Here is a 121,896-nt window from a genome sequence, read left to right on the forward strand (position 1 = left end):
AACTGAAAATGTGGATGGCCATCTGGAATATCTTGTTTGTTTGTCTGCTACAGAATAACCCAATAGATGGAAGAAAATGCATGCATGAAGAGAATCCTTCCAAAGAGCCATTATGTTGGTTGAGTTGACATTAAGTAAAGGAGAAGCTCCTCTTAACCATCTATCATGGCACACCCTGCCACAACAGATGTTGTGCCCTACCAGTAAGATCCCTCAGGTCAGATCTATGGTTTTCTTTCATTTGTTTTCACAATTCCTCAATAAATAAATGAGTTTGGGTCTAAAGATGTAGAAACCAGCAGTTGCCTTTCTTTCTTTCGTTCTTTCTTTCAGAGCAAGGCTGGCTAAGTGCCACATTTTCAAAAACAGATTGAACAAACAGAAATGACAGATAATGTGAGAGTCTCTGGAAAGCAGCAGGATGACAGAAATGAGAGCAGGAGAAAAAGAGAGGGTGAGTGGGAGGAGGCTCAGAGAGTGAACAAAAACGGGGGCAACAAAAAGTCTGCTGCATTTCCATCTGAAAGACGTTTCCCGTGGAAGAAGGATGTCCTTTCAAGGTGTCTGCTGAGGGCAGCCTAAGCAGGGAAGCTAGAAGATCCCTCCATATATGCACACTCTGACTTCCAGATAACCCCAGCACCCCTCCACACACTCCAACATCAAAGTCACCACCTCAAAGCTAAAGAAACTTATTCCTACACAAAACAAATCTTCCATTCATCTTGCACTTTTCAGGCCCTGTAGGCATGTTAAAAATTGTGATGACATTATATAGAAGTCTGAGATCATTATCGAGCATCTGTTATGTATGATGAATGACCTCATTCTGTTCACCAGAAAAAAATAGAAAACATTTAACTCAAATTCAAACCAACCACAGTGTGTAACAGCATCATTACACAAGCAGACATGAGCGCTGGTTTTTAACCAACAACCCAATGTGGCTCCTTCACTCAACTCGCCAATTATATCACAACCTTTTTCACTGGAAGGCTGAATTTCCACAAGCAAAAGAACTTCAAAGGAACTGCACAAAAAAGGGCACCAACAGGTCAACAGATGAACTTTTCACTGGCTTGGGAAAAATACTGATCATTGTTGGGATCAAAAATTCCTCATTGAAAATTAACAATATGAGGGTGGTGGTGGGAAACTGGGACACACTCCGGTCTTTAAAGCATTAAAAGCATTGCCACTGCCCAAGAAACAGTTACAGTTATTGATATTTAACAGATAATTTTGGATCCTCCTATAACTTATAGTTTACCATTTGTGTGACCACAGGGAGCTGTAGCTGATTGTTGCCTAGCTTCACCTTCACTCGAGTCACTTGAGAACCAGACACGTTAACTGTGTTTGAGGTTTCGGTGCCTGTTAATAGAATGACTAACAAATTGCACAGCCTGCTGTGTGGTACAGCCCTTCCCAAAATAACTATAGCATTTTAATAGTCTGTTACCAAACATCAATTGACACCTTTCCCTGTCTTTGCAATGCACCCATACACTTTATGGATGCATGACCAAGGCTTGCTAGCCCTACCTGACAATTGAACATTTGACCATTTTGTCCAGATGTGATCTTTTCTGGTTAAAAAAAAAAAACCCAACATGGCAGCAGCCAAACAAATTAATATTTAGGCTTTAAAATGAGTCCGAAATTGAATGGGTGATGTTACGCTGGCTGCTGTATATTCTATGTACAGTCTGTTGTCACGATGAAAAGCAAATTAACACAAAGGTCGATACATCTGCTCAGAAACTGCCTGAGTATCTGCACATCTGTACGTTTTTATGCACTATCGCAGTAATGCAGCGACATGTCAGTAGATTCATTATAAAACAAAAAGGAATTGATCATGACACACATTCAGTGGCACTCTTTTTTTGACAAACTGTAAGCTGACACAGCTCACAGCCTACAGCACTAGCTTTTGTAGCTACTGCACCTTTTTGGTGGATTGAATTTGTGTGAACATTTTTCCACCAAACTTGAGAAATAATTTGACTTTTGTCTTTCACGTGAAGCTGATAAATTGCAAAAGATTATGTTTTTTTAAAGTTACAAATGCACTTGTCACTGGACACAATTTAAAGATCTCATAAAGGGGAAAAAATCAGGCTGACACTGGGTTTCATTCAAATTGTAGCTCTTGAAACTCAACAGTTTATAAATCTCTATCTCCAATTCCTTTTTAATCTATTCTAATGTAGTAAAAATGAAAATGTAGTCTACATCATTCTACAGCATACTCTGAATGATTCATTTGCTCACCCGATTGCTTACCACTGATTGTCCAGTCTTGCTGTTTTGATCAAGAGCTCCTCCCAGCATATCTGAACCCCTCCTTTCAAATGTAGTCTGACTGTTACCTGTGGCATGTGTTGTCTGGGTGTTGGTGCATTCTTTTCCTGTGTGCAAGAGTACCTTAAGTCTCTTTTCGTTTAGCATCAGCAGTGTTTCAATGAAGTGTCTAAATATAAAAATGCACATACAAATCCATACAGTTCAACATGATCAGAAAACTTGACCAATGTATGTGTGATGTTTCTTGCTGGTGATAGATTACTGGCAGCATCACTGAGCTGCTGTTTGATTATGCAAAGTCTGACAGGCCTCTTTTGTCATTGGATAAAATGCATAATTTATCTTCACTTTACTAGGCAGGAAGCAAAAAGAATAGATTACCATTTCCCTTTGTGTGTATGTGTGTGTGGTACTGGGGGAAGATGAGTCTTGGTGCCAAGATTAATGGTCTGGACTGGTAGCGTCAGCGGCTGGAGGAGCTTTTGTGTCCCTGAAGGCCTCGTCTCCTTATAGAGGCATGTTTCTGCTCTCAGACTAAACTGCAGCAGCACGACGACACATTCATCAGTCTGCTGCTGAACACATCACAGGAACAAGGGAATAAAAGCAACACACAGCACAGCGCAATGTGTGGAAAACCTCCCATATCTCACTCATTGTCTCACTGCCTTTAATCTCTCATGTCAGCAATGGTACATTATTGATCAAATACAACCTAACACACATCTACTGCATACATTCATATCTTAATTTAGCCCAAATAAATACAACATCATAATAAATAAATATAGCTGGGAAAGATTAAAAAACAACTAAACCAAAACAGAAGAAGAAGAAACTGAAACAGAAAAAGTGAGTTTAGGAAATGAAAATTTGAAATAAACCCAGTGGTCCAGAGTCCGCACCTATTTACTGTACGCAGACATTTCCCATATTAATTTGATGACCTCTGCCTCCACCAATGGGAACATCCAACCAGTGTATTGATTCACTGGATTTGAACAGCAACACCATTACTTGAAAAAAAATTCCTTCAGCATCACACTACTTTGGTAGTGTTACTACTAGTAACTAAAAAAAACCTCTTCCACACTTTTCCACATTATTCCACATAATTCTTCCACATTTCTTTTTGATGTTGAGATCAATGTCTCTGTCTGTTCTCAAAAAATCTTGGCACAGTTCCTCTGTGTTCTGGAAAATGTGAGTGTGGCAACTGCTCATGAAATGCATCAAACTACACACACATTATTCCCTCTGGTTCTTTGTCAGCTTGCTGAGCTCATCAGTCTTATTCTTTAAGCAGCTCACATTCCTCATGATGATACCTGATTTATCAGAGAACCAAGAAGATGCAAGTCTGAATGAAATACATGCAATATGATTAAACCTAAACAACAATATTACAATAGTAACCAATTTGTTTAACCAATTAGCTAGCTAGTTGTGGACTGTTTCCTTGTTTTTCTTGGAACCAGACAATACAAGGACAGATTTTTCAATGGATACTAAATCTGAATCATCCAATTTCAAAGCGCCCGTGAATGGCAAGTTTTTTGAACACTAGCCGTTCATGGTAGTGTTCAAAACTTTAGTGTTAGACAGAAGGGATATGTGAATTTCACATTGTCGGTAGGTAGAATAAGCTGATCTGCCAGGATTACAGTGAGCTTGGCTGAATTAATGCTAAGATTCATTTTGTTCAGGTACTTACACTGTAAGTTAGGTACAATAATTTTCTTTTGGTTGTGTGTGTGCACTTTGTCTTGTTTGGAGACTGTAGGGGTTGGTACCTTGTGACAGCAGCTTCATTCCCTCTGTGTTGTATATTGTTGTGAAAACAGTACTCACACATGCTTTACATATAGCATGGGGAGGGGGAAGAACAACAAAGAGCATGACCTATATATGCCCAGGACATCTGAACAATGCACAGCTTATCAGTCCCCCGAGCACACAACAACAGCTGCAGGAGCTAGAAAGAGATGATCCACCAGAGACAGAAGCTTTCTGTTCGAATCCTCCTACACCGTCCAAGTCTCGACATGTTTCATGAAACCAGAGCAGTGATTTAACCAAGTCCTCACACTTAGTTCAAGACCACTTATGGTCTTTCTTTTGTTCCTTCAATATTTCCATTTCAAGAGGTTTTTGGTTTTACATTTCAGATGGATGTGGGGTCTGACCAAAAAGATAAAAGGGCATTTTTTAACCTCACAGTCTGACTTTAATTACAAACTGGACTCGGAAATATGAAATTAGTTTAGTGTCAAAAGATTTTCCCATCACAGTACAATTATAATATTATCTATATCATATTTAACATTAGTTAAATTGCCCACATTAGGTTTACTGTGTGTATTCATGGTGCCGCCAGGAGACAAAGACAAGTCAAGAAGGCTGTTGTTGAAAGCATACAGTGTCAGCTTATTATCTTTTAATTTTCTGTAGCGACTGAAGCTGCACAAAGACACGATTCTCTGTAATCAGCAGTTTGTTTTGCACCAGCAGACAGCTCTGCTCCTGCTTTAAGTACATAATTGGAGAGCTGAGGGAGACACCAACAAAGACCAAAGAGGGAGGAAAGAGAAATTAAAGGAGGTGGTGGGGAGTGAAAAAATGCAGACTAGCTTCACGCCCTGGAGGACGGGGCTGTGGCCCCCCCACACCCTCTAGCAGATTATTACATGAAGGAACCTTTTAAAAAAACAAAAAACAAGCGCGTCCATGCTCACAGGTGTACACACGGGTGATCACACCCACAAACTACACCCTTTTTGGCTCCTACCTCAAAGCACACTGTGTTCTGTTGATCTTATGTGCTGCACAATAATGTTTAACATTTAGTATTTACTGTCATATTCCCATATATCATTGTGATGTTGTTTATTCTATTACTCTTGTTCTCTTCTGCTTGCTTTCTTTTTTCTTTCTCAGCAGGTGATCCAGGTGATTGATATATGCATTTTTTTTCCTCTGCCTGTTCTGTTGGTTTTTGTCTTTTGCCCTTCTCCCCCGTCCCTCTTCTCAGCTGTTTCTCTTTCCCTCTTTCTTTCTCCCCTTCTTTCCCCCAGTCAAGTCTGTCCCGTATTCAGTAAGTGAAAATAAAATAAACAATAAAAGGTGAATCAAATGGACCATTACGGCAAGGCTGGGATGGTCAGTTTGGTAAAGTAAATCCGTTGGGCATCTTTCTTTGCCTTTAGACAACAATTCTGATGGCAAAAGAGCCAAACAGGACAGGCCAAAAAAAAAAAAAAAAAAGAAAAAAAAAAGAAAGAAATAAAGAACATGTTAACTTAACAAACTTGTATGAATTGATTTAAACCAAGATGTTATGTTATATAATCTGTAAAAGTGCAGAACATAAACAAACCCGGGATAGTAGATGTTTGCCTATTGCAGATTGCATGTGAAATATGGTTAACTCAAAGCAAGAATGTTAACTAAGAATATAGACAAATGGTCTTCTCACCCACTTTGTCACAGGGTAATGCGTGGAGAGTTTGGGTGCGTTTGGTAATTGTAGGGTTACACGGTCTTATTGCAAATGGATTTACAGATGCTATTGGCTGATAGTTTTAATTATAAATTCTAATATATAAATGGTTACGGGGCTTAAATGGCTTTTAGGAAGTTTGGAAATACCCCCAGCATGTTATGTAAAGTGTGGCTCATTAGCAGCAGGGTATAAAAGGCTGCCAATTACCCAATTAGCGCTGTTTATATTTGCTGCTGATATAGGTCACTAGTGTTGCACAGAGCTGTTAAGGTATGAAAATTAAAACTTTCATAAATAAAAATAATAAGACTTGGGTTGTTCTAAATCCAGCCTGCAATAATTGTAGCCTGGCTGCTCGATGGTCATTCATCACACTAATATTTGTGGCATGCAATTTACTGCAAATTGTGCTAAATCTAATATGGGAAAAAGCATGTCTTATGCCTGTTGTGAAGCCCGTATTGGTTGCTTCTAGCAGTCAGGGGCAAATGCTATCAGAATGAGTGTGTAATTGCCATTTTGGATGGATGATTCGGAGCTCTTAGTGCAATACCAAAAATTTTGTCTGTTACCTTAAACCCTTCACTCATCCCCCTTTTCTCAGTGGTTCACACTCAGCAAGTCACATTTCCCTCTAGAATCTGTAACAAAGCAGTCACAAACGTACCATAAACTTACCATAAACTTCCACATGTGGATGGGAACCATACACCTATTAAGTAAATTCTAAATGAAGTCCACCAGATGACTGTAGATTTGAGACACTTCTGCATTGGCTTCTGGAACCTATACATTTTCTATATATTGCAATGAAGAAATTATATGAATGTTTTTTTTTGTTAAATAGATGTTACACATTCACAACTATTTTATGAATGGATTTATGGATAGCCACACAACAGCCATCCCAGGTAGAGAGAGTAGCATTACAGGAGTGGGCTTTATGTATTTTCTTAAAGATAAACCACATTATTAATCCATTTCCTTTTCTGTACATCTAAATTTCATTTCATTTCTTGCATGGCGTACAAATAGAAAAAAAAAAAAAAAAAAAAAAAAAAAAGAAGATCATATGATATGCTTTGGATCATTACCTGTTTTTCTCATTCTCCATATGTTTCTTTTCCCATCATTCTGGTACAAGTTCGTCTCAGATTCATCCAAAGGTTGTTTTTTTGTCAGAACTGTGAGTGCTCTTTTAGATATTTTAGCAAAGTCTAATGTGACCTTCCTCTTCTTGAGTGCTGTTGTAAATGCTTTGTGCCCATTCATGAAGAAAACACTTGATTGTGAACTTTAATATATCTACCCTTGGTTTTTAATTGCTTTAGAAACTGTAGGATTAACCTTCTGTCTTTGGATAAACATTGGTTTGCCCTTTTGATCTGCACACAGGAGAAGTTTCCCTTCAAGTCGTTTTGCTAAACATGTTCTTCTAGAAAGGTTGTATTTAATACCAAGCCCTGATCTTTCCCAACCAAGTTTGTTTCCTTTTTTTAAATTTTGTTTACTATTTTTAAGGTCATGCAAAGCTTGTAGCTTTGCATGACCTTAAAAATGCAAAGCTACAAGCTTTGCATGATGTTAAAGAACAGAGAGAGGTTGGCCAGAAAGCCCTGAAGGTATAACTTCTATGTGCTATGTTGATCCCAATCATGCATGTGCCGTCTCACTTCACAAGACAACACCCAACAAGCACTCCAAAGCAGATTTGACAAAACTAATGGAATATCACTGGAGAAATATTTGGCAACATTTGGAGGTTCCAAGTTCTCAGATGTGAAGATTTGCTCAATTTCTGTTTTTCTGTAATAGAAAATATAGATGATAATGGTAAGTTGGTCAAAGACAGTTTGGATTTTTAGAATTTTTCTGCCACATTATACTTTTAATTAAAAAATGACTGAAAATCTGTTTCCAGTTATATACTGTTGTTCAGTGATGGAATAATGAAATGAAATGTTACCGTTTGAAGGAGCATAGAACATCAATTAGAAACCAAAGGAATTCAAGTACTCTTGCAAAACCCAGGTCTCAAAATGAATGATGGAGGACATCAGAGCTGAAATTCTACATCAGAGGTTCCAGGTTTTAAAAAAGAAAGTAGAATGAATTAAATTATGTCGTCCATTGGGGCAAGCTTTTGGAACAATGGTGTTGGTGGATATTCAAGCAAAGCAGCTGCCTCCTTTGTGCGTAAAGTTTTTCCACACGACTGTTTCTGCAAAAGTAATGATGACCAGTATAACAATATCATAAGATGTAGCATGGTGGCACACAATAAAAGTAATATATTTCATACCTAAAACAAAACTTTAGCACTCATTTTTTTTGGTTGATTGAGGTATTGGGCTTCAATGAGGCACTAAGAAGTCAGATTGATAAATCATGTCAGCAATTGGTCAGTTGGTCAATCTAAAACTGTAAAAGATGACACACTTTGTGTTCTCCAACTACTGTGTACAGTTAACCAAAGGTCTGGTTTCTGTAGACAATAAAGCCATCCCTTCAACATAAACAAAGACAGCCTCCTCTGGGGGTTGTGCTTATTTGGAGGAGCCTGGTTTTACAGACCACTCGTGTAGCTAAATGTGTTGTACACATGTGGCCTTGAGAGATGTTTCCAGCTGCAGCTTCAGCATGTCTCAATCTGACAAATGGGTCAGATGAAAAGAGGCTCTACTGTCAGTGAACTGACATCAAGTAGAAGGAGACAAGTACATTTTTTGGGCTTCCTGGCATCACTTTTGGCTTTGCTTTAAATGCTTGGCTCCCTGCTGATTACTTACCACTAATCATTTACATCAGCTGAAATATAAAGATATTTTATGTGTTTATTTGTGGAGAAAAGTGTGAGCCTTTGTTAGCGTCATTCAGAATATAATATCAGAGGTAACGCACTGATTTTCACACCACAGCATTCTGAAAGCTGAACTTGAGCCAAACCCTGCTGGCAAAGAGCAAACAGAGACTGTAGGTAAATGCAGACTGCTGTAATGATTAACTAAACCTGGAAGCCAACCAGACATGTGTCTCACTGAAATGAAAGAAAAAAAAAACACATGTCACAAATCCTCACAGAACCTCACAGTGTTATTCCCACTAACTGCCCACGTGTCTTTTCAATTTCAGATTGGTTTTTTTGAAGTCTTTCTTATTGTTGGCTTCTTAATGTATAAAGTACTGCAGTCAAGAGTCTGAACAACTGTCAGCTCAATAAGCTGTAATTATTATTTGAGCACAAGCTATTAAAATTTGGGCCCCAACTATGTTCAAAGTATTTAGAGTACTTGGTAGAATACTGCAGCTTTTAAATATTTTACTCAGTGTAAACATTGTATAGCTTCAAAGAAGAGCTGCAACAAGATGATCCAGAATATAAAAATGTTATCAAAAGGACTGAATGTTTTGGGGGTTTTGTCTGGGTTTGAACGAATTTCAGGGCACATTAAAGGAATAACACAGCATTATGCCATTTTGTCATGATAAACAAATGTTAACCCCAAACACAAGACAGGAAATCTGTTGTGTTTGTGAATCGCTGTAGATGGACTGGGTTCTTTGTGGTATACTGTTGCTATGGTGAAGGGTAATCCTGAGATGACAAGACTGCCTGTTTCCTTTTTTTGTGGGAAACCACTCGATGTTTTCCTGAACATCAAAAAAGAATCAAACACATTTCTCTCAAAGTGAGCTTTATAATGAGGATGTTCATGAAACTCTAACATGCTAGCTTTTGTTTTTATCTATTTTAAGCCCAAAAGTCTTAGAAAAGACTTTAATTTGAAAGCGCAGAACACATGAATTCTTTTTTTGACAATTATAATATTAATAACAGAGATTTTCCTGCTGCTGTGACATTTCATTTTGTCTCAAACTATATATATTAGTGTGAGATTCCTTGGTCTAAAATATGTAAAGAGAGAAAAAAAACTTTCATTAGAAAATATCAGTGGCCACGGGTACTACTGCATTCTGATTGGCTGGTGGCTCTTCATTATATATAGATAACCTTGCAGTTCTTGTGTATCATCATCTTTCCTTACATGAATCCTCACAGCTGGAAGCTTTTAGTTTCAGCTGTTACTAGGCAACATCTGCTGATGGCAGAAACACAGATGTTTATTTTAGGCCTGACATAGATAGTGCCAATAAAATATTTATTTTTTGCCAGTGCCGCCTCAGTATAAAATCAAGTCTGTAGCCATGTTTAGTTCTGAAGTTATTGTCAGCTCTGAGTGCCACAGTCATAATGATAACATGGTGAAAATGAGAAGGGTGCAGTGTTCACTGTGTTTAGCATCTTAGTATATCATGTTAGCTAGCCAACACAAAACCAAGATTTTACACTTCAGTTTGTGCTGTGTAATCCTTTAAAAAAAAAATGTGCTGCCGTTTCTGTGGACTTTTATGTTCTCACTGTGTGTGAGCTGATTCTCTCTGGCTTCGTCCTGCAGTCCACAGACATGCAGTTAGTGTCCTATGTTAGCTAGGATAGACTAGGCCATCCACCTCTTGAATTGGATAACCAGTGGATGGATGAATGGATGGATGGATGGATGAATGGATGGATGGATGGATGGATGAATGGATGGATGGACCATATAAACACTGGTGGCTTTAAAAATCTGATTTTAAAATTTTGATTTTTAAAATCTAATTTTAGCTTTGAAAGTTTGATGTGTATTATTTCTTTAATTGTAAATTCAATGTGTTGCTAAAAGATGGAAACCACAGCTTTAAAAAAAATTAATAATACAGGAAATGCTCAATTTTACAGAACACAATTTTGTTTTATTCATGTGCAGAAGCACAACACAAACATACTGATATGTTTGTGCTTAATAAATGAGCACCAACAACTGCAGTTCCTCTAACATTCATTTGGACGTTGCTCAAAAAGCAGGTCAGTGCTCAGAGATTCTTTAGTTAAAATGCAGCTTTATAGCAGTAAGATATTTACCTCCTGTTACAAGGGATGATTTTGGCGTCTACAGTACATTTTTCCATTTCTTTTTGTTGCTTCTTTGTTTTAATTCGGTCTTTTAAACTCCACTCCACTGTTATGAGCGACAGGTGTACCAACACAGGACGTTATAGTCACTAGCTGTCTGCTAGATCTCCTCTTCACTAATCTGAGTCACTGAACTGTCTCTCTACTGTTTTTGAGAGGCACAGTTCAGTAGTAACTTATGTGGCCTTTTCAGCCTACATCTTAAAACAGGATCCATTCTGTTAATGCAAATGAGGACGTTTAGCACATCTACGTACTGCTCTCTCTCTCTATTTATAGACAATCAGAGATTTGCCGGGAAGAGAAGAAAAAGGACAAAACAACTCAGGAAAGCCACAGTTTGGAGTTTAGATCAGGACGTCACATTGGCTACTGCCAAAAGAAGGAAACGTGAGAACAGTAACCTCCTCGAGGCTGTAAATGAAGTAATCACACAGTAACTAGTAAAAATAATTCAATGAATAAAAACTCTCCATACACAAAAGATCAGAAGCAGATCAGTGTAAAAGCAATGTGTGGAGGATTTGTTGACTAGCAGTGGTACAGCAGAGCCATGTTTTCACAAACGCTGGTCCATGGTGTTTGCTTTGATGCAAATGCACGAGGAACCTTATGCATATGGGCAGCGTCACATCACATCCTATCACTGGTCTCACACTATTCCATCGACAGACAGCTGTTTGCGTGAATTTTACGGAAGAGGATTAGGGCCACTGGAAAAAAACAAAAAGTGGGCACGTCTTTTTTTTTTCTTTTCCAAAATTCTGAGAGAAAAAGTCAGTTATCAGCAAGCCAAGAACTTTGTGCTTGAAGTTTGTGTTTTTGTGACTGTTTCAGCCTATGAAGAGATACTTTGTCTTAGTTTTGACTTAGCTCAGCTACAACAGAGATACCCACACAATGACTTAAGGCCACATAAGTGTACATGTAGTTGCTCTTAAACCTTCACCAGACTCCCCATCTTTACAGCAGACAGTCATTATTCTCTATTTACTACATAGCGCTTTATAGTTACTGTCTGCCACTTTATGAGTGTCTGGATTCATGGAGAAACATTTTACTGAGCCATGAATTTTCAGTTTTTGAAAAAGAAAAGAGCAGACAGTGCAGTGCAGTCAGGAAATACACCTATTATCCAGTTTGTCAAATAAATATTCAATACAAATACTATGTAGTTATGAGTCTTATGTGGCTACTTATTACATTCTAGGTAGCTTCTTTGGGCTCGAATGGAATTAAAAGAAAGCAGAAATATCACACAAAAAAGAAAAAGTCACTAAATCGTTTAGGTGTTGATTCATATTATCAGGCAATCGAAGGAGGGATGTAAGTCTGCATCAACCACAGATTCAGTTCCTCCAGTTTTAACTGGAAAAATCTGTACAGTAAAATGTCCTGTTAGGCTCAACGAGTGTTTTGGGGATGTTTTTGGCTCATTCACTCTAAAAGCTCTGTGTCCCTGAGGCTGTTCAAAGGCTGCCTGTAGTTTAAGGGTTTTCCATTTCAGCCTGTGTTAGAGAATCCATCACAGTGAATCACAATGTCTGTAATTATTGCTGTTAAATCTATAGTGTTTCTCTGGTCCAGGACTGCACTGTAACACACTGTAACTGTAACTAACACACACAAACACCTCTGCACACACTACTTTCCAAAACACAGTTTGAATGTACTTTAGGTATTTCAACAATGATTAAACGTTATATTTTCTGCATGCACTCCACAGTATTTTGGAAGCAAATATTGTCCTTCCTGCTCCAAATTTTGCAGATTTCCAAATATTAATATTCTCTAATGCACTTAAAAAGAAATATAAAGTATGCATATGCATTATTGTTCTTAAAGCTACCCAGAATTATTTAAAGATTTAGGATTAGAACGTTTATCATCTAACACAGAGTAAAATAGTTAGTCAGTACAAAACAGCATTTAAACTCTTCATCGGCGCCATGTTTGATGCAGTGCTATCAGTGTTATAACACAGGGCTTCAAATGAGTCTTAAAACGATATCCAGTGTTTTCGACAGCAGCTTCCTACCCTGTATGAATTTCTGATCAAACATTCTGCTCTCTTATGAACCCTCCCTGTCTTGTTTTTGGTCCTGGAAATGCTGCTGCTTAAAACATAACAAGAACACAGTCAATGTACAGTGTGATGCATTTAGAAGCTACCATGCAGCTTGGATAGATTCAGGTAAGACATGTGTTTTGTGTTTAAAGTGAAAAAGCACGCGGTACAAAGAATATTCGCACGTTTTCTCATTATTCTCACAGAGTCCTCAGTTTGCTTCTGCCTTATTTAGTAATGAAGTTCTTGTTCTGCAGAGATGGAAGGTGATTAACTTTGGAGTAATTTACTCACACAAAACGAACAGAAAACCTCTAAACACACAAGACTGACTCACGGTGGATTCAGATATTTTACTCAAGTACACTCACTCACTTACATACTTCTCTAGTTTACCTCAATGGTTTCCAGTTTGAAACTGAAGCCCCTCATATCTTCCTCAGGGTTTGTTTACATGATTTATGCATCTCTTTGCATCACAGTGCACAGCACTGTAAAAAGGTGGCCTGGTCTTCAGAACGTTTCTCTGCAAAAAGCACCTCTTCTCCTGTGTGCTCTGCTCTTCTTTACACTCAGTACTTCCGGTTACCGATCACAGGTGTTCAAACATGAGTTTTTCTACAGCAGCTATTAGATATATCCAGAAGAATTACACATATATGAAGATATTTCTTTGAATGTGGTGGACATTTTATGAGCAAAGTATTTTTATAATGAGCAGATTAATCAGTTATATAAACAGTTACTTTCAAACAGTTTAGCCCAAATACCTCACATCCACCCACAATTTGTGACTTGTATGATGAGGAAATATTTAAATAAACTACAAGATAAATGCCCATATTAGTTACAGAGTGATGTGAAATATTTGGGACAGAAATCTATACCGTCCTAGGGCACATTAGCCTAATTTGATCACCGCTTGCTGCTGTAAACAGAGCACCGCAATGCAGATCCATAAATTTCACAAACGAGTTCCGGCTTTCCTCCAAACATTTATTTCATGTGCAGATGATTAAAACAAAGATCTGAGGTCAGGCTGTTATTAGCTTCTGCCTGAACTCTGTGACCCCGGACTTATCGTTGACCCCCACCTGTGATTGTATCTTGATGAAGAAATAACTATCTCTGACTTACTGTCAGCAGTCATGTCCGCCTTTTTTTCTCCCCACCACACATCCTGCTGCCACCGTAACCTCCACATCACCTCTACTTCTCAGCAGTGTGTAAATGAAGAACGTGACCCAAAACTTTGATTTAAAATCTTTTTAATATACAAAATACTTCAATTTTGGCTTCTTAGTACATGAATCACCTGAAACTGCTCCTCTAATAATACAGTGTAGTTCTCTACTGTCTGTTAGCAAATGAAAAGTGCAAAGTAGTGGACTCTGTCTTCTGTCCACCACGCAGAGGAAAGGCTACTTCAATGCTCCAAAAGCAGTCAAGATCAAACCTTGATCCTACAGATGTCTGTGTTCAAGACAGAAAGAGCAGGGGCACGAGTGACCCAAGCCACGTGCAAAATCAAACTCGTTTCCACAAAGATGTCCTGTGGGTGGAAATAATAATAATAAAAAAAAGAGTCCAGGGTGAGCCAAAGCTTCTGTTAAAGCGTGTTCAAAGTCTGAGATAAAGCCACAGATAAATGGGCCAGCCTGTTTATCTGTTCCTCTCTCTCTCTGTCAGTGCTGCAGCTCCAAACAGCCCAGTCAAGTTTCCTGTCTTGATTTTGGTTATCCTTGTGTGTTTTCTGTCCTACATACTCTTGCCCGCAAAAGCATCTGAGCAGGACTTCAGTGGCTGAACAGCTTTATTCCAAAAACGAAAAAAAAAAGTCACTGTTAAGGGCAATACTGGTAAAACCCGAACTCCTTGCAGTAATGTCCGGCGGCTGTTACCGCTTCTTTTTCTGCTTTAAGGATTTCCTTCTTTTCAGAATCATCTCATACAGCTTGTCCATGCCCTCGTGAAGCCCCTCGCCTATTATAGCGCAGGCAGGTTGGATGTGGTAAGTGGTGGAGGGGGTGAGCTCGTGCAGGGCCAGCTGCTTCTCGATATCCGCCACCGGGAGGGATTTGGGCAGGTCCTGCTTGTTGGCGATGACCAGCAGCGGCGTGCCCTGGTTCTCCGCAAACTTGGTGACTTTGTGCAGTTCAGTCTTGGCCTCCTCCAACCTGTCCACATCTACCGAGTCCACGACGTATATGATTCCGTCAGTGCAGCGGCTGTAGGACTTCCACAGGGGCCTCAGCTTCTCCTGCCCCCCCACGTCCCAGAAATGACAACTGATGCCCTTCGCAGTGCAGTTGCTCAGCTTGATCTTCTCCGTGTTGAAGCCGATCGTGGGGACCGTGTTGACAAATTCATTAAATTTAAGTCTGTAAAGAACCGTGGTCTTCCCAGCAGAGTCCAAACCCAGCATGACGATGTGAAGAGACTGGAAGGCAGAGATGCTGGAAACGCTGTTGCCCATTATGGCATTTATTCTGCAGCTGCTGGTTTTATCTCCCGATTCAAGGGGAAGAAAACAGTCCTAAAGCTCAGAGCCTTCCACTTCACGGGTAAAAAAAATCCTTAGGTTGGGATAGTGGAGAGCGGAGAAGCCCCGGTGCGCTGTGGATGACCGATGAGCTCTGCTGTGGCCCTCAGCAGCAGCAGCAGAGGACGCAGAGCTCCGTTCATTAGTATTCTCCTCACACACTCGCATCCATTTGGCGACGAAGGAAAGCTGCGCTGTAAGAACACTCCAGAGACAACAAGGATGACACCGAACAGCCCAACGATCTCTCTGGAAATTGCGCACAAACAGCTCCGCGGTCCGCACCTGTGCGGAAGAAAATAACATCCACCGTTTAATTCACTCACTCCTGGAGAACACCCGCAACGCTCTCCGTGGCCGTGGTTTTGTGAGGCTGTGTGAGGCGGACAAATCAGAAGCGCCCCGCTACGCTCCACCCACCCGGGACATGCGCCAATGAGAGGGCGAGCCTCTGCGGCGATCGGGTTACTATAGACACGCGAGACTGACAAACATGCACAGCCAGCGTTCATAGAGCCGTGGAGGAGTGTTTGTGCATGAAGCTTTGTTTTATTTGAATTATCAGGCTGACTGAAAGAAACACAAACAGGCAGAAATGGATGGAATGAAACAGGAAGGTGTGCAGATCAACGGCGTTAACATGTTAAAGAAACTGGGCGTAGTTTAGTAATCGCATGGAAACAGTCATAGTCAGGTGCGCCACCTTCTGGTGAAACACAGGAGGCACAGGAGGCATGCAAAAGCTGAAAGGAAACCTTTCAGTCTCACGTTAATAAAGATTTCCTGTTGTGTAAAATAAATAATAAAGGTTGCCCGTATTTAAGCTCGTGTAAATGACTTGTTGGCTCTAATATGTGAAACATACTCCATACAAGTCATGTTGAGCCACAAACAGCTTTCCCATCACAAAGTAGAAGCTGCTAGAAGTTTTTGGAAAGGTCACTTTTATATAGAATTTATTTATTTGTCCAGCTAAAAAGTCTCACTGACATTAAAAATGTCTTCTTTAAACGTGATCTTGAAAAAATAAACAATACAACAGTAGTTATTAATCTGTCATCTGTTCATTTCTTGAAATTTGATGATGTTCCATGACATCAGAGGTGTAAGTGAGTGAACATAGTTATAGTCTGCTGCATTGCTTTCAGAAAACAGAATAAGAACACATTTTCTTACACCTGGTCTCAAACACTGGCCTCCATAAGGCTCCACCCTAAAAGGAGGAAGTCTTACTCACACAGAGACCTAGGTCACCTCTGTGTCACTTACAGGACTAGACTGCTCACAGGAAGCCCTTTTATCATCACTTGTACTTGCACCTTTGGGTTAAGAGTGTGAGCACAAACGAGCTGTGCTGTTTGCTGTTATGCACATCAGTTTGAAATGACTTTGACCCTCCTTTGAAGGATCTGTGCCATGGTTTCGTGGAAAATTATAGTTTTTTCTTTGTTTGTTTACTTAAAATGACAAAATCGCAAATTGAAGTATTGCATATTTACACTTAATGACCTGCCATTTAATGCCATTATCACTTAACATGAACAAAAGTATTATAACATGTGTTATTGCTTTCAGTCTCCCTGGTTTCGTGGGTGCAGTTTGATTTCTGCATAACCTCATGTTCATCACTGACCCCTCCAGGCCCTCCTTCTGTGCTGTAGAGGTTTGTGCAGGCCAGTCAATAACGTTCCCTTTGGTCTTCTGGAGGTAGTTCTTCACCAGGAGAAATGTATTTCAGGTCGCTGTCGAGCCAGACCCAGTTTTGCTGCTGACTGCTTGAGGTCTTCTTTTAAAATCTTCACATAGTCCTCTCTTTATGATCCTTCCACCTTGACGAGATTCCCAGTTCCAGACACACTGAAGAATCCTCACAGCATAATACTCAACTCAGCATCACAGCAAAGTATAGACCTGTCGGTCCACTGTGTCCATTTCCTGCTTTGCTTCTTCAAAGCAGGAAATGGAGATTACATAAACGATTAAGGTTAATATGTGCTAATATGTGCATACGTGTAAATATTTTAATAATGTTTGCTTTAACACCTTCCTGTGATTATTTTCATGCTGGTTTGAAATAAAGTATCTCCCTCTTGTCATGATTTGGCTGTGTGGCAGGCAGGATGGACCCAAACGACCCAAAAGCAGATCATACAAACAACACTAAACTAAACTGGGAAAAACTAATTACAATGTGCACCAGTGTTTGCACATCTCTGTTGCTTGTGGGGCTCGCACACAAGAATTTCACTCGCATGTGCTGTGCCAGTGTGCCTGCACATGTGATGTGACAATAAAAAGTGATGTGATTTGATTTGATTTGAGACACAGGGTGAATCACGCACAGCGATCAAGGAGAACGCAACATAGAACTGAGGGAGACGCGGGACATAAATACGCAGAGGGTTAACGAGGGAACACACAGCTGACACAGATAATCATAACATGACAGGGCAGGAGCAAACACAACATGACGCATACTGACGGGAGACTGTCAAAGTAAAACAGAAAGTACACAGAGGCGCAGACAGGAGGGGAGTAGAGAACATGGGGAGAGCACAGACAAAACGGGCTGGGGAAAACATGGAATAAAACACAAGGAGGAGAAACGAGGCACGGGAACTCAGATACGTGGAGGGGGACACGGGATAAAGAAATGAGGGGAATTCTAATAAACTAAACAACCTAGGAACCATAGAATAAATAGAGAACAAAATACAAAAACACAAGAAAACTAAGAACGCTGGGTCAAAATGACCCAGGACCATGACACCTCTGCTGTTACTGCAGCCTACTGCAACTTACATTTAAGGTTTTTGAGAGGCAAAGCATGAAATGGACACAGTGGACCGGCATGTGTATTACAAGCTTTGCTGTGATATCTTGTAATACTCCCTCCACCGTGCTTTAGTGTAGGGACGGTGTTCTTTGGGTTGTACTCCTCTCCTTGCTTTTTCCAAATATAAGCAGTGTGACCAGTAAGCTCTACTTTCAGCTCATCTGACCAAAGGGAGAACTTCCAGTATAAGTGATCTTTCTCCAGGTTGTCCTTACCATACTTTAGTCTGGCTTGAAGGTCTCTCTTCTGCAGAAATTTAGATTTTCTTGGTCGGGAACAGGGCGATTTTGAATAAGATAAGATAAGATAAGATGGAACTTTATTAATCCCTCGGGTGGGTTCCTCTGGGAAATTCGACTTCCAAAAAGCACAGCAACGACCGAAGTTACAGTTACAGAATTGTTATATATACACACACACACACACACACACACACACACACACACACACACACACACACACACACACACACACACACACATATATAAATACAGAGACAAATATAAATAAAATATACAAAGGGGATAAATAGAATAAATAGGAATAAAAAATAAAAATACAAGTGAATTGCACATTTCAAGTATTGAGTCTATTGCACTGTTGACTATTTACAAAAAGTATTGCACAAAAGGTATTGTACAGTGAGGTGAAGAGGCACTACAGCTTAGTTGTTCCCCCCTCCTTTGTCCTCCTGTTTCCTGTTTCCCCTCCCTCTCCCCTCTCTGGAGGCACCCCCAAAAGTTTTCTTACTTTCTTACAAAAAAGTTTTCTTACTTTTTTGACAATATTTGCTGTTTGTGTGACACACTACTAAAAATATAAAAAGCATACAGTACTGTACTTGTTTGAGACGTAACATTTTAACAACAACAGTATAGATAACCCTCGCTCCCAAAATGCTTTGTTCCAGCTCGGCTCTCCCCTGCTCTGGCTCTAGCGCTCTTGCTGCTACAGCAATGGTGGCTGAGACTCAGCAGAGTGGAGGTGTAAGTGTCTGGCTTAAAACAGGATATATTAGCTACATTTAACCTTCAGTTACTCTTTATATAATTAGGTAGGAGTCAGGCCATGTTTCTTTTTAGCTGAAAAACATTACACCAGGTAACCTGCAGTGTTGAAAATTTTCCGACAATGTTTGCTACCCTACAATCCGTCCTGCTCTGTAGTAAATTCAGCGACATTTGACCGTCCTGTTGCTCCCACTGAAATGTATACAGCCTATTTAAAATCTAAAACTTTAAATTGTCCTGTTTGAAATGGATACTAACTAACTGACTGACTGAATGCCCATTAACCTTATAACTCCGGTTGTGTGTGTGTGTGTGTGTGTGTGTGTGTGTGTGTGTGTGTGTGTGTGTGTGTGTACACAGAGAGACAGCCAGGTTCATAATGGATATGAGGACGTTTTTTCAAAAAAAGGAGCCACATTCAGGTAAAAGTGTAAAATCAAATGATCCGTCAATCAAGAATAATGTTGGATCAATGTTTCAATATTTATATCTTGTATTAGATGTTCATGTGCTTTGGTTATCTGCCTTTTGGTTGAAAGTACACTGAGAGGGGACTTTTTGTTAGTGATCTTAATATAATTTTTTTCATATTAATGTAATTTTTCATCTAATTGAATACAATCTATTTGTGTATGATTGTCAGTCCAAAGAGGGAGAGAGGAAAGAGGGGAACGTGAGGAGAAAGGGCACGGTCAGGAAGAACCAGGTAAGAAAACAGACAGGGAACAGTGACAGGCACAACACAAACTGTTAAACTGACAAAGAGAAAAAAACTCATATAATCTGGAAGCTGTGTCCTCCCTATATTAAAGCTGCTGTACAGAATCTGCAAAACAAACTGGGTTGAAACATTTTGACCCTCTTTAACAACATTCCAACATAACATTATCATTGGGGAGATTAAAATTAATGATATATTTTTATGTGGTTCAGCCACAACTCTACTGAAACCTCAGTCAGTAATAGGTAGGCCAACTTTTGGACCGTCCAGTTGTCTGTATGACTGGTGCAGTACATACGTCACATTTGCACACTATCAGAAAGTGCCAAACAGCCCTGGTGGAGTGAGGAGCTGTAAAGAGAAGCAGATGCTCTGTTTATATTCTAAACATGTTTTAAGCTTGTTTCAAAGATTCTGTACAGCAGCTTTAAATGTTTTCCAAAAGCACACACACACTTATCAGTGTTTCTCAAACTTTTTACAGTGTGTACCACCTGATAAAAATGTCAAGCTCTCCCAAGCACCACTATGAATACATGAAAGTCATAAATCTTACAACACAAAATTATTATTATTAAATTAGTAAAATTAGTATCTGCAATAAAGATTTTTTCATACATTGTTCACATTCTACGACAGGCAAAGTTGCCTCCATTTTTATAGTTTTTATTAATATTTTGTAATAATTTATTTGTAATAATTTATTTGTAATAATTTATTCTGTTTTGGGAGTGTTTTTTTATGTATCTGTATTATATTATAGATACACATTAAAAGTGAATCTGTCCAAAAAATGCACTCAGTTTTTACTCACTATGAGCATCATTCATTATTCTCCTCCAGTAATTAAGGTTAGGAAATGTATTTTTTCTATTCCAATCCATTCTTCTTTGGCAGCATTTAAATAATCTTTATCAGATTTGATGGTTTTGTTACAGACTTTTTGAAAAAGTGTTTTGCTTTTCTTTCACAATTGTGGGATTAAATTGTGTTAAAATGCACAAAACAGTGATGTCATGTTTTGTGCCGAGGACCCAGGCACAGAGAGACTTGATGAATTTAAGAATCTTATGATTTAACAAAGAAATTTGCAGACGTGCACAGAGATGGTAAAATTCTGATGACTGATAACGGAGTTGAAGACAACAGATGATGAGGACAGGGAGGAACAGGGGTTTAAATGCACCAAGGAGACAGTCAGAGAGAACTTGGGACAACATTTAAGGATGCAGGGACTGACAGAGACAGGTTTAGCTTGCCTGGCTGGGCAGCTCTCTGGGTGCTCACCACCCCCAAAGCTCTGATCCTAGAATCGCCCCTGGTCGGGAACCCCACAGTTCATTCCTGTGCAGAGTTCTAGTAATTAACTTCTTTTAGACTAAAATTCCTGACTCAGCTACATCATTCACTCATGACACATCTCTCACTAGTTTTCCCACAGTCAATTTTTGCCAGAACACCAGAAACCCCTCCTGTATACGTTACATTGTAAGGTTTCAGGGGTGCATAACCTGCCGTGCACCTCTTAGAAACGTAACCACTCCAACTATTGTTATATAGCACTTTGACACAACCACAAGGTACTTAACATATAATGCACCAGCACAAGTATAAATGTAATGACGCTGGCCACTTGTATGCATGTTGGCTACCCTGCTTTGTGTCCCGGCAGACACATATGTGGCCCATGATGCATTACCGCCACCGTGTGGTAAGGAGTGTCACTATAGTGCAAAAAAAAAAAAAAACCAACAAAAAAACAATTGTGATATCCTGTGCAATAAGGAAGACCTCAGTCATTTCTTTATTTGCCGATGTTACGTCCCCACATAAAAGCTAGGCGAAGAAGGTGGGGGACAGTAACAATTGGATCCGGATTGGAATGAATAGGATGCCAGGCAGAGGTGTTTAACACAAAATAAATCTTTATTATAATCTCACTCACACACACACACACACACACACACACACACACACACACACACACACACACACACACACACACACACCAGGCCTTTTCCACACGTAGACCAGAATCACACACTGACCAGCACAGAGGAAATCCACCAGAATCCTCACCCACACCCGCACTGCGCTCCTCCAGCTTATATCACCTCTGGAGGGTAATTGGTGGTAAACGAGGGCGGATGAGCAGCAGGTGCGTCCTAAAGGAGAAGGCAGGGGCACAGAGAAGGAGGAAGAGAGGGAGAGGACAACAACATGCCCACAGCCTCACAGGATGTAACAACCGAACTTGGGCATGCGCAAAAAAACACTGACACTGCTCTCCAAAAACTGTTTCCCCCCTGTGGACAAAACCCTGCCCACCCCCGTTACATCTTAACAACAATTTTCAGCTGCTCCCTTGATTTACAGTAGCTTGTCACATCAGTTTTATTGACATAGCATCTTTCAAGAAATATCACAAAGTGCTCTACAACAAGAAATTCTAAAGAAGAATTATTACAATTATCATTGCAATTGTTACATCAAAACAAGTTTTAAAAGATGTGTTTTTCACTATGTGGTCCACAGATCTCAGGCTCAAATGGAGAAAGTTCCAGAATCTGGACAAAACCTCTGTTCTCCTTAATTTTCAGCCTTGTAAGATACACAGCCAGCCGACCCTGATCACAAGACCTCAAGGACCTGCGTCTGGATGTTCAAGGGTGTGACATGAGAGTACTTAGAAGACTTTGTTAAAAGTCTTGCATTTTCGTTCTGAACAATTTGCTGATGTTCCAAGGAGGGTTAGTCAAGACAAGAGAACAAGGAATTACAGTAATCCAGACAAGATGAAATAAAGGCATGAACAGCAATTTCTAATTCAGAGTGTGATATGTGTTACACACACTCTTAACAGATGTGTTAAGAGAAAAAAGCAAGAGTGAGCCAGAGATTTAACACGATCATCTAAAAGGAACGCTGCTTAAAAAGTTGCCCCCAACGGTTTCTGATAGAAGATTTAGTAAATGTGGCAAAGGGGGGCCTACAGTGTCCATTACCTTTGGCACAAATCTGTCTGGGGACACAAACAAGGACCTCTGTTTTTTCTTCATTAAGCTGAAGAAGACTGTCAGTCATCCAATTTTTAATAGAATCTGAGCACTTATGTAAGACCTGTAGCTATGCTTACTGTAACTCATATGTGTACAGGCCTGTAATAGCCTGTGTAAACATGCTGTAGCAAAAAGGTTCTCTGATAAATCTATATGTATACCAATATGCCTAACAGGTAGTTTAAAAAAATCTTAAAAGAAACAGAATGCCGCTTTTTATAATATACTATTTTATAACAATGTGCAGTACAGACTTCTTCCACTAGATGGCAAAGTCCAACAATAAAACTTGTGAAGAGGTTTCCTTCTATAGTCAGCTGTCATATATCTATATTTCATATGAAACATATTTGACTCAAGAGATGTGACATGAATATCAAGTAAAATGTTGCCTAATCTTTATTTTAGTGCATTTTCACCAATTTATTAGCCTGGATGTAACATAGCTGGACTACAGAATGGGTAAATTTGTCATAGGTCAGAGAGGCTCTGGTGGTCAGAGCAACTTAGTGATTGTGGAAGAGTAAATAGTTCATATTTAAAAGTCACCAAAATAAAGTGTCCTCTTGCCCAGGGTACTCATAATCAGCAGCTTTAAATAAAGGTGGCTCAAAACACGGACACACACATCACACAGTTCCACGAAACGGACATTAAATGTTAGAAGAGCCAGGGAACATGTGCATACACGTTTTCCAGCCCCTTCATTTTGTATTCTAGAGAGGATACCTGCAGGAGAAGCGCTCCGCCCTCCACCTCTCCTCTTCTCTCTAAATGCACACACATTACTCACACATACACAAATCATACACACAAGCTTTGTCATTTTACTGTATGTGGTAGAGCCCTCTGCTGACTGCATGTGTTCCCTGAAGCCTGATTTATTTCCTGGGACATTATCACCAGGAGTATACTGGAGGTAAATAAACTCTATTTTGCAGCCTCTCAAAAAACTGAAATGACAGTCAGGATATATCTGCTCTCCTGTTGCTGGATATCGTTATCTTCACAGGAGCACAGTGGAGCCATTAAACCAGCACCCACACATGAGAAAACAAAGTCACCCTGCTGTGCAGGAGCACTGACCATTGTTAGTGTTTACATACAGATAATACACCCACATTGTTTCTATTCTTTTAAACTAAGGGCACAAAATACACATCTTTATCTGACACACACACACACACACACACACACACACACACACACACACACACACACACACACACGTGTGTGTTAGATAGATAGATAGATAGATAGATAGATAGATAGATAGATAGATAGATAGATAGATAGATAGATAGATAGATAGATAGATAGATATCAAAGATATAAAAAATTTAAAAATATTACTATTTAAAATCGAAGTAAAAACTAATAAAATACATAACATCATGTTGTTTCTGTTTCCAGACATGATTTTATTCAGTAGACTCTCTGAGCCAGCTGCCTTTCACACTCTCAGCGGACCCTGACAGGAATCTATTGATCACATTGGAATTTATAGCACATACTTACTTGTTTTTAAGTAAAAGAGGATTTTCATCCAAAGGGCCCACATGTGTATGCACCAAATGTTAAAAATCATGATTTTTTTCACTTCATTAGAAATGTTTTTCAGAAACACTTTCATGTTCTCGGTGGGAGTTGATGGGCTACTTTGTATCTATCTTGGTATGTTTATCTAGTGTTTCATGGGTGTGTCAAAATTCTCCTGCAGACCGGCTACAGCGCCGCAGAGTTATGTTAATTTGATGCTTGTGTTTCTACTAAACATAACTTTGATTTGCGAGAGGATATTAAACATTCGCATAAAAGGCTCAAAATGGGTCACATGGGTAGAAGCAGCATACAGAGAATGAATGTTTTCAAATGAATGATGTGGAGCTGCCTCACAGTTATAACTACCACTTTGCAAACAGACGCGTAGTAACGAACTTATGAAAGAATAATAAAGATAAAATGAATGTTGGACTTTTTCTCAAGGACAAACATGAAACAGGATCCGTGTCCATGAAGACATGGTAAAACATGTCAGATCAGCTTCAAAGGCTATGGCTATCACTTCCAGCCATTTTTAATGACGCTGGTGTTTGAAACGTTTCTTCTTTGTCTGGTTTTGTCAGAAAGGCTGTAGACAATCAGACTGCAGCTGCCATAAAAGATGACTGATGTAAGAGAGGTGTTTGACTGCGAAATCGTGCTAAATGACTCGTGGGCATGTCAGGTTTTATTCAAAGCTCTGCCAAGGGAGCATATCAGGAAATGTCTCTACACTCATGTGTATGATATGAGCTCCCTTTTAAATTTAGTGAAACTCTCCACTGTAAAACCAAACTCTGAGAATATTTAGGACTTTTGCACCTCCCAAGCTAGTCACAGCTCACCAAACAGCAGTTAAAAAAAAAGTTGCACTAGCTAAAAAATGTTGAACATTTCTACTTTTGCCGACTTAAATATTTTTCCCACTTTAATGAAATGCACTTCTCCATTAATATAACACATTCCAGAGTGGGTATGTGAAGTTCCCAGTTTGAAATGAAAAACAGTGGGTTCCTCTTCTTTTAAGTACTACCTTTAAGGGTCACCACAGCACATTCATCTGCCTCCATCTAACCTTATTTCCTAATATGTTAGCTAAAATATTACACATGTTCTGTCACACTGGCTTGTATATTTAATCTGTTTTCATTTTGACTAGAAAAGCTGCAACCCTGTGAGCAAACTGGGTAGCTCTGTTAATGTTACAGAGACTGTATAGTTAAAGGTAGGAGAGTGCTAAGAGATGTTTTTTTCTGATTATAAAAATGATAATATTCTAAGAATATGAGGCTCCATAAACACAAGATGTAATGAGTAATGGTTCCAATGAAACAGAAGTAGCTGCGGTACTTAATTTGAGAAGTTATAGTTAGACTACTAATATTTGCTTAAAAGTATTTGTGATCATTTTCTTACAAAACATAACTGAGCTTCCCAGCAAAGCAGGATCAGAAATCCGAATGTTTGCCTTTTAAATTTAGCAGCTTGAATGAATCACCTTTTTAAATGTAGATCATCTTGCCAATTTTTTAAAGACCCAAGCAGAAAACTTTCATTATTCATAGGTAAGGCTTTTTATATCCAGAAGTGGTGCTACATGTTGTTTTCCAGCTGAATGGAAACATTGTAAACTGTAGGCGGTTGTCGGTGGAGCAGGTTGATTGCTGCTGTAGCTGCAAGGTGCACTGCATGTCTTCTGTTACCCAACGTGAGACAAGTGTGCTCTGTATTAGCAGCTCCTTCAACCTGCTGTGGGGAGATAAAGCCAGAAGCTCTCGATATCAAATGTGCCTCCAGCAGAATGGAATAATGGAAGCCGACAAGACGGGTTCACCTCCCTGAAGAGAGCATCTGGACTCTAGCAGCCATTCAGATAAAAAGACAGAGAAAGTGGAGAGAGGGCCTGAATTCGACTTTCATGCTTCACATCTCAACTCGAGTGCTTTTGTTAGAAGTGGAGTGTTGTTTTTCCTCTCTCTCTCTACCCAGAGGAAAATTCTGCTGCTCGTAACAGCCCTTTCTCAGTCTCCAAAGAAATAAATAACCTCTTTTTTTATTCAAGAATACAGCAGAAATAAAATACACAGTTCAGAGGGAATGTAACCGATTTCTCATTTTGTGTCTGGTCATTTATAAAGCAATCATTTTTTTCCCTGAATCTCACTGTTATCTCATGAGCCGTTTATTTCAGACAAATAAAGATCAATGTGGGAAGAGAAAAAAACAGAGCATTTTAAATTGGGACTGGGCTGAAATGAGATGAAGGGTTTCCTCAGGACTTTGCTTGAAGCAGTTTGAGAGAGTGGTCAAAATTGATTATGTTTAGAGGAAAGAGGCTGCAGTAAAAAGATATCTGACTTTGAATTTGCCTGTTTTTAACACAGGGTTGACATAAACAAAAATACCTGATTATGACTCTGCAGGTCCACATGACCTCTGGGGTTGTCCTGTGCTGTTTGATACTCTCTGCTTTTAAGATTAGGCTTAAAACGTCCTGTTCTGATAGGGCATATAGTTAGGGATGGATCAGGTGATCCTAATTTCTCCTTAAATTGTGCTGCAATAAGTCTATGCTGCGGGAGCTTCCCATGATGCACTGAGTGTTTTTGTTTCACTCCCCTCATTTCAGTCTGTCCTCTATTCTTCCTGTGAAAAGGTAGATTGTCTTTCCCACTGTCACAGAGGGCTTGCTCATAGGTCAGAGGTGTCAAACATGAAGTATGAGGGCCAGAATCGGGCCGACAAAGACTGGACAGCCTTTGAAAATCTGAATGAGCGCATACATTTTGGACGTTTAACTGTATGTGCATTGGGTTTTTAAAGCTTTTAGTATTGAATAGCTGGGTCCAGAGTGAGCTTTAGAGCTGTTGGTACGTGGGCTTTAAAGCCAATTACCTCCTGTCTGCTGCTGTAAGTGGATTTTCTCTGTGTAAGGGGGGGAAGGGGGTATGTTTATTTATGAATGCATTACATAATGTTTTACAAGAAAAAATTAAATCACCAACAAATGTAAACTTTTATCAGGGATCTTTACCTTACAATGTAAAGTGATTTGAAGCAACTGTTGTTGTGATTTGGCACTAGATAAATAAAGCTGAATTAAATGTTAGATTTTACTGATTAAAGACTAGAGCCTCTGAGTATTGTTCCTGAACAATGGAGAGTTTTCAGATCCAGGCTCTTTATTGTGCTGTTCGAGCCATTCCTTAGCAATTTTGTGGTTTTGATGTGTCAAAATGTTCTCCTAAGATAAGGTGCTGCTGTCAGTGAGTGTGGTTAGTAAAATGGGCTGTACTTACGTAGCACTTTTCTACTCTAATTTAACACTCAACGCGCTTTTTACCACAAGCATCACTGACCCAGTCACACGGTGCTTTAGTCTAAAAGTACTTTGCCTAACATTCATGCACATACTGGGGACAATTGGAGTTCACCGTTCTGCCAAAGGGCAAATGAACCTGCTTTGCCAAGCTGTGCTTGGTCTGCAGTGTTTAAGTAAGTAATGGTGACCAGTGTCACAGTTTGAACAGCCATTCAATGTGATAGCCATATCGGAGACCTGGATAACTCCTGGAAAAGAAGAAGACTTTAAAATAAATGGATATGAATTCCTTCATGTAGACAGGATCAACAAGAAAGGAGGTGGGGTGGCACTTTACATTGATAAAAACCTAAAGTACAAAAGAATGGGAAGAATGACAACTGTTATTGATGGAGTGATGGAATGTTTATCAGTGGAAATAATTATAGAAAAAAGGAAAAACCTAATTGTCAGTTGTATATATAGAACACCAGGATCTAAGATTGAGATATTTAAGGATAATATGGAGGACTTATTTACAAATATAAATCAGAAAAGAATGTTTATTTGTGGGGACTTTAATATTGACTTATTGAATCCAAATCATAATAAGAGTACAGAAGAATTTATTGATTCCATGTACAGCATCGGTTTATTTCCACTGATAACAAGACCGACCAGAATAACATCTCATTGTGCAACTCTATTAGATAATATATTTACAAATATAATAGAAGGAAAGATAAAAAGTGGGCTGTTAATCAATGATATAAGTGACCATTTACCAGTCTTTGCATCGTATAATTGCCATTATAAAGTGAACAACGATGGACATAAGATTATTTACAAAAGAATAAGAACAGAGAAGACCTTAAATTGTCTTAGAAATGAACTTTTAAAGCAAGATTGGAATATTGTATATGAACAAACAGAAGTTAATAAAGCTTACGAAGGATTTTTAAGAACATTTAACACATTACTTGATAAAAACTGCCCAGTAATTGAAATCAATAGGAAACACAACTATGCAGGAAGACCATGGATGACAAAAGGACTACAAAATGCCAGCAAAAAAAAGAATACCCTATATCGAGAATTCATAAAAAAGAGAACAATAGAAACTGAAATGAAGTATAAAACTTACAAAAATAAATTAACTAATATAATGAGATCCTGTAAAAGAGAGTATTACATTAAAAGGTTAGAACATGTGGGGATGAACAGAAAAGTATTTGACCAGCATAATATAATCTGCAGTATGATCATTGCTTTAACAATGTAACAGATAGCTTTAAGATGGCCTTAAGATGTTTATGATGATGTTAACTTTGTATTTCAGGTGCAGTTATAACTATTTTATACATATTGCATATCTGTGCTTATTTGAGTTGATGTTCAGGTTCTTTAAAGGTCGTAAGCCTCACTGACGTGACTGTTCAGGTGATACATGCTGAGGGAAAACTAGAACATAGAAGGAATTGCAATACATGCTTACAAAACACTTATATCAGGTCATTTTATATTAAGGTTTTAGTAGAGGTTCTTGGTTAAAACATTTATTTAGTAGAAGACATACACATAGTCTCAGTGAGCTTCTGGTCTAGTGAGAGGTCAGAAGTGCAACAGGTGAATTGAGAAAGAGCATTTGAGGACGAGACACAGACAGTAGGAGGTGAAGAGGTGACACAAAGAGCATGTGAGGTCAACACGTACACACACATTAGTTAAGATTTATTTAGAGGAGAGATTAAGTTATGTCTAGACAAGAAAGAGGAACAATTCATTTTAAGATAAGAACGGAAAGTACCAAGCCATGAAAATAGAAGATGATTTTCTGGGTGAAAAGTCATGATGATGTTGATCTGATCTATGTATAAAATGTACCGGTGACGCATGAAGGGGCGTCAGTAAACAAACCCTGATGTTATAAAATAATTGTTTGTGCCTTAGTAAGTCGAAGATCAATTGCTGTTTTCAGTGATCTTCCCACGTGTGAATTAAAATCTTCGTTTGACTTCACCCGGCCGGACCAGTGTGGTTATTTTTCGATCACCTCTTGTACCCTTCCTCAATTTGAACCTTAACATTTGGGGGCTTCGTCCGGTTATTGAGGAGGGAGAAAAGTGGAGGTGTGAGCGGTGGTCCGAGGTGGTCAGACGGGCAGACATGAATTCCAGTGGTCGAAGTGAGTGGGCATAAGCCGGCTTATCCAAAAGGTAATGCACTACCTGTTGAATTATTTCCAAAGTGTGCCAAATTGGAAATGATAAAATTTAAGTCTACTCACTGAAGTTACTGGTGGATGTCTGTTTTGATTTTGATGAGAATCTCATGACAGTACTGAGGATTTAAAGCAGTTGGACTGCTGGAAAGGATTTAATGCGGTTGGACCGCTAAAAGGATTTAATGCGGTTGGACCGCGGGAAGCAGTTGGACTGCTGGAAATGATTTTAGTACACTGTAATCCCTAACAGTTGTTCTAGCTCATAACTAATAAGCTCATAACACTCAAATGTCGTTTTGTAGTTGAGCAAACTATAAAGTATTGAGCTCTGTTGGCTTTTATGCAGCTTTAATTGAATAGGGCTCAATATTTTTTAGCTAAATTTTTTGGAACGCTCAAAAAGTTTAAGAAGCATATATTAGTGACGTTCTGGTGGGTGGAGTCTTGTCGCTCCCTCAGGAAAGCTTAGTCAGCCATCTTGAATTTACCTTGATACGGGGAAGTTTTGGCCAGCCCGTGTGGATTAAGAGTCCCCAACTTCAACCCACCACGACCACCACCTTATTTTTTTTCATCAACTGCCCTAAATTTGGTAAGTCTAACGTGTTTTTGTTTTGTTTAAATTTAATTTCGATAAACATTCTTTTTTATTTTTTACTGGAAATATATTCGTACTTTGTGCACAGTGAATGTTTGTTATAAATGAATTCGAATCCAAGTAATTGTAATTTTAGAAGTTTTCTAATGTGACAAATACGTAATGTTATTTCAAATTAGAATGATGTAACGTTTTGGCGGTTTTCCGTGGGGGACAACATTTCCCATAATGCATTGTATTCTTGCCCGGGAAGTTGACGGTGGCAGTTCTAGCTCCATGCCTTTGAACTTTCTACTAAAACTTTCCACTGGTTGTCGTATTCGCCGGTAATGTACGTGCGTATTGTGAGTATACTTATTTCAATAACTGTCCGTGTTACACAGTCAGTAGTTTACGCTGTTGAGCTGTGTGTGTGTGCTAGCATGAAGCGAACAATAATAAACAACATGAGTGTGTTATCATGATGGTAATTAGACACGTTTGTATTTTTTCGTAGTCTCAAATGTGTGGTTGTGAGATAATCTCGAAATCCTTTTAACAGTTTAGAGGGGTATTCCACTAAGCGAGCTCTACAAGTCAAGGCTTGCGGAAAAATGCATCGCCTGATTCAGCCTAACATTATACACTGGTCGAACTCGGTGCTACGAACGAAGTTCAGCTAAATTGTTCGCGCTAATTCGACAAGGCTCAACCAGCCAGACTGAGGCGCCTCCTTGACACCTTTAAGCCAGACCCTATCGATTTTGCTAGATAAATTGAAATGAAATGAAAATAAAGAGCCGCGTTCTGCTCCCAGGCTAAGAAAGAATCATTGATGCAGACTGTGCGGATCACAAATACTCCCTAACCTGTAAGGCTGGGGTGTCCAAACTTTTTTCACTGAGGGCTACTTACTAGAAATTAGGTAAATAACCTTAACTTTAGTGTATTAAAGTGTATTAAAGATCACAAAATCACTTAAAAGTGGTCGAATATGTTATATTGTTGAATATAATTAAAGACAAAACTGCTTTCATCACAGCTTTCCATAAATGGATCTTTATTGATTCATTCAGAAAAAGCTTTGGTAGCTTATTTTCAGAACAGCAGCCTCAGATTTCTTCTTAGACAGAAGATTTACAGCACAGAGAAAAAACAATAAAAGGGAAAATAGGACGGGTAAATTTCAAGTTTGTTATTTAAGTTATTAAGCTTAGCAACACACCTATCAACATTAGTTTGAAACGGTTAACATTAACAGACTGAACTGGACTTAATAACAGGAGTGCATATAATCTTAGTAAATTATTGTGGTGAGTATCAGCTGCGCTGGGTATGTAAATCGGGCCATCCAGCTGCGGTGCTGATTCGACGTCACTCGTGCCAAAAATCCGGACAAATGTCACTTGATCAAGGAGCAGATCTGCATCAGATGAGATCAGCTGACTACTTGTGTGTGTGTGCTTTGCAAGAAATGTTTTTGAACATTAATAAGTCGTCTTTGTGCACATATTGTTTACAGATATCAGACTGCAAAGAGCGCTACAGAGAGTCAACATTTCACCAGTTGTCAGTAGGTGAGTTTTATAATTTGTGTCCCAATTTAAATAAAAAATAAATACAAAGAAACTAGAGAATTTTGCCTTGAATTATTCAAAATTTTTAGATTTTTTTTGGGTTACCCTTCTAGATTGACAGGTTTAGCCCGTTACACAAAAAGTTTGGACACCCCTGATCTATAACAATGACAATCAGAACATGGCTATCCAACACTTTGTTTTTACTCTGCATTTGTGTAAATACTATTCTAATAGATATTGTGTGTTCATCTAGGAACAGCATGATGTAAATACAAGACGGGCCCTCGTCCTTCGTGCACTTCCTGTGTACCTGCGTGAAGATGCCTCCACGTTATTCAGGACTTGTGATGTAAGTGTACTGGCCTCAGCATCAACCATATGACATTGCTCAGAACTCAAGGAGAACCAGGGTGTACAGTGGGGCAAAAAAGTATTTAGTCAGCCACCGATTGTGCAAGTTCCCCCACTTAAAATGATGACAGAGGTCAGTAATTTGCACCAGAGGTACACTTCAACTGTGAGAGACAGAATGTGAAAAAAAATCCATGAATTCACATGGTAGGATTTGTAAAGAATTTATTCGTAAATTAGGGTGGAAAATAAGTATTTGGTCACCTCAAACAAGGAAAATCTCTGGCTCACACAGACCTGTAACGTCTTCTGTAAGAAGCTTTTCTGTCCCCCACTCGTTACCTGTATGAATGGCACCTGTTTGAACTCATCATCTGTATAAAAGACACCTGTCCACAGCCTCAAACAGTCAGACTCCAAACTCCGCCATGGCCAAGACCAAAGAACTTTCGAAGGACACCAGGAAAAGTATTGTAGACCTGCACCAGACTGGGAAGAGTGAATCTACAATAGGCAAGCAGCTTGGTGTGAAAAAATCAACTGTGGGAGCAATCATCAGAAAATGGAAGACATACAAGACCACTGATAATCTCCCTCGATCTGGGGCTCCACGCAAGATCTCATCCCGTGGGATCAAAATGATCATGAGAACGGGGAGCAAAGATCCCAGAACCACACAGGGGGACCTGATGAATGACCTGCAGAGAGCTGGGACCAAAGTAACAAAGGTCACCATCAGTAACACACTACAACGGCAGGGAATCAAATCCCGCAGTGCCAGACGTGTTCCGCTGCTGAAGCCAGTGCATGTCCAGGCCCGTCTGAAGTTTGCCAGAGAGCACATGGATGATACAGCAGAGGATTGGGAGACTGTCATGTGGTCAGATGAAACCAAAGTAGAACTTTTGGGTATAAACTCAACTCGTCGTGTTTGGAGGAAGAAGAATACTGAGTTGCATCCCAAGAACACCATACCTACTGTGAAGCATGGGGGTGGAAACATCATGCTATGGGGCTGTTTTTCTGCCAAGGGGACAGGACGACTGATCCGTGTTAAGGACAGAATGAATGGGGCCATGTATCGTGAGATTTTGAGCCAAAACCTCCTTCCATCAGTGAGAACTTTGAAGATGAAACGAGGCTGGGTCTTCCAACATGACAATGATCCAAAACACACCGCCCGGGCAACAAAGGAGTGGCTCCGTAAGAAGCATTTGAAAGTCCTGGAGTGGCCTAGCCAGTCTCCAGACCTCAACCCCATAGAAAATCTGTGGCGGGAGTTGAAAGTCCGTGTTGCTCGGCGACAGCCCCAAAACATCACTGCTCTCGAGAAGATCTGCATGGAGGAATGGGCCAAAATACCAGCTACTGTGTGTGCAAACCTGGTAAAGACCTATAGTAAACGTTTGACCTCTGTTATTGCCAACAAAGGTTATGTTACAAAGTACTGAGTTGTATTTTTGTTATTGACCAAATACTTATTTTCCACCCTGATTTACGAATAAATTCTTTACAAATCCTACCATGTGGATTCATGGATTTTTTTTTCACATTCTGTCTCTCACAGTTGAAGTGTACCTCTGGTGCAAATTACTGACCTCTGTCATCATTTTAGGTAGGGGAACTTGCACAATCGGTGGCTGACTAAATACTTTTTTGCCCCACTGTATATCAGGAAGGATGTTCAACACAGTCCTCATCTGACTTGTTTTCTCCCATATATCAACTATTGTTGAATAAGATTGCAAGAAGATTGTTACGCATAAACCAGAAAACATGAAAATAGTTGAAAGATTATTATACAAAAAAAATCTGCAGATAAAAACCATCTCCCTTTTTAAAATTCAAGTGTTCTATTTTTTTGGAGGTGCCATGTTGTGGTCAGAGAAATGTTTGGTAAATAACAAAAACAAATATCTTGGCATATATTTATTATTGAAAACATTTATTTACACATATGTTTTGAAACCAAACCCAAATTAAGATTATTGTAATGCATCATGATGTATCGCAATATCAAATTAAATCGTTGACATTATAATCCTAAAAGAAACGTGCGACTTATGAAGATTCACACCTCTAATCAATAGCATGATTTGTGTCCTTGTGGGGCTGAACTCATTCTTGTATTATTTTTGTTTTGCAGTCAGCAGATGGTCCAGACCTCACTGACACTCCTGTGGCTCTGCTGACAGTTGTCACGGATGACACTACTGATTCGGCCCTCTTCAGTCCCGAAAGCATCTGCATTGTCGTTGAGGATGAAATACTTGTGAATGGTTCCACAAATCTGGCTGAGTCATTTCTCCTGCTCTTTGGGTACATCTATGCATTAGACCTACAATACCCAAAGAAACTTGAGCTTACATTCACATTTATCCAAAAGGTTGTGATGTGCCTTGAGGACAACAAACCACTGAAAGGGCGTCTACTGATGCTGAAGAATGATTTGTTCAATGAGTGAATCACTCAGAATGGACTACTTGTTGAGCTGAGTATTGAGGAAGCTTTTTTGTTTGTTTTTTTCCTAATCATTTGCCTCTTCTACCTCACATTTAAGATGAATGACTGTTCAGTTCACTATTCATGTTTAATGTTCTGTTGCCTAATACGTAAATGCACTGCCTTGATGTTTGTTCCCTATAAGTACAGCAGTGGAAACCAGTACTGTTTTTTTTTATGTATTTTTAAAAAAGAAAGTGAGCTGCAGCTGTCAAGGTACAGTAAGTGTTAAATGCATCAATGTTCTAATAGCTGCAATTGCTGTTAATACTGAAAATGTTATTGAATTTTAGAATTGAGATGGAGACCCTTGGAGTCTTTTTCTCTTGTTTTATTTATGAAGCACTTTTTTATGAGTGAGCTCTGTTGTTTGTGCCTTTTTAAAAGCACATTGTGTTTAATAAAAAGTTGTTAAATTGTTAGTGTTGTTACTTTCATGTTTTCTAACACTTTTAGCTGATTATAATTTACTGGGTAAACAGTTTAGAATTATTTGTAAGTGTATTTCCCACAGTATTTTAAAAAATATTGAAGATTTTAAGTGTTATTTCCCATATTATAAGTTAGAAAATATGAAAAAGTTTGAGTTTATTTCCCACATCGTATGAGTTGCAATATGTAAAATATTTTGAGTGTATTTCCCACCTTAATTAAGTTGAAAAAATTGAACATTTTGAGTTTATTACTCCCTAATTATAAGTTGAGGAATATCAACATTTATGAGTTAACATTGAGGTAATTTAAGGCAACTGCAACTATAATTTTTATTGTAGTTAAACTTAAAACTTTTAAAAACATCACTAAAAAATTGTTGTGTAATCTGTTACACAACAATTTTTGAGTTCTGTGAACTTATTAGGTTTTACAGTGTAGGTTAGGGAATTTGGTTATTTTTTGGTTATAAGGTTGGACCTGCTTCAGTCCTACACTTTGTTGGGTGTTTTACTGTTGTTCCAAAGTATTATAAATTACTCAAGAACGCCAGTTGGACTGGTAGGAAGCGCAGTTCTCGGAGGTAATGCTCCCTCCTGGCCGAGGACGCTTGGCCCTGACCTATCGGCGAATAGGGTTAGTACGGTCGGCAACCGGGGAGAACTTGGGAACCTCCAAAATAGCTAGTGGTTGGACCACTTTACCGTTTGGAACGGTAATCTGCGCTTTTTTGGGCAGCAAAGGTTGGACCTTGGGTGTTGGACACTTTTAAATTGAGTTAGGGAGTTTAGAGATGAGGCCAGAAACTGTTGGACAGATACTGGTGAATTGATCGCAAAAAACTCAGGGAGTTTATCCGCTGGGCGGTTATTTTTAAATTTGTCGAAATTGTGTAGGCGCTAAAGCTGACAGATCTGACAGTGGTTGTAAATATAAGACGTCGTTGTAATATAGAATAAGAAAATTTGGTGTGAGAGGAGGCTGTGTGTCGAGTCAGTAATGCACTGACTGCCTGCTGCTATTCTTAGATGAAGAGTGTGTGTGCATGCAAATGAGGCAGCTGATGCAGAGCGCATGAGAGGACTATGCTTTCGGTTTTGTGTGTCATTCAGCTCTATAACTATTTTTTGCAAATGTGGATAAATGTCTGCAATTAAAATGCTGGCTTAGTAAATAATAACATTGTAAATATATGAATGGTGACAGCGTCAAAATAGAATATAAGAATTGTCTGTGTTTAAAACCAACGTTTAGGTAAGAAGATTTAAGGTGGATTTGAAGGCATAAACAAAAAATAAAAGGGTTACAGTCTGCAAGTGTTGTTAATTCATGAGCTGACTGGATGCAGAGTAAGTGGAGTGGTCATCCTGAGAGGATTGAATGATGCTCTAACTCTGTGGTCAAGTCAGACATAGGCTTTAAGCAACCATGAGCCACTAATAAGCGTGACAGATTAATGAGTATGTGTAAATTGAACTTGTTAAATAGCCTTAATAGAAGAAACTCAATGAACACGCAATAAAGTGGACTTTTTAGGGGTAGTTTACCACTGATACCATAAAAAAGCAACTTAATTAGTAGTTCAATAACAAATTTTAAAGATAACCTTTGTTATTTGATAAGAGAGAGAAAAATTCAGGTTACATATAGTAAATAAATAAGGAAATGTTAATCTCTGCGTCATTCCACACTGAAATTTCAATTGTAGGGGATCATTTGGAGGTGAATTGTGTAGGACACGGGGAGACAGAAGAATCTCCCCATGAGTTTTCGGTGTGCATAGAAATTGAGGAGGCTGAACTGGAAGCCTGCCTGGGTTGTTGTTTTTGTTTATTTGAGGGTCTGCTGGAAATTTGTGAGAACGACCACCTTGATATGTGGGAGCCTTCTCGGGCAGCGATTTTTTTTGTTAAACCTGTGGCAGGCTGTGCAAAATGGAGAAAGCTTTGACATAATGACATAAAGGTGATTTCTTGGTTTTAGATTTATTAGTACGGGACAAGTTGAGGGACCCTTGAGGGTGTGTTGCTGTAAAGTATATAAGGGACGCGCAGCGCCGTTAATGGGTTTAAAATAAATGAAAAAACACTAATCCGAGGAACTATTGGAGAGGTAAGTATACGGAGGTGAGCGCGTTGCGCATAAGGGTTGCTGGTGTCATATATTAACACTTTGAGGGCGAATAATTTTGATTGAGTGTCAACACTTGAGAACGCGAGGACAGCGTCTAAAGTGCTGGGTTAAACTTTGTGTGTCACCGAGCAGGGTAAGAGGAGCCAGTGGTTGCGAGAACAGCGAGACGAAGACTGAAACCGAAAGTTAAGCGTGTCTGGGTGACCTAGACCTAGAAGGTGGAGTCGACCAACGCCGTTGGAAGAGGTAAGTCTGTGTTTCAGAGAATGGCTGACAGCTCGGGTGCGACACCTAGTGGGAAAAGGGGATGCAAACCTCTGAAGGATCAGCTTGAACAGCTTAAGAAAGCTATTCGTTTGGCTTCCCCTGGAGTATTAAAATCAGCAGAGAAAGAGTGCCAAGCGATGGAGGTTGAGGTAAGCAAACTTATTACATCCCAACAGAAAGGGCTGGGTGATAAAATACCTCTGAGCTTGGTGTTAAAAACTGAAGGAGAAGTGTATGGACAAATGCATGAGGCCCTACGTGCGTCCATAGAGGCATTAACGGCATTGGAGGTTATAAAGCAGAGAGTAATGCAGGGAGGGCCAGAAGAGGAGAATGAAGACCGTGCGACGTCATCAGAAGAAGAAGACGATGAGGAGGACGAAGATGGAGGAGCTGAACCCCAACCAAGTACAAGCCTAATTTTGAGGAAAAGAAGTGTGAAGAGAGACCAAGCACAGAGACGGCCCATATTTAAGAGCTCAAAGGGAAAAGGAAAGTTGAGGAAGAGTAGAAAAGTGAGTTTTGAACAAGGAGCTCCTGACCCTGGTTTGAATCTGCCTCTAATAGCAGGTCCAAAGAACGAACCAGTTTATCGCGCCTATAAGGTGAGAGATTTGGAAGCATTGGTTAAACAACTTCCACCAATAACTGAGGGAGGAGCTAGCTGGTTGAGAAGGCTGGGCGCGCTGACCGAAGGAGAAGAATTAGCGCTGGGCGATTTTCGCGCTTTGGCCGGACGTTGTATGCTGGGTGGTGGGTTAGCAGAAGTAGAGCAGATAGCTCAAACAACCAGATATGCAAATGACCTGCAATATCATGAGGTGCAGAATGACTTAGCAGATGCAGTCCGGGAGAAGTACCCAACTCCTAACTCTGGAGCCATTCCAAAAATTATTTGGGATCCCAAAAACACACCCAGAGAGTGTTTAGCTAAAGCAAAGGAACAATGGTTGTTAGGAACAGGAATACATCCGGGGAAGGAGGGTGAAAGTAGAGCGTGGTTTCGTTCGGCAGTGCTGGCAGGGCTGCCCAACCAGGTTGCAGTTGACTTGGAAAAGAACCCAGATTTTGCCGTTGCAGACTCGGTGCAGTGGGAGAGACATGTGACCCACAGACTTCAGCAGGAACAGGATTTGATGAACAAACAAAAGAAAGAGTTAGATGAAGTACAGGCGCAGCTGCTTAGGCTGCAGCTGGGTGAGGCTCGCGAAAAATATAATGCGAAGAAAAAAGAACCGAAAGAACTAAATAAGACTATAATGGTGGCAAGGTCTCAGCCCGATCCTGTGCCTGACTGGCCAAATCAGGATCCAGGTCTCTACCCTGACGATCGTTGGCCCGCCAATGCACCAAGGCAGCGTCAACCAGTAGGGAATTGGGGGACCGGTGGACCGCAGAGAGGGCGTGGTGGATCCGTGAGGGGAGGACAAAGGGCTCGGAATCCGGGGAATCCTAACAATGTGTCTTGGACTGCCTGTTACAGCTGTGGAGCAGAAGGACACTGGTCCCGAGAATGCCCTGAATCGCAGCGAAATTATCAGAGGCGAGGCTATCAATCCCAGGCACGAGGAGGCCCAAGACAAAGAGCTGCTTACAGGGGAGCATATCAAGCTCCAAACCCGAATGCAGCACCAGCCGCCCAGTACCCAGTAGCTGACTGGGGCTGGGAGAGGGAGCAATACTGACGGAGCCCGGAGAAACTGAACAGCGTGGGGGCGGCAGAACCCATGCTGTCAATGACCGTGGAAGGCACTGAATTGCCCTTCCTGGTGGATACTGGAGCAACATACTCAACACTGAAAGACACACCAGACAGTGCGACACTCTCCTGTCACACAGTTAATGTGGTAGGCTTTTCCGGGATTCCAATGACACTGCCATTGACAGATCCAGCATTGACACAGCTGGGAAAACAGACTTTGAAACACCAATATGTGGTGTCCTCACAGGTGCCTGCAAATCTCATGGGCAGGGACCTGCTTGTGAAACTGGGAGCCACAATCATGTGCTCACCAGATGGACTGATTGTTACTCTGCCTGGAGGAAAAGAATTCCCGTGCCTGGGATCACCTTCAAAGACTCAATATCTAGTCCAGAACTCTGAACAACCCACTGCCGAAACCTATTGGGGGAGGCTGGTGGAAGAAGGCATTCTGAGACATTATCAGCTGTGGAGACCCTGGATAATGAGCCTGGCCGTCTACTCCCCGCCGCGAGATCCTTTCCACGTTACACTCTTTTATGATAGGGAAGATAACGATATCTATCGGGAACAGTTCCAGTCTGATCTTGAGGGACAGACGTGGAATGTGCAAACACATAACATTTATGTTGGACCAGAAGGTGTGGCCGCGGCTGTGAAATTTACGGATGAACAACTGCCTTGGTACAATGTGGGAGAGGATTCAGCCCCTCACATTACATTGGCGGTCCACGAGGGTCATGGGCCAAGAGATCTGGGACCAATGGTCAAGCGGGCGCTGGACAACGCATGCTGGCAAAGCACCCAAATTCCAAATGTCTGGTATGCACCAAAATGTAAAATATATCGCATAACTTGTTTGTCCAACGATGCAGTGATCTTAGAACATAAAGAAATCTCCAGAATACATGGCAGGGAAAGAATGGATCATCCTGATGCAGTAGCTGAGCTCTCAAAATTGCCTGATACTTTGTGGTCCGCAGGGGCCAACAGATGTAAGTTTGGCTAACTGTTCGCCTGTCCTGTTCCAGCTGAAGTCTGACATAACAATTAACAGACCACAATATAAGCACAAAACTGAAGCAGAAGAAGGTATAGCTGAAACCATTGAAGGGCTGTGGAAAGCAGGAGTGCTTGAGCCCTCATGGTCATTTTGGAACACACCTATTTTGCCAGTGGAAAAACATGGGACAGGGAAGTACCGTATGGCACATGATTTGAGAGCAATAAATGCCATACTGAGGACTGATACTGTGCCTGTACCAAATCCCTACACAGCTCTGACCGAAATTACTGGGGACCAAAAGTGGTTCACATGTATTGACCTAGCGAATGCATTCTTTTGTCTCCCACTGCACGAGTCACTCAGAGACATTTTCTCTTTCACATACAGAGGCCGGATATTTAGGTACACACGCCTACCACAAGGCTTTGCACTCTCACCAGGTATTTTCAATCAGGTGTTGAAAGAGGCATTGTCCCCATGTCAACTGCCAGAGGGCTGTACATTAATACAGTATGTTGATGATCTTCTTATTGCAGCCCCGTCAGCAGCGGCCTGTACGGCAGCATCGCTCGTGGTGTTGAACAGATTGGCGGAGTGTGGCTTCAAAGTGAGCAAAGAAAAACTGCAGTTGGTCCGGCCAGAGGTAACATTCCTGGGCCGGGTGATCGCACACAGATCAGTGGGGTTAATGAACACACACAGGGACCAAATTCTGACACATCCAAAACCAAGAACTGTGAAGGAGTTGCTTTCCTTTCTTGGCTTGACAGGTTACAGCAGGCAGTTCATTCCGAACTATGCGGGTAAAACTGCCCCTTTAAGGGACCTGATCAAGAAAGTTGGTGTTCGAAATCTGAAGGCTGAATTGCCTTGGACGCCGGACACAGAGACAGCGTTCATTTCGCTAAAACAGGATTTGTCAAGAGCCACAGATCTGGCCACACCTAACTATGATGAGGCATTTTATCTTGATGTTTCAGAAACAAAGGGAGTTGTGAATGGTGTGTTGTTTCAGAAAAAAGGGGGAGGTAGGGATGTACTTATGTATGTCAGCATAAGATTAAATTCAACAGAAGCAAGGCATCCCACATGCACACAACACGCAGCAGGAGTAGCAAAGATAATTCAGAAAACAGCACACATAGTGAGGGAACACCCACTGAAAGTGCTTACCACACACAGTGTAGTGGCCTATGTGAACTCACAGGTATTCACAATGACTCCACTGACGCAACAAAGGTTGAGCAAAATTTTAGAGGCGCCAAATTTGATATTCACACATGAAGGAATAAATATGGCAGACCTAATGGGGTCAGGAGAACCACATGACTGTATTAAGAAAGCCCAGGTTGAAGGAAAAATCAGGGAAGACCTAAAGGCAGAGCCCATACTTGGAGCTGAGGATTGGTTCACAGATGGATGCTGTCACAGAGATGAAGAAGGATTGAAAGCGGGCTATGCAGTAGTCTGTAGAGTAGGAACTGAGTTTCAGGTGAAAGAAGCAGGAAAAATTGAGGGACAACAGTCGGCCCAGAGAGCTGAAGTGATAGCCCTAACTCGAGCCCTGAGGTTGGCTAAAAACATGAGAGTGAACATCTACACTGACTCAGCATATGCGTTTGGAGCAGCTCATGTGGAACTGGCTCAGTGGAAGAGAGCCGGGTTCAGAACGGCCACTAATGCATCCATCTGTCACAAAAAGGCCCTGGAGGACCCAGACGAGGTAAGTATTATAAAATGCAAAGGCCACTCACAAGCAGACAGTATGGTGGCAAAAGGAAATCAGAAAGCTGATGAAGCCGCAAAGGAAGCAGCGGGCTACAAAGGACAGAGACAACTGGTGCAGGTAACCCCAGAAGAGGAGGTTAGCACTAACAGCATGGAAGAAGTTAGACAGGCTCAGGAGGAGACATCCCCAGAGGAAAAGGGGGTGTGGGAAAACAAAGGAGCCTGGCAAGATGGCGGTTTGTGGAGGGGGCCAGATGGGCGTCCCGCTTTAACGGCCAAAATGGCGGAACAAAAGGTGAATGAGGCTCACGGGCTTGGTCACGTGGGAGTGAAACAGATGGAGAGAAATTTGTGCCGATGGTGGCATCCTGATTTGAGAAGGATGATACTGGAAAAGGCCAGAACGTGCCTAATTTGTGGGGCACACAACCCAAAGCCAGCAGTAAAACCTGAATCTGGTAAGTTTCTCATGCCAGAAAGGCCAGGAGAAGAGGTCGTGATTGATTATACCGACATGATTGATACAGGCCCAGGTGGGGTGAGGTATTTGTTGGTGTGTGTGGATGTTCTGACTGGATGGCCCGAAGCATGGGCGACCAAACGTGAAGACGCGAAAAGTGTGATTAAGTGCTTAATCAATCATTACATTCCAAGGCATGGGTTTCCCAAGAGAATTAGATCAGACAATGGTACTCACTTCAAGAATAAAGATTTGCAAGAGGTAGAGAGGATGTTGGGAGTGCAACATAAGTTCGGGACGGTCTATCATCCTCAATCTCAAGGAAAGGTAGAGAGGATGAACCTAAATTTGAAAAACAAGTTGGCTAAAATCTGTGCGCAGACAGGGCTAAATTGGGTCGCAGCCCTGCCCATTGCTCTGATGACCATAAGATGTTCTGTTAACCAATCCACAGGTTTCACCCCTTATGAGCTGCTGACTGGGAGACAGTTTCCAGCACCCTGGACAGTGGTCCCGGTGGAGCAGCCCAGGACAAGCAACAGGTCTCATGCAGAATATTTTAATGAGTTGAAGGCTCTTGTGTCCAGCTTTACAAAACAGGTCACGTGTGAGAGACCCACAGGGAACGGAGAGGTCCCGGACGCAAAGGCAGTGTGGCTAAAGGTCATTAAGCGAAAGTGGAAGGAGCCCCGCTGGACTGGTCCGTATGAGGTGACCGCCCGGACGGCTACAGCAGTCCAGCTGAAAGGGAAAGGCGACACCTGGTACCACTGGTCGCAGTGTGCACCCGCACACGAGAGCTTGGTGGAGGAAAATTCGTCTTCAAAGAACGCAGGTGTCAAGGAACAGAGGCAGAATAAACCTCTTCACCTGTGCAACGGGCCGACCAGTAGTCCACCTGGAAGGCCGAAGAAAGAAGAGCAGCCTAGGAGGAGATCGCCGCGCCTACAGAAAGGAGTGGTAACAAATTGAGAGTTTGAAAAGGGGTGGTTCAAATAAAAAGAGTAAAAAAGGGAAAGTGGAAGGGGCTTGCTCTGTCAATTATGTTGTCTCTATCTGTATTGGTGGGTATTTTGATGACCTGTGGTTGTTGTCTCATTCCTTGTGCCCGAAGGTTGGTAGAGAAAGTGATTGTAAAGGCAGTGGACCCTGGGGCGGTGGCCCCTATGTCCATGATGCCGATGATGGATCTGGAGGTAGCCGAGTGGACTGAGGAGTGAACAACAACCTGTGTATCGACCTCTGGTGTGCCAGAGGTCGAAAGGGGGATTGTGGGGATGAACAGAAAAGTATTTGACCAGCATAATATAATCTGCAGTATGATCATTGCTTTAACAATGTAACAGATAGCTTTAAGATGGCCTTAAGATGTTTATGATGATGTTAACTTTGTATTTCAGGTGCAGTTATAACTATTTTATACATATTGCATATCTGTGCTTATTTGAGTTGATGTTCAGGTTCTTTAAAGGTCTTAAGCCTCACTGACGTGACTGTTCAGGTGATACATGCTGAGGGAAAACTAGAACATAGAAGGAATTGCAATACATGCTTACAAAACACTTATATCAGGTCATTTTATATTAAGGTTTTAGTAGAGGTTCTTGGTTAAAACATTTATTTAGTAGAAGACATACACATAGTCTCAGTGAGCTTCTGGTCTAGTGAGAGGTCAGAAGTGCAACAGGTGAATTGAGAAAGAGCATTTGAGGACGAGACACAGACAGTAGGAGGTGAAGAGGTGACACAAAGAGCATGTGAGGTCAACACGTACACACACATTAGTTAAGATTTATTTAGAGGAGAGATTAAGTTATGTCTAGACAAGAAAGAGGAACAATTCATTTTAAGATAAGAACGGAAAGTACCAAGCCATGAAAATAGAAGATGATTTTCTGGGTGAAAAGTCATGATGATGTTGATCTGATCTATGTATAAAATGTACCGGTGACACATGAAGGGGCGTCAGTAAACAAACCCTGATGTTATAAAATAATTGTTTGTGCCTTAGTAAGTCGAAGATCAATTGCTGTTTTCAGTGATCTTCCCACGTGTGAATTAAAATCTTCGTTTGACTTCACCCGGCCGGACCAGTGTGGTTATTTTTCGATCACCTCTTGTACCCTTCCTCAATTTGAACCTTAACAAACACAATAAAGATAACACAAGAGATATATGGAATGTATTAAACAGAATAATCAAAAATGAAACAAGGAATAATGATTACCCTGGGTACTTTATAGAAGGGACAAGAAGTATTAATAACATGGAAGAGATAGTAAATGGCTTTAATGAATTCTTCGTAAACATAGGGCCAAAACTGGCAGAAGAAATAAAGGTTGATGGAATAGAAAGGGACACTGGTGAAAATATTGAAAGGAATAGTAGCTCAATGTTTTTAAGAGCAGTGGAAGAGAAAGAGATTTATGACATGGTTAGAGGACTTAAGAACAAAACCAGTACAGACTGGAATGATATTGATATGGTAACGGTAAAGACAGTTATTGATGGTATCGTAAAACCATTAAAATATATATTCAACTTGTCGTTTCAAAAAGGAGTTTTTCCACAAAAAATGAAAGTTGCTAAAGTTATTCCCATTTACAAAACCGGTGAAAGACATCATTTTACAAACTATAGACCAGTGTCAATACTCTCCCAGTTCTCTAAGATACTGGAAAAACTCTTCATAAAAAGATTTGACAGTTTTGTGGAAAAATATGAATTAATGACAGATAGTCAGTATGGGTTCAGAAACAACAGATCAACAGCTTTGGCACTGATAGATTTAATGGAAAAGATAACGGAATGTATGGATAATAAGAGGTATGCGCTCGGAGTTTTCTTAGATCTAAAGAAGGCGTTTGATACTGTTAATCATGAAATTCTATTAAAAAAACTGGAAAAGTACGGGTTTAGGGGAGTGGTTTTGGAATGGTTAAAAAGCTATGTAGGGAATAGGCAACAATATGTACAAATAAATGAATATAAATCTAATTTGATGGATATAGCTTGTGGAGTACCTCAAGGTTCAGTACTGGGTCCAAAAATGTTTATTATGTACTTAAATGATATCTGCAGAGTATCGGAGATTTTAAAGTTTGTAATATTTGCAGATGGCACAAATATACTGTGTGCAGGTGGGGAATTGCCACAGGTTTTGGAAATGATCACACAGGAATTAACGATATTAAAGAAGTGGTTTGATATAAATAAATTATCATTGAATCTCGATAAAACCAAATTTATGTTGTTTGGAAACCAAAAGAAAAACATCGAAGTAGAAATATGTGTTGACAATGTATATTTAGAAAGAGTAAATGAAATAAAATTTCTTGGGGTGATCATTGACCACAAGCTCTGTTGGAAGCCACACATTACTTATGTTCGGGGGAAATTGGCACGGGGCATTGCCGTCCTGGGAAAAGCAAAGCATATGTTGGATCAGAAAGCACTGCACATTTTATACTGTGCTTTACTACTGCCATATATGAGCTACTGTGTAGAGGTCTGGGGAAACACATACAAAAGTAACACACAAACAATAACTATAATACAGAAAAGGGCCATTAGATTAATAAATAATGTAGGGTACAGGGACCATACAAATGCACTCTTTGTCAAAATGCAAGCTATTAAATTCCAAGACTTGGTGAAGCTTAAAACAGCGCAAATAATGTATAAAGTAAGAAATAAATTGCTTCCCAAAGAAATCTGTAAATTGTTCATAGAAAGAGAAGGTGGGTATAACTTAAGAGGGAAATGGAATTTAAAAATACAAAGTGCTAGAACAACTTTAAGAACTATGTCAATCTCAATTGCAGGAGTTAAATTATGGAACAGTCTAACAGAAGAAATAAAAGACAGTCAAAACATAAAACAGTTTAAAGTAAAATATAAAAACCTAATTTTAAATAAGTATAAGAATGAAGAAAACGGGGTTAACCCAGGACGGTAATGTTGCTGGTAATGGTGTTGCGGTTCTTTTTTGGTTGTTTTTTTGTTTTTTTGTTTTGTTTTGGTTTGTTGTTTTTCCATAACTTGTGTATCTGCAAATATACACATTCTGTATTTTTCATATGAAAGAAACTATACTGTGGTGGGGCTTGCTAATTTCTTGTTTTTGATTTATGTATGTTATGTTTTGTTTTACTTCATATGTTTATATGTTTCATATGTTGTTTGTTTAATTTAAGACAAAAAAAATTAAATGAATGAGAGGTAAAACTTGAGGGGGTAGGGACAAATAAGTAAATACTTCAGCCTACTCCTTTTCAAACAAATAATGGAATGATATTTTGTAATGATTGTGAAGGCACATGTTTGAAATGTTTGAAATAAAAATGAACTGAACTGAACTGAACTGAATAAATGTCATCATTCATAATTAAAACTGTCACATCCACACATTTATTAATTCTGTTTCAGTCACAAATATTCAGATTTCTACTGGTAGTTGTTTTCCTTATGCCAATTTAGGCTACTTTGTCTCTATACATAAAAATAAGAAAAGGTAGTGTACTGTTCTGGCAGACTGAGGGAAATAGCTTCCTCCCTCCAGATATTTCCTACACAGTGTATATGTAGTAATGACAAGATTGCATTTAATCAAATAAGCTGCTGTGGGCAGGTCATTATCATCAATCAACTATGTAAAATGACCACATAAATCTGATTTTATCTAGTGGACATGTGCAGTATATTTCCTCTCCATCCATTACTGACTGAAGCCACACACTTGTTTCCTCAGTTAATTTTTAACAGAGTGAGAGGCAACAAGCAGGAAAACAGGTAAATGGATCTTTGTTCCTAGTTTTCCATCTGTGATAAGAGTACAAGACCTTGTGGTGCAAATGTACAAGTATATTTTTGTACCAGGCAGGCAGACTGCTGCTCAAACTCAGACAAGCCTACACTCGTTCATTTTAATGTTCTCTGTTTTGTTTCATTTAAAGATTGTTGATACATTTAATTGTTGCCAATTTGATTCATTTATCTGCTTTATCCACTTTCTACTTGCTTAATATAATTTAGAGGATATTATCTAATTCCTTCACTGTATGCCTCTCTGCTTTAATAAATTTCAGACTGCATGTGTTTTAAAGGCACTTCTATGTAAATATATGTCCAGTATTTAGGCTCTTTTAGATCTGTTTTTGGTTTTTACTACCACTGGCTCTGCTTAATAATCTTGCTGTTTTCTGCTCAGTCTCTAGCATATTGTCTCTCTAATAAGAGACTTTTGGTGCAGCAAAAAAATGACACTGCAGAAGGAGGCCATTTCAGAGGAGCTCCAGATTTAACTAAAAATTCTCTGTAGGTTCAATAATTTATGACATTGTTATTGCACTATATTGTTTTAAGTTGCTTTACCTAAATGATTTTCCATTTAAGCCAAACTAGCAGTTATTGTGTCATTTGTATCCATATCTGTTGGGGAGAAAACCTGGTGACACAGTTAGCATTGTTCCCTTCACTAAAAAGGTCCTGGGTTCAAAACCACCTGCTGGCCTGTGTGAAGTTTTTATGTTCTCCCTGTGCTTGCAGGGGTTCTCTACATGATCTCTGGCTTACTCAGTTGTTTGTAGGTGCACTTTTTCTTCTGGCAATCTGCTGGCTTGTAAGTCCCTGCAGTAACACTAACTGATGCAAATGATGTAACAGTGAATTTACAAGCTGCAGGTCACAGCCTCTGGAAACCTGCAGGCAATTACGAACATCCCTTCCCTGTAGTAAAACTGTGTGTTGTTGCATGTTGTATATTTCCCCCTGTTTTTCATAGACAAAAGTCAACAATGAGTTGAACCATCTGTTGAGGCTTTATTAAACTGCCTACACTGCCTGCAGCCCTCAGCTGTCACGGTTTACCTGCAACAGGATGATTTAACTTTTAACAAAAAGCAGGAAGTTGGTGATGTTTTTTCCACAGTGAATGAATCATTTGGTAGTGAATATCTGGGGGGAAACGAAGGTGTGTTTGGGATTTGGTCAAAATATATTTATGTATATTTGGGTGTTTGGGCTAATAAAGGAACAGTCACCACATCCACTCAAATTATCCAGAGAAAGTAGGGCTGCTTAAACATCCATCTATCCATTTTCTTACTTATCCAGTTCAGGGTGGAGGTGGCCTATCCCAGCTGTCAACTTAAACAAGTTAAACATAAATGAATAACAGATTTCAAAATATTATGAGAAAAATATATTTTAAAAATTGGAAGAATTTGGTATTACCTTTTATATTACTTTGCAAAAAGTTATGCATTACTGTCCAAAACTTTGGATGAACTGACAATTTGCACTGGCTTAGAGTAACATTTGCATTTCCTCTTACTCGTGGAGAAGTGTCAGCGACAGCAGACGGTGGCTGGTTGTAACTACAGCAAGTGTCAGTGCACCCAAGTTGTGGTTCCACATGAATAGGTCTGCACCATCTCATTAAAGAAGAAATTTAGACCACTGGTACCGGTCCGTGAGTTGTTTGGTACCGCGAGAGTTGAGGCTCGGGTGTGAAATTTATTGTTTTCAGGGACTTCAAGGTTCCCTGGGTCTTTTCCCATGTGTTATGAATAAATCCTTCCTTTTTTGGTTGCTGTACTTGTTTTATTTTGTTGTATTTTTCCGCAGCACCTTAAAAAAGGCCGGTCCGTGAAAATATTGTCAGATATGGCGCCAAAAAGGTTAGGGGACTGCTGATCTAGAGGAACTAACTCTGAGAACTGGTGAGCTAGTTAATTCAAGACTACTTTTCATATGTTAAAATAATTTGTTTCTTCTTTGTTTCTTCTTTTAAAACAGAAATGATATTGTACATTTCACTGCCCTTTCTGTGGTGTAGTGGGAGGAGAAACTGCCAAGAAGGTGTTGTGTATCATCTGGACAGAGGAAATGGGAGACTTGGTCGTGGAATGACAAAATGCAGGAAAGCATTCAAAGGAGAAGGAGGCTAGGCTTGGAGGCTGGGCATACAACAAAGATAGAGGTGGCAAATCTAAAGAAAAAGACATGATGAATTACATGGGAGGCTAGATACTTAAGACAAAGAAAAGTACTTGTATCAATTTTTCAAATAGAGATATTAAGCTGGAAAGGATGTGCAACAGGTTAGGGTGATTTAGGAGTTGGAAATATGTAAACAAGTGAAGAGAGCGTACTGGGAAGATGGAAGGAGTATTTTGAGGAGTTCATGAGTGAATGAGGGAGAAAGGAGGACAGATGGAGGAAAGTTAGTGAATCATGAAATACAGAGGATTGTGGAAAGGCAGATGGTTCAGATGACATACCTGAGATGTCCAGGAGAGAGGGCAGCGGACTTTTTGGTCAGACTGTTTAACACAATCTCGTAGAGTCAGAGGATCCCTGAGAATCAGTATACTGACACCAATTTTTAAGGACAAAGATGATGTGCAGAACTGTAGTAACTATATGACATGAAGATAAAAAAAAAAGAGTTGTTGAAGCCAAGCTAAGAAGAGAGGTGGTGATCAGCGAGCAGCAGTATGGTTTCATGCTGAGAAAGAGAACTACAGATGCAGTATTTACTTTCAGTTTGTTAATAGAGAAGTATAGAGAACAGGTTGAACTGTGTTACAGAGATAATACAAGGTATAGTAACAAGAGAGGAACTGTGATAGTGCATGATGAAGTTCAGTGGCAGAGAAGTATGTCAGGGTGAGGACAGGGAGACAGTGGTGAGGTGCACAGCAAGATAACAGATGGAAGACAATGTGATGTGTATTTAGAGCAGGTAGAAGAGAGCCTGGAGAGGTGGAGATGGAGTCAGAGAGACTGGGGTATTGTGAGAGCAATTTCACACCTGTACTTTGTTTCCTCTGGTCCAAATCAGTTGATGAGTTTGTAAACTTGCAGCTTTTTCCCATGATTCGGTTTCTTTTCACACAGAGAAAAATCCAAGTGAACATTTTTTAATCCGTTGACTCTGTGAAGGCAACTTCTGTGACAATAATTAAGTCCACAACAAATTTTCCAAAGGGGACAATGAAGTATATTTATCATATCCAAGCGAACCAAAATGTGTCGCTACAAACCACGACGTGGGAATATTCAGTCTGCTTATTAGCCAGGCAAAAGTAAATACAGGAAGAAGGAGCTGATTTATGGACTATTGGAGAACACAGAGAATTTATGGCTAGTAGCCCATACAGACCTTTGCACATATAGTACCTTGCTGCATCCCAGAAGACAAAGCACAACTGACTACACAAAGTTATTTAGCTCTAATTTGCAACATTTTTCAGAATATTAAGCAGCATCCCAGGTCATAACCAAAAACACCTTTAATATTTTCTTACAACTAGATTACAACGACATGGTACAGAAGCAGCTCCCTGATCTTGATCCAATTCCAGGCATTCCCACTGAAAAGAAAGAAAATAGGTCCAGCAAATTTTGAATTTCTTTTGGCATTAACAAGAAAGTGTCAATCACTGTCATCAGTGACCAATGCAAGCAATAAACCAGTGATTTGCAGATGCAACCTTCAGATTCTATCCAGCATGATTTCCTCCCAAAATAATTACTCGAACTTTCCCCCAGACAATGTTCAGTTTCCAAACCAGTCTAATTATAGACTGGTTCTCAAAAAGCACCAAGGAAGAACTGGCTCTGCAGAGGCGCCAGTGTTCTGAATCCGACCCTGGCTGTGCCCACTCAAGGCAATACTTGAGATTCTGCATCTCAGAAGCAGGGTGCTAAGAATAGTGTTGGGCTATATTTTTAAGAATACCGCAAAACGCTGCACAGAGCAGATAAGGGGGGCTAGAAGTCAGACATAGGAAGAGAATCTAGTAAAAGAACCCACACAGAATAATCTGTCTTCACAATGAAGACTGTGGGAGAACTCTCAAATTAAATACACACACCAAGGGCGATGGATAGTAAGGTCCAGGTGAATCAGGAAAATAATGGGGACGGGGAAAAGGAACAAAAGTGGGAAGTAAAAACACAGAAGGCTGCAGGAGGAGTTAACGTTAACTACAAGATGGTCTAAGAACAGATCCAGATACATGATACAGACAACAACAGGAAAAGACTATGGAACTGATGGCAATACCAAAAACACTGGCAGCCATCAGTGCTACCCCACAGTCCTCTAGTAGATCCTTCTCTCAACCCATCCGGTCACGGCAGATAGCCGCCCCTCCATGAGCCTGGTTCTGCCAAGGTTTCTTCCTGTTAAAAGGGAGTTTTTCCTTCCCACTGTCCCAGAGTGCTTGTTCTTCGGGGGTCATATGATTCAATTGAATTCAATTGAATTTATACTTTATACAGCACCAAATCACAACCACAGTCACATCAAGGCTATTGTAGGGTCTACCTTACAACAACAGTGAATAATACTGAAATGAGTTGAATAGATGCACTAATGGTATAAGTGTGAAAATCCTAGGTGGCTTTCTTCTTGATTTCACAAAGAGTCACAAGATACTAGACCTCTGACCTTAACCATGATTTAAAACGTCTGAGAGTTTTTGTAGATGCACCTATAATTTGAAAATCCAACATCATCATGTTCAAAAAGTTGTGTATCCACACCACCCACCTGGCAGGGTGATGACAAAAGCCTGTCAGCCTTTCATGGCTGATGGGTAAAAAGTAAAGTTGAATTTCTTCAGTCATTTTCCTATGAAGCATAAAGTCCTTACGAAATTGAGTTCTGTGCTTTGGCTGTAGTCCTTTATTACCTCGTAAACCTCACAGTGGATGAAAAGTGATGCGGCGATTAGATCTGTCAGAGATGTTTTCCATCAGGGAATTGTGTTGCGGTTGTTGTTTACCCCTCGTTGCCCTGAGGTTCTCATCTCCTGGATATTGCAGTCAGAGTTGTAGCATTAGCACATTGATAAATATATTTTCTGTTTGCTGACAATATAATCATTCGTCTTGACGTCTTTCAATCATTGGCTCCATCTCCCCCTTGCACACACACAAAGGTTGCCATGGAGATTTGCGTCCTGCACTCTGGAGGTTGTCATGGCACCAATGTTTACCGGTGTTTTGTTGGCACGGTGATCTCTCTGCCCCCACCAGAATGAAGCAGTTTAAGTTTGCGGCTGTTGAACACTGCTGGATGTTTACAGACTCCTGAAATGGATCGCAATGACTGACATCGAAAGAGAGGAGGACGCGGGTGAGACTGATAGTGAGGGGAGAAAGGCGTGGGTTTATGGATATGATCTGCCTGTTGAAAGCATCATTGAAGTGGCTATGAGCGCCAATGAGGATACTCAAAGGAAAAGAGCAGCATTGTGCTGAGCTATAGCTGCATAATAAGGAATATATGATTTTTCAGTTTTATCACAACATCTTACCATTGGTCTCCCTTTTCAAAGCTGTATATTAAAAATTCTGCCCTCTGTGGTGCACATTAAAGGAGAGTCTGAAGAAGGGACACAGAGAACAGGCTAGTCATCCGAATCTATTTTAACACTCAACATGACTTCACATTTTTAGATAATAGCACCAAAAGATTTCCTCCCTGTTTCGGTGTAAGTTCAAAGAATAGTTTATTCTGTTTGCCGAGAGCCTGACTGTTCTTCATCCTGGGTTAAATACAAACAATCAGATACTAGAAACACACTCCCGACTCAAAGACTGGAGGGAAAAATAAGGTTAATATATGAAGACTGAGAAATGTTCAGCTCAGTTGCTGTCTGCTGATAAAAGGCAGTTTCTTGAACCAGGGGCCCGTTCTTCGTACCTCGCTAAGTAGGTTAGCCGGATTAGATTGTTGACGATTTCGCGTGATCCTGGATCAGTCGGTTCCCCGAAGCTCATCCGGGACTTGCTGTCATAGCAACAGAGCCGTAAGCGTAAACCTGCTCGGGAGCAGGTTTACTTTATGTAAACAGGATTAGATCGCGGCCACTCAGGTATTTCCGCTTCATGTATACGAAAGCAACAGCGATATTCCACCACTGTTTCACCATAAATAAATAACATCAATGTAACTAAAGATAATGCAGCACTTGATCCTTTTATTGATGTCACACAGATACATACAGGTCATTTCCTAAAAAAGGGAAATGTACTATTAACATTCTATTACATGTATGTGATTATTACAGATGTAATTCAGATTTCAGAGTAGTAATTGCAATTTACTTCGTGTAATCAAGATGGGAGACCACGGCTATAAAAGCGAACGTGGATTTTGGAAGCCTGTTGCAGCCATGTCCTGTCCGTATACGCGAGCCACCCATTGCGGAAGGTGCAAGATTGATAAGGAGAGTCCTCAGAATCCAGCGTATATTGCGGGACAGACAGGATCCTTTAGCTCAGCGCGACAGTGTGCTCATAGAGAGATATCGATTTTCCCGTGAGGGTATTATTCACTTAACCAACTTGTTGACGAGGGGGTGCAGGACCACCACCTGTCTTTTTTTGCGCTGCCCCTTTTCTTGGTTGCTGTTATAAACAAACAAACAGAGTATTCCAGGGTCTCTTTCCAAGAGACGAAAAGCAATATAAGTGATCAATATTACCATTCTGTAGAATATTCTTATATTTCCCTTTTACTTGTTCCCATGTTCTAGTGGGTCCTGTTGTGGCGCTAATGTGAAAGGGGATATAATATAACATAATGTAATATAATATAATGTAATATAATATTGGATAATATAGTGTGATATGATAAATCTACCCTACCACCTACTGGTGTTGGCCAGAGGGGCCGATGGCGCGATATGGCAGCCTGGCTTCTGTCCCAGGGCAGCTGTGACAGCTACCAGTGTGTGAATGTGAGAGTGACTGAATAGTGGCATTGTAAAACGCTTTGGGTGCCTTGAAGAGCGCTATATAGATCCACTCCATTATTATTGTTATTATTAAATTACTTACGAGTTTAATTTGTCAGCAACTTTCTGCCAGCCCTCTCTCCTTGCTTTTGCAGCCTTTGCAGTGTTCCCTTGCGTTTTAATTAGACTCTGAAACTCCTAAAATCCCTCACTCAAGAGTTCTTGCTCTGCTGCCGAAAAATACCGAGCGCGCTCCTTCGACATTTTCGCCGACCAATCAAAGGGTTGCCGATCAATGTTTCTACTATCGATGCGTAGCCCCTGTTGGGCCACCCAGTGATCGCGCATTACTTCATCCAGCTGTAGTAATCGTCAACAGCAGGTGTGTTCGGGGAACCGGATTAGCGAGCTCACGGTTAGCGCGATGATTTGATCTTGGATGTGTCATTTGATCTTGGATGTAGTAAGCGACGTACGAAGAACGGGCCCCTGGTCTCCGGTGCAATGTGATGAAATGCCTTTATCTCTGGCAAACATATCCTCCTTGAAACCAAGTAGGTTTTTACACAGATGAGGTTTCCTAGGAGACGAGAAAAGAGAAAGTAAATGGCAAGAGAAAAAGGCAGGCTCCACTGAGCTGCTATAGTACACTGTCTGACACAGAGGTGATGCCTTTAACGAGTGATATTCTGACCATTATGTCAGAACTTTGACCTCTTTTACATTTTACCCTCACGAGTTTTAACAGCAAATCCTACCCCAAAAACAACAAGGGTTCAAACCTGTGGGTGAGACCTCCATCCAGTCAATACCCTCCAGCTCTGCAAAGCATTTCATGGACATAATTATCAGAAGTGATGTCAGTGTAATTTAATTAACGTGCTAAAGGCGAGAAGGAATAATAGCATGTAACATAATACAAACTTAACTCATTTTGTATTCTGTTTAAGTCAATTTTTCTGTATACTGTAGCAGCAAATCACAACAACAGAGCCTTCAGTAATTAAGAGAAAACCCAAAGAATCAGACAAAGCCCTATAAGCAAGCATTTGGTGACAGAGGGAAAGAAAAACTCCCTTTTAACAAGAAGAATTTATTCAACAGCGCCAGGCTCAGCGAGAGGCAGCCATCTAATGTGGGAGGGAGACCAGATAGACTGAAATGAGGTGAATGAAGAAGAAACACTCAGTGCATCGTGGGAATCGTCCAGCATCGTATCTAGGAGAGGCTAGCTGGTTCCACAGAAGAGGTGTCTGAAAGCTGAAGGCTCTGCCTCCCATTCTACCGTTAAACGTTCCCAGGATGTTTAAAAGTAGAATGGGAGGCTGCACTTCACAGCCAGCAGTCTGAGTGAAGTGCTGTATTGGGGTGATACGGTACTATGAGGTGTTTAAGATAAGGTGGTTTTAGTCAAAAGGAGATGGATTTGAAATTTGATTCTGGATTTAACAAGGAGCCAATGTGGGAGAAATATGTTCTGTGTTTCCGATCCCTATCAGTGATCTCATTACATCAACTTTTGAATTACAATAGTCCACCCTAGAAGTCTTAATTCTTCTTTTTATTTTTTTTATTTTTTAGAGTGATAAACTGTTTCTATATTAAATGGCTGTTCCTCTGAATACACAGACTTTCAAAGATTTGTAGACTGGAGTAGTTCCAATAAACTTTCTTATGGAAACCAAACCCTGTAAGTGCGGCTGTAAATATATTTAAGTTGCTGTAAAGCTGGGCTTAGCATAGCGTTGCCCTGAGGTAACAAACCACATTTTCATGCCTTACACTGGCCCTTCAAAAAAAAAACTTTTTTTTTCAAATAATGCTACCAGACACATCTCTTTCCAATAAAATGATGAGTTGAAGGTGGTGTGCCTTTCATTTGGGGGGGGGGGGGGGGGGGGACCCCTTTCTGCAAGCTGCACTACATGAGGGACATCTCCATTAGGAGGCAAGATAAAGATCACTATTTTACATGTTTATAGTGAAATAAATGTATATTAAAAATACTTGTATGTGCATGAATATGTTAAGAAGCATATTTGCTTTTTGCTTTCAAAGTAAAACAGGAAACATGGAGATTAGACATGACACATGACCCGGGGAGACGTAGTACAGGGGAGATGACATAACGGACAGCATGACCTTGACAATACAAGACACACTGACATAAACACACGAAGGGCAAGGGAGACTTAATATATACAACTGGCTGGACTACCTAGTGAACCTAAACAAACCATAAACGATAATCATCAAAATTAGGTTAAACACAAAACACTGGGTCACACCACCCAGGACCATGACATGTAGTTAGGAAGCACTCAGTTAAGCAAAAGTGGCATGTTGTATAGAGCAGTTTGAGTAATCTGGGAGAGTAGAAAAGCGCTATATAAAAATCAGTCCATTCACTGTCTGAACAGAGTTTCGGCATGTTACTTTTGCACTATTATGTTCCGGCGCATGTTGTTATTACATGGCTTGATTAAGGTACACATTAGGCTGACATCTGGGGCCAGAGCTGAAACCGTTCTGGGCCAGCACAGGGCCAGCAGTGTGTCTGCAACTGGCCCATGGCTGCACACCACCTACAGATGGCCCACATACGGCAATGAATGACGGCCCTTTGGTGGCCCAGATCAGGTTTGCCAGATGTAATCCACACATGGGCCAGCACAGGACCACCAGTGTGTCTGAAACTGGCCTTGTACTGGCCCATGTGTGGGCCACCACTGGCAAACTAGGTCTGGGCCACCAAGGGGCTGTCATTCTTTGCGGTATGCGGGCTATGTGTAAGCACATTGTGTGGGCCAGATCCGTTCCATACCAGTTTTGCTGTGTGTGTGTGGACGTGTATTACTTATTGTTGTGGGGACACAAATTTGTTTACACATTCCCATTGTGAGGTCTCGCCTACTTTATAGGGACAAATTGCAAGGTAAATCATTTAATTTTAGGGTGAAGGCTTGAGTCAGGGTTAGGGTAAGGTTCAGGCAGGGACTTGTGATGGGTAGAGTCAGGATAAGTCTCCAGGAAATGAATGTAAGTTAATGTAATGTCCCCAAAAGTGATTGAAACACAACATGTGTGTGTGTGTGTGTGTGTGTGTGTGTGTGTGTGTGTGCGTGTGGGGTTAGGGTCAAATGTTGGATGTATTTTGGTGTTTTATTGTTCTGTGAAATGTTTACATTGTTTATTTGTTGTTTATTTATTTGTTCATCCTTGTTGTACTAATACAACTTATTATAGGATAACTTGGCATTTTACTACCCTTGTCGCACAGTGTTGCCTTGAAGCAACAAACCAATATCTGTTTGTTTTTTTTGGGGGGGGGGGCCCTAAAGCTCCCCCAAAATAGGGAGAAATATTTTTTTCCCAAAAAATTAAAAAGTCATGCAGTAGAGGGTTAACAAAGAGCTCAATCTGTTCAAAATCAATAGGTGGACCCCACAATAACAGTAGTATATTCAGGGAAGACAATGCTTGGGTTTTGACTTCTGATAAGTAGCAGAGATAGTCACATGAAATTTAAGGGTTGAAGAGCCCATTTAAATTGTTTTAAAACTGCAAACAAATCAGTTTGAGATGTTTCTTGCTTTTGTCCAGCATAATAATTTTCTATAGCAGTACCAGTATTGCAGGATAGTTATATCATAACTGCACCAATTTAATGTCCATAATGTAGAGTAACAGAAATGATACCCTGTATGTTTTATGTATCACACAGGAATATAATTTTTAAAAACTTACCCAAAATATATTTGGGGCACATAATAAAAAAAAACGTAAAAAGAAGTGACTTACCTTTAATTCTAAACTCTGATGCAGTCTAATCTGTCAGCATCTTTCTCTTTGCTCTCTTCCCTGTTTGTTGCTGCTCCCAATCTCCCTTCAAACTATAAAACCTGATTGTGTTTAGCTAGCACACACACACACACACACACACACACACATAAGGATTGGGAGTGAACAGAAGAGGCTTTGGTTTGTGGAAGGGGCTGACGGGTGCCGAGCAAACAGAGCCTCGGCCTCCCTTCCAGGTTTCGATCTTACTCACCTTTCTCATCAGAGAGCTACTATGAGAACAAACAGACTTCTGTTCTGTTCCTGCTGGCAAAGACACAAACTCCTGCTGCGGTACCGACGCTTGTGAACATGCTGGCCAACCTTTTATTTACGTATGAACCCTGAAATCTCCACCAAAAAACAGGGAAAAGTAGAGCAGGAAAAAGCAGTCCATGAGTGCACAACTTCAAGTCACATTTTGAAATCAGAATACTTTATTAATCCCTAAGGAAGTTATGTAATCAATTTAGTAAATGATTTTTCAGCTGTACTGGATTGTACCACCACAGGCCGGTGCTAATAAAAAGGAAAAATGACTTTTATTTTCCTAAAAAAGCCTTCATCCCTATCTGAGTGATATAAAGGCAGAGCATTAGGTCTCTGAAGTCAGAAATGATTTTCTCTACTTCAAGTTTGTTATCATAATAATAATAACAATCTAACTATGATGATCATAAAATATATCTGAATGGCTTTTCCCTAAATCCTCCTAGACACATTAATCTGGATGAAACTTAATTATATAAACTATTTTGGGTACCAGGACAACATCTGTATAGCTTTTGGGAAATATTTTATAACACTGAAATCCTTTCTTATTAAATATATTATGTCTGGTAAGTGATGTCAGAACGAACAGTGACGTTACATCTAAGTTACGTGTTCATGTGTAAAGAACAAGTCAGGGTGACTACATGTGTAAAAATCACAGTATACTAAATTATTTTTTCTTCTCAGTTTTTCACGTCCAGATAACCAAAATAGGCACGTCATTTTGTGGCATTCAATGTTCATGTCCTGACAACATCATAGATTATAGGTCCACATAGCATGTCTAAGCTTCTGTGGCATCAAATGTGTTTTCAAATGCTTTTAGATGGAAACCATTTTTTTTGTTTTGTTTTGGTTGAAGGAAAAGAAAATGGATTCATCCTCAGGGCTAAAACGTGGGTACTGAACTGGTTGTGCAGATTTTAGTACTTCTTGCATGTATTTTTGTCAGTGATGGCAGCACGTGAGGAGGAAAAACAGGAGGCCATCATTATAGTTAGATGTAACTTATTCTGAACTAAGCTGACAATTAAAACCTAATTCATTGAATCTATTAGGACCTTGCATAGGCAAACAACCTAAATTTTCAGTAAACATACCTTTTTTGCCATTTTTACCTTTTTTGTACCATTTTTTAATCCATTATGATTTAAAATCTTGATTGATGTTTGCTATAACAGAGTCCCCCATAACCCACCCAGGACCCTAGGCCCGATGGTACAACTTTAATAAATCATGTAAGTAATTTTTTAGTTAAAATGACTGTGACACATCAAAACACTGAAACTAAAGTGGTGAAAGTATCAGTTCTGTACAGTCACTTTCTTATGTACAGATCTGAGACAGCAGAACGTATCTAATCTCTATTCCCAGTATATTCACACGATTGTCACAATGAAATGCAAGAGGTTATACATCTGTCATTTGCTTTGGTATTTATTGCAAGATGGTAAAGGAAAGCGGAAAATCTAAACAAACAGTCTTTTACTTTGCATTGCGTGAAGGTTTGTCAGTTTAAGAAGCGTAGACAAACTTACCTCTAAAATAAGAGAAGAGAACTGTGGTTCATACAGCAGGACAAAACTAAAAGCTAACTCCTCATTTTCATGACTCAGCATTTAGATACACAAGAACAGAGATCCATCAAGCTTCTGTGAGAGCCTTGTTTGAGTGGCTCATTCAGACCTTGACCTTTCCTTGATGCTCTTGATAGCTGCCACAGCAAAATGACAGCACAATGATAAAAAATGACTCGAATTACACTGAGCTCCTCTTCAACTGGCAGGAACGTCAAAGCCTTTGTCACAGACTCAGCTGTAGTTAAACTGACATTTGGCCGCTGCTGTTGACAGAAGGAGCCGTCGCACTTTATGGAAAGGCGAGGGGAAAAAAAGCACAATCGCTGTAGTCAGAGATGGCTGGACTCAGTCTTTGACTTCTTTGTTTACATTCAGCTGAGGAAAAAAAAATTGTGACCGGTTAGAGAATCTAATGAAAATGTTGCTAAAGATTCAAAGGAAAACCCACCAACTGTCAAGTCTATCAAGAACTAGTAAGTCTCGACTGAGCTGTCTTGGTGCATTAGTAAGGGCAGGGCAGGGATAGCTCAGTAGGTAGAGTGGTGGCCCCATGATCGGAAGGTCGGGGGTTCGATTCCCCTGAACAGCTACCCTGAGGCACCCCTGAGCAAGGTACCGTCCCTACACACTGCTCCCCGGGCGCCCAATGGCTGCCCACTGCTTCACTGAGTGAATGGGTTAAATGCAGAGAGGGATTTCCCCACGGGGACCAATAAAGTACACTTTCTTTCTTTCTTCTAGTAAATAGGTGTTTCATGCTGTCTGAATTTCAATGTGCATTTTAAGAACATTCTCATTTCTTAAATAAGGCTGCAGTGTAAAGCTTTGGCATTAGGTTCATGTTATTAACTGGCTTTTCTAATGTTATATATGTTCCACCTCCACCAATGAGTGATTTTATTAAACAAAAGTCTAGCAGTGTTGCCGGGTCTCGACTGACTCGAGCCACTGTTAGATATACTGTCCTCTGTGTCCACTCTCCTTGTCATTGTTTGTTCTAGTATAATGTGATCACTGGTTTTGTCCTTGTCACATGACCTGTAAATAGTGTCTCTGTATGTTTTTACTAACTTGTGTTTAACACCAACCTGCCAGAGGGTCTGCAGATGGAAATTAGCCCAAGGCTATAATGTGGCATATTTAAATTTGTTAAAATGTTCATTAATATGTATTGCCCCTCTTTCTAAAAAATAAATAAATAAAATAAAAGAATTCTAAAATATTATCTGACTGAAAGATCATTAGCCCATTTTATGAATTTTGTGGCAGCCACATGTCTGAATAAAGTTAGGACCAAGAATTGTCCAATTCCTTTCTGATATGGGATTCTAACTGCTTAACAGTTCTGGGTCACCTATGTTATATGTTTGGTGTCATGATGCTCCCAATATTATGATGAGACTCTTCTGCTATGAAGCCATGCTTTTGAAATAGATGCAGTAATCAGTTTAACATGGTCTTGTTGAAATACACAAGACAAAACAAAGTGTGGATAGGAGCACATGCTTCTCTGAAACCTGTACATACCTTTGGCGCTTTTAGACAAATGCAAGCCGCCCATTCGAAAAGCTGTATTGAACTGGCAGCTTATAATCAGAGATGCAGGCTTTTGAAATAAGAGCTGATAGCGAGCCGCAAGTTTGTTAAAAGCTTTGCTCTGTAATCCGAAGAGCACAGAATCCATCTAAGTGTCGATTTGTCTGACCACAGAACAATTTTCCAGTTTGCTGCAGTCTATTTTAACTAACTAAGCTTTATCCGAGAGAACACAGCGTTGTTCCTGGATCATGTTCAAATATGGCTTCATCTTCATAGCTTTACGTCTCTGTTCGTGGCCAGTTACTTCAGATTTTTGGAACGTTTCCTGATTCCATGCAGTGATTTCCAATACAGAATCACGTCTGTTTTTAATGCAGTGCTGCCTGAAGACCTAAAAGATCTCAAACATCCACCACTGATTTCAGAAGACAGAGATTTCTCCAGCTTCTCAGAATCTTTTGATGACATTATGTTCTGTAGATCAGCGGTCCCCAACCTTTTTTGTGCCACGGACCGGTTTATGTCCAACAATATTTTCACGAAAAAAAAGAAGATTTATTCATAACACACGTGAAAAGACCCAGGAAAACCGAGTTAACGATAAAAACGATAACAAAATAACGCTGGAAACCGATAAAAACCCTGAAAACCATACATTTCACACCTGAGCCTCAACTCTTGCGGCCCGGTACCAAACGACTCACGGACTCCGAGGCCCGGTGGTTGGGGACCGCTGCTGTAGATGATGAGATACTCAGTCTTTGTATATTTACATTGCTTTTTTTTTTTTTTTTAATACCACTAACTTTTCCAGCTGTTTCTTTCCCTGCCTTCCAACCTGCATGAGATGTGTTGCTGGCCATCAAATTCAAAATGAGTTTTTTATGTTCTACTGTGTATAAGTTAATTAAATTTTTCACAGTGTCCCAACTTTTTGGTGGTAAAAAAGGGTTAGAGATTTCTGATTTTAGGCAATGGATGGCTTCTCTACATTTTTAGAGAACGTTGAGTTCCTGCATCATGCGCCACACCACAATGGGTCCAAATTTAGAAGCAGCATTATGGAAATATCATTCAGCAAGCATGAGCAGAAAGAGAGGCAAGGACATAAAGACTCAAACCCCAGTGAAAATGTACAAAGTGTGCAAAAATTGAGCAGATCATTGCTTTTAACATGTCTTTTCTGGTTCGTACCTGTGCATACTGTGGAACCTGTAGGCATTTATGAGGCTTAGACTATAATCCACTTATTCAACAGTAGAATGTTTCTCTGGAAACCAAAGCTTTATGCCTATTGCGTGCAATGATTAAAAATATTAAACCCCAGCGAACGAACATCTCGGACACGTCGGAAAAGACAATAAAAAAAGTCAACATGTCGAGTGAGTCGTCTCTTTGTACAGATTATCCCTGGATTTTGAAGCTAAGTACAGAGCTGTGTGCTGTTCTGTAAGCCCTGTCACCCTGGGGAGCTCATTACTGGCACTCCAGGCAGGGATTTGAAGCCTATCAGCCCATACCCTACTGTAATTAATTCTACTCCTTTTGGCTCTTTTTTATCCTCCATTAATTTGTGTATTTAATTAATGTCTGCTTGCTTTTACGGCACAGAGAGTGAGAGACAGAGAAAGGGGTAGAGAAAGGAATGGAAAGAGAAAATGAGATACAAAGTTACAGACCTTTTTTTTTTTTATATGGAAATCCTCTCAATTATCTGAGTAAAGAAGCAGAGACACTCATTTTTGCTTAGTCAAGATCTGGTGGCTCTTTGCTTATTTGCTCTATAATTAGCTGTCTTAACTCAACATAACACTACTATACTACTATATATGACAAGTGATTAGTAACATATGACCTGTGAATTTTGGAGACACAGAAGCTGGTTGTCTAGAAAAGTATAGTGCCCAAGGCACATGATGTGCTTTGAAACTAAAACTAAAAGGCACTGCTTTATTTCTGTCTAATATTCTGCATAACATTATATTTTTGACAGCACATTTATGGCATCTGGGTCTAGCAAGGCAGCTGCAATTTCTTTGTCACCAATTCACAGAATTGATCAAACACCTTGGCACAATCACTCTTGCTGTTTCTGGGTTAAAGTCCATAAAGTTTCTCTCAAAGGAGATGCCAGTTTCCAAGAGACTCTTTAAGCCCAATCACACAGGCCTAGAGACTGGTTGGCAACTGCCTCGCTACCACCAGTTGCAAGGCAAAATTAAGTATTGCCTGAACAGATGTAGTGGTTGCTGATGGTTGCTATGAAATTAATTGCTAATTGAGTCATGCACCGATCAGTGACACTCCCCATATTCACCACGAGTTGCTAGGGGGGAAAAACTGCATTCCTCCAACTGGTTTGCAAGTGGTTTTGGAGGTTGTGTGCTGTCGCTGAATGAGATTGGTAACACAAAGATCTAGGCCTGACTGACTGAGAACTTAGCTTTGCCATGCACCATTTTAGCATTAGCCATCTTCTCCCAACTTTTTGCACACATGCTGTCAGGCCTGTCAGTTTTCTTCAAGACAAGAATCTTACCATTCTTGGAAGACTGAGCAGTTTATCAAAATGAGCTTAAGTTTCAGATGTCAAAGAGACGTAAAACAGCAAAAGGCAGAAAAATCAAAAAACTTTACCTTTACCACCAAAGTAACTTTCCAGGAAGTTATACTTATAAAGTCTGTGCCGTCCGTTCCAAAATTCCAGTATTCTCCAGTACATTTATGTTGAGGAATTTTTGAGTTCTATATGCCTCTCCTTTAAAGTCTCTAGTTAAAATCCTCAGTCCAGATAGTCTTTTATTTGGTGGGGACTACACTTGATTACCAAGACGGGCATGTCACTGCAGACTATGGTCTTTTCACAGATGGCTGCTAAAACTCACTCATCAACTGATGACAAAATTCATTTCATACTGACCCAAGTGGACCCCAGTAAATTTGCAGTTGTGGAAACTATAAAAGCCTTCCTGGTCATCTACACTGGTGATTTGCTCTATGCACGTGATCAAGAACCTCCAGCCCCCATCTTTAAGAAAATGGACAGTATAATGAGAGCAGTTCAACAATGAGAACAGGGACTGGTACATATCATCGACCCTTTTTCATGCTACCTGAGCCTCCCTTCTAGTTTCTCTTGGTCTTGCAATGTATAGCCAGAAACTACCCAGAATCTCTCCTGCATCCCCACCACCTTCAACTGCACACTTTCTCAGCCATTGTTTTTTTTTCCACAAACAGAGCACTGATAACACCTGAAACATGACGGCCTGTCTCCCATGCTTCAGATAAGGAGTTTCCTGACTGTGGTGCCGTTTGTTGGTGATGGTGGTGGGGGTGAGGGGGTTGTTTGCGCAGCCAGCAGCAAGTCAATTCTCACGAATGTCGTGTACAAATATTTACATTTTATTTAGAGTCTCTTCCGTAAAAGTATGCAGTCACAAAAAAGGTTTTCAACTCAACACTGGCTGTGTCACTAGCACATTATACAGTATGCAGCACTGGGACGAAAGCTAGAGAAGCTTTGATAGACAGTGTCATTACAACAGTGGTCTCAACATTGTACATGGTTATTTGTGTGGAGCTCTACTTATTTTTGGCAAGCTTTATAAAAAACACAGAAAGAAAAAAAAACAGATTTTGCATAACAAAGATGAGAGAGTTCAGAACTAAGAGGTGCGAGTTTGGTTACTATATGGAGGTACAGGCTCAAGGTAATCGTTAATCAAGACATAAATCCTTGATGGACCAATCCTAACACTCAGTCAGTGTTCTTGATTGTTTAGTTTACTGTGACCCATATTTCAGCCAGTCAGTTTAAGGTCCGCATTACGCAGGACACAGTGAATCATGCCCCATCTCCACTGTCCCCCTTCCATCTCTCTACTTTGTGCTTTTAGGGCTAAACATGCTTCACTTTTCTCCCCATAATTTCGCCAGTGCTCTTCTCCTCAACTTTACTTTATCCTGAAATAAAATTAGCATCTAAACCCCACTTGCAGAACCACACACTTCATCATGATACTACCGTTTAGTAGAACAAAAGCACTCTCCCAAAGCACAATGCAATGCAGCTCATTAAATTTATTCTGTTTTGAGTCATTCTGGAGCAAAGTTACAAAGTTTGCTCTCACAAACCTAGCAGTTATTTAAGGTGAACCAATTATACTATTCCCTTTTTTTTCTTTGAAAGTGGTCGTTACTAACAATGAACACGGCCAAGGTTTCAGATAATGAGGTCAGCATATGTAGAAGGAATCCCTGTGTGTCAAAAGCTCAGGCGTCATGCTACTCTAAATACTCTTTCAGACATTTTATTTTTACTTTTGGTGCTTTTTTAATGTCATATGCTCACATCTCAGGCTATGAGGATAGAAGCTCCACCTATCTGCTGTTCATGCTTTCTTTATGAGGGGCAGCCAATCAGAGGAAAGTTGGCTTAAAGAGGTGAACAGAGAGCAAAAGTAGCTTGTTTCAGACAGAGGAGGAACTGAGGGGCTGCAGAAAGGCCATGTATGAACTCACGAAATGCTACTTGAAATTAAATGAGGTCCACTCTGAAACAGAGATTTTCAGATGCAAGTCACATGCATCCTGTCAAAGTTCCTTTAAAAGAGAGTCTCATAACTTAACAATTCATTTGAAATGCCTCCAGGCACTTATTTGGGTGAGATAGAGGCAAAAGACCTGCTGTGGTGATCCATAAGATTTGAGTGGATTATCTAAATTAACTTAGATTTCAATGATCTGCAGGGAATAAACACTACACTACCCACTTGATTTAAAAAATGATTCTGTCTGATTCTGTCCGAAAATAATGTTTTAAACAGCCCGCCACAGTTTGACTTCTACTACCATCTTGTCTGCTGCACAATTTTTGCACAGATTTTAATTCAGGACTCTTTGAGAGACCTTTCTCTCCCACAGGCGGGCACGATGCATTCACACTCCTCACACAAACTGGACTGTGGCGGGTTAAGCATGCTCAAATTGCCTAACGGGAGTGCATTCTAAGTCAAACATGGACTGTGGATGTCCATGTCTGACATTCTGAGTTTTGGAAAGGTTGGGACAAGTTGAGTGAACTAGAACAAAGTGAGTATGGCTCAGGTCGAGGGTGATTTATCAATTGATGTTTAGAAGGTCAAGTTTGTTACAATAAATTTAATCAGAAAACAATATAACATTTTTTAGGAGGCCAAAACTCAAAAGATGATTTAAAACTGACACAAGGGTTTTAAATTTTGCTGAAACTAAATTATCAGTTTAAATCTAATAAATCCATTGATTCATGTTCTACAAAAACACTGCGCGTTTCAGTGTAAAACTGAGTGTAGAATCTTCAGTCTCAGATCTTCGAAAATAGAGGACACCAAAATATTTGGATCACTGAAATTTGAAGGACTGCAGTGAGGGAGAAGCTGAAGACAGACCAAAGGTGATGCTTCTTCTTCTTAATGTATAAATAAATAGAACAGATCTGACACGTGAGGATACGAGGATACAATATCTAAAAATGTCTTTTCTTAATAAAAATGTCTGTCTTGGCATTCAATCCACAGATCTTAACCAAATGGTTGCTTAAAAAACTGCTGTGCCATAATAAGACTACAAAAATACATAACTGTGCAAGACTGAAGCTATTAAAAGAGTCTCTGTGAATACTGCAAGCTCCATAGAGCACTGTATTGTTTGCTGGGGACGTGGGGCCTGTCTGGTGATGTTGCCCTGGGCACGAAGAGCTGAAGGCAACGCTGCAGGAACGACAGCAGTAGTGGCATTCAGAGTGAGCAAACAGCTGATATGCAGCATTTCAAACGTTGCAATTTCAAAAAAAAAAAAATTGCTCCTGAAGAGCAAGGTGTGCTGGTGTGGGGCAATGCTTGGGTTCAGATGGCATAGTCATCCTGAGCAGAGGGGCTGAAGGCGGAGCTCCGCAGGACATCCAAGCAGTTGACCAGGATGAGCGTGCCGGTCAGGTGCTTCCAGCGTTTGGTGATGGGGTTCTTCATCTTGTCCAGGCCCATGTGAAGCTCTTGGATCACATCCCTGTAGCTATCGCCAATCTGAGCTGCCCACGTGACCAGGAAGTCGTATGCCGGCTTCCACATGGCCTGCAGACAAGAAGAGAAACAAACGTGTCATGATCTCCTGGGACACTGACATGTCGGAAAACTGTCACCGGCTGACAGAATGATACAGATGCACTCGGTCCACTTGTGATTTTGACAGAAGGGAAAAGTGAAACATTTGTATTTCTCAAGATGTGTCACTGTTCCTTTAAAACACAATAATCAGGTCAGGAATCACCTACACTTTCAGCTGCTTAGGTCAGCTGATTTCATCCTCTGAGAAACATGAATGTCTTAATGTTACAGATTCAAACAGACAAGCAAATAACTGAATGTTCAGTCCTAAAACATAATAAAGCTGATCAGGCTTGTACAGAATGGATTTGTTGTTTTTGCCAGTTGCAACTGAAGTTGTTGTTGTGTGAAATCTTTTTTTGGGATGTTAGGACACGCATACCTCGCTGTCCACCACCCCGTTCTTGTCACGGTGTGGTGCCTCGTAAGCATCCATTTGTTGGCGCGAAATCTTGACGAGCCTCTCGGCCATCTCCCTCCAGCGGCCGGCTACCTCCACGGCAGTGGTGAGCAGGACAAAGTCCATCACCAGTCGGGCTACAAGACCCTGACAGTCCATCTTCAACAGGGCCTGCAGAGAAAGGAGAGGGAGAAGATTTCAGATGTGGGTTCTAAATAAATTATTCACCTTTGAGTGATGGAGGTCGATTCAGAATCAATTCCTGATTCTGAAGAATTCTGGTTTGGAATCAGTGTTTAATTTCATTTCATTTCATTTCAATTCAATTCAATTTTATTTATATAGTGCCAAATCACAACAACAGTTGCCTTAAGGCGCTTTATATTGTAAGGTAGACCCTACAATAATACACACAACATGAACATACATACAGTGTGTTCACAAAAAGTCTGTTTAAGGTGCAAAGTGACCAGACGCCAGACAGAAGTCACCCTTTACAAAGATACAATTAATAAATAAATGCACATCTAGAGGTTTCAGTTTTTTCCACAGCTGGCCTCTCTAAACCACTGCAAATCTCAGCTTTGTGCAATTTTTACGAACTTCGTGTTGGATGTAGAAGTAAGAACCCTGTGTTGCTTCAGTAGCATATTTATGACATGAGGAATGCAGCAGCTCAACACTGATACACACAGGATCCAATATGAGATCCAGTACACAACAATGTCTGATGTCCAAAGTGTCCCAACATTTTCTTACAAAATTCCCCAGTCTGGTCAAAAATGTCTCTGGTCTTTTACCACGTTCATGATGTAGTTGGGTCTAAATGAACAGTAATTATCTGACTTTCTTCTAACCAAAAATAGGACAACTGAGGACAGAGAGAATACAAACTAGGAAAGAAAAATGCATGATGCTAAAGTGACTCCTGTTTGTTTGAATTTAACTGGTTTGGACAGGAGCCCGGCCCCTCCCATCAGCCCCTGCAACCTCTCTGTCTCTGTCAATTCTGCCCAGATGACTGGTGATTGTGGGAAAACTAAAGACTGCGGAGACTCGCTGTGTTCCTACGGCGGAGAGGACCTGCAGCACGTCAGAGCAGATTTGCAAATCCAAATGAATCTCATGCAAATAAGTGCATTTCCACTAATGTGTGCTGACTTTATGAGTACACTTGTGAAGACAGTGTATTCTAGAGGCTTATATCCATTTATGGAGAAATTTTCATAAAATGAGTTGCAAAGTGTTTTTTCAGCTTTATCTTGATAGATACAGTGAAGAAGGGTCAGGAAAGCAGGGGAAGACATGTGGTAGAAGGCCACGGGTTGGACTCGAACCCGGGCCGCTCTCAGCAGTGTGGCATGTGGTCGCCACATGGGGGGGGGGGGTTTACACCTGGAGTGCTAATCTTCAAGCAGTGCAAGTTAAGAACTAAGTCTGAATCCTGCCCTTTACAGAAGCTAGAGGGCCCAACAGCACTGATATTAACTTTAGGCCCAACAGTTTGATGTTGCCGTGCTGGTTCCAGGTTTGTGCCAACAACACTGATCTCTTTTTGATAGAAATGCATGGAAACTGTTTCAGACTATATCACCAAATGAGGAACGAAAACTTTCTATTCTGAGTGTCCTCACAAAGACAGAAGTGTCAGCACACACTCGGATGCAGCCTTTGACTTGCAGGCTCAACAGAGCGTAGGTGAGTTTAAAGCTCCACTTTGGACCTCAGCTGGATGTGCAGGAATGTGTGGAACGACAGGATATTGGGGGGGGGGAACGGGGGACGGGAGACTGGGGGAGGGGGTAAGGAATGCAGATGTCATGCTCCAGCAGCCTCTCTCGCTCTGAGAGAAGACCAGAGGATGAGATAGCGGCAGCTGGGGGCCAATCAGACGGCGTTTTGCTGTTCTGCTGGAATGCTGATCTGTCGCCACATTACATCAAAGACAGAGAAGCAAACTGAGTCGATCAGACACTTCTGGACAAAATCTGCAGCTAAAGTTTGATTTGGACTTTGAGTGACAGACAGAATCACGCAATGTTTGTTTGGTATTTTTCTGGATATCTTTGTGAATGTTAAGGGGAAGAGGATTTTAGCAATACAAGCACCTGTTTCCTTGCTAGATAACAACAGGAAATTCCTGCCAAAATAAAGGAGAACACTTCCTGTCTCAACACAACTTTAAGTCTCTAACAATATTAGAATTTGTTTACTGAGGCAGAAACTGTTGGACTGACAAAGTCCAGCAAACATTAGGAAAATAAACACATATTTATTGTATTTCGTAGGTTCAGAGTTTTTAATTTTATTAACAAGGCGAGTTTAACTGAGATGTTATTATTTTGCTGTATACTGGTATTTTAATGTTTAACTTTTTAACGTATTTCCAATAAAAGAGAATAAGCATTCCCACTCTGGACAAGGAACTTTATGAAAGCACACAAGAACAGAAAATAAACACATGACACAATAAATATAAAAAGAAGTGAGTGGTCACTAAAAAGATAAAAATGCAACAGCACAAAAACCAAGAACAATGAGCTAACACACCACCCTGTGTCCTGCCGCAGAGCACACAGCCATGCGGTGACCAGGGACCGAGGAATTCCAATGAAGGCTCACAAGTTAGACGAATCTCAGCTTTGAGGTTGCAAGCTTGAAGCAACTACCAGTACAACAGGGTCACCAACAGCCACTTTATTACCAAATATAAGCTACACAGCAATGGCTAATAAGAAAATGACTTTACTTGTGGAGAAAGGGTTAAAGGGGCGCTCACACAGGATGACTTGATGCAGTGACGTGGTGACCACACACCATACAAGTCAGCGACATTTAAGCCCCTTTTCAATTAGAACCTACTCAGATCAACTCGCCACGGTTTTCAGGGTTTTCCATTAGGTCACAGTACCTGGGACGAGGTCGTTTTTAGTACCTGCTCAGCTAGGGTTCCAAGCAATCCAAATAGGTACTAAATTCTGACGTCATCAGACTGCATGGCACTGATTGGCTGGTCAGCAGTGTTGGTCAAATTACTTGAAAAAGTAATCAGTAACTAATTACTGATTACTTCCCCCAAAAAGTAATCCCGTTACTTTACTGATTACTTATTTTCAAAAGTAATTAATTACTTAGTTACTTAATTACTTTTTAAAAACACGATTTACAACCTGAATAGGTGATAAAGCGATAGATCTTTCAGCCCAATTCTACTTTTTCTACATAATCAATCATACAAAATGTAATCAAATGGAAAAGTCTCTTTTTTTAACTTGTTTTATCAGTTTTAATCTTTTAACTTTATGTATCAAGCAAAAATTTAATTATATGCAACATTCTCTGACTTGAATAAATTAGTTTAACATTTAAACCTATTTTCTGCACATTCCAGCACATAAAATAAAAAAATTTTTGTGTTTACACTCACTCTTTCAAATAGATGCACGTAAAACACAGCAGAAAATAAATGAAGTCAAAGACTCAGCGGTCCTGTTGCTCTATTTTCACCTGTAAAGCAGGACTGCGGTAGGCGGAGGTTTACCCTGGTGCAGGTGTGCCGCGGTCAGTTGAAGAATCCGCGAGTTTCTCTGTGAGTTTCCCATTACGTCGTTGCGCACTTTTTATGGAATCAAACTCAAAGTAAGGTCAGTACTTCCACGCTTTAAACGCTGCACGCTCATACTCTCTCCCACAATCGATATGTGATCCATTGTTGATCTGCACACAGCTGTTGTCACTAACGGCGCACTCGCTTACGTCACTGTCATGAGACATTCTCGCAAAAAAATCACGGTTTTAGTAACGCAGTAACGCAGCGTTCCTACGGGAAAGTAACAGTAATCTAATTACAGTTTTTGCAATAGTAATCCCTTACTTTACTCGTTACTTGAAAAAAGTAATCAGATTACAGTAACACGTTACAAGTAACGCGTTACTGCCCATCTCTGCTGGTCAGTAGTGTCACTCAATGAGTCATGAGAGCGTCTCGTTGACGAAAACCAATTTTGAAACTCGACAAGGGAAATGGCTACAAAAAACAACGCTGTGGTCCCTGAGTCTGACGAAAAGCAACAGACTGAGCAGCAGGTATATATTCGCTTCGATATCCACCTTTGTTGTAGCGTTCATCTTGCACATTTATTGTGTCGCGGGACGCACAGACAAGCATGCAAACAAGGTACTCCTGGGTTGTAATGGAAAACCAGTCGATCCGAGTCGAGTAGGTACTAATGGAAAAGAGGCTTTCGCAACTTCAGGGAATGAAATAACTGCTGTCAGCGCAAAGTGGGCGGCTCCAGAATTAATGTTTTCATAGCTTGAAGTCAAGTAATTGAAGCAACTACCAACAAGAGTAAAGGATACTGCTGATTGACATATGAAAGGTTGGTATATAGATTAGGGGGTTACCTAGGCTGCTTACTGTATGTCTGGATTGTCCCCTAGCAACCACATATCAGCTACAAAGCAATGCTGAGTGAGCTAATCACTTGCTGTTCCACAGGGGCATCTGAACTGAATGTGAATGACTGAAGCAGCCTACCTGCTGGTGCTACCTTCCCTACCATTGGCGACCCAGTATGTGTTAGGGTTGGAGGTAGGGTTTCTTTAACAACCACCCCTTTTTAAAAGTCCGAAACTTAATTCAAAATGCAACATCTTCTAGTTTCTGCAAATGTGCCTATTTAGCATGTTGCTAAAACAATAAAACCCAATAAAACTGTGTCTGGAGCTGCTCCAGCATTACAATAAAACCCTTAATCTAACACTAGACAGGTTACTGGCCACCTGATAGACCTTATCACACTTTTCTAGAGTAGTAGCACAGTGGTGTAATAACTGTCGGCTGTAGCAATGGTCCTTATAATGACCACCCGGTCCATTACAGGCATTATCATGCCTATAATGGACTGAGTGGTCAGTAATCCTTCAGTCTGTGAGGATTTTCTGCTTTACATTTTAAACTTTAAGTGTTATTTTAAGTAAAACTTGAATGTTGCTGCTTCAAAGTTTTATGTTGGTAAGCCAAAAACCAGCATTTTAAGTAAACATGCTACAAACCCTATCTTACATGTGATCTGTAATGCTGGAGCAGCTCCAGACACAGTACAGGTTCTATGAATGTTTTTTCCCTGCAGTAATGAGGTCTATTTCACTGTTTGAGTTTAAAGAAGATGTTCAAAGAAGATGTTCTGTGGATCCGCACTTTGGTCTCTTTTTGGAGCGTCTTGGTGGTTGGAAATCTTCTCCTTGCTGTAAATTTTTGATGGCGTGTTGTAAAGTATTTATCACAGAGCGTGGCTCCCTCACGAGTCACCGAGTCTGATTCTAAACTAATAATTGCACTGCAGAAGGCCGAGCTGGGCACACTGTCATTATTGCCATTTAAAAAGCTTCTATGTAGTGGGATAATACTCTGCCTCTATAGAGGAATCAACTACTGTGCTGCGTTTTTCCAAAATGTCAGCTGCTTTATGTGTTATAGGACTCTCTGAATGTTTGTGTGTGTGTTTGTTAAATGCCACCGAGTTTGTTTCACTAGCTCAGCAATCAGTGCTCTGAAGCCCTGCAGCTCTCCCTGCTGCATTAATCATCTGCTTGTCAAAATGAGAAGAAAATTCCTCCAGACATATTTTCAGAGATAACGGCGGTGTGGAAACGAACGAAGCGGGTGGTTTCGGTGTCTGTTGTTACACACCAAAACACACACACAAACACAGAGAGAGAGAGAGGGTGCCTTTAGACCTGTAGAAAACAACCAAACTAAAGCAATGACAATTTTGATAAATGATTTGTTTCTTCCATTGTCCTGTTGCAGTTCTTTTCCCCTCACCTAGAAAACTGACAGTCAATCTCTCCACTTCAATCTCCTCTTTATTATTTTTCTATCCCATCTTCATTTTCCATCTGACTTCCTCCACCTCACCCATTTGCAGCCTCTGTGCTCTATCTTTGGCACACTTCTTTCTTTCTTGTCTGTTCTTTCTCATCTCTTTACCACTTTGCGAGCAGTGGTATCAGCCTCAAAAACTAAAACATTGGAGAGATTGGAGAGCCCAGCTGCTGGTTTTAACCCTGCATCTGAACTCTCCTAATTCTTAAGTAACTCCCCCCAAAAAGGCAGAATCTCCTGAGAGTAAGCGAGCTGTTGTTCAGACAGTTATTCCAGAAGCAGCAACTCACCACACCCAACCACTGAAGGAGGGGGAGGAAGAGGAAGTGGAGGGAGGAAAAAAAAGAGGAAGGAGGCCAGGGATGGGGGAAAAAAACCCTAGATTGATCTGTGTACAAAAATGGCATAGCAGAGCGCAAATTGCATATAATGGGCCTCGCCATTTTTCAGAGCCTTCCTCCAGAAATAGGATGTTATTATTATTCCCAAGCTCGATTTGCTCCACTGATCTCACTGCAAGTAATTCAGTGGGGTCAGATGTTCAGCTGCAGAACTGAGTGAGAGCTTTGAAATGAAAATCCCCTTTTAGCTCTGAGATACAACAGAGGTCCCCCGCCCCCCATGTGGTCCCACGCCTCAAGATCTTGTGGAATTTCTACACCGGCATCTGACTGAAAGGAAGAACAGGACGTGGGGTTTCTTTGGTGCTGAACAGAAGACATTCAGCTGAAAGAGCAAAGCTCACAGTCTTTTTTTAAGGGTGACAGAAGGAAATGTGTTTATTACATACTAAACTTAGTGAGCCAATACAAAATTCTCTTTGTATTTGATGCTTTATGTTGAAACAATGGAAACTTTTCTTTTGATTTTCCTGTTGTTGGGTCAGAATTAGAGCTTAAACGATTAATCCTATGACCTCTAAGTGACCGTAACCCTCATGGTCTTCCAAAGTCTGGAAATCAGGGGGCAAGCAAAGTAATCATTCAAACTGACATGCATCATAATTTAATTATTTTACAAAAGTCCTTGTTGCTTTACATAGAGTTTCAGAGATCAGGTTGATCAGTGATTACTTGCACAGCAGACGGTTCATCTAGTCCAGGGGTCCCCAACTCCAGGCCTTGAGGGCAGGTGTCCTGCAGTTATTAGATGTGTCTGTGATCCAACACAGCTGATTCAAATGGCTACGTTACCTCCTCAACATGTCTTGCAGTTCTCCAGAGGCCTAGTAATGAACTAATCATTTGATTCAGGTGTGTAGACCCAGGGTGAGATCTAAAACCTGCAGGACACCGGCCCTCGAGGCCTGGAGTTGGGGACCCCTGATCTAGTCCTTTGACTTTTTGGGGACTTACCTAAGCTGTACTTGGCCTTTTACCAAGAGTCAGGTGGGACAGACTTCATCCCCACTGGACTAGTTAACAATAGAGACTGATGGATGTTTAGAATATTAATATTATGAGTGACATAATAATAATAATAATGGATTGGATTTATATAGCGCTTTTCAAGGCACCCAAAGCGCTTTACAATACCACTATTCATTCACTCTCACATTCATACACTGGTGGAGGCAAGCTACGGTTGTAGCCACAGCTGCCCTGGGGCAGACTGACAGAAGCGAGGCTGCCATATCGCGCCATCGGCCCCTCTGGCCAACATATGAAATCATAAAGGACTGATTGTGGTGGGAATTCAGTATTTTTGTGTACTGTGTGAAAGGATTGAAAGCTAGTGTCATGGTCCTGGGCCATGTGGGCCCAGTATTCTTAGTTTTCATGTATTTTTGTATTTTGTTCTTTATTTAGGCCATGTTTTCTGAGTTGCCCTGTTGTGTTGTTCCCTAAGTGTTTTCCCTTCATGGCTTTTACCCCCTGTGTGCCCCTCTGTGTATCTGTGAGCCCTCGTCTCTCCTTATGTTTTATTCCATGTTTCCCCAGCCCATTATGTCTAAGTTCTCCCCGTGCTCTCTCTCCCCCCTGTGTGCCCTCTATGTATTTATGAGCCCTCGTCTCCCTTTGTGGTTGTTTCATGTTTCCCCAGCCCGTTATGTCTGTGTTTCCCCGTGCTCTCTCTCCTCCTGTCTGAACCTCTGTGCCTGTACATGTCATGTTCAGTTCACCCCGCCCTGTCTCATTATGATTATCAGTGTCACCTGTGTTCCCCGTGTGTGCCCACTTTCCTCGTTTACCCTCTGTGTATTTCTGTCTGAGTCTCCCTCTGTTCGGCGTCGCGTTCTCCCTCATGCTGTGTGTGATTCCCCCGTGTTTCCTGGTGAGCTTTACGTTAGTTTTTCCCAGTTTAGTTTTGTATCTCCTATTATCTTTTGTCAGCAATAAAGCTGCTTTTTGAGTTCATCCCCGTGTGTGTGAGTTTTGCATTTTGGGTCCTCCTCCTGCCTGCCACACAGCCGAGCCATGACAGAAGAACGCGACCACGATATGGACCCAGCAGTTCACAACCCCTCCGCGGACCTCCAGGACGACGCGACCATGTCGGACTCAGCGGACATTTCAGAGGAGGTAGGGGAGGAGCTGAACCGGCTCTGCCGCATTATGGATCGCATCATCGGATGCGCGGATCCAAGTGTGGTTTCCACAGGATTGGCGGCCGTGGACGCCGTTTTGTTGCGGGAGCCACGGTTGCGACAGCTCCCCCACCTCGTCGAGGCGTTTGACTCCCTGGGCCCCCTTAAGGAGGAGCTTCGTGCCCGTGCGCTGGCAATAAAGCTGCTTTTTGAGTTCATCCCCGTGTGTGTGAGTTTTGCATTTTGGGTCCTCCTCCTGCCTGCCACACAGCCGAGCCATGACAGCTAGAAGATGTGTGTGGCATCAAAGACCTTTCGCATACCATAAATTGTTTTGAGCAACCACCTATCCCACATGCTCTCATAAGCCATGAAATTCAGAATCAGAATACTTAAATTTTCGACTTTTTGATCATTTCTCACACCACAGTACAGACGTTGGTTTCTGTTACTCTATGTCAAACAGTAATAGAAACCAGTGTCATGTTTTTGTTATTGAAACTATGATATATCTCTTGACAATGTTGCTGTGAATGGATGTAGAAAAAAAAGACCTGAAAAAATCTCTAGATTACCGATAATATTACCATATTGTGATACTTGAATTTTTGTCAATACTTGAATTTTTTACTTGAATTCAAAACTTATTTGGTTGTACAGCTTTAATATGTTTTTCAGCCATTATAATTTTACAGTATTAAGAATAACATTTTGCATGGCTTCGTTAAATATACTGAAGCCACTTCACTATAACTGATTCTGAATAGTTTTGTACTCTTTCCATTTTTAGATTTGCCTGAGTTTGTATGGAAGTACCCTACTCATCTATGAGGCATTTATCTTGACCAGACTGATATGGTCCAGAGACCTCAATTACTTTGAGCAGGCACAGAGTAACCCTGAATCCTAATATCAGAGATGCATTTGAAAGTCCTGCATATCCACTGACAAGAAAAGAAAACTAACATCAGTGTTACTGAGGAAGCCAGCACTGACCTGCCACCATCGAGATGGAACCACAGAGATCGAAACACAAAAGCCTAATCAGACTTAAATGATGCTCAGAGGATATCTGGAGAAACCTCAAAAAATGTTACACATCATACTGGGAATACCTCACAAAGTTGCAAGGAGATTTTTTTTTTTTCACTCTTTCAATGAAAATGAACAAGCTGCCACAGAAAAGCCACAGCACACTCACATCAGTGTCCACACTGAAAAAGTCTGTGGAGTTGGTCTTTTCAGTCATTTAAAGACCCATTTTAAGAGCACCACAGGAGGTCCATCACACTCCACTACTTTCTTCAAAGTGATCACTGATGATAACGGCATGTAACACTGTTACATTTACTCTTGCATTACTACTGCAAATGACCATCAACAGAAGGTACTTTCAGCTGATCCCCTATTTCCCAAGAGGCCACCACAGTGGATGTATCCACATGTTGATTTGCCACATGTTTTTGCTCTTCCTCACATTTTACTCAGGCTTGGGAGAAGGACTAGGACTACAGCAATGTGAGACCCAGTCAGGCTGGGTTTGTTTGTACCCCTCGGAATCAAGCCAGGGGTCTTTCAGACGTAAGGTTAATGTGTTTAAGTAATAGACTTAGGTGTCTATACATTTCCCTTTAACCATCCAATCCTTGTCATAACATAAAATGACTGCATTTGCAAAAGAATTTTAATAGTTGTAATAATACATGTTTTGTCATTGTCATTTATATTTCTAACACAAATGCTGGCAAATTATCATAAAAATTGGATTTAATCAGTTTCCACCTCTGTGTGGAAGAGAAAGACAGAAAGGTTATGACACTGACTTGTCAGAAAAACATTAAACATTTACAAGTTTATTCCCTCAGACTTTTATGCTTTAGCTGCAGAGAGATTTTCCTAATATTTCTACTGCTTTAGCTATTTTCCATTAAAATGCACACTATTACTGCAAAGGCAAATCAATGTTGGCGAGTGAGTAAGCATCTAGCAGGCAGGTTTACAGTTTAGTGTAAAAACCTGAACGTGCCCAAACATCATGTTGAGGTTACAACAGGCCATGAGCAGATAAGGGGAGAGGAATGGAGTGAGTTAAAAAGAAACTTCAGGGGGAGTGCAGGACCGAGAGAGCCTGTTAAAACTTGTCCAGAATTTCTCAATCACACAGCACTCGGTTTAGGGCAACATAGTGTTGAAATCATGTAATTTTCTTATAACATCAATAAATATTGTTCAATTTTTTGACATGGGTGGGTCTCTACTAACCCCTGAGGGAGATGTCTCGCTCTTTGATATAAGTGTACTGTTATCAGGAAACCTTAATGTGTCTGAAGTATGTGAATCCCTTGCAACGCCCTAGAAAAGTAGCATTGCAACTTTAAAAAATAAAATGATTTAGGTTATATGTCAAAATTCAACTTTTCTGCTCTTTTTCTTAGGCTCACAGCAGTAGTATCTCCCAAAACATTAAATCTGAATGCTTGCATGGCATCTACAGCATTTTATTGAACATTAAGAAGTGCTGCTTGATAATAGCTTTGTACAATTTGAAACAAAGCATGAAAAATTAATAGAAACAACTACAGTTTATGACAAGACTGAAACTCTCAAGCTGCTGAAATTCCTTTTTAATCTAATTTCTTCGTGAACAGAATGCAACCAAATGACACTGAATGAATTTGGTGTCCAGCCCGACACTATGAAATCGTCTGCTGAGGTTTTCCTGCTGCTGTGGGTGAAGCACAGGAAAACACCAGCAGAATCAACACTGAGCTGAAAATGAAACCACGTCACATCATTTTCTCTCTTTGCTTTTCCATAACAGTTTCACAGGGAGGGTCTCACATGCACCGACATGCACACACAGATTAGCTACCAAAACATATAATAAAAAAATCTCAGATTACAACACACACACACAGAGGGAGAGTGACTTCATTCTCTGCTCCTGTATATATTTTCATAGGAAAAAACTAGCTGCCGCTACATTATATCAGGCTTCTAATTCTCACTTATAGAACCTTTAACAGAAACTTGATTATACTTGGACCTAATTGCAGATTTCATGAAAAAAAATCAGAAAAGTTAGAAATCTGTGATTTTACACTGTGTCAGACATTTTTCATTCTACATCTCAATCTTTCCCCCCGACATATCTTTGTCACAAAACCCTTAGTGTCACGCTCTCTTGCTCTGGAGAGTGTTCTCGTGTGTGTGCAGGTTGCCGCCCTGGTGCATGGAAGTTAATAAGATTGTGAAGCAGCTGGATGCACACACCTCATGCCCATTCTTTATCACACTTCTGTGCTTTTAAAGGCAGGTTTCTCCCATCCACCTTCCCCAGCAAGTTCAGCTTCAGTAGCTGTAACATTAGACTCTTCTTTTCATGCTTTGGTTTTTTCACAAATACATACCCGCTGTTTTCATCTTTAGGAAACTCTTAGTGTGTGCTTCATACCCATGTGGCCCCCAAGAAGAATTCACAACTGACTTCCAAGCTAAACTGGAATTGGACTTTGATTATCAACCTACCCGCCTGCTTATCAGTTAGTTACCCTGCTTTTCTGCAGCAGAACAACAGCAGAACTCTGGCTCCTCTAGCTATGCTCACCACACCAACTCTCTCCTTTCTCTGGTCTCCAGAAGCCGATACAGACTTCCAAACCTGTCTATTCCCCCAGGTTTTTAGATTATTGATGTAGATGCCTCCCTTACTCAATCAATCTCCCAGAACATTGGCTCAGATGGTAAGCTACATCCTGTCTATCTTCATCTGAAAAGAACAACGATGTTGCCATTAAGCTAGCCCCAGAGGGAGTGGAAACATTGGTTCCTTCTTATTGGCAAAGCACACCTGATCCAGGTAACCAGCAGCAGGTAGGGCAGGGATATCTTAAAAACAAGCAGGATGCTGGCCTTCGAGGACTGGAGCTTGACACCCCAGCTCTAAGAGGTCGAGTCCTTGTCATGCTGTGTAGGGACTGTTTGTGGGTGTTCTAAATTTCCTTTTACCTATTGCTTGAAATCCAGGGATGTAATACCAGACACAGATTCCCAAAGAATGTCCCGATGCTCCTCCCATAAATATGGGTGAACTAACATGGAGAGACTGACATGAAGCCACAGTCAACCAAGACCAGACAACATGATCCAGACATAGGAGGAGGCCCTCCCAACTGTCTTTATGTTCCCTCCTCCATACACTCTCAAGTAATCCAATGGGCTCAATTCTGTGAGATTTGCATGCCAGCCTCGAGTGAGTTGAACCAGAAACTTTATTAAACAAACATTCTGATGGTCTGCTCTGGAAAGGGAGGTTTATTCTTATGTGTCAGCCTGCTCGGTCTATGCCTTAAATAAATCTTTCCTACAACCCCCATCAGATCAATTATAACCTCTGGACCCTACTAGAGCAGGGCAATATGACCAAAAATATTTATTACGATATACATTTGAAAATTTGCGATAACGATATAACTGACAATATACACTCAACAAAAATATAAACGCAACACTTTTGTTTTTGCTCCCATTCCCCATGGGATGGATGTAGAGACCTAAAATTCATTCCAGATACACAATATAACCATCCCTCCCAAACAGTGGTCACAAATCAGTCCAAACGTGTGGTAGTGGGCACATCTGCTATATTGAGATAATCCATCCCACCTCACAGGTGTGCCACATCAGGATGCTGATCTGACATCATGAGTAGTGCACAGGTGTACCTCAGACTGCCCACAACAAAAGGCCACCCTGGAATGTGCAGTTTTTTGTGCTATTGGGGGTCTGGGGACCCAGAACCGGTCAGTATCTGGTGTGACCACCATTTGCCTCATGCAGTGCAACACATCGTCGCATGGAGTCTCTCAGATTGTCAATTGTGGCCTGTGGAATGTTGGTCCACTCCACTTCAATGGCTGTGCGAGGTTGTTGGATATTCGTGGGAACTGGTACACGCTGTCGTATACGCCGGTCAAGCACATCCCGAACATGCTCAATGGGTGACATGTCCGGTGAGTATGCTGGCCATGCAAGAACTGGGACATTCTCAGCTGCCATCTGCCCTGAACAATGTGAACCATGATCCATCCGTGAAGCGCACACCTCTCCAACGTGCCAGACGCCATCGAATGTGAGCATTTGCCCACACAAGTCTGTTACGGCGACGAGCTGGAGTCAGGTCAAGACCCCGATGAGGACGACGGGCATGCAGTTGAGCGTCCCTGAGACGGTTTCTGACAGTTTGTGCAGAAATTGTTTGGTTGTGCAAACCAATTGTTCCAGCAGCTGTCTGGGTGGCTGGTCTCAGACGATCTTGGAGGTGAACCTGCTGGATGTGGAGGTCCTGGGCTGGTGTGGTTACACGAGGTCTGCGGTTGTGAGGCTGGTTGGATGTGCTGCCATATTCTCTGAAACGCCTGTGGAGACGGCTTATGGTTGAGAAATCAACATTCAATGCACGGGCGACAGATCTGGTTGACATTCCTGCTGTCAGCATGCCAATTGCACGCTCCCTCATTGCTTGTGACATCTGTGGCATTTTGCTGTGAGACAAAACTGCACATTCCAGGGTGGCCTTTTGTTGTGGGCAGTCTGAGGTACACCTGTGCACTACTCATGATGTCAGATCAGCATCCTGATGTGGCACACCTGTGAGGTGGGATGGATTATCTCAATATAGCAGATGTGCCCACTACCACACATTTGGACTGATTTGTGACCACTGTTTGGGAGGGATGGTTATATTGTGTATCTGGAATGAATTTTAGGTCTCTACGTCCATCCCATGGGGAATGGGAGCAAAAACAAAAGTGTTGCGTTTATATTTTTGTTCAGTGTAATTGACACTAGACAAAATGCTTTACAACTCCACAATTTTATCAGTGCAAAAAAAAATCACTGCATTTTCACTTAAACAAGCAGCTGTTTTTTAAGTGCATTAAAGTTATATAAAAAATTTAACAGTGCAAATGCAAATTCCTTGCTGACAGTTTAACCAAAAGGCATTTCCAGTGGAAATTAGCCGACATATCCTCAGCATAACCACGTATAATATCCACAAAACTTAAAAATACGGTAATATTATGTTGTATCACTCCGCGAGGTTCCTGCCTACGATAGACTTTCGAGCACCGTGTACCACATAAAATAGTTTCGAGGTCAGTAAACACAACCAGAATTCATACATAAGGCACACGGGATTATAAGGGGCACTGTCTATTTTCAGAAAAATCTAAATATTGATTTTAAGTGTGCCGTATTTTCCAAAAAACACGGTAATAACCACGGCCCGCTAGCATGCTCTACCAAAAATAGTGCTTTGTTCTGTATCTGACGGACGAAAGCTAAGCCAGTTCCACACCACTGAAGTTGCAGCATTTTTACAAACCAATTCTGGTTCATCCGTTTCATTCAACGATCTGCTTTCGCCCTTCTCATTCTGCGTCGCCGCCATGCTTTTTCCGCCATTTGCGCATGAAAACAAAGGCACTGCGCATGCACGTTTTACCCATATTCTATCGCAATATTTCATTTTCTTATCATTGCTCAACATTATACCAGTATTACCATGAACGGTATGATATGGCCCAGCCTCCCTACCAACAAACCCTTACATTGGAATAGGTTTTGTTACTGTCCTTCTGAAGGGAATACAGTAATCCTTGAAGTCTAAGATTTTCTAAATCTTTCCACTTCAAAGCACCTTCTAAATTGCTCACCAGCTTAGAGATAGGTAATTTATTGATCCACCATGATTTTCACCTTCCCAGCATTCCTAATGACACCAATTCAGACTGTGAGGGTCAGTCATTTAAGGTGTGCAAGGATTTTTGTAAAATGCCGGGTGCTTAGGTTAGCCTTTCCTTTTGGTTTCACCCCAAAGAAATATATATATATACATACATATTAGGGGTGCAAAGATACTCGTATCGATATTGAACCGCTCGATACAGTGCTTTCGGTTCGGTACACATTTGTATCGAACAATACAAAATTTTGAATTTATTTTATCAACTGCTGTCTGTGTTGAGAGCTCAGTGGATCTGCGTTCGACTACTCCGCCTAGGCTGCACTGTCGAGCGCAGATCCACTGAGCGCAGGGCAAGCTAGCAAGACAGAAGCTAAGCTCATTGCAACATGGCAAATTGAACCTCCCCCACCCGCATTCAGATCTGGCCTTTGGAACTATTTTGGTCTTCATGTGACGTATGACCCTGAAGGTAAGCGCGTCATGGACTAAAGTAAAACAGTATGTCGGATGTGCCACGCAATGCTCAATTACATGGTGGGAATTACTGCGTTAGCGCAGTTAGCTCGTTAACGTGTTGGCCGTCCAGCCCCACGCACGGGGCGATCCGCGGTAGCTCGTTAACGGAGATTTGCCGTGTTGTGGCGTTAACATCATTTCAGATTAATGCTGACAGCACTAGTGGGAACACAACGAATATGATTTCACATTTACGCCGACATCATCCTAGTGCAAAGACAAGTGGAAGCAGACAAAAACAACAAGCATGCGTGCTACAAACTTTACCCGAGTCATTTAGACAGCCGTTAGCACATGATTCTCCTTATGGGGACCTGATATGTTTAATATGCTGCTGAGAATATAGCCCAGAAGAAGCGTATAGTATAGCTTTTATTTTGGAAAGAGCCATTTCTCTGTAATAAACTCTCTTTTCCAAAGATGAGTGATTTCTCATAGTTGCTCATTTTTACTGTTAAAATATTAATCTGTTCATAGACATCATCCACCTGCCTCAGACAAGTTCAAATTGGTCCTATGTGCAGGGTCTGGGTCAAGGAAGACAATGGGGTCGCATGGATTGCAGGCGCCTACTAGTCCACAACTGCATCTTCTGTTTAGTTTGGGAACAATGAGGCAGGAAACATCTGCAGGTTTGAGATCCAACAGACATAACTTGGATCATTTCCATTATCCACAACAACAACAAAACTCTCTTTACATACCAACAAAACTCACATCTGACTGTCCTGCAGGGCCAAACTATTACGTGTGCGATGGAAGCTATATTCACACCACTATTTGTATTTACGCACTGAAACAATTCCACAAAAGATGTATTAAATGAAATAACAGTCTAGCACTTTTTAGAATTTAAAACTTCCCTAAAGCTCAAAGCAGCATCTAAAAGGGTGAAATTGAGCATAATAATAAACACACCCCATTAACATCAAGTTTAAGTGTGTTGAGATTTAACCTGTGAGTTTGCCTCATGATGGTGTTTTTACCGTCTACTGGTGGAGTATAAACTGCTCCACAAATAAATGGTTTGTAGACAAAGTAAAGGGAAAGTACATTAATGGTGTAAATGCTTTTCTTTCTTTTTTTTAACATAATGCCACTTTATTTTTCTGTTGCCAACTGAGCTGTCCATAAATCTGAAATCACTCCCCATTTATTACACTGTTTAGGATGCTAAATGTTCATGTAGTCCACAGCATGTCTCCCCTTTACTTCCTTTAAAACATCTACCATCTATGGCTGTGTTATTATGAGAAAGAAAATGCTTATTTTGTTTAGATGAGACATTTTTACAGCATTATAACACAGATTTTTTTTCATAATGACTGAAAAAAATCACAGACTCCAGTTAGTCACACAGAGACAGCTGAAATAAATCTCCAGCTGTACTCCCAAGGTATTGACAGAGAAGTCAAGCTTGTCCCTGCCTGTTGATATAAACAAACCTTGTGGAAAAAAACACTAGAATGCACTGTATTGCTCTTTGAAAATCACTCTCAGCAAACCAAAAAAAATTCACTTTAATCCTAGTTTAGTATTCTGACTACTGTTAAAAAAACAACAACAACGAAAAACTTAGCTACACTAAGTTAGTTAGTGTAAGAACACCCTGACCTGATGGTGGCGCCAGAAAATACCCGCGGTTGTCGTAATATTAGAAATAATATTTTAAATTGAAACCAGCTAATTGGTTTGAAGTGTAATAAACACTCCAACATGTTGTGGAAATTAAAAAATGTAAGAAAAGAATTGATGGATTTATATGAATATGAGCACAGCAGTACAGCCCTACTGATTTTACTCCTGAATAAAACATCATGCAGATGTATGGGGAATTAGTCTGAGTGACAGACTTCCCTGCTGTTCTGCCTTCCTGTTACGGTTTATAAAAGATCTGCAAGTTACTCACATGGCAGAAGTAAGTCTCAAATTGTTGTCTTGTTTCTGCCTCTCCAGTGTGAAGATTTGCTCAGTTTCTGTTCTAAACTACAGAAAATTTGTTCTGGACGGTTGGTGGACCAAAACATGGCTTATAAAGATGTCACCTTAAGCACAGACTCTGGAACACAGCATACATCAGTGGCCAAGTTACAATATAAGCACATAACATAATCATCTCATAACATAATACCTTTTGTGCCTCTGCAATACAGGTGCAGCTTAAACTGAATCTCATAATCGTTGCGAAGGAAGATGTATTGCAGGACTGGATGTGTGCATATATACATACAATGTTCCTTTTCTCTACTAATAATCAAAGCACACTAAAAAAGCATCATACATTTTAACACAAAGACTGCTCTTTGGTGCAGCCACAGTGCTTTTGATTTGGTTCTCTTTCGTCTAAAAATAGATTTCAAAATGGCACGTCAAATGGCACACAGGCGAATCGTTGGAGAATGTCCCCCCGACACAGAAAATAGCTCAATTTCCAGAGGAGGGAAGATTTGATCACGCAAATGATTCTGCTTTCGGGGGTGGGGGGGGGGAGCAGTATTTGCACATCGGTCAAACGAGAATATGTACGCTGGTAAAACAACCGTTCGTGATACTGAATCTGAGTGATCATTGCGTGCTTTGATTGTCCTGAGAGTAACCAGTAGTTTATGTGTAATCCAGACAGGAATAACATAAAAACAGGCCTATGTTCAAACTACCAAGCAGGGCATATTTTCAGTCACCACCTTTTATTATGTTCTTTTCCATACTGCAGTTTCTCTGTCTATAAATGTTTCTAACTAGTGTTTACAACCCTGTGCAAATTACAGTGTTTCTGCTCGGCATTACTTCAGCTGTAAGATGTCTGTGACCTCCGAGAAACTCTCAGGAGGATAATGTACTGATACAGAAACAAAGCGTAGAAACAGTGCCTCAAGTCAAAAGGGAAGACAGCCCACTAAAAAGTAATATTTCAGGGGCACACAGACATGTAAAATGTAAGTCGTAAAATGAAAAATGCCAAATTTTACGGAGCACAGTTCCACAAACAGTGTGTTTAGGCATGTAAGGATGAGGCTCGATATCCAGACAGCCTGAGGCGAAAATCCACATTTCCATGACAGAAGATGTATAATTGAGTGCCAGACAGAGCTGGTTTGCACATTTACAGTGAGCACAGCTCAGCATTTTGGCCTTTCCCCCTCCGAGAAAAAAAAAAAGGCTGAATGCACTGAAAAGAAAAAAACACAATACATAAGCATAATGACCAGGCTTCAGACACATCTGTTCACTTTAGAAGAAAAGCCCCAGTAAAATCCCTAAAAATGTTAAACTTCGCTAAAGCGTTCCACATTTGATATTCTACTTAAAGCCCAACTGAAAAAAGAGACGTAAAGAAAAGGGTTTTTGTTATGAGCTGACAAGCACCTGTGTTTCTTTCTAACTGGCTGAGCTGTATCGCTAACCCTAACCCCTAATGATAACCTAAGAATACGGGATTTGTTTCCCAAGTTGTCACAACCACTGGTCAAAATCATAGTAATTGGAACTGACACAAATGAAAAACATGCATTTTTCACCAAAAAATAGAGTTTGGGTTACTTCTCATCATCAATCACACGTTAGCCTCACAGAATTAATTAATTCAGTATCATTGTTTCCATTCCTGAAATGTCTTAGTGTACGTACCAGAGTAAGAGCCAGTTTCATTAAGCTCTCAACACTTTTTTTTCTTTCCTGGTATTTGATTTATTTGCACATAAAGTAAAAAAATTACAAGTGCAGTCTATGCTATCTATTGGATTTGTAGGATCAGCATACTCATGGGGACAAAGTATTCTGCTGCTCTGCATAGCTCCTCGGTCCTGATTAGACCCCGATGCCTACACAGCAGTTATTGACTGCACTCCCAGCAGAATCAGTAGACTGGACCACAGCCTAAATCCTAAGGCAGCTGTGGGAAGATAACACAGCAGAGGGATAATTATGCTTTAAGAAACAAGTGTCCAACCAAGGGGATAAAGAACAAATAATGCCTCTAATTGGACCAATGAAGGCCATAATGTATCGAAATGAAACTGAAAAGTTAAAACAGAAAAGAACAATTTTCATTTCTTCAAATCGGTTGCTCAAAGAAAACGCTATGTCACTGCTACAGAGGAGGATGCCAAGGTAGTAACTTACTGTCAGGAGTTCTTTCTGGAAGGACTTCCTCTCTTTGCTCTCGGCATTGTTGCAGTCTTCCTTCAGCCTCTCCAACACTGATGCAACCCTCTCTGGTTCGCTGTCCAGCTCAGCACGGCAAAAATGCGTTAAGGGTAGGTTGACATATCCAAGTGCATCTGCGAATGCTCGCCAGTTGCCAATGTTCTCCATCAATATAGTTCTTACAGAGGCGTAAATATATGTGAGGAACTTGCAGGGCTTCAGTATCTGCTCAAGTAACAATGAGGTTGTGAGGTCAGGCCCAGTGAAGTAAATTGGCTTAACTTTGCCGACCACTAGCACATTCTTACAATGAACAAGTCCCATTCTGCCCTGATAATATCCAATGTACCATTCTTTTGTCCACAACTGGCCCTTCAGCTTGATCTTCTCCTCACTTAACAGAGCTACAAAATCTCCTTTCCTATATTCAAGCAAGTACTGATTTTTTGTTTGTCGTATGACAGTTTTGATTAACTTTCCAAACTTCAGGTTGTTTATTCTCCTGTCCTGAAAAACAGGATACTTAGTGGCAATGGCAAGAGGAGACAAGACAATCTTACCAACTTCCTTCTTCTTCAGGAATCGCCGTTGCGCTGATGTCTTTGGGCCTGCTTTGGGTGGCGGTGTTGGTGTCTGGACACAAAACTGGGCCAGTATACAATCTTGGTCATCTTTGACCTGGATTCTTAGGGTGAAATCCGACACATCGTCTGCGCGTGATGCAATGACATAGACAAGCCTGCTGACTTTGCCTAGCTTAACTTGGAATCCTCGAACTACCCTGGCCTGCTCACTAGCCTTTACCTCATAATTGGCCATGTTGGAATAAACTCCTACACGAAGGTCCTGCGGTCGGGACAGGATAAACTGGTGTTTGCCCCAGAGCTGGAGAGCAACTGGTGGTGCAGACTGGGCCTGCTTGCCAACCTCACTCACCAACAGTGTCTTTGGCGCACAATCATGGCCGAACATAGCCACCACTGTTTTGAAGGATGGATGGATGTGTTTGGGACCATACACTCCCAAAGTTATCTTCTTAACCACATGCTCCCAAACTGTGGAATTTGGAGATAAGGATTGAGCCTGAGCCACGACACACACGTACATACATGGCTCAAGGTTATCCAGGCACACCTGGACTGTGTCTCCATACATGTATGCCTGAGGAACAGGAGTGTAAGGTCCCTCTTTACAATCACTTCGTACACACAAGACTTCAGTAGTCTGCCTGCTCTCCATTTTTACCACAACAGACACTTTCATCTCCAGGGTAACAGTGGTTTTGGTTTCCATGTTGCTGAGTTTAATCTCCACCACAGGGCTGACAGTGGTACAGCGGTCACTGTTGAGCTCTAGCGGCGGGTCTAGCAGAGCTTTAATTGAGATCTGCTGTGTATCCCCAGGGGCGACATGGCCCTCTGGTACATGGATGCTGATGCTGGTTTCCGGAAGCTGGACAGCTCCGCCTGAGCTGTCTAGTCGACATACGATGTTAGTCTCCACCGGCTGCGTTTGGCCCCAGCCTGGGTTCTGGCCAAGGGAATCCAAATCATGGCAGGACCTGGCCAACTTGCGGTGTGTAAGCCATGCAGTCCGGAAATCCTCCCTGCTCTGAAACTGCTCTGGTGCTGGTGCTTTAAGGCCTCCAAAGAAACTAGCAGAGGCCTGAGGAGCATCGGACTGTGCCTGCAGGATGGATAACTCCGACAGACTGTAGGAACGTTTGCTTCTAAAAAACGGGTTGTCTCTGCGCATAACCTGACCGACCCCCACAGGACTTACAGGGTTCAAACTGATAACACCGCTGCCAAAACCATTAATGTCAACAGTGCTGCTGGTGGACTTGGGCAACGATGGAGTGACGGTATCAAACAGAAGAAGATCAACTGATTTTTCATTACTGTTTTGATCAAGTGAGCTCTGGGGACCCCCGTTTAGAAAGGGATTTGTAGAGGTATGGTTAGTTGCAAAAGGATTTCCATTTTGGAAGGTGGTTGGTTTAAGAATCACTCCTGCCCACTCGCCTAGAAGGTCCATTTCTTTGGCTGCCTCCTCATTGCAGTCTCCCACAGTGTCAATCATCCCACTGTCGCTGAAGGACGAGTCTCTGTAGTTAATGGGCTCCACATATGCTGCAGGAATGTAACCCATCTCTTTGTTATTGTGGGCATACCACCACTCTCCTCCTGACGAGTCCAGAACATAGAGGCGATCTCCTTTAGAGAACTTCAGGGTGGTGAAGCTAGACGGGCAGTAGTCCTTAATGGCAACAACCTCCCTGGCAGTGCCAAAGGAGGCAGTTGTGTCCAGTCGTAAGGCACTGGGAGAAGGCACTGGAAAAAAATAAATAAATAAAACATGAAAGTGTGATATTTTTGTGGTGAAATACATCATTATGTATATAAGGCAAGTGCTAGTCATCAGCTTTTCAGTGTTTCTATAGAGAAGTAGGGTTAACTTCTAAAATTCTAGAAATAGGGCTTTAACAAATTTTTATTTATTACAAATTATTTCAAGAACTAAATATTTTTTGTCTACATATGCAGAACCTGGGCCATTTATATTCAGCTATGGAGTGTCACTAACAGATGTGCAGACATGGAAGGAAAGCTCTCTCACTATTTCATGCCCCTATTTTGTTTTTTTTTGTTGTTGTTGTTTTCTTTGGGGGGGGGGTTGGTTCCTGTGTATCTTACCTACACTTAACAACAATATGTATGGCAGAATGATGGCTCAATGCGGAATGAGTTAGAATGTTCTTTGTGGAGTTGTTTACACAGGATTTTACAGAGAGCTCTACAATTATCAAAGATAGTACCTATAATCCCCATAAACACAACTACAAAACAGAGTCTGCATCTAAAGAAGTTCACTGCTGAGTCTGGGGTTTATTTAAACTTTATTCCTAGTTTTAACAATACTGAAAAATTTACCCTAAAAAGCACTTAAAAGTAGTATTTATCAAAGTTTATCTCTGAAAAATTGTAATCAGCTTATTTAAAGTAAAGTACTTCAAACCTGAGAGAAAAACAGAAAAAAAGAAATAAATGACTCTTGTGTCATTAATTTCAATATGCTTTTCAGGCCTGCTGACCTTTGACATCGGTGAGACTGGCTTCTGACACTCCTTCGGTGAGATCGATGAGCGTTCCCTCTGATTTGCAGCGAGGCAGGGAAGCGTTGTTGTTCGTCGTGGCTCTGATTCGATGGGCAGCCATGTTTGGACCAGTGACTGCACACCCGGCGGTGTTTTCGAGCTACTCTAGCGTCCTCTGAGCTAACGGGGAGATCAGATGTCAACAGCCTCCCATGATCACTGTAAGACAGAGAATATATTGAGTCAGCAGTTATTAATTATTATTTAGAATATACCAATGCGTCCTCTCAAAGTAAGATTTTTAATCTTTTAATCTGAATGTTTTTGGTTTTCTGTCTTCTTTAAGACAAACTAAACACCAGTGTGTATAGCTATAGTGGATGTTCAAAATTATTTGGATGATTAAAGTCTCCTAAACTCTTTGATGCATCCTTCAGGAGTTCAGGATATTCATGTACAGATTCAGCCCAGAAAATAAACATCAGTAGAATACAAAATTAAGCACACGCATGAGTTTTGGCTGCCTGGGCGATGATAGCAATTAATCTTCATAAATGTTATCTTATTTATTCAGACTAATCTTCTCCTTAGTGATAAGACTATTTCTGTAATAATTAACATACTCGAAAGAAAAAAGAGATTATCTTGTTTTTGAGCTTCTAAAATCTAAAACGCAGAAGGGTTATATTCAGGGGACAAGTCAGCTGCCAGATATGATCAAGTTAAAACACAAAATATTCCCTCATCTTTGGTCAACAGAAGGCAAACTCACACTGCTGTCCACTCTTAGCTGTTGGATTCAAATTAACTAAAAGACATAAATATAACACAGGATCAGTGTTTCCTCCAAAGTGATTACTATCACACTGATAAAGGTTAAGATTAGTAGTCTGTATTTTTTCCTTCTATTAATAAATCCTCCAAAAATACCAAAACAAATAAATGTTAGTTTCTCAGCCCCAGGCTGTCTGGTTCCTGCTGAAGACACAAATCTTTAAAAAATTGTTACAAATATAGTTTCATCTTAAAACTGAAACTATTCTGTAAACAGCATTTCTATACAGGTGGAAACAACAGAAACTGATTCATTCACCTTTGATGCTCCAGCTTGTCTGTGGTGCTTCAAAAAAAAAAGACGTTTTAAGAGCTCAGTTGCTGTAGTAACTGTGTGTCTGTCTGTGAAGCAGTTTATACTTTCACACAGGAAAATGTGAACGATACAACATAGCTTGTGTTCAACATCCTTTAGTGCAATACCAAATATTGAATGAAATGTCTCTTGATATAGTTTTAGGATAGAATAATTGGACTTTTATTTTCTCTTTGTGAGTTACACGTGGCACATATTTCCACACATTGTAATATTTCTTGTTTTTTGTAGATGCATCATGCGACGTTTAGTATAACTTTCTGTCTGCTCTTGCAGTCCTTGCCAGGAATCAGACTAGACTTTAAACCCACTGCAGTCAATATAAACACAAGGCTTAAAGAACAGGAGCGTGAAGAAATGCAAACAGCAGATATGGGTCAGTGGAACATAGCAGTTTGAGAGACACCAGGCATTTCACTGTAATCCATAATTTATAACACAGTCAGCTCAAAGATGGCATAAAGCGCAAGGAGGAAGAGGCCGAGGAAGACTTGCAGCTGTACTGCACTATACAAGCAAACATCCAGTCTTTCACTGGGCTGTAGCTCAGGAGTTTTAGCAGGTCATCTACTAATCTGAAGGTTAGTGGTTCAATCCATGGCTGCTCCTGTCTGTATGCCAAAGAATCCTGATACTGAACTTGCTCTGATGTGTTCATCTGCGTGACAATGTTAAATAGAAAGCACTTAGGTGTAGCTTGTGTAAAGTGCTTCGATTGCTCATGTACAAAAGCACCATATATGAACCATTTCAGTATTCTGGCTTCAGCTAACTTTGGCAGATGTCAGACACACTTTGTCTATCATTAACATCAATACGATGTTAATATTCACCTTCATAAAATCTGGTAAAGCCAATTTCCTGTTCTCTGCTTTGTTAACAGTTATCTTAGTTTGAACTATTTTGATTGATCTACTGAATTAAATCAGAATTTCTAATGGAAAACAAATACAGTTTATGGAAACCTATACAATGTGCAATGAAAAAGGTGACTGAGGGTATTTCATCACATAACAGCAAGAGATCCTCTTAGACAGCTGCATGCAACCCTGGTGTGCTTCTAACTCACACACGTACACCAAACATTAGATCAAAAACACTGCAGCCAAAGTTTTACAGGCTTCTTTGAATCTTATGTGCACCACGTGTGTAACTGCTTAATTAAACTGGGACTCTAAAGTTTGAGCGCTCCAGTTTAAATTTGTTCAATCAGGACATGTATGTTCTTTGTTTCACATCACACTCATTGAAGCATTTAAAGATTCAAGTTCAGTTCATTCTGTTGCTTCACATAAAACATAGATATACAGACTGTTTCAGACACAAAGGGGATAGGAAGAGGTTCAAACAAACAGCTGTTCTGCTTTAGGTTCTGCTTTTAAAGTTTGATTTTAGCTCCAAAACAAGAAGTCACAGCTTTACAGCTTCCCACTGTCAGCTGTTGACATTTAGAACATCAGGGGAAATTACTGTCTTATGCTTTGGAAACCATTAACAGCCCATTCACTGAAGCAAAATTATTAATTTGGTATATAAAAGCTGCAGCATCAGCTACTTTATAGTATCCCCATAAAACCACATGCAGGGTTTCTGAGTCCTAACAGGCTCAACAAATACCAGCTTATGATTAATCTCTATCCTGCTGGGAGACAAAGATTCACTTTATAGCTGTAGCAATGCATAAAGGTGTGCGTGATTAACCTTCATTACTCTCTAGCACATTAAGTATGGTTTTGTTTTGTGCTATAACCCTTAAAACTGTATCTGTGTGCCATGTTCTCAGTATTAGCACAGGCTGGGCAATGGAATCTAAGGCACATTAGCAACAAAGGCCATTATCCACATCTGAACCAAAGAGTAAAACAGTGAAATGTGGATTATTAAATATTAGGTCTCTCTCCTCCAAGTCTCTGTTAGTACATGACTTAATAATTGATCAACAAATTGATTTACTCTGCCTTACAGAAACCTGGTTGCAGCAGGATGATTATGTTAGTTTAAATGAATCAACACCCCCGAGCCATTCTAACTACCAGAAATCTCGAAGCACAGGCCGAGGGGGCGGTGTGGCAGCAATTTTTCACACCAGCCTATTAATTAATGAAAGACCAAGACAGACTTTTAATTCATTTGAAAGCCTGATGCTTAACATTGTCCACCCCAGCTGTGAAACTCAGAAACCAGTCTTACTTGTTATCATCTATCGTCCACCTGGGCCTTACACAGAGTTTCTGTCTGATTTCTCAGACTTTATATCTAATTTAGTTCTGAGCTCAGATAAAATAATTATTGTGGGTGATTTTAACATCCATGTAGATGCTAAAAATGACAGCCTCAACATGGCATTTAATCTGTTATTAGACTCAATTGGTTTCTCTCAAAATGTAAAAGAACCCACCCACCACTTTAATCACACTCTAGATCTTGTTTTAACATATGGCATCGAACCTGAACATTTAACAGTGTTTCCTGAAAACCCTCTCCTGTCTGATCATTTCCTGATAACATTTACTTTTACAATAATTGATTACACAGCGGTGAAGAGTAGACTTTATCAAAGTAGATGTCTTTCTGAAAGCACTGTAACTAAGTTTAAGAATATAATCCACCCACTGTTATCATCTTCAATGCCCTGTACCAACACAGAGCAAAGCAGCTATCTGAACGCTACCCCAACAGAGGTCGATTATCTTGTTAATAATTTCACCTCCTCACTACGTACGACTCTGGATACTGTAGCTCCTGTGAAAACTAAGGCCTCAAATCAGAAGTACCTGACTCCGTGGTATAATTCTGAAACACGTACCCTAAAGCAGATGACTCGTAATCTGGAGAGGAAATGGCGTGTCACAAATCTAGAGGATCATCATTTAGCCTGGAGAAATAGTTTGCTGCTTTATAAGAAAGCCCTCCGCAAAGCCAGAACATCTTACTATTCATCACTGATTGAAGAAAATAAGAACAACCCTAGGTTTCTCTTCAGCACTGTAGCCAGGCTGACAAAAAGTCAGAGCTCTTTTGAGCCAACCATCCCTTTAACGTTAACTAGTAATGACTTCATGAACTTCTTCACAAATAAAATTTTTATCATTAGAGAAAAAATTACCAATAATCATCCCACAGATGTAATATTATCTACAGCTACTCTTAGTACCATTGATATTAAGTTAGACTCTTTTTCTCCAATTGATCTTTCTGAGTTAACTTCAATAATTACTTCCTCCAAACCATCAACGTGTCTTTTAGACCCCATTCCTACAAAACTGCTCAAAGAAGTCCTGCCATTAATTAATTCTTCGATCTTAAATATGATCAACCTATCTCTAATAATCGGCTATGTACCACAGGCCTTCAAGCTGGCTGTAGTTAAACCTTTACTCAAAAAGCCATCTCTAGACCCAGCAGTCTTAGCTAATTATAGGCCAATCTCCAACCTTCCTTTCATATCAAAAATCCTTGAAAGAGTAGTTGTCAAACAGCTAACAGATCATCTGCAGAGGAATGGTTTATTTGAAGAGTTTCAGTCAGGTTTCAGAGCTCAGCACAGCACAGAAACAGCTTTAGTGAAGGTTACAAATGATCTTCTTATGGCCTCTGACAGTGGACTCATCTCTGTGCTTGTCCTGCTAGACCTCAGTGCAGCGTTCGATACTGTTGATCATAATATCCTATTAGAGCGATTAGAACATGCTGTAGGTATTACAAGTACTGCGCTGCAGTGGTTTGTATCATATCTATCTAATAGACTCCAATTCGTGCATGTAAATGGAGAGTCCTCTTCACACACTGAGGTTAATTATGGAGTTCCACAGGGTTCAGTGCTAGGACCAATTCTGTTTACATTATACATGCTTCCCTTAGGCAGTATCATTAGAAGACATAGCATACATTTTCACTGCTATGCAGATGACACCCAGCTCTATCTGTCCATGAAGCCAGATAACACACACCAATTAGTTAAACTGCAGGAATGTCTTAAAGACATAAAGACCTGGATGGCCGCTAACTTTCTGCTTCTTAATTCAGATAAAACTGAGGTTATTGTACTCGGCCCTGAAAATCTTAGAAATATGGTATCTAATCAGATTCTTACTCTGGATGGCATTACCTTGGCCTCCAGTAACGCGGTGAGGAACCTTGGAGTCATTTTTGACCAGGACATGTCCTTCAACGCACATATTAAACAAATATGTAAGACTGCTTTCTTCCATTTGCGCAACATCTCTAAAATTAGAAATATCCTGTCTCAGAGTGACGCTGAAAAACTAGTTCATGCATTTATTACTTCCAGGCTGGACTACTGTAATTCATTATTATCAGGATGTCCAAAAAACTCACTGAAAAGCCTTCAGCTAATCCAAAATGCTGCAGCAAGAGTCCTGACAGGGACTAGAAAGAGAGAGCATATTTCTCCTGTTTTGGCTTCCCTTCATTGGCTTCCTGTTAAATCCAGAATTGAATTCAAAATCCTACTCCTCACATACAAGGTCTTAAATAATCAGGCCCCATCTTATCTTAATGACCTTGTAGTACCATATCACCCTATTAGAGCGCTCCGCTCTCGCTCTGCAGGCCTACTTGTTGTTCCTAGAGTATTTAAAAGTAGAATGGGAGGGAGAGCCTTCAGTTTTCAGGCCCCTCTTCTGTGGAACCAGCTTCCAGTTTGGATTCGGGAGACAGACACTATCTCTACTTTTAAGATTAGGCTTAAAACTTTCCTTTTTTCTAAAGCATATAGTTAGGGCTGGACCAGGTGACCCTGAATCCTCCCTTTGTTATGCTGCAATAGATGTAGGCTGCCGGGGGATTCCCATGATGCATTGAGTTTTTCCTTTCCAGTCACCTTTCTCACTCACTATGTATTAATAGACCTCTCTGCATTGAATCATATCTGTTATTAACCTCTGTCTCTCTTCCACAGCATGTCTTTATCCTGTCTTCCTTCTCTCACCCCAACCGGTCGCAGCAGATGGCCGCCCCTCCCTGAGCCTGGTTCTGCCGGAGGTTTCTTCCTGTTAAAAGGGAGTTTTTCCTTCCCACTGTCGCCAAAGTGCTTGCTCATAGGGGGTCATATGATTGTTGGGTTTTTCTCTGTATCTATGAAGCGCCTTGAGGCGACTTTTGTTGTGATTTGGCGCTATATAAATAAAATTGAATTGAATTGAATTGAATTATCACTACTGTCATAAAAATTACTTTATTGTCTTTAGTTTAAACACTGACACGTTCTTGTGGGGCGACTGTTTAGTTAGTGTTTTCAACAAGATAAATTACTTGTTAAAGAATATGGCCAGTTTGCTGTGGGAAGGTTGTACATGGAAATTATGTGCATATAGAGCTGCAAATACAGGTAAGCATATCTACTGACTGTAAGTTAATTTAGGATAGATTTTTTAACTTTTCTTTTTTTTAACTAGAATTTTTAGCCTCTTTTAGTTGTCTGGCCCACAAATGTTATATTCTTTGTTAGCTTGGGCCTCATTTACAATGGTTGGAAACTCCCTAGCAGTCTCTGGAAAAAATGTGCATTCTCCAACCAGTTGGTGAGTGGTTGCTAGAAGCTGTTGGTCATCGCTGAGTCACAATCAGAATTAAAATGCTGCACCAAAACCCTCCCTGAGATTGTTTAAGTCACTAGCAGACTGCATGGAAGATATTGACTTGTTTGCAAACACTCGCTACATACCTAACCTAAGTGAAACTCGAAAAAGTGTGACACATACTAGAAACAGAGACACTTCACTGGTGCAGCAGATACATTTTAAATGTGCAACTTTTAATGAACGGTCTCTGTTCAAACCAGTATTAAGGTCAAGCATATAATAGATACATCAGTCCACTGTGCCTATTTATAACACAGTCACGCATGCAGAAGCTGAGTAAGCTCAGTAACAGCAAAACCAAAATGAAAATTATCAAGGGAAAGCGCTTAAACAGACATTATTAACACATTTACATATAAATACATATTAGCCGCCTAGCTTAATCGTTACTAGCATAGAAGGATTGTACTTCATACTATCTTTGGTCGCTAGGAGCTTCTTGGCTTTAAATATATGATCTCCCCTGCTGGTACTGCAGCTTATACATGCATGTTCACTTCATGATTCAGAGAGGCACAGCACGAAATGGAGTGTTTGGAGATATCTTCCATCTAAAGAAATGGCCTCCAACTAAAGATTATTTTGGTAGTTGACTAATCTGCCAATTTTTCTTCAATTAGTCAATTAGTCAACGATCATTTCAATAACTCTCATCCTGCGGGCAAACCTCCTGTTCTAGGCTCCAGTGCCTCACATGTTCAGGTCTGCCCACCTGTGAATATCACCCTGTTGTCTCGTCTCACAGCAAATTAAATTAATGACTTAGGAAACATATGAATGTGAAAATAATCAAATGTGTTTTTAACAATACTCAATAGGATCATCAGGAAAAAAAATATTAACTACTATATACTAATACATTTACGTGGTAATAGTATATGACGTGTCGCCAGTAAAATTTCACGTCGACTAATTTTCATAGTCGACATCATCGATATTGGCAACGAACTGCTGCAGCCCTACTGGTGACCACTTCACCAAGTGACAGCAAGCAACATCCCACAAACATTTACCGAGGAATACACATTTTTCACTAATGAATGGTAGTTACTGGGGGATTGACTAGTTTCTAGTGCTGTGTGACTGGAACTTAACAACTGATTTCACGGCAACTGCCAGCAAGCAGTTGAGGAATACTTACGACCCTACCAGGTACACGCCAGCCAGTCTCTAGAATTGTGTGAATGGAGCCTTACGCAGGTCTAGCACATTCATTTTTGGCCTCTGCTGGCCAGAATTTTTTAAAAGACATTTTTCAGGTGAACTGCCAGTAGACCAGCTAAACACTTCAGTATTTTCTCTGGTATTGGAGGTAACCAAATGAAGTGAGTATCAGATTCCCATTCATGAGCATTTTTGCCACCAGTAAAGGTGATATAATATTGCTATCATAATTCACTTCTGCTGCCCACAAGTGGCCAAAATAACAGCTCTGAGGCAATTTTAATTAAGATGATTACTCATGTACATTACACCAATATTAAAGCTGTAGCACTGGTTGTAATTGTATCGGCTATAAGAATGCCTCTTATGACTTTACACAAGACTACATGCTCATGTGCCAAAATATAGTCCATGTCTGAGTTTTTTGCTGGATGAAGCGAGTGGGTCCCTTGGGTCATCTGCACGAGCCGTTTTTAGGTTTTCCAACGTTCAGGCCAAAATCCTCTGGTGGGGCACATTTTTGCTTGGCAGCTCTGAGCTGCTGAAACAGCCTGATGAGGCTCTGAGAGGAGTAGAGTGTAGTGACAGCTTTATACATATTTTAAATCCACTCTTTTAGTACAGCTTCATGTTTTTGACCATTAATTTGATTATTTTTTTAACTTGTGTCCCCATTTATTGTTTTATCTAATGTCCTATTGTATTTCCAGCCATCCTTAAAGCTCCTTTCTGAATATAAACCGCTGCACAAACAGGTTCATGAAGAAAAAAATTAGCTTTAATCCAAAAATATCACTATAATCCACATTAGTCCAGCCCTAAAGACAGTTTTCTCACTATTAACTCAAAACCAATGTTAGTATGTTCTGCTCAATGGCATATTGTCTGGATCTCATCTGAAATGAGTGGGAAGACCTGGGTGAGGTGAGGTCAGATGTAAACTTTGGGTGGTCTGCAGCAGCAGCTATCCAAACCTCAGCCGGACCACCCTGCACTGTTTAACACTGTAAAACAATGGTGGGCGAGGTCCTTCTGGCATGTATATCTGAGAAAGCGCAACAAGAAGACTCTATTCATGCAAATCACAACATGCTGCCTGGTAATAAGGCGCTTGGAGAGGCCATAATGAGGCTCAGACAGCTTCTTTGCTAACAACATGTCAAAAACTCTCCCTCCAGACTTTTTCTAATAACATTTCTGCAAAGTGTAACTGCTTTAACTGACTTCCATAACAGTTTCACACAATTTCATGTTTCTCATTGGGAGGATTGTGTCAAAAAGGAAAGCTGTGGCTGGTATTCTCCTCTAAGCCACAGTAGAACAAACACAGATGAATGCAGAACAAGTGACCAGAGAACACACAGTAACAGTCTTTTATTTTCATCGATTGTGAAGAATTTTATGTAAAGACCTAAAGCCTGACTGTGGAGGCAGTTCAGCTAAATAAGGCTCTCTGAAAAGAGTAATGCACACAAACCAAGTGTGTGGACAGAAACACTTGAGCAAATAAAGACTTGATGAAGATGTACAGTATATGAGCAGAAAGCCGCATGAGTGCAAGCTAATAGAGTTAGTAGATCCGAAATAGGAAAAAGTGGGAGACAGTTTCCAAGAAAATATCAAGAGTATCTGGATCCAGGGACTAATTCATGCTTAGAGTGGAGGTTATTTCCAGCCTTGGTGGGGGTATACAGTCTCAGGCTGTTCTTGACTTTCAACAAATTTGGCAGCTTTGTTCATCTAATTGACATTTAAAAATACATTTTCTATTATTGTCTAAAGTTACAGCAAGTATTACATCATCTATGAAATACATGTGAGAATATTCAGTTTTCAATGTATTTTCTAATTTCTGGAACCTTTTTTAACTTTCATTTACCTGAAAAGTTTAAACTCCTGACATGAACTTCAGATTGTGTCCTGGGACAAGACAGACAGCATTAACTTACCATGTTTTTAAAGGTGAAAGAAACCGGAGCTCCCTGAGAAAAACATGCTAAAAACCCATACTCCACACACAGAAGGACCCTGCAAGGGTTTAAAAAAACTCTAGCTTTTTGGAATTTAAGAAATTGTGATTGCACAGACCAAATGACCAAAAGAAAGGTTTATCAGGAATACAATGAAACTTTAGTAGCAACTCCAGTTTGGAGTTGAAGAACCTCCTTCATTCTGCTAGAACACTTAAGATAGGTCATTGGGGGATCTTCCAGTATGACAATGACCCAAAATATATTTCCGAGCTACCATATGAAGCTACCATAAAAATAAGAGACTATTCGTTTCTTTGAAAGTGAGCAGACTTACAAACTCAGCAAGGGATCAACTAATTATTTCCCCCAGTGTAAATGTCCAAAAAGAGACTTCTTGTCGCCTTTAACTACTGTTTAGCTTCTAGCTTTAAAATGTACATCCTTAAAATACATCTTTACAGAGCAACAAGCAATAAACTCTAAATTATTTACACATCCCATTTAACAGGTTCAAAATCGTCCAATAAACTCTGGTGTAGTGGACTGTACTGCAGGCAGCGAGGAGAGATAATTTGGTCATATCTTTTGTTTTGCTGTCTTTCTCTGCGTACTTGTTTAATGGTACTGATCCACTGTCAGCCCAGTTAAAGCCCAGCCGCCCTCAGGCTGTCTGCTGCTCTGTCTTTTAAACTGTCTGCAGAAGGAGGGCTAAGAGGAGGAGAAGGGGGAGTGGGAGAAGGGGGAGTGGGAGAAGGAAGTGTTAACTGCGTTGCAGCGTGAGACGATTTCTTCCGATGCAAACCAAGGCCATGAATATAGAATAATAATCACATCCGTCATTCTCCAACCTCTGCTCTCATTTCCTGTCAGGGCAGTGAGGTGGTCAATTTAGGCAGGCAGCAGGAACGGCAGATAGTTGACCCTGCTGAGGCGCCTTAAGCCGATTTCCACACTTCAGTTCACTGCAGCGGCCGTGGGAGAACATCTCAGCTTGAAGAAAAAGTCAAGTCACTCAGCCTTTCCTTCACGGTCCCTGCAGAGGAAGTGCTCTGCAAAGCTGTCAACCGTGCCACTCCTTTTATTCAGCCGTTCACTTCCTGTAGGGTGGATGTCCCTCAGGAAAATGCTGGTGCCAACTGGTTTTTATTACAGATTCACAGGGAAATCACAAAGAGCCTTTGAACAGCTTATAAGGCACAGTGGGCATCTTCATTATAGATAAAACCCACAGTTTAGAAATAATGTGCTCTCCCTGTGACTCTTAGTTATGAAATGTTTTGTTTTTCCCAGACTCTCTAACTTTAATGTCCATATGACATTTGTAGCATACAGAAATGTTATTAAACCTATAAAAAAACAACAACACAACAACTTTTTTAGTGTCAGCATCCATTTCCTGCACAGCAGTTGGGGTGGAGTTATCATATGCTGTTAAGCAAGCGTCTGTACTGCAACATAAACTAATTTCAATCCTGTACAGTTTGCCTTTATAAATGACCATGCCAGTATGCTAATTATGCATGTGTAATTTTAAATTAGTTTCCTAGATTAGTAGAGCTGTCAGAAATGACAAAGAAATGCAGCAAGTGTTAATGATAACAGACGAATCAACCACTGGATAAGAGGACAGGTACATTAACTAATATCAACTCCAACACTGCCTGTTTTACTTGGAAACATATAAGTTGGTTCCAAAGGCACCTTCACGTTCACTAGCAACAACATATCTGCTTCAAAACCATGACAACAAGTGCGTGAGTGACTTTATGAGTGGACTCAACCTTAAGTAGGCTGATGTTTGTTAATTAGCACTAAATGTTAAGCAGAACCAAGGCTAAAGAGACAGGGCTGATTATTGCTTTGATGTTTACTGTCACAAAATATGAATATTTCAGAACGTCTGGGTGCACATATTTACAAGTACCACTGGTAACAGGATCTTCTGTGTTGGGTTTTAAAATCCCAACACCAGCCTGTGCACGGTGAGCTAATTAAACACGACTTCGCCTTGGGCACAAAGCCTGCTAATAAATTAAACTTATGACAGATTGTGATTTTACATTAATGACACATTTATTTTATTTTTCAAGTACAAAACCGTAGGAAATTATTTTTCTGGCCCCACGTTTTTGGGTGGATTTGAACAGTTACCAATCAATTCATATTACAGATGAAATGTCCCATTGGACTGGTGAAATGTCTGTATTGTGTACTACTCTGTGACTCTTTAATTCCAGCTTCATAAAACAAATCAAATCCGGTTTTGCTGTTACTAACAGTGAGATTGGATTTAGCATTTTGAATATACTTGGATCACAGATTGTGGCTTGAAACAGACCCTGCCTTCCTGCTTGCTCATCATTTTTTTTCCTTTTATGCTGTTACTTTAAAAAGGAGAGTACACCATTTGTAAAGAACAGGACTGCAGTGGATAGCCACTAATGATGCTTTGGGCTATAAAACCACCTACTGTACAAGGTTAAAGATGTTTTCCTCACAGCAATAAAAGGAGCCCGATGACCAAATGACAGGCCTCATATTGACCGTCAGCGTAGCCTGGGCCTCTGCTGTGATTTTAAGGGCGACTGCTCCTTAGCAGGAAGTGGCTGAGGAGGAAATGCCTTTGTGATGAGAGGCGGCCAGATCTCTGCTTACTCTCCCTGCCTGTTGCATTTCCTTCAAAGAGCCGCCTTCAATACATTGATAGCATCTGCTCACTTGCAATCATAGATCCTCAGGACACACCAACAAAGAAGATGGCAGAAAAAAGGGCATCATATTATGGTTTTCCTAACACAAAGCTTTTTCTTATTTCGAAATGTTAACAAAACATTCTTGTATAAGTTACTTTCTGACTAAAGACGGACTGAACAGAAACAACAGTGACTCCACCATTGCGTCACATTTAAACCCACTAACACGCACAGCCATCTGAGTGTGTCTCCAGCAAGGGAGGATGAGGCAGCTGACGAGCGCTGGCTGTTAAACAAGCTCTCAGACCTTGAATTAACTTGTGAATTCATGAGATAATGAGAGAAACCCAGCTGCTGTGTTTGCAGGCAGCAGCCCTGCGAGAGATGCAAGAACACAAACACTCTCATACTGAGTCAACACTGCCGAGGCCTTGAGTGTGCGGAAACAAAGTTCCGGTATTTCATGTCCCGCAGCGAGGCAGAGCTCTGGCGCAGGGTATACACAACTGTCAGGGAGACCTGTTTCTGTGCATTTGGAGAGTCATGCTTCGCTGTCACAACTACACCTTAAAAATATTCAAACTAGGTACTGGAAAACAATTGCAAAAAAAAAAGGGGGGGGGGGGCTGAAAAGCGATAAATATAGTGGAGGACATGGGATGCTCTGGTATGGAGTTAACACCAGTGTTTGCCACCATGGGACATCATACACACACAACAATAAAAAGCAGAGAGTCAAACAACAACTCAACCCTAATTTGTGGCGATTGCATTGGTTGTGTCTCAAGATACTCATGACATCACTATGCTGGCATTTGAAGGCCTCATCGAAACAGGAGGCAAAGAAATCGCTGAGTTTGTTTCTCTGAGATTTTCTCCAGAAAAGTCTCCAGAAAAGTGAGCATACAAAACCAGAACCAGTGGGAGATGCTCATTAATCCCAAGACAAAAGAAAGGGCATCTTGGTTCCAGCTGAAATAAACACTGTGTAGCTCTCAATCAACACAGAAGCTAAGAAGCGTTGTCCATTGAGTCGAATGTTGAATGGTGAGTGGTTAAAAACATTTCTTTAACAGAAAAGGGAAAATAATAATAATAATAATACTTTATTGATCCCCATGGGGAAATTACTCTCTCTGCATTTAACCCATTAACTCAGTTAAGCAGTGGGCAGCCACTAATCAGGCACCCGGGGAGCAGTGTGTAGGGACGGTACCTTGCTCAGGGGTACCTCAGAGTAGGGCTGGGCTATATCATACCGTTCACGGTAATACCGGAGTAATTTGGGGCAATGAAAGGAAAATGAAATATCGCAATAGAATATGGGTAAAATGCGCATGCGCAGTGCCTTTGTTTACATAAGCACATGGCGGCAAATCAGAATGAGAAGGGCGAAAGCGGATCGTTGAATGAAACGGATGAACCAGAATTGGTTTGTAAAAATGCTGCAACTTCAGTGGTGTGGAACTGGTTTAGCTTTCGTCCGTCAGATACACAACAAAGCACAATTTTTGGTAGAGCGCCCCTTATAATCCCGTGTGCCTTATATATGAATTCTGGTTGTGTTTACTGACCTCGAAACGATTTTATGTGGAACACGGCGCTCGAAAATCTGTCCAATGTTTTAGTACAACTTTGCTAAGCTACGAAGCCACACCGCTTGATGGATTGTCGGAGCATTACAGCTATCGTAGGCAGGAGCCTCGTGGAGTGATACGTACTGTGCTTCAACATAATATTAACGTATTGTGTGTGTATAACCTTTTTTTAAGTTTTGTGGATATTACACATGGTTATGCTGAGGATATGTCGGCCAGTTTCCACTGGAAATGCCTTTTGGTTAAACTGTCAGCAAAGAATTTACACTGTTACATTTTTATATAACTTTAATGCACATAAAAAAACAGCTTCTTGTTTAAGTGAAAATACATTGATGGGTTTTTTTGCACTAATAAAGTTGTGGAGTTGTAAAGTATTTTGTCTAGTGTCAATTATATCGTCAGTTATATCATTGTCGCAAATTTTCAAATGTATATCGTAATAAATATTTTTGGTCATATTGCCCTGCTCTACCTCAGAGTAGCCATTCAGTGGATTCGGACCCCCGACCTTCCCATCATGGGGCCACCATGCTACCTACTGAGCTATCCCTGCCCAAAAAAAAAAAAGAGGAACGCTTCACAAATTTGCGTGTCATCCTTGCGCAGGGACCATGCTAATCTTCTCTGTATCGTACGAATAAGGACACGTGCTACAGAAGTAACATGTGTCCTTATTTTTTGTCCTTATTTTTAACACAGTTTTACTCAAGTACAGTTCTTTGTAGATATGTTATAATTTCCATACTCTCTGAAGAAGAGAAAAAAGAAAAAGAAAAATATGTGCGACATTGTTCACAAGTGGCAATAGATAGTAGCCACAAGGTGATAAAATGTCCAGGCAACCAACCATCAACAATTAAAACAGGATTAAATTCACTCTGAATGAAAACAAATGCAGTTGTCAAATGAATGAAAGAGTAATGCTAAATAGAAAATAGAAACAAGTAAAAAAAGGACAGTTGTTACAAAAACTTTTTTCTCTAATGATTGGCGACCTGTGCAATTAACATTTTACACCTCAATGACAGGCAAAAGTTGCTGACATGGGAAGGCCCAAAGCAAGAGAAAACATCCAGATAGGTGTGGACACCTAGGACAGATGTTTGTTCATGTACAACTTTTTAGTCCATTATGTGTCACCGTTGCATTGGTACCTTTCAGTATAGTAGTAAAAAAGTAAATGACTGTTACGTTTCGGTGTTGTCAGTGTTTTGTTTTTGCGTGACTGTCATGTGTTTCCTGTTTTACTTTGAAGGTCTGTTGTTATCTTAGAGTGTTCAGTTTACGTTTCTTTGTCTCGTCAGGTCTAATTTGCCCCAGCTGTGTTTCCCTCCTGTGGTCCATTCCCTGATTGCTCCTTCTATGTATTTAAGCCCTGTGTGTCAGTTGGTCATGGTCGTGATCTCCCCCGTGTTGTAAATAGTTTGGTGTTTTGTTGTAAATAAATAGTCTGTTGTAAATAGCTGTGAATGGGTTTGTTAATATTTTCGTTTGAGACACCTTCGTTTTGGGATTTTGGTGGAGAGCTTTAGTTTTTTTCTCGTGTGTTTTTTTTCTTATTTTTATTTTCATACGTTGCACGCCGGTTGCCTAGGCCGGGGTGTAACAATGACCACTAGAATTTACATCACACCAAGAAATCTGCTTAAAGATACAGTAATAACACTAGTGTAAGCAGTGCTCTGTGCTATTGAAATTAGGACAAAGTGCTGCTATATAGGTAGGGATGGGTTCTGACATAAACAGTAGTAACCAGACCGAAAAGCAGCGTACATTTCGGTGCTTTATTTTGGTGCTTTTTTTTTTCCTGAGATGTCGTACACTTTGGATTCTAGCCAATCATTTTACCTTTCCAAAGATAGTAGGCGGGCCCAGGTACGTACGTTCTTTTAGAGCAGAGCTACAGATTAAAAATGCCCAAGGCGAAGTGGTCAAAAGTCTGGCTGTACTTCACAGCAAAAGATGCCAACTCAGCAGCCTGCAACAAGTGCTTTAAGCTGATACTGTGCAAAGGAGGTAACACCTCGAATCTGATGAAACACCTGGCAACGCATAGCGTTTTTAAAAAAGCTGAGAAATGCACCGTATTTGATAGCTTGCTGCAAGACCTCACACCGAGCACATCTACTGCGGGTGTGGTGCCTGTTATCGGACCCGGAGTTAGCAACATCCCCCAAGAACCCGAAGAGGAGAGTCCTGGCCCCTAGCCCTGCCAGTGTAGCAGAAATGATGACGGATGATGATGGCAGCAGCAGCCGTTCTTCTTTGGGTGAGTAGCTTAATGTCGTCCGTGTGTAATTTACGTTGAGTAGGCTAACCACGTTATTACATTAATGCATGTAAGGTGAACTAGCAAACATCATCATAGCTACATGCGGCTGTCTTCTTGTTTGATGGCAGATACTCCCTTCACCCTGGCCAAAAAGGCTAAAACGACCAAAGGAAAAGTGGAAAACAGCTAAATATGAGAGGTTTGTGTTTATTCCATTGTTTAAGCACTGCTTCCAGCCAGGAGTGATACCTTATATGCCCTATAGCTACAGAAAAGGCTAACATTGTTATCTTTTTACAAAAAAAACAGCTGAACATGAGAGGTTTTTGGACAAAGTTTGTGTTTTCCATTCTTTAAGCACCGGTTCGAGCACCATTTCAAAAGTACCGGCTTCGCTCCGGTAATGGATAAAGCCTAAATGATACCCATTCCTATATATAGGGCTGTGCGATATGACCAAAATCTAATATCCCGATATAAGACATTTCCCCACAACGATATATATCACAAAAATTTCACATTTTCGGTAAATTCTGTGAATCTCAGGCAACTCAACTTGCGTGAAGTGTTTTAAGCTGGGCGTTGTGTACCTAGAGTCGAGTGTTACATAAGTTGAAATGGCCGCAAATTTCTTTGTGAGTATTTATTACATGCCGTGCTGTGGGGAAAAGCCTGTTCTAAGGTTTATTTTTTAGCACCTGACGGCTCTTTTTAGCGTCTCATCCGTAAACACTCTGCATACTATTTCACGTGATTCCGTTTATTTTGAAAAATCTCAACCGGCTCTTCAGCTTTATTGTGAAAGGTTTATGTGGAAAATAAACAAGTGGACGGTGGAGCCACACGATGGTTTTATCGTCGCTGCTGCTAACAACAATGCATAAAAACATGTGTGAATGTGTGAAAGCTGCATCATATGGCTTGTCAGTCCGTAGTGTGGTTATATAAAATAAGAGAAAGAGAGAACTTTAAGGAATTCTACAGTGACCATCAAAACGATGAAAAAATATTGCCAGAAACAGTTTATTTTACAACACCACGAAACAAACGATAGCATAATATGAAGTAATAAGACTTTTTTCATATCGTCATCCAATATATATTGTTGTATCGAACAGCCGTACTGCTATCTATAGCAATAGTTATACAAAAAAATTAATGTATGCTGAAAAGGAGAAAAAGGAAAGCATGAGCAACAAGGAAAAAGAAGGGGTGAAGTTAAAGCATTGAAAAGAGGAAATAAGTTATGTTCCATTGCAGTAATGTTCATTAGCAGATACTGCACAAGCCAAGAGTAAACAGTCTGCTTTTGTTTTATTCATTATTCAAAGGCATCAGACACCACAGAGGAAAAACCATGATAATTCTGGCTCCTGATGTGAAAATTGCTGGTATCTAATTTGCCCACGGATTTTCAGGTGGAGCAGAAATGGAAACGGAAATGGAAATACCTGACATTCACTTGTTTTAGTTTAAATTTGTATACGCAATTCCTGGAACCAGGAAGATGACCAAATTACTAGTAAATAAATAGCTGTCAATGGATTTCCTGTTAACCAACGGCTTAATGATCTAATCAGCACTCAGACTTTAGAACCATCCCTGGTTCAGACTTCTCATCTTGCCGATGCTCCACCACTCCACCAGGTTGAAAGAAATTCAGCCTGGTAGTTTTCTTTCAATCTTGCTGATTAACAGACAAACTGCAGTAAAGCGTTTGTCTGGAAACAGTTTTAGCTATCACCTAAAAACCAAAGAAGGAATCTGCTCAACTCATTGAGCCTGCACTGAGTTAGGTGTCTCATACCGTCATTACTCTTGTTTTATGAACTCTATTTGTTATTTCTGTTTTTTGACTAACAGAACTCTCCAAGCCAGAACTCCTGATTGCCTGATTGTGCTGGCTCACAGACTTTCCTTAGAGTACTGCGATGATGACCAGGGGCAATAAACCGTGCATGTTTGAATATTTTGACTCCAAACTCCTCTGTCTCTGGCAGTCCCGGGTGCATTCTCTTAAGCACATATTTACGGATAAAGATTAGTTGTAGATACCAGTTCAGTTTTCTTCTGACACCACGAAAGTATTCTGTGTGATGTGTCACTGCTGCAGCAGATGCCTCTATCATCCAGTCTTTCACTTCACTATATAAACACACCAAGGTGGAATGGAGCTGCAGGAAAGAAAAGTATGGAGGAATGCGAGGAATGCCAAGCTTCAAATGAAATCATGCACTATTCTAGTGAAGGAGGAGGGAGAAAAAGAGGAAAATGTATTCTTCTGACGACAAAGACGAGGTTAGAGATCACGCTTTAACTGTCACTCTCTGCCTTTACCAGCAAATTCACTGGGCTGTTTTCAGTGTTACCAGTCTTGTCACGATCCTGAATACAATGGCAGCACACACACAGACACAAACCCATATACCCTAGCCCCAACACACACCCCCACACACACACACTTCATTCCCTTTTGCTTTCTTTAACAAGTCCACAGACTGAAGCCAATGATATGTAAGCTGTGAAGCTTGAATCTATATTACACATCCTAAAAATCACACTGATGGACACGTCAAACAGTCCTTCAGTCCACCATGATCGTTTATTAGTTTGGTCATGTTTCCCACTCACAGTATTAATTGATGAACTGAACAGATCGATCACAATACTAGCAGGCTGCGACAGTTACATTCTACACTGTAGGTTGTGTTGTAGGGTTTCATAGGGGGTTGTGGTTATGATGGAGCTAAAGTGTAGATTTCCCACTTATTCCATGGTCCCTGGAGAGGTGATACTTTAAGAATTTCAGCTAGAAAACAATGACAAGGAAACTTGCTATTTTCTAACTCTGTTAACTGGCCAGACTGTGTAAAACAGCAGGCTAAGGTAATACAATTACTAATGTTATGGATGTAGCTTAAAAATAGTTGTAAAAGTGCATGTTAAATAAAAAGTGCTGCTTAGCTGTAGCAGGGTCCACTTGTAAACTGCAAAATGGGTGGCTATTAGAATTTCCTTTAACTAAAAAGGAATTCAACCAAAATATTGCAAATACTGTATGGTAATTTCTATTTTTTTTACAGTATTTGTACTATAAATACAAACAGTATAAATACTAAATGTATATATGGTCATTTGATATTAAAAGATACAGTGGGGCAAAAAAGTATTTAGTCAGCCACCGATTGTGCAAGTTCCCCCACTTAAAATGATGACAGAGGTCAGTAATTTGCACCAGAGGTACACTTCAACTGTGAGAGACAGAATGTGAAAAAAAAATCCATGAATCCACATGGTAGGATTTGTAAAGAATTTATTCGTAAATCAGGGTGGAAAATAAGTATTTGGTCACCTCAAACAAGGAAAATCTCTGGCTCTCACAGACCTGTAACGTCTTCTGTAAGAAGCTTTTCTGTCCCCCACTCGTTACCTGTATGAATGGCACCTGTTTGAACTCATCATCTGTATAAAAGACACCTGTCCACAGCCTCAAACAGTCAGACTCCAAACTCCGCCATGGAGCTTTTTTGCTGTATATATGTGTAAATACAATATATACACATACAAATGAAAACAATATGTGGTCATGATGAGGGACAGTGGCGTGCCCTCATTATGAGGCGTTTCTGACCATCTAGCCCACCTCACGTGTCCCTGCAGGTCTGCAAGTGTATATCGGGAAGAAAAGAGGACATACCAGGGAAGCTCTGCCATAGGGCCATAGGTCTCTGGTCACTAAATCGCTGCTAGTCAATTCTTGTGTGAAGTCCCATTAAGCCAACAGCAAATGTTTATTGTGAAAAACATTTGTTCATGTTATCTCCTACAAAAAAGAACAGTTTCCAAAACTTTTACAGTCTTAATAACCACTCAGGAAGGCTAGAAAATCAACAAGCCACACAGAGTTTGTCACTCTAATGAGGCCCAATTAGCATCTCATCAGACAAAGTACTGTGTAATCTAAACAGATTTACAGGGTGTTTTAGATCTCTGTACACTCGCCATGTACCTCACATGTTGTTGAATTCCTGTCAGAAATGTCACACTCCTCTCAGAACTAACACAAATGTCTGACCATCAGACACTGCCATCCTTGGAGTCACCTCTAATGTGCTGCAGTTCTGAATACCAAACAATATTGCAGGGACACTGATGTTCACACAGACTGTCATACAAACACTGTGTTTCCTTCTTGATAACAGGTGGCGATGACTCTCGTGCAGCAGTGGAACACTCACTCTAAGCGCCAGCTGATGCTGAGCGTGAAAAGAGGGGAGGTAGTTAGGAAAAGACCGAGCTCCAGTATGACTCACCCCTGATATAAAGGCTGGCTTCAATCCCTGACAAGTAAAGCTGATGATGGTGGCCCTGTGCTGCTGGGTGGGGGATGGAGGTGAGGACCAGCTGCCTGTCTGATGCCAACAGCAGCAGTGCCCATGCTGTCATAACTCATGCTGTAATCAGCTGGAACTGAGCTAGAGCAACACCAGGACATGCACGTTCACCCCTGGAGGGGAGAGGGAAGGAGGGGAGGGGTGGGGGTGACGCTTATCTGGAATCACATGTATTCATTCACACAATGAAGTCCGTACAAGTCCAGCTGAAACACAAGACCGGGCCTCCCAGTGACAGAAAGATGAAGTAAGTTTTGCTCCGGGTGAAATGTCCAGAACAAACAAAACGACATTGAGCCACGTCAACCTCAGTCACGCACCACAAATCAAATTTACACTGCAATCAGCCATATGACTGTTGGTGTATCTGCAGTGTGGCTCACAGAAATGTCTGAGACAAGGAAGGGTAGCCTGGAATGAAATAATAACACACGTGGTATGGTCGCTTCGGATTCAGAAGCTGCTGTAGAGGATGCTGTTTACTTAGTTTTGCGTAAGCCGCACACTTCAAATACATTACAGAAATATTTAGTTTTTCAGTAATGTCCTTTTTAATTCATAGATTTGTTTTCCACCTCTCAAACTTCTGGTAATATTCTAAATGTCTCTTTTTATACTTAAATATTGTGCATGCATATCTTATTTCTCTGTGTAACAGACCTCCACTATCATCCAAAAACTATTAAAAATACATTAGTGAGCCATAATGTTGCACTGGGTGACAAGTTCATTAATTACGATAAACACACACACACACAGAGTAGTTATTCTGACTTAATCACACATACCCCATCGTGTTGTCACAAAGATGCATTAATCCCTCACTCAAAATAGTCCCCAGTAAAATGGTAGATATTCTCATCAAAGCAACAAAGATCATTTGGCTTTATATATTTATAAAGGTTTTATATTGTGCTCTGAGAAATGTGTATAAGGGGAAAGTGGTATGCTTGGAGTGGAAAGTTACAGACAGGGCAGTGTAGTCAGTGACTATTTAAAGATGGACTGATACGCTGTTGGATTCTGTGCTTTCATTGTACTTGTTAACTATGGAGAGAAAAAAAAGAAAACTTCAAACATTGTAGCAGTCTGAATAATTCAATTCAATTTTATTTATATAGCACCAAATCACAACAACAGCTGCCTCAAAGCACTTTATTTTGTAACATAAAGAGCCTACAATAATACAGAGAAACCCATAACAATGAAACAATCCACTGTGAGCAACCACTTTGGCGACCGTGGGGAAGAAAAAAACCCTTTTAGCAGGAAGAAACCTCCAGCAGATCCCAGTTCAGGGAGGGGAACCCATCTGCCCCAATGAACACTGTCTCGTAAACTAACAGCAGTCCTAAAAAAAGTTCATATTTTTGGGCAATTTTTGTTTTAATGCAATATGTAATGCACTTGTAAATAGGGCTGCCACAAATGATTATTTTGATTGTTGACTAGTCACCGATTACTTTTGCGATTAGTCGACTAATCAGATCATGCATCCATTGGACGTAAAACGTACAGCTTATTGCACCAGCAGCATCTGCTCTTATATAACTATCATTAGCTTACAGCTTTAAGTGTTTAAGGTATGTGCTAACTAAAAATAAAGACAAGATGATAGTTTATTAAATTTTAATGAAATTTGCAGATTGTTTCGGTTTAATAAACTCCTTGCTATCTAAAATATAACAGGACACCGGAGTATATTCTCGAGCATCTCACACTTCTGATAATCAGTTGTCTGCTTGACGTTTATTCAGCTGTGTAAAAACTATAACTTGTAACCTTACTTGTAAATAAACTTACCCTCTTCCCTTCCTTACACAGAGAACATTACAGCAGGAGACAGGAGGCAACTGGCTTTAAAATCCATGTACCAGCAGCTCACAGATTAACCAAATATGTAAAAAAGAAAACAAGCTTTCGTAACAGAGCTATTCTGCGGACTTCTTTTAATCTGTTGATCTTTTCATGCTCTATTTTTATATCAACTTATCAGCAGGTATGACGCTCAAAGCAATAGAGATGTGAATGAAATTTGACTATATTTTCATGATGTCAACAGATGACAAGGAAATCACACTCAGAGTAAAACACTATTTGCGCTTTGAGACGTGACGTACAAGTGATTACAAAAGAACATTAGAAAGACTGCTCTGAAGTGTTATTTAAATCCAAAGTGGGCGTTAATTCATTTGTAGCGATTTTTCAACCCAGTAAAAGAATCATCTGATTTCATTTGAAACATGACTCACTGACAAAAAAAAACAGCCTTCCTATTGACAAAAAGGGAAAAGCACTAAAGATGCAAAAAAAAAAAAGAGAGTGATTCTACAAAGTGGCATTTGTTAAGAACGTCAAGGAGCCACCACCAGTACACCACACAGACAAAGTGACTCTGGAAATGTAAATAGCTGATCGGACTCTCAGCACAGAGAAGTAAATAGCACACTGTGCCACATCAACCCATTACACACCAGGTGTGCTTAAATAATCAGCTCAGAGAGCTCAATATTTACACACTCAGTGCATTTATATATGTACACATCACACACCATGCCACCTTATATGCTCTCATATACTGTGTATACACGGAGAAAATGACAAAAACAAAAATAATTCTCTACAGAGACTTTTGGGATGCATATTTGCCAAAGTTTAATTATTTTATTAACTATTAAAGTATGAGCTAGTAAACTGTAGTTGCTTATTTTTTAGCGCTGAATCTATTTTTCATGTAATTGTCTAAGCTGTCAGAAACAGATCTCTTATTTTTGTGACAATTAAGTCTGTTCAGCTGTCTTGAGTGAGTGATGATCAGTCTTTCACTAATACTATACAGATTCGAGATCAGAAAAAGCTAGCATGCTGTTTTTGTTGGCATATTAAATTATCTCAAGATTCTTTACATATTTCTCAAGATTAAGATTAGGCTACTTTTACCTGGGGTGGTAAGGGCTGGGTTCCAGATAACAAATGCCCCAATGTAGCAAAGAGATCATAAAATATGTGTAAAGTTAGCAATTATTCTACCAGTTATGATCACAAAGTCACCTGTGATGCTAAATAACTTAAGCTAACCTTGGACTCCCCGAGAAGCATTTTATTCGAACTGCATTTTTGAAAGAACAAGATGACTCCCAAACAGCTTCGAAGTGATGCTCAACAAGTGTTGACACATTTTATTTAAGATGATCGGAAATAATGGTGACCACAAAAAATGAGGTTACGCTAGTCAGGGCTGAGGTCCATCATAGAGACGCATAGAGAACTAAAACAACCACAGCCCATGGCCCGGCTGGCAATTAAAAAGGCACTTTCATATTGTTTTTACTTTTAATACCCAGAAACTACACCCATCCTTTATACTGTACATATATGAATGAACTCCAGTTATTTTCTGTTTTGTTATTACTGCTGTAATACTTCAGTCAAACTGTTTTTACTTGTGTAGGATCCACTGCAGGATGGACTTGCATTACTGTATAAATAAAGTACTTTATGAAACACACAAGTGGGGAATTCAGCACTATGTTATCTAAATTCTGTTGGAATTCAGATAACATAACTCTGCTTTTCACCTAATGTTTTTGTGGGTTGTTCATTTTTGTTCCATTGGACATCAGACTGAGATTTGCACAGGACATATTTTGCCTGTATGTGTCCTAGAACCTACTGGCTTCACTAGATGCAGATAACAAAAGGGTGACAACATTGAGCAAGTATCTAGAAACTGCCATAGCTTTAAAACCTGTACAAATGCTACAAAAGAGCATTGAAAATATTAGATAAAAAACCTTTTTCATATCACCATTGTCAAATTTTAGAAAAATACAAGTTTTTAAATTTTACTAATTTCAAATTATTTAAATCTGCCTGTCTAATATACAAAGTTATACATGGTCTGGCGCCTCCACCAATGAGTGATTTTATTAAACAAAAGTCTAGCAGTGTTGCCGGGTCTCGACTGACTCGAGCCACTGTTAGAGGTGATTGTGAACTGGCATTCAGGCGGACCACCTTTTCACAGAATGCTCTGTCATATCAGGGAGTGAGCTTCTGGAATAGTCTTCCACTGTCAGTGAGGGAAAGTACAAGTCTACCCATCTTTAAGAGTCACTTAAAAGGGCGGCTGAGGGACACACAAACATGTAATCATGTTTAATAATCATGTTTTATATTGGAAGGGAAAAAGAGTTAGTGTATTACAAAAAGGGAAACAACTGTTAGTGCAATGGGTGAACGCAATATCACGATGGTCAGGGCATGTACAATACTGGGGTTTGTGCAATATAATTGATGTTTCCGTTATTGTTATCTATACTGTCCTATGCGTCCACTCTCCTTGTCATTGTTTGTTCTAGTATAATGTGATCACTGTTTTTGTCCTTGTCACATGACCTGTAAATAGTGTCTCTGTATGTTTTTACTAACTTGTGTTTAACACCAACCTGCCAGAGGGTCTGCAGATGGAAATTAGCCCAAGGCTATAATGTGGCATATTTACATTTGTTAAAATGTTCATTAATATGTATTGCCCCTCTTTCTAAAAATTAAATAAATAAATAAAATGAATCCTACTGGTGATGAGCTTTTCTTAAACGCAGCATTTTTACATTTTATACAACAAAATTATACAAACAAAAGAGTTTCTAATGACCCATGGGAGCTCTAGAGTGGGGCTAGTGCTAGGACTGCATTACAGTCAAATGTTTTCTGTAGTGATGGGGTGGATTTTTCTCCCCTTGGGCCAGTGAAAATTAAGGGGGCCAGTAAAGCTCTGATCTACTGGTCCAGGTGGTGAGTAGGTGGAGGAATGATACATGGGGCACGTAGGGCCCTGGAGGTCAGGGACGCCAATGCAGAAGCAAGGCTGATGACCCAGTGTGCATTGTGTGAAAGCTCTGACCCAGAAAACTGCAACTTGTAGTTATTGTGAGGATGATGATTGTGGTGGAGGTGCTGGTGTCAAATCTTCAGTCGCAATCAGTGTTGTGGTTAATGTGTTGTCATGGAAACCAGTGTGACCCCCTCACCACCACCACCACCACCACCCACAGTACACGCACCCACAGCCCTATTTGAGCTAGGAACTAAACATTAGCATACAGTGAGACTATCAGGTTGTAACACTGCTACAGCTCACTATCCGACAGTTATTACAGCTTACCGAGGCTTTAGCTGTGTTTCAGACGGATTTACACTTGAAGACGAGTCACACATGACTTTTAGCAGCGCAAACGAGGCAAAAGAACCGCTACATGAACGGCGGAAAGACCCGTTACTGTAGTTATTAGGCAGGTATGATAGAGTTGCACTCACAGATAGGAAACAGCGAGACGGGGAGAACAAGCCAAATAAAGCCGTGTAACTGTTTAAGTGAGAACATTTTGGAATTAAAACCCAGCTAGAAAGTGCCGTTTTCTCCCCTAACAGCCCAAATGTAAGCACCACTCTCCACGCTGAGGTTCATAAAAAAAAAAAGAAAAAGTTGCTGCTTTTAAACTGCCGCCCTCAGGTAGAGCATAATTGTCTCTTAAAAATCATTTCTAACTGACGCGGAGGCAAACGAAGACGAAAGAAAGATGGAAGCTTACCTGGCAGGGGAGTATTAATATTGTTTTGTCCCATGAAGAAAAGCGGTTAGAAAAGCCGAGCAGGCGCCCTTTCCGTCGAGCTCTCCCGGTGGCAGCGCTGGATGTGTATGTGCGGTTACACCGAGGACTCCTGGAGGAAAGCAGCCGAGCTCCGGCTGATGTCACCCGGACAGGGAGGGGCCTCACCGGGAGACATTTCCATAAGGACATGATGTCACGATGTTGCTGCTTTAAATGACTCTTCTAGAGCAGCAAGAAGCAACAATGACATCTACAGCCACATTCAGCATTCAGTGTTAGAGTCAATAAACGGCTAAGCCCAAGTGCTTTTTTAACTGTTGTTGAAAAACTGTTGTGACTGTTGTTGTGTCACTTTATGCTTTTATCTTCATGTATATGTAGTGTTGATATTATATGCTTGTTGCTTACTTTTAGCGTCACTGATGCTGTCTTTAACTCGGAGTTAGTATTGTTACATCAAACTATGACGTTGTCTGTCTTTGAATATTTTAAAAGGACTTTTAGGTTATTATAGCTGACTTAAGCCAAACTTAACACATAAAAATACTCAGTGTCTTCATCACCTGGAAAAATTCCTGCCTCTTTATTATTCACTGACAATATCTGTGGTTTCCCCCATTTTCAGATGGAGGTGATAAATATAATGTGTAAAGAGGACTGGAAGACTAGTTTGATGCACTAGAACATTTGTCTGATTATGGCTGCAATGATACATCGTGACCAGGAAATATTTTGCATATCTAAGAATTGTGTGATATTCACATTGTGACTAATATACTCTTCTGTCTGTGACATTTCAGAATATTACTGTTCAGCAACAGCATTGAATTTGATTTCTTGCTGTTCTGAATTTAAAACTGTGCCCACAAAAAATGTTTGATTTATACACAGGTGTTTATTTTTTTCTGCTTAAGTGTTTGGCCAGTTTTTTACAAAGTGCTGTTGCCAAAAACATCCTAAATGAAAAACGAAAAGCTGCATCTCTAGATGTGGATTCCAACCACAAAAGCTTCTAAGCCAGTTAGAGTTGAAGGATCACTATTAAATCCAAAGTTGCACTGAGGATTTTTGGGACAACTTCTCTCAGTTTGGGTCACAAACATTCTCTTTTACATCGCAGACACTGTTTTTCTTTTTTCCCTAGTTTGATGTGCTTTGCTACTGTGGCAACAAGTGCCTCAGTTTCATCTCTTGGGTGTGATCTCTGCTGTCTCTCTGCGTAGCTTTGCCTCTCTTCTTTGCAGTATTGTCTTTCTCTGCAACATCCAAAACAAAACAAACCAAAACAGATTTCCGTTAACGACAGCACAATCAAATTTATGCAACAGTTTCTGATAATGTATCAATACTCTTATTAGTTACAGTATTCAGATTAGTTTTGGCATTCACACAGTCGATATGGCGAAAAAAGAATTATAACTCTTGAGCTTTGACTTCCTGTTTACTTTCTTTCAATTAAGTGTGTGTCCAGCCACCTCTGGTCAGCCACACATAGACTGTATTAAACCAGATTGTAACATGCAATCTGATAATAAATAAAGCAAACAAGTATTTGTGTATTGAAAGCAAAAGTACAGTGGCTTGCAAAAGTATTCGGCCCCCTTGAACTTTCCCACATTTTGTCACATTACAGCCACAAACATGAATCAATTTTATTGGAATTTCACGTGAAAGACCAACACAAAGTGGTGTACACGTGAGAAGTGGAACGAAAATCATACATGATTCCAAAATTATTTTACAAATAAATAACTGCAAAGTGGGGTGTGCGTAATTATTCAGCCCCCTGAGTCAATACTTTGTAGAACCACCTTTTGCTGCAATTACAGCTGCCAGTGTTTTAGGATATGTCTCTACCAGCCTTGCACATCTAGGGACTGAAGTCCTTGCCCATTCTTCTTTGCTGTTCACAAACGCTGTCCATCTAATCTGACTGAGCTGGAGCTGTTTTGCAGTTTTCAGATCTTGCCACAGACTCTCGATTGGATTTAGATCTGGACTTTGACTGGGTCATTCTAACACATGGATATGTTTTGTTTTAAACTACTCCATTGTTGCCCTGGCTTTATGTTTAGGGTTGTTGTCCTGCTGGAACGTGAACCTCCATCCCAGTCTCAAGTCTTTTGCAGACTCCAAGAGGTTTTCTTCCAAGATTGCCTCGTATTTGGCTCCATCCATCTTCCCATCAACTCTGACCAGCTTCCCTGTCCCTGCTGAAGAGAAGCACCCCCAGAGCATGATGCTGCCACCACCATATTTGACAGTAGGGATGGTGTGTTCAGAGTGATGTGCAGTGTTAGTTTTCCGCCACACATAGCGTTTTGCATTTTGGTCTCATCTGACCAGAGCACCTTCTTCCACATGTTTGCTGTGTCCCCCACATGGCTTGTGGCAAACTGCAAATGGGACTTCTTATGGTTTTCTGTTAACAATGGCTTTCTTGTTGCCACTCTTCCATAAAGGCCAACTTTGTGCAGTGCACGACTAATAGTTGTCCCATGGACAGATTCGCCCACCTTGGGAAATCTTTTTTGTAGCCTAAGCCTGCTTTGAATTACTCAATAACTTTATCCCTGACCTGTCTGGTGTGTTCTTTAGACTTCATGGTGTTGTTGGTCCCATTATTCTATTAGACAACCTCTGAGGCCGTCACAGAGCAGCTGTATTTGTACTGACATTAGATTACACACAGGTGCACTCTATTTAGTCATTAGCACTCATCAGGCAATGTCTATGTGCAACTGACTGCACTCAGACCAAATGGGACTGAATAATTACGCACACACCACTTTGCAGTTATTTATTTGTAAATATTGTTGGAATCATGTATGATTTCGTTCCACTTCTCACATGTACACCACTTTGTGTTGGTCTTTCACGTGAAATTCCAATAAAATTGATTCATGTTTGTGGCTGTAATGTGACAAAATGTGGAAAAGTTCAAGGGGGTCGAACACTTGCAAACCACTGTAAGAGGAAGCTGGAGATCCATCCATGTGTGATCTGGCCTCTTTCTCTCCTATTCTCTCTATCCATCCCTCCTCCTCACTTGCAGGTTCTTTACTATTATTGCCTTGAGGTGACTGTTGTTGTGATTGGAATTGAATTGACCTCATTTGAATTCCTCTTTGTGCTTTTGCCAAAAGGCAAGCAGAGAAGCTAGACTCAAACAAGACTCAAACTGATCACCTATAACCTATTCAGAGGTTTAAATTAATTCAGATCAATTAAAAAGATTAGAAAAAAAATTATATGCATCTAAACGTGATAGTAGCAATTAATTGTTGTTCTTTAACTCTGTCAGGGACCTGGATCTGAGCAACCCAGGGTCACTGAGCACTTATGGACTTGTGTCACATTACATGTGTTTTTGCTGCTCTGTGCTGCTGTCCCTGTTGTTCACGCTTGTGTGTATATAGGCAGGTGTGTGTGCTTGTGTGGGTGCGGCTGTGACAGGCACCTTCAGGCCTGGTGGGTGTGGCCCTGCCAGGTGGTTGGTCACACCTGAAGATCATCACACACCACAGCTGATCAAGCCTCATCGGAGGAGCTACTTAGGAGTGTGGTGGAGCTCTCGCCAACGCTAGATCATTATGTGACTACCCGTCAGTGTTTTCAACATATCAGTAAGTGCAATCCTGCCGCAGTTGGAAAGTGTCTAACGTCTGCCTCTGTTATTTCCCAGGAGGAGACTGGAAACGAAAGGGCAGCAAGCACGGGGTGCATGGACACTTGGAAACGAGGACACAGGGCACGGACACTGGGAGGAAGACACAGCATGGGAGTCTGGGGCGCACGGGGATTTATTGTTGTGTATTATTTACGTCACTGTAAATAAATGTACTGCTTGCATTGAAGAGTCCTGCATTTGGGTGCTCCTTTCCCTCATCTGCATGGGCTGCCAGCGCAGCCGTGACAAATTCACCGTCCATAATTGCACTCAAATATGATTTTCACCCTCAATAAACATGAAATAATCATTTTAAGTAGGACACAACTAAAATGTATATACAGACTAGCGGTCAAATGTTTTAGAAAACCCCAATTTTCCCAGTTATTTATTCCAATTCAAGTCATTTAAGTCCAATGAATAGCTTGAAATG

General features: G+C 40.5%; 3 protein-coding genes and 1 non-coding gene across 5 annotated transcripts; 1 reads left to right on the plus strand and 3 right to left on the minus strand.

The window, feature by feature from the left end:
* Positions 1-14,145: 14,145 nt before the first annotated feature.
* Positions 14,146-15,800, minus strand: LOC146690399 (ADP-ribosylation factor-like protein 4C). Its single transcript, XM_085435433.1, has one exon. The coding sequence runs from the start codon at positions 15,368-15,370 to the stop codon at positions 14,792-14,794; it is 579 nt and encodes a 192-aa protein (XP_085291559.1). The 5' UTR covers positions 15,371-15,800; the 3' UTR covers positions 14,146-14,791.
* Positions 15,801-30,371: 14,571 nt separating this feature from the next.
* On the plus strand, positions 30,372-35,559 carry LOC146690400 (uncharacterized). Its single transcript, XM_085435434.1, has 4 exons — positions 30,372-31,071; positions 32,229-32,279; positions 32,540-32,635; positions 34,784-35,559. The coding sequence occupies exons 1-4, from the start codon at positions 31,057-31,059 to the stop codon at positions 35,099-35,101; spliced, it is 480 nt and encodes a 159-aa protein (XP_085291560.1). The 5' UTR covers positions 30,372-31,056; the 3' UTR covers positions 35,102-35,559.
* A 29,680-nt stretch (positions 35,560-65,239) lies between these two features.
* On the minus strand, positions 65,240-118,080 carry LOC146690401 (SH3 domain-binding protein 4). 2 transcript variants are annotated; one of them, XM_085435435.1, is made up of 5 exons: positions 117,773-118,080; positions 91,326-91,547; positions 88,208-90,564; positions 68,384-68,572; positions 65,240-67,968 (listed from the first exon to the last, which is right to left on the minus strand). In XM_085435435.1, the coding sequence occupies exons 2-5, from the start codon at positions 91,447-91,449 to the stop codon at positions 67,744-67,746; spliced, it is 2,895 nt and encodes a 964-aa protein (XP_085291561.1). In that variant the 5' UTR covers positions 91,450-91,547; positions 117,773-118,080; the 3' UTR covers positions 65,240-67,743. The 2 variants fall into 2 exon arrangements, with proteins under 2 accessions (XP_085291561.1, XP_085291562.1); XM_085435436.1 differs by lacking the exons at positions 65,240-67,968; positions 68,384-68,572 and adding an exon at positions 87,129-87,977.
* LOC146690402 (U6 spliceosomal RNA) lies at positions 106,074-106,175 on the minus strand. Its single transcript, XR_014915857.1, has one exon. It is a non-coding gene; the product is annotated as a U6 spliceosomal RNA (small nuclear RNA).
* Positions 118,081-121,896: the final 3,816 nt, after the last annotated feature.

Source organism: Copadichromis virginalis, linkage group LG16 (assembly GCF_057382275.1).
Source record: "Copadichromis virginalis isolate Kocher_CV1m ecotype Utaka linkage group LG16, C_Virginalis_male_GT1.1, whole genome shotgun sequence".
Classification (NCBI taxonomy): domain Eukaryota; kingdom Metazoa; phylum Chordata; class Actinopteri; order Cichliformes; family Cichlidae; genus Copadichromis; species Copadichromis virginalis.

Coding starts and splice junctions, on each gene's coding strand:
- LOC146690401 (XM_085435435.1), bottom strand. CDS start 91,449: ATGGCTGCCCATCGAATCAGAGCCACGACGAACAACAACGCTTCCCTG. Junction 90,565..91,325: donor CAGTCTCACCGATGTCAAAG/GTCAGCAGGCCT, acceptor ATTTTTTTCCAG/TGCCTTCTCCCAGTGCCTTA. Junction 67,969..68,383: donor ACGGGGTGGTGGACAGCGAG/GTATGCGTGTCC, acceptor TCTTGTCTGCAG/GCCATGTGGAAGCCGGCATA.
- LOC146690399 (XM_085435433.1), bottom strand. CDS start 15,370: ATGGGCAACAGCGTTTCCAGCATCTCTGCCTTCCAGTCTCTTCACATC.
- LOC146690400 (XM_085435434.1), top strand. Junction 32,280..32,539: donor CAACATTTCACCAGTTGTCA/GTAGGTGAGTTT, acceptor GTGTTCATCTAG/GAACAGCATGATGTAAATAC. Junction 32,636..34,783: donor CGTTATTCAGGACTTGTGAT/GTAAGTGTACTG, acceptor TTTGTTTTGCAG/TCAGCAGATGGTCCAGACCT.